The 142667-nt window shown below is 45.1% G+C and overlaps 12 protein-coding genes and 5 long non-coding RNA genes across 27 annotated transcripts; 8 read left to right on the top strand and 9 right to left on the bottom strand.

The window, feature by feature from the left end:
• Nucleotides 1–2048: 2048 nt before the first annotated feature.
• On the bottom strand, nucleotides 2049–3064 carry LOC120901122 (casein kinase 1-like protein 5). Its single transcript, XM_040308830.1, has 3 exons — nucleotides 2553–3064; nucleotides 2152–2442; nucleotides 2049–2094 (listed from the first exon to the last, which is right to left on the bottom strand). Exons 1-3 carry the CDS (start codon nucleotides 3062–3064, stop codon nucleotides 2049–2051), a joined length of 849 nt encoding a protein of 282 aa, XP_040164764.1.
• Nucleotides 3065–8345: 5281 nt separating this feature from the next.
• On the top strand, nucleotides 8346–9666 carry LOC120901928. Of its 3 annotated transcripts, none has more exons than XR_005739346.1 (2): nucleotides 8346–9301; nucleotides 9416–9666. It is a non-coding gene; the product is annotated as an uncharacterized LOC120901928 (long non-coding RNA). The 3 variants fall into 3 exon arrangements; XR_005739345.1 differs by having other exon boundaries at nucleotides 8346–9315; XR_005739344.1 differs by having other exon boundaries at nucleotides 8346–9357.
• Nucleotides 9667–13695: 4029 nt separating this feature from the next.
• Nucleotides 13696–14621, bottom strand: LOC120901121 (casein kinase I-like). The gene is made up of 2 exons (XM_040308829.1): nucleotides 14110–14621; nucleotides 13696–13999 (listed from the first exon to the last, which is right to left on the bottom strand). The coding sequence occupies exons 1-2, from the start codon at nucleotides 14619–14621 to the stop codon at nucleotides 13696–13698; spliced, it is 816 nt and encodes a 271-aa protein (XP_040164763.1).
• A 10635-nt stretch (nucleotides 14622–25256) lies between these two features.
• LOC120901120 (casein kinase I-like) lies at nucleotides 25257–26183 on the bottom strand. Its single transcript, XM_040308828.1, has 2 exons — nucleotides 25685–26183; nucleotides 25257–25507 (listed from the first exon to the last, which is right to left on the bottom strand). Exons 1-2 carry the CDS (start codon nucleotides 26181–26183, stop codon nucleotides 25257–25259), a joined length of 750 nt encoding a protein of 249 aa, XP_040164762.1.
• Nucleotides 26184–31439: 5256 nt separating this feature from the next.
• On the bottom strand, nucleotides 31440–31982 carry LOC120901119 (casein kinase I-like). The gene has a single exon (XM_040308827.1). The coding sequence runs from the start codon at nucleotides 31980–31982 to the stop codon at nucleotides 31440–31442; it is 543 nt and encodes a 180-aa protein (XP_040164761.1).
• A 16469-nt stretch (nucleotides 31983–48451) lies between these two features.
• Nucleotides 48452–49377, bottom strand: LOC120901118 (casein kinase I-like). Its single transcript, XM_040308826.1, has 2 exons — nucleotides 48866–49377; nucleotides 48452–48755 (listed from the first exon to the last, which is right to left on the bottom strand). Exons 1-2 carry the CDS (start codon nucleotides 49375–49377, stop codon nucleotides 48452–48454), a joined length of 816 nt encoding a protein of 271 aa, XP_040164760.1.
• A 4877-nt stretch (nucleotides 49378–54254) lies between these two features.
• Nucleotides 54255–55181, bottom strand: LOC120901117 (casein kinase I-like). The gene has a single exon (XM_040308824.1). It carries the CDS (start codon nucleotides 55179–55181, stop codon nucleotides 54255–54257), a length of 927 nt encoding a protein of 308 aa, XP_040164758.1.
• A 6159-nt stretch (nucleotides 55182–61340) lies between these two features.
• LOC120903261 lies at nucleotides 61341–62379 on the top strand. 4 transcript variants are annotated; one of them, XR_005739568.1, is made up of 3 exons: nucleotides 61341–61427; nucleotides 61542–61805; nucleotides 61864–62379. It is a non-coding gene; the product is annotated as an uncharacterized LOC120903261 (long non-coding RNA). The 4 variants fall into 4 exon arrangements; XR_005739567.1 differs by having other exon boundaries at nucleotides 61353–61441; XR_005739569.1 differs by having other exon boundaries at nucleotides 61353–61483.
• A 3486-nt stretch (nucleotides 62380–65865) lies between these two features.
• On the bottom strand, nucleotides 65866–66785 carry LOC120901116 (casein kinase I-like). The gene is made up of 2 exons (XM_040308823.1): nucleotides 66274–66785; nucleotides 65866–66163 (listed from the first exon to the last, which is right to left on the bottom strand). The coding sequence occupies exons 1-2, from the start codon at nucleotides 66783–66785 to the stop codon at nucleotides 65866–65868; spliced, it is 810 nt and encodes a 269-aa protein (XP_040164757.1).
• A 4757-nt stretch (nucleotides 66786–71542) lies between these two features.
• LOC120901115 (casein kinase I-like) lies at nucleotides 71543–72469 on the bottom strand. Its single transcript, XM_040308822.1, has one exon. The coding sequence runs from the start codon at nucleotides 72467–72469 to the stop codon at nucleotides 71543–71545; it is 927 nt and encodes a 308-aa protein (XP_040164756.1).
• A 697-nt stretch (nucleotides 72470–73166) lies between these two features.
• On the top strand, nucleotides 73167–76203 carry LOC120901112 (uncharacterized protein K02A2.6-like). Its single transcript, XM_040308821.1, is given in 3 exon segments — nucleotides 73167–75007; nucleotides 75010–76016; nucleotides 76066–76203. Coding segments are annotated over 3 exon segments (2949 nt in total). The 5' UTR covers nucleotides 73167–73203.
• A 1513-nt stretch (nucleotides 76204–77716) lies between these two features.
• LOC120904318 lies at nucleotides 77717–78611 on the top strand. The gene is made up of 3 exons (XR_005739739.1): nucleotides 77717–78042; nucleotides 78099–78423; nucleotides 78505–78611. It is a non-coding gene; the product is annotated as an uncharacterized LOC120904318 (long non-coding RNA).
• Nucleotides 78612–82193: 3582 nt separating this feature from the next.
• LOC120901111 (casein kinase I-like) lies at nucleotides 82194–82823 on the bottom strand. The gene has a single exon (XM_040308820.1). It carries the CDS (start codon nucleotides 82821–82823, stop codon nucleotides 82194–82196), a length of 630 nt encoding a protein of 209 aa, XP_040164754.1.
• Nucleotides 82824–84434: 1611 nt separating this feature from the next.
• On the top strand, nucleotides 84435–87058 carry LOC120903786. The gene is made up of 2 exons (XM_040313400.1): nucleotides 84435–85134; nucleotides 86231–87058. The coding sequence occupies exons 1-2, from the start codon at nucleotides 84439–84441 to the stop codon at nucleotides 86237–86239; spliced, it is 705 nt and encodes a 234-aa protein (XP_040169334.1). The 5' UTR covers nucleotides 84435–84438; the 3' UTR covers nucleotides 86240–87058.
• Nucleotides 87059–92510: 5452 nt separating this feature from the next.
• Nucleotides 92511–97133, top strand: LOC120903784. Of its 4 annotated transcripts, none has more exons than XR_005739652.1 (3): nucleotides 92511–92541; nucleotides 96286–96552; nucleotides 96611–97001. It is a non-coding gene; the product is annotated as an uncharacterized LOC120903784 (long non-coding RNA). The 4 variants fall into 4 exon arrangements; XR_005739650.1 differs by lacking the exon at nucleotides 92511–92541 and adding an exon at nucleotides 96170–96227; XR_005739651.1 differs by lacking the exon at nucleotides 92511–92541 and adding an exon at nucleotides 96171–96185.
• Nucleotides 97134–100914: 3781 nt separating this feature from the next.
• LOC120903785 lies at nucleotides 100915–102623 on the top strand. Of its 3 annotated transcripts, none has more exons than XR_005739655.1 (3): nucleotides 100915–101986; nucleotides 102101–102366; nucleotides 102425–102623. It is a non-coding gene; the product is annotated as an uncharacterized LOC120903785 (long non-coding RNA). The 3 variants fall into 3 exon arrangements; XR_005739653.1 differs by having other exon boundaries at nucleotides 100915–102000; XR_005739654.1 differs by having other exon boundaries at nucleotides 101985–102042.
• A 21484-nt stretch (nucleotides 102624–124107) lies between these two features.
• Nucleotides 124108–128699, top strand: LOC120901110 (uncharacterized protein K02A2.6-like). Its single transcript, XM_040308819.1, has 3 exons — nucleotides 124108–126852; nucleotides 126885–128358; nucleotides 128464–128699. Exons 1-3 carry the CDS (start codon nucleotides 124291–124293, stop codon nucleotides 128697–128699), a joined length of 4272 nt encoding a protein of 1423 aa, XP_040164753.1. The 5' UTR covers nucleotides 124108–124290.
• Nucleotides 128700–142667: the final 13968 nt, after the last annotated feature.

Below are 142667 nucleotides of genomic sequence, written 5' to 3'. Positions count from 1 at the left end.
CGTGCAGCAATCTCCAGGCTCCAGGTCAAACGTGAAGCTGAAACGTCGCCTTGCGTTTCACGTTGGCCGTCCACTGCAACTCAAGTGGGGGCCCGGCTGGCCCTTCAATCTGATACTCGCTGCTAGGGTAACTTCAGCGTCAATGATGATCCTTCATCCAGAAATTGCGTGCGTGTCTCGCACTCGCTTGTTCAACGCTTGCACAACCCGGGCCACAGGACACAGGAGAATCTCGATCGACAAGGCTTTGTTACGTGGTTTGCGGCACAGCTTCATCTGCGTTACAGTCTCAATACGTTCCATGGGAGACATGCGCTTCGCATCGTTCTCTTAGCGTATGATCCGTGTTCGATCCAACGAAGGTAGGGAGTTTCAATTTGCGATGGCGAGAAACCCGATCGCGCACGAATCGCGCAGCTCATTCGCCTCCTCGAACACGAACCATCTGAATTTAGCATCATCTATCGGTTATGTTTTGCATTTCCCAATCAACTCTGGGGCTGTTTTGGACCCATAACCTTTCTCCATTTCGTGATTGTTCTGCAGTTTGTGGCAACCGTTCTTCCTTCCGTCAGTTCCGTGAATGCCTGTTTGGCACTTTCAATGAAGGCTTCTGTAATCCAATCTGTGTGTGATGATATGTGAGAAAGAAAGCTGCCCGCTTTTGCAGAACAGTGATGGAGTAGGACTGGACTATAAAGGCCCCGATAGAATGCCTCAGAGCAGTACGGTAAAGAGGAGCCAGAGACTTTCGAAGACACTATTTCTATTCGATAAAATATTTTTGGAACAACCCAAGCTTTAAGGTTGTTTGGTGTGAAATATTTTACATTTCCCTGATATTTCGTTTTAGTTGTCCATTTTTGTAGGCCATTGATTCCGGACTGAACTTCTTTCCTCTACATTCGGTTGCAGATGTGGACATCGCTACTAAACCGGGGTAAGAATGCTTCAGACAAATGGCGAGTAGCAGCAAATGAATTATCTCGATTATCTAAGCGTCGACGGAGAAACGTTCTCTTCCGCTACACGCATTCAAATCTCGATGTAAATTGAAGTGTTCGATGGCTTTTTCCATCACGAATCACATGTGAAACCGAATCACAAAAATTCGGTTCATTTTCCGGAGGCCGTTTTCAAATGACAGCCCGTGGCGCGTTCTGCAGAAGGACTTTGACTCCGATTTTGAGTAACGAGTGTTGATCGTACCTACGCAAATGGTCGTACCAAATTTGGTCTACTAGCCGCGCCCTATCCATCGAGGGATAACAATGGATCCGGGAAGGGGGAAAAAACATTCCCACACCTGTGTGTAAAACGGTGAAAATTTCACACAAAATCACGTTTTTGACTGGAAGAGTCGAGCTGAGTGGTTCCTAGGAGGACACGCTTGTGAGACAAAAGTTGCACAACTTGTACCGACGCGTCTGTCGCTGCCTGATATAGCTTTGTATTAGCATCCGTTCGAAAGCAATTTGACCTTTTTCCTTCCTGCAATATGGAACAGGGAGGGCGGGAGGAGGGGCAATACCCCACCGTCGGATAGTACTTGGCGAGAGCTTTCCTTCGAAGCCCCGCACGCACGCCCTTATATAAGCTCGCGTTCGAAAGCTATGCTCATGTAAAGGTGGCCTATCAAAATTTGTGTTCGTGGATCGGCGTCGGCAGTGGAAAACATCCCCACAATGTACGTTTGAAGTTGATGCTATCCGGCGAGAAAGAGTGGAAAATTGCAATCATTGCAAACTCGAAAATTAACTCGTTTTATATAGGCATTTGTACATTTCAATTTATTCCAATGCTACACGTGTATTTTTACATGGCCTCAATCTTACACTAAAGTACAATAAATACATATTTATTTCCCTTCAACCCCCATAGCATCAAATGTACGTGTAGCTCCGTTGAGCAAACGCTTGGTGTCCCACTGACCGTCCTCTTTGGTTAGGCCGCTGGTGAGTCTGACAACACCAGAGGCCAACATCCAGTGGCGCCACGAGGAGGCAGAGGATCGGATTTGGCCACCGTCCCAGCATCGGGCTGTTCCTTCACGGCGCCTTATACTGGGGTGACTTACACGTCACTTTACGAAAGCTGGAACGAAGAGAGAGAAAGAAGAAAAGAAATTAGGTGCTGGTTTAGCAGCCAAACCGGTTCCAATCGAAATGCAAATCGTGCTGCATGGAATGTTGGCGCAGCAGATTCCGGAACATCCGCTTCAGCTCGGTATAGTCCGGCGCGTCGCAGAATTCCATCTGCAACGCGTACTCGGTCAACCGCTGAAACTCAGCCGGCAGTCCTCTACACAGCTCGCTAGGCGTAATGCGCAACTTCAGAAGCAGTGCCTCGTCCGGATCAAATCGCTCCTCGGTACCATACCACGGTAGGCCTCCGCGGAGCAAAAACACCAGCATGTAGGCGAGTGACAAAATGTCATCTCGCCTGCTCGGTGTATACTCCAGATGAGCGAACACTGGTGCAAACTCGATCGTTCCGGCGAACGGGAAAAACGCATCCTGCGCTATGTGTTCCCCGTGCGTGGGTGCCGATACGGCTCGGCAAGACCGAAGTCGATCAAGTGCAGCGTCTTGCGGGTCGTTCCGCGACCCAGCAGGACATTGTCCGGCTTCAGGTCGCGGTGAACGTACCCCAGCTCGTGGAATGTTTCCAGCCTGTCGAGCAGTTGCAGCGCTAGCTGCGAAACCGTCTTCAGACCGAAGCGTCCTCCGCACAAGTTCAGTAAGTCCTGCAGTGATGGCCCCAGGCGCTCCAAAACCAGCACGTCGCGTTTGCGATACGTACCGGCGTCGATGAGTCTGGGCCATCCACGAGCCTTCGGCAGCCGCGCATAGATCCGGCGCTCCGTGGCGAGCAGGAGCCGGTCCACCTCTTTGCTGGCCATTTTCATCACCACCGGCTGCTTGGAGCGGGCATGGCTGCCCACCAACACCGTGCCGCAGCCACCAGCATCGAATTCGCCTTCAATCCGATAGGTGGAGAGATTCACCACCATCAAGGACTCCGGCGAACTAGAATTGGGCGCACGTCCTTCTCTAATCGACATGTTCGATTCTCTTTGGCCACCTGCGAAATGTAACTGGAAGCAACAGCAGAATCAATTTTTCGCAAAAACACTCGAAAAAACCGTTAAAAGTGAGAGCGAACGAAAACACGTCACCTTGCGTTTACTCGTAGTGAGGATATAACCTGATGCATAAGTGTGGTCTACATATATAGCCTTTGGTTGGGTGATGTTCACATGTGTACTACGATCGAAACAGCAACTTGACAGATTACGCATTTTCGGCTGGTAACCATCTAGTTACCTGTGGTGTGTGGGTTTTGGAAAACGCATCCAAGTGTTGTTACATTTCCAGGTCCGATTTTGGTTCATTTCGTCGTACCGGTGCCCTGGCCTGGCGTGGCCTGTGCGAGTTCTGTGCAGATCCTGTGTCGCGTCCTGTGTGCTTCTTTTATTGGGGTTTTCTTTTTTACGGCTTTTTTTGTACGGGTAAAAGTGATAAGGTTTTCTGGGACAGTGGCGCTCAGCATCGTTCCCTTCATCCTGTAACAACCGGTAGGCATTTGTTTACATCGTTTAAATAATGTTTTGTTGTAATTTCAGTCCGTGGAGATGAAAAGCCAGACCAACAGCCAGCAGCTGTATCACACCCGCCACCGTGCGTCTCCATGAGAATGCGTCAAAGTGGTGGACGCTTTTATCTCCGAAACAGGATCAACATCAAAGCATCAACCGGCGGCAGAATTTAAAAAAGAACTTACATATTACCCAGGCTGGATGGACGCAAGCCTTTAAAGTATGAATGCAAAAGTATTGAAAACCTCGCCCGGATTGGAACTTTAGAGAACTAAAAAAAACATGAAATTGGTTTGTGAACATTAACATTTAATCGCGTAGCGAAAACGTTTACTTTTTTTTTGCAGTGAGAGTCTTCCAAACACGCGGATGTGTGCCTTTGATGGAAACGGTTTATTGCGCGGATTCTAAATACACCTCGTAAAATGGTACCCGTTTTTTGGTCGCGATGTCGAGATGCCGCCGAGATATGAAGCGTGCGAATTTGCGAATTGCGATGGCAAGAAATCACCCGATCGCGCACGAATCGCGCAGCTCATTCGCCTCCTCGAACACGAACCAATGTCCCAATGTCCAGCGTCATCTATCGGCGAGATTTAGTACTATTCAGAACCGCTGCATCTTTTACTGTCAACCGAAGCTCTACGCAAGGTGGATGCAATCCGAGATCAGGTGAGGACAGATAGAGACGAAGACTAAGAAATCATTAATTTATTTGCTATTTTCACCTTTATTCCGCATCATCTACGAGACACACATGGACACACGAGGACAATTGCAGTAAGTATTGCCTGATTTTGTATCTCTGATGTTTGTTCAATAAAATGAATAAATACAAAAATGCACTTGCCTATAAGCAAGAAAGAAAATGTTTTCTGTTTGCTATACTTTTTGAAACCAACGGTGTGTAGCGGGTCTAAAATGACACCAAAGTCCCCCCAACTATGGCGACCCACCCAAGGTGGATTTTAAAAATATCAGGTGGTGGACTCTGGAGTGCATTTTGACAATTCGTCACTTGACGTAAGGTCCCCCCAGGATTCAAACTTTGTTTACATGAATTAAATTTGTTCATATAATTTATCTACCCCATTTTTTCGAATAAATATTCTTTAAAAATATATGTTGGACTTTGTGAGTATTTCTTATTTAACATTGAAACATACATTAAAGTGTGTTATTTTGTGTTATTCTGTGAATTTATTCTAGAATTCTTTGTGTTTTCGACATTTTTGATGATAAAAATTAAGAAATCATTATTTTTTTCAATTTTTACATTAATTCCTCATTATCTACGAGCCGCATGGCCGCAATTTACTTGAGATTAGAACTCATGCATGATTTTAAATTTCGTGCATAAACAAATCATCAAATCTTTTGTTAATATATTACGTTTTTCGATAAAATCAATAGACACACACTAAAATGCACATAATAACAAATCGAAATCTGTTATATTTGCTAAGCTTTGTGTGCGGAAACCAATGGTCAACGGTTCTAAAATGACGTAAAGTCCCTCAACTATGGCGACCCCCCAAAGGCCCCCCTAATCCACCACCTGATATTTTGAATCCACCTTGGCTACAACGGGACAAGTTCAACAACAACTGTCATCGTTTTTTCCCGATTCACTTTACACTTTCCGTGATCACATGCGCTTTCCGTGATCACATGCGCTTTCCGTGCTCAGATGCGCTTTCCGTGCGCGGCCGTGTAGCGGTGGAGTAATTGCGCGATGGGTGTTGTGGATCGTACGTACTGCTGCTGCCGCTGGAATTGTCGTAAGGATGGCTGCTACCGGTGGCATTCGGCCGTCATAGCAGCTGCTCATAGACACCGCTGTGCTGCTGCAGGATGCCCTAGTCCCGGGAACGTCGACGCTGCCTTTCCCGCTGCTTGTGTGTTTGGTGGTGCATACTATCTCACCACCCGGTATCGTCACTCGCCTGATGGTGTTTCCCTTTTGTGTCCCGTAAACAGCCCATCCCAACATCGTCCTCACCGCAATCGGTCACCCAGATTGAGGCTCCAGCGGTGGAAGTAGTAGGAGCACATTCTCCAAGCCTGATGTTCCGCTGGCCGATCCTGTAAGTAATCATTCGAACTTGTCAGTGTGGGATAATGAATATTTTGTTGTGGCAAACTTAGCTGTTGAAACCGTCGCCGTGAACGACCGCTCTCCCCCGCGTGCAGCAATCTCCAGGCTCCAGGTCAAACGTGAAGCTGAAACGTCGCCTTGCGTTTCACGTTGGCCGTCCACTGTAACTCAAGTGGGGGCCCGGCTGGCCCTTCAATCTGATACTCGCTGCTAGGGTAACTTCAGCGTCAATGATGATCCTTCATCCAGAAATTGCGTGCGTGTCTCGCACTCGCTTGTTCAACGCTTGCACAACCCGGGCCACAGGACACAGGAGAATCTCGATCGACAAGGCTTTGTTACGTGGTTTGCGGCACAGCTTCATCTGCGTTACAGTCTCAATACGTTCCATGGGAGACATGCGCTTCGCATCGTTCTCTTAGCGTATGATCCGTGTTCGATCCAACGAAGGTAGGGAGTTTCAATTTGCGATGGCGAGAAACCCGATCGCGCACGAATCGCGCAGCTCATTCGCCTCCTCGAACACGAACCATCTGAATTTAGCATCATCTATCGGTTATGTTTTGCATTTCCCAATCAACTCTGGGGCTGTTTTGGACCCATAACCTTTCTCCATTTCGTGATTGTTCTGCAGTTTGTGGCAACCGTTCTTCCTTCCGTCAGTTCCGTGAATGCCTGTTTGGCACTTTCAATGAAGGCTTCTGTAATCCAATCTGTGTGTGATGATATGTGAGAAAGAAAGCTGCCCGCTTTTGCAGAACAGTGATGGAGTAGGACTGGACTATAAAGGCCCCGATAGAATGCCTCAGAGCAGTACGGTAAAGAGGAGCCAGAGACTTTCGAAGACACTATTTCTATTCGATAAAATATTTTTGGAACAACCCAAGCTTTAAGGTTGTTTGGTGTGAAATATTTTACATTTCCCTGATATTTCGTTTTAGTTGTCCATTTTTGTAGGCCATTGATTCCGGACTGAACTTCTTTCCTCTACATTCGGTTGCAGATGTGGACATCGCTACTAAACCGGGGTAAGAATGCTTCAGACAAATGGCGAGTAGCAGCAAATGAATTATCTCGATTATCTAAGCGTCGACGGAGAAACGTTCTCTTCCGCTACACGCATTCAAATCTCGATGTAAATTGAAGTGTTCGATGGCTTTTTCCATCACGAATCACATGTGAAACCGAATCACAAAAATTCGGTTCATTTTCCGGAGGCCGTTTTCAAATGACAGCCCGTGGCGCGTTCTGCAGAAGGACTTTGACTCCGATTTTGAGTAACGAGTGTTGATCGTACCTACGCAAATGGTCGTACCAAATTTGGTCTACTAGCCGCGCCCTATCCATCGAGGGATAACAATGGATCCGGGAAAAAACATTCCCACACCTGTGTGTAAAACGGTGAAAATTTCACACAAAATCACGTTTTTGACTGGAAGAGTCGAGCTGAGTGGTTCCTAGGAGGACACGCTTGTGAGACAAAAGTTGCACAACTTGTACCGACGCGTCTGTCGCTGCCTGATATAGCTTTGTATTAGCATCCGTTCGAAAGCAATTTGACCTTTTTCCTTCCTGCAATATGGAACAGGGAGGGCGGGAGGAGGGCAATACCCCACCGTCGGATAGTACTTGGCGAGAGCTTTCCTTCGAAGCCCCGCACGCACGCCCTTATATAAGCTCGCGTTCGAAAGCTATGCTCATGTAAAGGTGGCCTATCAAAATTTGTGTTCGTGGATCGGCGTCGGCAGTGGAAAACATCCCCACAATGTACGTTTGAAGTTGATGCTATCCGGCGAGAAAGAGTGGAAAATTGCAATCATTGCAAACTCGAAAATTAACTCGTTTTATATAGGCATTTGTACATTTCAATTTATTCCAATGCTACACGTGTATTTTTACATGGCCTCAATCTTACACTAAAGTACAATAAATACATATTTATTTCCCTTCAACCCCCATAGCATCAAATGTACGTGTAGCTCCGTTGAGCAAACGCTTGGTGTCCCACTGACCGTCCTCTTTGGTTAGGCCGCTGGTGAGTCTGACAACACCAGAGGCCAACATCCAGTGGCGCCACGAGGAGGCAGAGGATCGGATTTGGCCACCGTCCCAGCATCGGGCTGTTCCTTCACGGCGCCTTATACTGGGGTGACTTACACGTCACTTTACGAAAGCTGGAACGAAGAGAGAGAGAGAGAAAGAGAAAGAAGAAAAGAAATTAGGTGCTGGTTTAGCAGCCAAACCGGTTCCAATCGAAATGCAAATCGTGCTGCATGGAATGTTGGCGCAGCAGATTCCGGAACATCCGCTTCAGCTCGGTATAGTCCGGCGCGTCGCAGAATTCCATCTGCAACGCGTACTCGGTCAACCGCTGAAACTCAGCCGGCAGTCCTCTACACAGCTCGCTAGGCGTAATGCGCAACTTCAGAAGCAGTGCCTCGTCCGGATCAAATCGCTCCTCGGTACCATACCACGGTAGGCCTCCGCGGAGCAAAAACACCAGCATGTAGGCGAGTGACAAAATGTCATCTCGCCTGCTCGGTGTATACTCCAGATGAGCGAACACTGGTGCAAACTCGATCGTTCCGGCGAACGGGAAAAACGCATCCTGCGCTATGTGTTCCCCGTGCGTGGGTGCCGATACGGCTCGGCAAGACCGAAGTCGATCAAGTGCAGCGTCTTGCGGGTCGTTCCGCGACCCAGCAGGACATTGTCCGGCTTCAGGTCGCGGTGAACGTACCCCAGCTCGTGGAATGTTTCCAGCCTGTCGAGCAGTTGCAGCGCTAGCTGCGAAACCGTCTTCAGACCGAAGCGTCCTCCGCACAAGTTCAGTAAGTCCTGCAGTGATGGCCCCAGGCGCTCCAAAACCAGCACGTCGCGTTTGCGATACGTACCGGCGTCGATGAGTCTGGGCCATCCACGAGCCTTCGGCAGCCGCGCATAGATCCGGCGCTCCGTGGCGAGCAGGAGCCGGTCCACCTCTTTGCTGGCCATTTTCATCACCACCGGCTGCTTGGAGCGGGCATGGCTGCCCACCAACACCGTGCCGCAGCCACCAGCATCGAATTCGCCTTCAATCCGATAGGTGGAGAGATTCACCACCATCAAGGACTCCGGCGAACTAGAATTGGGCGCACGTCCTTCTCTAATCGACATGTTCGATTCTCTTTGGCCACCTGCGAAATGTAACTGGAAGCAACAGCAGAATCAATTTTTCGCAAAAACACTCGAAAAAACCGTTAAAAGTGAGAGCGAACGAAAACACGTCACCTTGCGTTTACTCGTAGTGAGGATATAACCTGATGCATAAGTGTGGTCTACATATATAGCCTTTGGTTGGGTGATGTTCACATGTGTACTACGATCGAAACAGCAACTTGACAGATTACGCATTTTTTTCGGCTGGTAACCATCTAGTTACCTGTGGTGTGTGGGTTTTGGAAAACGCATCCAAGTGTTGTTACATTTCCAGGTCCGATTTTGGTTCATTTCGTCGTACCGGTGCCCTGGCCTGGCGTGGCCTGTGCGAGTTCTGTGCAGATCCTGTGTCGCGTCCTGTGTGCTTCTTTTATTGGGGTTTTCTTTTTTACGGCTTTTTTGTACGGGTAAAAGTGATAAGGTTTTCTGGGACAGTGGCGCTCAGCATCGTTCCCTTCATCCTGTAACAACCGGTAGGCATTTGTTTACATCGTTTAAATAATGTTTTGTTGTAATTTCAGTCCGTGGAGATGAAAAGCCAGACCAACAGCCAGCAGCTGTATCACACCCGCCACCGTGCGTCTCCATGAGAATGCGTCAAAGTGGTGGACGCTTTTATCTCCGAAACAGGATCAACATCAAAGCATCAACCGGCGGCAGAATTTAAAAAAGAACTTACATATTACCCAGGCTGGATGGACGCAAGCCTTTAAAGTATGAATGCAAAAGTATTGAAAACCTCGCCCGGATTGGAACTTTAGAGAACTAAAAAAACATGAAATTGGTTTGTGAACATTAACATTTAATCGCGTAGCGAAAACGTTTACTTTTTTTTGCAGTGAGAGTCTTCCAAACACGCGGATGTGTGCCTTTGATGGAAACGGTTTATTGCGCGGATTCTAAATACACCTCGTAAAATGGTACCCGTTTTTGGTCGCGATGTCGAGATGCCGCCGAGATATGAAGCGTGCGAATTTGCGAATTGCGATGGCAAGAAATCACCCGATCGCGCACGAATCGCGCAGCTCATTCGCCTCCTCGAACACGAACCAATGTCCCAATGTCCAGCGTCATCTATCGGCGAGATTTAGTACTATTCAGAACCGCTGCATCTTTTACTGTCAACCGAAGCTCTACGCAAGGTGGATGCAATCCGAGATCAGGTGAGGACAGATAGAGACGAAGACTAAGAAATCATTAATTTATTTGCTATTTTCACCTTTATTCCGCATCATCTACGAGACACACATGGACACACGAGGACAATTGCAGTAAGTATTGCCTGATTTTGTATCTCTGATGTTTGTTCAATAAAATGAATAAATACAAAAATGCACTTGCCTATAAGCAAGAAAGAAAATGTTTTCTGTTTGCTATACTTTTGAAACCAACGGTGTGTAGCGGGTCTAAAATGACACCAAAGTCCCCCCAACTATGGCGACCCACCCAAGGTGGATTTTAAAAATATCAGGTGGTGGACTCTGGAGTGCATTTTGACAATTCGTCACTTGACGTAAGGTCCCCCAGGATTCAAACTTTGTTTACATGAATTAAATTTGTTCATATAATTTATCTACCCCATTTTTCGAATAAATATTCTTTAAAAATATATGTTGGACTTTGTGAGTATTTCTTATTTAACATTGAAACATACATTAAAGTGTGTTATTTTGTGTTATTCTGTGAATTTATTCTAGAATTCTTTGTGTTTTCGACATTTTTGATGATAAAAATTAAGAAATCATTATTTTTTTCAATTTTTACATTAATTCCTCATTATCTACGAGCCGCATGGCCGCAATTTACTTGAGATTAGAACTCATGCATGATTTTAAATTTCGTGCATAAACAAATCATCAAATCTTTTGTTAATATATTACGTTTTTCGATAAAATCAATAGACACACACTAAAATGCACATAATAACAAATCGAAATCTGTTATATTTGCTAAGCTTTGTGTGCGGAAACCAATGGTCAACGGTTCTAAAATGACGTAAAGTCCCTCAACTATGGCGACCCCCAAAGGCCCCCTAATCCACCACCTGATATTTTGAATCCACCTTGGCTACAACGGGACAAGTTCAACAACAACTGTCATCGTTTTTCCCGATTCACTTTACACTTTCCGTGATCACATGCGCTTTCCGTGATCACATACCGTGCTCAGATGCGCTTTCCGTGCGCGGCCGTGTAGCGGTGGAGTAATTGCGCGATGGGTGTTGTGGATCGTACGTACTGCTGCTGCCGCTGGAATTGTCGTAAGGATGGCTGCTACCGGTGGCATTCGGCCGTCATAGCAGCTGCTCATAGACACCGCTGTGCTGCTGCAGGATGCCCTAGTCCCGGGAACGTCGACGCTGCCTTTCCCGCTGCTTGTGTGTTTGGTGGTGCATACTATCTCACCACCCGGTATCGTCACTCGCCTGATGGTGTTTCCCTTTTGTGTCCCGTAAACAGCCCATCCCAACATCGTCCTCACCGCAATCGGTCACCCAGATTGAGGCTCCAGCGGTGGAAGTAGTAGGAGCACATTCTCCAAGCCTGATGTTCCGCTGGCCGATCCTGTAAGTAATCATTCGAACTTGTCAGTGTGGGATAATGAATATTTTGTTGTGGCAAACTTAGCTGTTGAAACCGTCGCCGTGAACGACCGCTCTCCCCCGCGTGCAGCAATCTCCAGGCTCCAGGTCAAACGTGAAGCTGAAACGTCGCCTTGCGTTTCACGTTGGCCGTCCACTGCAACTCAAGTGGGGGCCCGGCTGGCCCTTCAATCTGATACTCGCTGCTAGGGTAACTTCAGCGTCAATGATGATCCTTCATCCAGAAATTGCGTGCGTGTCTCGCACTCGCTTGTTCAACGCTTGCACAACCCGGGCCACAGGACACAGGAGAATCTCGATCGACAAGGCTTTGTTACGTGGTTTGCGGCACAGCTTCATCTGCGTTACAGTCTCAATACGTTCCATGGGAGACATGCGCTTCGCATCGTTCTCTTAGCGTATGATCCGTGTTCGATCCAACGAAGGTAGGGAGTTTCAATTTGCGATGGCGAGAAACCCGATCGCGCACGAATCGCGCAGCTCATTCGCCTCCTCGAACACGAACCATCTGAATTTAGCATCATCTATCGGTTATGTTTTGCATTTCCCAATCAACTCTGGGGCTGTTTTGGACCCATAACCTTTCTCCATTTCGTGATTGTTCTGCAGTTTGTGGCAACCGTTCTTCCTTCCGTCAGTTCCGTGAATGCCTGTTTGGCACTTTCAATGAAGGCTTCTGTAATCCAATCTGTGTGTGATGATATGTGAGAAAGAAAGCTGCCCGCTTTTGCAGAACAGTGATGGAGTAGGACTGGACTATAAAGGCCCCGATAGAATGCCTCAGAGCAGTACGGTAAAGAGGAGCCAGAGACTTTCGAAGACACTATTTCTATTCGATAAAATATTTTTGGAACAACCCAAGCTTTAAGGTTGTTTGGTGTGAAATATTTTACATTTCCCTGATATTTCGTTTTAGTTGTCCATTTTTGTAGGCCATTGATTCCGGACTGAACTTCTTTCCTCTACATTCGGTTGCAGATGTGGACATCGCTACTAAACCGGGGTAAGAATGCTTCAGACAAATGGCGAGTAGCAGCAAATGAATTATCTCGATTATCTAAGCGTCGACGGAGAAACGTTCTCTTCCGCTACACGCATTCAAATCTCGATGTAAATTGAAGTGTTCGATGGCTTTTTCCATCACGAATCACATGTGAAACCGAATCACAAAAATTCGGTTCATTTTCCGGAGGCCGTTTTCAAATGACAGCCCGTGGCGCGTTCTGCAGAAGGACTTTGACTCCGATTTTGAGTAACGAGTGTTGATCGTACCTACGCAAATGGTCGTACCAAATTTGGTCTACTAGCCGCGCCCTATCCATCGAGGGATAACAATGGATCCGGGAAGGGGGAAAAACATTCCCACACCTGTGTGTAAAACGGTGAAAATTTCACACAAAATCACGTTTTTGACTGGAAGAGTCGAGCTGAGTGGTTCCTAGGAGGACACGCTTGTGAGACAAAAGTTGCACAACTTGTACCGACGCGTCTGTCGCTGCCTGATATAGCTTTGTATTAGCATCCGTTCGAAAGCAATTTGACCTTTTTCCTTCCTGCAATATGGAACAGGGAGGGCGGGAGGAGGGCAATACCCCACCGTCGGATAGTACTTGGCGAGAGCTTTCCTTCGAAGCCCCGCACGCACGCCCTTATATAAGCTCGCGTTCGAAAGCTATGCTCATGTAAAGGTGGCCTATCAAAATTTGTGTTCGTGGATCGGCGTCGGCAGTGGAAAACATCCCCACAATGTACGTTTGAAGTTGATGCTATCCGGCGAGAAAGAGTGGAAAATTGCAATCATTGCAAACTCGAAAATTAACTCGTTTTATATAGGCATTTGTACATTTCAATTTATTCCAATGCTACACGTGTATTTTTACATGGCCTCAATCTTACACTAAAGTACAATAAATACATATTTATTTCCCTTCAACCCCATAGCATCAAATGTACGTGTAGCTCCGTTGAGCAAACGCTTGGTGTCCCACTGACCGTCCTCTTTGGTTAGGCCGCTGGTGAGTCTGACAACACCAGAGGCCAACATCCAGTGGCGCCACGAGGAGGCAGAGGATCGGATTTGGCCACCGTCCCAGCATCGGGCTGTTCCTTCACGGCGCCTTATACTGGGGTGACTTACACGTCACTTTACGAAAGCTGGAACGAAGAGAGAGAGAGAAAGAAAAGAAATTAGGTGCTGGTTTAGCAGCCAAACCGGTTCCAATCGAAATGCAAATCGTGCTGCATGGAATGTTGGCGCAGCAGATTCCGGAACATCCGCTTCAGCTCGGTATAGTCCGGCGCGTCGCAGAATTCCATCTGCAACGCGTACTCGGTCAACCGCTGAAACTCAGCCGGCAGTCCTCTACACAGCTCGCTAGGCGTAATGCGCAACTTCAGAAGCAGTGCCTCGTCCGGATCAAATCGCTCCTCGGTACCATACCACGGTAGGCCTCCGCGGAGCAAAAACACCAGCATGTAGGCGAGTGACAAAATGTCATCTCGCCTGCTCGGTGTATACTCCAGATGAGCGAACACTGGTGCAAACTCGATCGTTCCGGCGAACGGGAAAAACGCATCCTGCGCTATGTGTTCCCCGTGCGTGGGTGCCGATACGGCTCGGCAAGACCGAAGTCGATCAAGTGCAGCGTCTTGCGGGTCGTTCCGCGACCCAGCAGGACATTGTCCGGCTTCAGGTCGCGGTGAACGTACCCCAGCTCGTGGAATGTTTCCAGCCTGTCGAGCAGTTGCAGCGCTAGCTGCGAAACCGTCTTCAGACCGAAGCGTCCTCCGCACAAGTTCAGTAAGTCCTGCAGTGATGGCCCCAGGCGCTCCAAAACCAGCACGTCGCGTTTGCGATACGTACCGGCGTCGATGAGTCTGGGCCATCCACGAGCCTTCGGCAGCCGCGCATAGATCCGGCGCTCCGTGGCGAGCAGGAGCCGGTCCACCTCTTTGCTGGCCATTTTCATCACCACCGGCTGCTTGGAGCGGGCATGGCTGCCCACCAACACCGTGCCGCAGCCACCAGCATCGAATTCGCCTTCAATCCGATAGGTGGAGAGATTCACCACCATCAAGGACTCCGGCGAACTAGAATTGGGCGCACGTCCTTCTCTAATCGACATGTTCGATTCTCTTTGGCCACCTGCGAAATGTAACTGGAAGCAACAGCAGAATCAATTTTTCGCAAAAACACTCGAAAAAACCGTTAAAAGTGAGAGCGAACGAAAACACGTCACCTTGCGTTTACTCGTAGTGAGGATATAACCTGATGCATAAGTGTGGTCTACATATATAGCCTTTGGTTGGGTGATGTTCACATGTGTACTACGATCGAAACAGCAACTTGACAGATTACGCATTTTCGGCTGGTAACCATCTAGTTACCTGTGGTGTGTGGGTTTTGGAAAACGCATCCAAGTGTTGTTACATTTCCAGGTCCGATTTTGGTTCATTTCGTCGTACCGGTGCCCTGGCCTGGCGTGGCCTGTGCGAGTTCTGTGCAGATCCTGTGTCGCGTCCTGTGTGCTTCTTTTATTGGGGTTTTTCTTTTTTACGGCTTTTTTGTACGGGTAAAAGTGATAAGGTTTTCTGGGACAGTGGCGCTCAGCATCGTTCCCTTCATCCTGTAACAACCGGTAGGCATTTGTTTACATCGTTTAAATAATGTTTTGTTGTAATTTCAGTCCGTGGAGATGAAAAGCCAGACCAACAGCCAGCAGCTGTATCACACCCGCCACCGTGCGTCTCCATGAGAATGCGTCAAAGTGGTGGACGCTTTTATCTCCGAAACAGGATCAACATCAAAGCATCAACCGGCGGCAGAATTTAAAAAGAACTTACATATTACCCAGGCTGGATGGACGCAAGCCTTTAAAGTATGAATGCAAAAGTATTGAAAACCTCGCCCGGATTGGAACTTTAGAGAACTAAAAAAACATGAAATTGGTTTGTGAACATTAACATTTAATCGCGTAGCGAAAACGTTTACTTTTTTTTTTGCAGTGAGAGTCTTCCAAACACGCGGATGTGTGCCTTTGATGGAAACGGTTTATTGCGCGGATTCTAAATACACCTCGTAAAATGGTACCCGTTTTTGGTCGCGATGTCGAGATGCCGCCGAGATATGAAGCGTGCGAATTTGCGAATTGCGATGGCAAGAAATCACCCGATCGCGCACGAATCGCGCAGCTCATTCGCCTCCTCGAACACGAACCAATGTCCCAATGTCCAGCGTCATCTATCGGCGAGATTTAGTACTATTCAGAACCGCTGCATCTTTTACTGTCAACCGAAGCTCTACGCAAGGTGGATGCAATCCGAGATCAGGTGAGGACAGATAGAGACGAAGACTAAGAAATCATTAATTTATTTGCTATTTTCACCTTTATTCCGCATCATCTACGAGACACACATGGACACACGAGGACAATTGCAGTAAGTATTGCCTGATTTTGTATCTCTGATGTTTGTTCAATAAAATGAATAAATACAAAAATGCACTTGCCTATAAGCAAGAAAGAAAATGTTTTCTGTTTGCTATACTTTTTGAAACCAACGGTGTGTAGCGGGTCTAAAATGACACCAAAGTCCCCCAACTATGGCGACCCACCCAAGGTGGATTTTAAAAATATCAGGTGGTGGACTCTGGAGTGCATTTTGACAATTCGTCACTTGACGTAAGGTCCCCAGGATTCAAACTTTGTTTACATGAATTAAATTTGTTCATATAATTTATCTACCCCATTTTTTCGAATAAATATTCTTTAAAAATATATGTTGGACTTTGTGAGTATTTCTTATTTAACATTGAAACATACATTAAAGTGTGTTATTTTGTGTTATTCTGTGAATTTATTCTAGAATTCTTTGTGTTTTCGACATTTTTGATGATAAAAATTAAGAAATCATTATTTTTTTCAATTTTTACATTAATTCCTCATTATCTACGAGCCGCATGGCCGCAATTTACTTGAGATTAGAACTCATGCATGATTTTAAATTTCGTGCATAAACAAATCATCAAATCTTTTGTTATATTTATTACGTTTTTCGATAAAATCAATAGACACACACTAAAATGCACATAATAACAAATCGAAATCTGTTATATTTGCTAAGCTTTGTGTGCGGAAACCAATGGTCAACGGTTCTAAAATGACGTAAAGTCCCTCAACTATGGCGACCCCCAAAGGCCCCTAATCCACCACCTGATATTTTGAATCCACCTTGGCTACAACGGGACAAGTTCAACAACAACTGTCATCGTTTTTCCCGATTCACTTTACACTTTCCGTGATCACATGCGCTTTCCGTGCTCAGATGCGCTTTCCGTGCGCGGCCGTGTAGCGGTGGAGTGTTGCGCGATGGGTGTTGTGGATCGTACGTACTGCTGCTGCCGCTGGAATTGTCGTAAGGATGGCTGCTACCGGTGGCATTCGGCCGTCATAGCAGCTGCTCATAGACACCGCTGTGCTGCTGCAGGATGCCCTAGTCCTGGAACGTCGACGCTGCCTTTCCCGCTGCTTGTGTGTTTGGTGGTGCATACTATCTCACCACCCGGTATCGTCACTCGCCTGATGGTGTTTCCCTTTTGTGTCCCGTAAACAGCCCATCCCAACATCGTCCTCACCGCAATCGGTCACCCAGATTGAGGCTCCAGCGGTGGAAGTAGTAGGAGCACATTCTCCAAGCCTGATGTTCCGCTGGCCGATCCTGTAAGTAATCATTCGAACTTGTCAGTGTGGGATAATGAATATTTTGTTGTGGCAAACTTAGCTGTTGAAACCGTCGCCGTGAACGACCGCTCTCCCCCGCGTGCAGCAATCTCCAGGCTCCAGGTCAAACGTGAAGCTGAAACGTCGCCTTGCGTTTCACGTTGGCCGTCCACTGCAACTCAAGTGGGGGCCCGGCTGGCCCTTCAATCTGATACTCGCTGCTAGGGTAACTTCAGCGTCAATGATGATCCTTCATCCAGAAATTGCGTGCGTGTCTCGCACTCGCTTGTTCAACGCTTGCACAACCCGGGCCACAGGACACAGGAGAATCTCGATCGACAAGGCTTTGTTACGTGGTTTGCGGCACAGCTTCATCTGCGTTACAGTCTCAATACGTTCCATGGGAGACATGCGCTTCGCATCGTTCTCTTAGCGTATGATCCGTGTTCGATCCAACGAAGGTAGGGAGTTTCAATTTGCGATGGCGAGAAACCCGATCGCGCACGAATCGCGCAGCTCATTCGCCTCCTCGAACACGAACCATCTGAATTTAGCATCATCTATCGGCTCATGTTTTGCATTTCCCAATCAACTCTGGGGCTGTTTTGGACCCATAACCTTTCTCCATTTCGTGATTGTTCTGCAGTTTGTGGCAACCGTTCTTCCTTCCGTCAGCACCCGTGAATGCCTGTTTGGCACTTTCAATGAAGGCTTCTGTAATCCAATCGGTGTGTGATGATATGTGAGAAAGAAAGCTGCCCGCTTTTGCAGAACAGTGATGGAGTAGGACTGGACTATAAAGGCCCCGATAGAATGCCTCAGAGCAGTACGGTAAAGAGGAGCCAGAGACTTTCGAAGACACTATTTCTATTCGATAAAATATTTTTGGAACAACCCAAGCTTTAAGGTTGTTTGGTGTGAAATATTTTACATTTCCCTGATATTTCGTTTTAGTTGTCCATTTTTGTAGGCCATTGATTCCGGACTGAACTTCTTTCCTCTACATTCGGTTGCAGATGTGGACATCGCTACTAAACCGGGGTAAGAATGCTTCAGACAAATGGCGAGTAGCAGCAAATGAATTATCTCGATTATCTAAGCGTCGACGGAGAAACGTTCTCTTCCGCTACACGCATTCAAATCTCGATGTAAATTGAAGTGTTCGATGGCTTTTTCCATCACGAATCACATGTGAAACCGAATCACAAAAATTCGGTTCATTTTCCGGAGGCCGTTTTCAAATGACAGCCCGTGGCGCGTTCTGCAGAAGGACTTTGACTCCGATTTTGAGTAACGAGTGTTGATCGTACCTACGCAAATGGTCGTACCAAATTTGGTCTACTAGCCGCGCCCTATCCATCGAGGGATAACAATGGATCCGGGAAGGGGGAAAAAACATTCCCACACCTGTGTGTAAAACGGTGAAAATTTCACACAAAATCACGTTTTTTGACTGGAAGAGTCGAGCTGAGTGGTTCCTAGGAGGACACGCTTGTGAGACAAAAGTTGCACAACTTGTACCGACGCGTCTGTCGCTGCCTGATATAGCTTTGTATTAGCATCCGTTCGAAAGCAATTTGACCTTTTTCCTTCCTGCAATATGGAACAGGGAGGGCGGGAGGAGGGGCAATACCCCACCGTCGGATAGTACTTGGCGAGAGCTTTCCTTCGAAGCCCCGCACGCACGCCCTTATATAAGCTCGCGTTCGAAAGCTATGCTCATGTAAAGGTGGCCTATCAAAATTTGTGTTCGTGGATCGGCGTCGGCAGTGGAAAACATCCCCACAATGTACGTTTGAAGTTGATGCTATCCGGCGAGAAAGAGTGGAAAATTGCAATCATTGCAAACTCGAAAATTAACTCGTTTTATATAGGCATTTGTACATTTCAATTTATTCCAATGCTACACGTGTATTTTTACATGGCCTCAATCTTACACTAAAGTACAATAAATACATATTTATTTCCCTTCAACCCCCATAGCATCAAATGTACGTGTAGCTCCGTTGAGCAAACGCTTGGTGTCCCACTGACCGTCCTCTTTGGTTAGGCCGCTGGTGAGTCTGACAACACCAGAGGCCAACATCCAGTGGCGCCACGAGGAGGCAGAGGATCGGATTTGGCCACCGTCCCAGCATCGGGCTGTTCCTTCACGGCGCCTTATACTGGGGTGACTTACACGTCACTTTACGAAAGCTGGAACGAAGAGAGAGAGAGAAAGAAGAAAAGAAATTAGGTGCTGGTTTAGCAGCCAAACCGGTTCCAATCGAAATGCAAATCGTGCTGCATGGAATGTTGGCGCAGCAGATTCCGGAACATCCGCTTCAGCTCGGTATAGTCCGGCGCGTCGCAGAATTCCATCTGCAACGCGTACTCGGTCAACCGCTGAAACTCAGCCGGCAGTCCTCTACACAGCTCGCTAGGCGTAATGCGCAACTTCAGAAGCAGTGCCTCGTCCGGATCAAATCGCTCCTCGGTACCATACCACGGTAGGCCTCCGCGGAGCAAAACACCAGCATGTAGGCGAGTGACAAAATGTCATCTCGCCTGCTCGGTGTATACTCCAGATGAGCGAACACTGGTGCAAACTCGATCGTTCCGGCGAACGGGAAAAACGCATCCTGCGCTATGTGTTCCCCGTGCGTGGGTGCCGATACGGCTCGGCAAGACCGAAGTCGATCAAGTGCAGCGTCTTGCGGGTCGTTCCGCGACCCAGCAGGACATTGTCCGGCTTCAGGTCGCGGTGAACGTACCCCAGCTCGTGGAATGTTTCCAGCCTGTCGAGCAGTTGCAGCGCTAGCTGCGAAACCGTCTTCAGACCGAAGCGTCCTCCGCACAAGTTCAGTAAGTCCTGCAGTGATGGCCCCAGGCGCTCCAAAACCAGCACGTCGCGTTTGCGATACGTACCGGCGTCGATGAGTCTGGGCCATCCACGAGCCTTCGGCAGCCGCGCATAGATCCGGCGCTCCGTGGCGAGCAGGAGCCGGTCCACCTCTTTGCTGGCCATTTTCATCACCACCGGCTGCTTGGAGCGGGCATGGCTGCCCACCAACACCGTGCCGCAGCCACCAGCATCGAATTCGCCTTCAATCCGATAGGTGGAGAGATTCACCACCATCAAGGACTCCGGCGAACTAGAATTGGGCGCACGTCCTTCTCTAATCGACATGTTCGATTCTCTTTGGCCACCTGCGAAATGTAACTGGAAGCAACAGCAGAATCAATTTTTCGCAAAAACACTCGAAAAAACCGTTAAAAGTGAGAGCGAACGAAAACACGTCACCTTGCGTTTACTCGTAGTGAGGATATAACCTGATGCATAAGTGTGGTCTACATATATAGCCTTTGGTTGGGTGATGTTCACATGTGTACTACGATCGAAACAGCAACTTGACAGATTACGCATTTTCGGCTGGTAACCATCTAGTTACCTGTGGTGTGTGGGTTTTGGAAAACGCATCCAAGTGTTGTTACATTTCCAGGTCCGATTTTGGTTCATTTCGTCGTACCGGTGTCCTGGCCTGGCGTGGCCTGTGCGAGTTCTGTGCAGATCCTGTGTCGCGTCCTGTGTGCTTCTTTTATTGGGGTTTTCTTTTTTACGGCTTTTTTGTACGGGTAAAAGTGATAAGGTTTTCTGGGACAGTGGCGCTCAGCATCGTTCCCTTCATCCTGTAACAACCGGTAGGCATTTGTTTACATCGTTTAAATAATGTTTTGTTGTAATTTCAGTCCGTGGAGATGAAAAGCCAGACCAACAGCCAGCAGCTGTATCACACCCGCCACCGTGCGTCTCCATGAGAATGCGTCAAAGTGGTGGACGCTTTTATCTCCGAAACAGGATCAACATCAAAGCATCAACCGGCGGCAGAATTTAAAAAGAACTTACATATTACCCAGGCTGGATGGACGCAAGCCTTTAAAGTATGAATGCAAAAGTATTGAAAACCTCGCCCGGATTGGAACTTTAGAGAACTAAAAAAACATGAAATTGGTTTGTGAACATTAACATTTAATCGCGTAGCGAAAACGTTTACTTTTTTTTTGCAGTGAGAGTCTTCCAAACACGCGGATGTGTGCCTTTGATGGAAACGGTTTATTGCGCGGATTCTAAATACACCTCGTAAAATGGTACCCGTTTTTTGGTCGCGATGTCGAGATGCCGCCGAGATATGAAGCGTGCGAATTTGCGAATTGCGATGGCAAGAAATCACCCGATCGCGCACGAATCGCGCAGCTCATTCGCCTCCTCGAACACGAACCAATGTCCCAATGTCCAGCGTCATCTATCGGCGAGATTTAGTACTATTCAGAACCGCTGCATCTTTTACTGTCAACCGAAGCTCTACGCAAGGTGGATGCAATCCGAGATCAGGTGAGGACAGATAGAGACGAAGACTAAGAAATCATTAATTTATTTGCTATTTTCACCTTTATTCCGCATCATCTACGAGACACACATGGACACACGAGGACAATTGCAGTAAGTATTGCCTGATTTTGTATCTCTGATGTTTGTTCAATAAAATGAATAAATACAAAAATGCACTTGCCTATAAGCAAGAAAGAAAATGTTTTCTGTTTGCTATACTTTTTGAAACCAACGGTGTGTAGCGGGTCTAAAATGACACCAAAGTCCCCCCAACTATGGCGACCCACCCAAGGTGGATTTTAAAAATATCAGGTGGTGGACTCTGGAGTGCATTTTGACAATTCGTCACTTGACGTAAGGTCCCCCAGGATTCAAACTTTGTTTACATGAATTAAATTTGTTCATATAATTTATCTACCCCATTTTTTCGAATAAATATTCTTTAAAAATATATGTTGGACTTTGTGAGTATTTCTTATTTAACATTGAAACATACATTAAAGTGTGTTATTTTGTGTTATTCTGTGAATTTATTCTAGAATTCTTTGTGTTTTCGACATTTTTGATGATAAAAATTAAGAAATCATTATTTTTTTCAATTTTTACATTAATTCCTCATTATCTACGAGCCGCATGGCCGCAATTTACTTGAGATTAGAACTCATGCATGATTTTAAATTTCGTGCATAAACAAATCATCAAATCTTTTGTATATATTTATTACGTTTTTCGATAAAATCAATAGACACACTAAAATGCACCTAATAACAAATCGAAATCTGTTATATTTGCTAAGCTTTGTGTGCGGAAACCAATGGTCAACGGTTCTAAAATGACGTAAAGTCCCTCAACTATGGCGACCCCCAAAGGCCCCCTAATCCACCACCTGATATTTTGAATCCACCTTGGCTACAACGGGACAAGTTCAACAACTGTCATCGTTTTTTTCCCGATTCACTTTACACTTTCCGTGATCACATGCGCTTTCCGTGCTCAGATGCGCTTTCCGTGCGCGGCCGTGTAGCGGTGGAGTGTTGCGCGATGGGTGTTGTGGATCGTACGTACTGCTGCTGCCGCTGGAATTGTCGTAAGGATGGCTGCTACCGGTGGCATTCGGCCGTCATAGCAGCTGCTCATAGACACCGCTGTGCTGCTGCAGGATGCCCTAGTCCTGGAACGTCGACGCTGCCTTTCCCGCTGCTTGTGTGTTTGGTGGTGCATACTATCTCACCACCCGGTATCGTCACTCGCCTGATGGTGTTTCCCTTTTGTGTCCCGTAAACAGCCCATCCCAACATCGTCCTCACCGCAATCGGTCACCCAGATTGAGGCTCCAGCGGTGGAAGTAGTAGGAGCACATTCTCCAAGCCGATTGGGATTTTCCAAGCCTGGTTCTCGGTGTACCATCCTCCTGATGTTCCGCTGGCCGATCCTGTAAGTAATCATTCGAACTTGTCAGTGTGGGATAATGAATATTTTGTTGTGGCAAACTTAGCTGTTGAAACCGTCGCCGTGAACGACCGCTCTCCCCCGCGTGCAGCAATCTCCAGGCTCCAGGTCAAACGTGAAGCTGAAACGTCGCCTTGCGTTTCACGTTGGCCGTCCACTGCAACTCAAGTGGGGGCCCGGCTGGCCCTTCAATCTGATACTCGCTGCTAGGGTAACTTCAGCGTCAATGATGATCCTTCATCCAGAAATTGCGTGCGTGTCTCGCACTCGCTTGTTCAACGCTTGCACAACCCGGGCCACAGGACACAGGAGAATCTCGATCGACAAGGCTTTGTTACGTGGTTTGCGGCACAGCTTCATCTGCGTTACAGTCTCAATACGTTCCATGGGAGACATGCGCTTCGCATCGTTCTCTTAGCGTATGATCCGTGTTCGATCCAACGAAGGTAGGGAGTTTCAATTTGCGATGGCGAGAAACCCGATCGCGCACGAATCGCGCAGCTCATTCGCCTCCTCGAACACGAACCATCTGAATTTAGCATCATCTATCGGTTCTGTTTTGCATTTCCCAATCAACTCTGGGGCTGTTTTGGACCCACAACCTTTCTCCATTTCGTGATTGTTCTGCAGTTTGTGGCAACCGTTCTTCCTTCCGTCAGCACCGTGAATGCCTGTTTGGCACTTTCAATGAAGGCTTCTGTAATCCAATCTGTGTGTGATGATATGTGAGAAAGAAAGCTGCCCGCTTTTGCAGAACAGTGATGGAGTAGGACTGGACTATAAAGGCCCCGATAGAATGCCTCAGAGCAGTACGGTAAAGAGGAGCCAGAGACTTTCGAAGACACTATTTCTATTCGATAAAATATTTTTGGAACAACCCAAGCTTTAAGGTTGTTTGGTGTGAAATATTTTACATTTCCCTGATATTTCGTTTTAGTTGTCCATTTTTGTAGGCCATTGATTCCGGACTGAACTTCTTTCCTCTACATTCGGTTGCAGATGTGGACATCGCTACTAAACCGGGGTAAGAATGCTTCAGACAAATGGCGAGTAGCAGCAAATGAATTATCTCGATTATCTAAGCGTCGACGGAGAAACGTTCTCTTCCGCTACACGCATTCAAATCTCGATGTAAATTGAAGTGTTCGATGGCTTTTTCCATCACGAATCACATGTGAAACCGAATCACAAAAATTCGGTTCATTTTCCGGAGGCCGTTTTCAAATGACAGCCCGTGGCGCGTTCTGCAGAAGGACTTTGACTCCGATTTTGAGTAACGAGTGTTGATCGTACCTACGCAAATGGTCGTACCAAATTTGGTCTACTAGCCGCGCCCTATCCATCGAGGGATAACAATGGATCCGGGAAGGGGGAAAAAACATTCCCACACCTGTGTGTAAAACGGTGAAAATTTCACACAAAATCACGTTTTTTGACTGGAAGAGTCGAGCTGAGTGGTTCCTAGGAGGACACGCTTGTGAGACAAAAGTTGCACAACTTGTACCGACGCGTCTGTCGCTGCCTGATATAGCTTTGTATTAGCATCCGTTCGAAAGCAATTTGACCTTTTTCCTTCCTGCAGTATGGAACAGGGAGGGCGGGAGGAGGGGCAATACCCCACCGTCGGATAGTACTTGGCGAGAGCTTTCCTTCGAAGCCCCGCACGCACGCCCTTATATAAGCTCGCGTTCGAAAGCTATGCTCATGTAAAGGTGGCCTATCAAAATATGTGTTCGTGGATCGGCGTCGGCAGTGGAAAACATCCCCACAATGTACGTTTGAAGTTGATGCTATCCGGCGAGAAAGAGTTGAAAAATGCAATCATTGCAAACTCGAAAATTAACTCGTTTTATATAGGCATTTGTACATTTCAATTTATTCCAATGCTACACGTGTATTTTTACATGGCCTCAATCTTACACTAAAGTACAATAAATACATATTTATTTCCCTTCAACCCCCATAGCATCAAATGTACGTGTAGCTCCGTTGAGCAAACGCTTGGTGTCCCACTGACCGTCCTCTTTGGTTAGGCCGCTGGTGAGTCTGACAACACCAGAGGCCAACATCCAGTGGCGCCACGAGGAGGCAGAGGATCGGATTTGGCCACCGTCCCAGCATCGGGCTGTTCCTTCACGGCGCCTTATACTGGGGTGACTTACACGTCACTTTACGAAAGCTGGAACGAAGAGAGAGAGAAAGAAGAAAAGAAATTAGGTGCTGGTTTAGCAGCCAAACCGGTTCCAATCGAAATGCAAATCGTGCTGCATGGAATGCTGGCGCAGCAGATTCCGGAACATCCGCTTCAGCTCGGTATAGTCCGGCGCGTCGCAGAATTCCATCTGCAACGCGTACTCGGTCAACCGCTGAAACTCAGCCGGCAGTCCTCTACACAGCTCGCTAGGCGTAATGCGCAACTTCAGAAGCAGTGCCTCGTCCGGATCAAATCGCTCCTCGGTACCATACCACGGTAGGCCTCCGCGGAGCAAAAACACTCAGCATGTAGGCGAGTGACAAAATGTCATCTCGCCTGCTCGGTGTATACTCCAGATGAGCGAACACTGGTGCAAACTCGATCGTTCCGGCGAACGGGAAAAACGCATCCTGCGCTATGTGTTCCCCGTGCGTGGGTGCCGATACGGCTCGGCAAGACCGAAGTCGATCAAGTGCAGCGTCTTGCGGGTCGTTCCGCGACCCAGCAGGACATTGTCCGGCTTCAGGTCGCGGTGAACGTACCCCAGCTCGTGGAATGTTTCCAGCCTGTCGAGCAGTTGCAGCGCTAGCTGCGAAACCGTCTTCAGACCGAAGCGTCCTCCGCACAAGTTCAGTAAGTCCTGCAGTGATGGCCCCAGGCGCTCCAAAACCAGCACGTCGCGTTTGCGATACGTACCGGCGTCGATGAGTCTGGGCCATCCACGAGCCTTCGGCAGCCGCGCATAGATCCGGCGCTCCGTGGCGAGCAGGAGCCGGTCCACCTCTTTGCTGGCCATTTTCATCACCACCGGCTGCTTGGAGCGGGCATGGCTGCCCACCAACACCGTGCCGCAGCCACCAGCATCGAATTCGCCTTCAATCCGATAGGTGGAGAGATTCACCACCATCAAGGACTCCGGCGAACTAGAATTGGGCGCACGTCCTTCTCTAATCGACATGTTCGATTCTCTTTGGCCACCTGCGAAATGTAACTGGAAGCAACAGCAGAATCAATTTTTCGCAAAACACTCGAAAAAACCGTTAAAAGTGAGAGCGAACGAAAACACGTCACCTTGCGTTTACTCGTAGTGAGGATATAACCTGATGCATAAGTGTGGTCTACATATATAGCCTTTGGTTGGGTGATGTTCACATGTGTACTACGATCGAAACAGCAACTTGACAGATTACGCATTTTCGGCTGGTAACCATCTAGTTACCTGTGGTGTGTGGGTTTTGGAAAACGCATCCAAGTGTTGTTACATTTCCAGGTCCGATTTTGGTTCATTTCGTCGTACCGGTGTCCTGGCCTGGCGTAGCCTGTGCGAGTTCTGTGCAGATCCTGTGTCGCGTCCTGTGTGCTTCTTTTATTGGGTTTTTCTTTTTTACGGCTTTTTTTGTACGGGTAAAAGTGATAAGGTTTTCTGGGACAGTGGCGCTCAGCATCGTTCCCTTCATCCTGTAACAACCGGTAGGCATTTGTTTACATCGTTTAAATAATGTTTTGTTGTAATTTCAGTCCGTGGAGATGAAAAGCCAGACCAACAGCCAGCAGCTGTATCACACCCGCCACCGTGCGTCTCCATGAGAATGCGTCAAAGTGGTGGACGCTTTTATCTCCGAAACAGGATCAACATCAAAGCATCAACCGGCGGCAGAATTTAAAAAGAACTTACATATTACCCAGGCTGGATGGACGCAAGCCTTTAAAGTATGAATGCAAAAGTATTGAAAACCTCGCCCGGATTGGAACTTTAGAGAACTAAAAAACATGAAATTGGTTTGTGAACATTAACATTTAATCGCGTAGCGAAAACGTTTACTTTTTTTTTTGCAGTGAGAGTCTTCCAAACACGCGGATGTGTGCCTTTGATGGAAACGGTTTATTGCGCGGATTCTAAATTACACCTCGTAAAATGGTACCCGTTTTTGGTCGCGATGTCGAGATGCCGCCGAGATATGAAGCGTGCGAATTTGCGAATTGCGATGGCGAGAAATCACCCGATCGCGCACGAATCGCGCAGCTCATTCGCCTCCTCGAACACGAACCAATGTCCCAATGTCCAGCGTCATCTATCGGCGAGATTTAGTACTACTCAGAACCGCTGCATCTTTTACTGTCAACCGAAGCTCTACGCAAGGTGGATGCAATCCGAGATCAGGTGAGGACAGATAGAGACGAAGACTAAGAAATCATTAATTTATTTGCTATTTTGTCACCTTTATTCCGCATCATCTACGAGACACATGGACACACGAGGACAATTGCAGTAAGTATTGCCTGATTTTGTATCTCTGATGTTTGTTCAATAAAATGAATAAATACAAAAATGCACTTGCCTATAAGCAAGAAAGAAAGTGTTCTGTTTGCTATACTTTTTGAAACCAACGGTGTGTAGCGGGTTTAAAATGACACCAAAGTCCCCCAACTATGGCGACCCACCCAAGGTGGATTTTAAAAATATCAGGTGGTGGACTCTGGAGTGCATTTTGACAATTCGTCACTTGACGTAAGGTCCCCCCAGGATTCAAACTTTGTTTACATGAATTAAATTTGTTCATATAATTTATCTACCCCATTTTTTCGAATAAATATTCTTTAAAAATATATTTTGGACTTTGGTGAGTATTTCTTATTTAACATTGAAACATACATTAAAGTGTGTTATTTTGTGTTATTCTGTGAATTTATTCTAGAATTCTTTGTGTTTTCGACATTTTTGATGATAAAAATTAAGAAATCATTATTTTTTTCAATTTTACATTAATTCCTCATTATCTACGAGCCGCATGGCCGCAATTTACTTGAGATTAGAACTCATGCATGATTTTAAATTTCGTGCATAAACAAATCATCAAATCTTTTGTATATATTTATTACGTTTTTTCGATAAAATCAATCGACACACTAAAATGCACATAATAACAAATCGAAATCTGTTATATTTGCTAAGCTTTGTGTGCGGAAACCAATGGTCAACGGTTCTAAAATGACGTAAAGTCCCTCAACTATGGCGACCCCCCAAAGGCCCCCCTAATCCACCACCTGATATTTTGAATCCACCTTGGCTACAACGGGACAAGTTCAACAACAACTGTCATCGTTTTTCCCGATTCACTTTACACTTTCCGTGATCACATGCGCTTTCCGTGCTCAGATGCGCTTTCCGTGCGCGGCCGTGTAGCGGTGGAGTAATTGCGCGATGGGTGTTGTGGATCGTACGTACTGCTGCTGCCGCTGGAATTGTCGTAAGGATGGCTGCTACCGGTGGCATTCGGCCGTCATAGCAGCTGCTCATAGACACCGCTGTGCTGCTGCAGGATGCCCTAGTCCTGGTACGTCGACGCTGCCTTTCCCGCTGCTTGTGTGTTTGGTGGTGCATACTATCTCACCACCCGGTATCGTCACTCGCCTGATGGTGTTTCCCTTTTGTGTCCCGTAAACAGCCCATCCCAACATCGTCCTCACCGCAATCGGTCACCCAGATTGAGGCTCCAGCGGTGGAAGTAGTAGGAGCACATTCTCCAAGCCGATTGGGATTTTCCAAGCCTGGTTCTCGGTGTACCATCATCCTGATGTTCCGCTGGCCGATCCTGTAAGTAATCATTCGAACTTGTCAGTGTGGGATAATGAATATTTTGTTGTGGCAAACTTAGCTGTTGAAACCGTCGCCGTGAACGACCGCTCTCCCCCGCGTGCAGCAATCTCCAGGCTCCAGGTCAAACGTGAAGCTGAAACGTCGCCTTGCGTTTCACGTTGGCCGTCCACTGCAACTCAAGTGGGGGCCCGGCTGGCCCTTCAATCTGATACTCGCTGCTAGGGTAACTTCAGCGTCAATGATGATCCTTCATCCAGAAATTGCGTGCGTGTCTCGCACTCGCTTGTTCAACGCTTGCACAACCCGGGCCACAGGACACAGGAGAATCTCGATCGACAAGGCTTTGTTACGTGGTTTGCGGCACAGCTTCATCTGCGTTACAGTCTCAATACGTTCCATGGGAGACATGCGCTTCGCATCGTTCTCTTAGCGTATGATCCGTGTTCGATCCAACGAAGGTAGGGAGTTTCAATTTGCGATGGCGAGAAACCCGATCGCGCACGAATCGCGCAACTCATTCGCCTCCTCGAACACGAACCATCTGAATTTAGCATCATCTATCGGCTCTGTTTTGCATTTCCCAATCAACTCTGGGGCTGTTTTGGACCCATAACCTTTCTCCATTTCGTGATTGTTCTGCAGTTTGTGGCAACCGTTCTTCCTTCCGTCAGCACCGTGAATGCCTGTTTGGCACCTTCAATGAAGGCTTCTGTAATCCAATCGGTGTGTGATGATATGTGAGAAAGAAAGCTGCCCGCTTTTGCAGAACAGTGATGGAATAGGACTGGACTATAAAGGCCCCGATAGAATGCCTCAGAGCAGTACGGTAAAGAGGAGCCAGAGACTTTCGAAGACACTATTTCTATTCGATAAAATATTTTGGAACAACCCAAGCTTTAAGGTTGTTTGGTGTGAAATATTTTACATTTCCCTGATATTTCGTTTTAGTTGTCCATTTTTGTAGGCCATTGATTCCGGACTGAAGTTCTTTCCTCTACATTCGGTTGCAGATGTGGACATCGCTACTAAACCGGGGTAAGAATGCTTCAGACAAATGGCGAGTAGCAGCAAATGAATTATCTCGATTATCTAAGCGTCGACGGAGAAACGTTCTCTTCCGCTACACGCATTCAAATCTCGATGTAAATTGAAGTGTTCGATGGCTTTTTCCATCACGAATCACATGTGAAACCGAATCACAAAAATTCGGTTCATTTTCCGGAGGCCGTTTTCAAATGACAGCCCGTGGCGCGTTCTGCAGAAGGACTTTGACTCCGATTTTGAGTAACGAGTGTTGATCGTACCTACGCAAATGGTCGTACCAAATTTGGTCTACTAGCCGCGCCCTATCCATCGAGGGATAACAATGGATCCGGGAAGGGGGATAGAAACATTCACACACCTGTGTGTAAAACGGTGAAAATTTCACACAAAATCACGTTTTTGACTGGAAGAGTCGTGCTGAGTGGTTCCTAGGAGGACACGTTTGTGAGACAAAAGTTGCACAACTTGTACCGACGCGTCTGTCGCTGCCTGATATAGCTTTGTATTAGCATCCGTTCGAAAGCAATTTGACGGTTTTCCTTCCTGCAGTATGGAACAGGGAGGGCGGGAGGAGGGCAATACCCCACCGTCGGATAGTACTTGGCGAGAGCTTTCCTTCGATGCCCCGCACGCACGCCCTTATATAAGCTCGCGTTCGAAAGCTATGCTCATGTAAAGGTGGCCTATCAAAATTTGTGTTCGTGGATCGGCGTCGGCAGTGGAAAACATCCCCACAATGTACGTTTGAAGTTGATGCTATCCGGCGAGAAAGAGTTGAAAAATGCAATCATTGCAAACTCGAAAATTAACTCGTTTTATATAGGCATTTGTACATTTCAATTTATTCCAATGCTACACGTGTATTTTTACATGGCCTCAATCTTACACTAAAATACAATAAATACATATTTATTTCCCTTCAACCCCATAGCATCAAATGTACGTGTAGCTCCGTTGAGCAAACGCTTGGTGTCCCACTGACCGTCCTCTTTGGTTAGGCCGCTGGTGAGTCTGACAACACCAGAGGCCAACATCCAGTGGCGCCACGAGGAGGCAGAGGATCGGATTTGGCCACCGTCCCAGCATCGGGCTGTTCCTTCACGGCGCCTTATACTGGGGTGACTTACACGTCACTTTACGAAAGCTGGAACGAAGAGAGAGAGAGAGAAGAAAAGAAATTAGGTGCTGGTTTAGCAGCCAAACCGGTTCCAATCGAAATGCAAATCGTGCTGCATGGAATGTTGGCGCAGCAGATTCCGGAACATCCGCTTCAGCTCGGTATAGTCCGGCGCGTCGCAGAATTCCATCTGCAACGCGTACTCGGTCAACCGCTGAAACTCAGCCGGCAGTCCTCTACACAGCTCGCTAGGCGTAATGCGCAACTTCAGAAGCAGTGCCTCGTCCGGATCAAATCGCTCCTCGGTACCATACCACGGTAGGCCTCCGCGGAGCAAAACACCAGCATGTAGGCGAGTGACAAAATGTCATCTCGCCTGCTCGGTGTATACTCCAGATGAGCGAACACTGGTGCAAACTCGATCGTTCCGGCGAACGGGAAAAACGCATCCTGCGCTATGTGTTCCCCGTGCGTGGGTGCCGATACGGCTCGGCAAGACCGAAGTCGATCAAGTGCAGCGTCTTGCGGGTCGTTCCGCGACCCAGCAGGACATTGTCCGGCTTCAGGTCGCGGTGAACGTACCCCAGCTCGTGGAATGTTTCCAGCCTGTCGAGCAGTTGCAGCGCTAGCTGCGAAACCGTCTTCAGACCGAAGCGTCCTCCGCACAAGTTCAGTAAGTCCTGCAGTGATGGCCCCAGGCGCTCCAAAACCAGCACGTCGCGTTTGCGATACGTACCGGCGTCGATGAGTCTGGGCCATCCACGAGCCTTCGGCAGCCGCGCATAGATCCGGCGCTCCGTGGCGAGCAGGAGCCGGTCCACCTCTTTGCTGGCCATTTTCATCACCACCGGCTGCTTGGAGCGGGCATGGCTGCCCACCAACACCGTGCCGCAGCCACCAGCATCGAATTCGCCTTCAATCCGATAGGTGGAGAGATTCACCACCATCAAGGACTCCGGCGAACTAGAATTGGGCGCACGTCCTTCTCTAATCGACATGTTCGATTCTCTTTGGCCACCTGCGAAATGTAACTGGAAGCAACAGCAGAATCAATTTTTCGCAAAAACACTCGAAAAAACCGTTAAAAGTGAGAGCGAACGAAAACACGTCACCTTGCGTTTACTCGTAGTGAGGATATAACCTGATGCATAAGTGTGGTCTACATATATAGCCTTTGGTTGGGTGATGTTCACATGTGTACTACGATCGAAACAGCAACTTGACAGATTACGCATTTTCGGCTGGTAACCATCTAGTTACCTGTGGTGTGTGGGTTTTGAAAACGCATCCAAGTGTTGTTACATTTCCAGGTCCGATTTTGGTTCATTTCGTCGTACCGGTGTCCTGGCCTGGCGTAGCCTGTGCGAGTTCTGTGCAGATCCTGTGTCGCGTCCTGTGTGCTTCTTTTATTGGGTTTTTCTTTTTTACGGCTTTTTTTGTACGGGTAAAAGTGATAAGGTTTTCTGGGACAGTGGCGCTCAGCATCGTTCCCTTCATCCTGTAACAACCGGTAGGCATTTGTTTACATCGTTTAAATAATGTTTTGTTGTAATTTCAGTCCGTGGAGATGAAAAGCCAGACCAACAGCCAGCAGCTGTATCACACCCGCCACCGTGCGTCTCCATGAGAATGCGTCAAAGTGGTGGACGCTTTTATCTCCGAAACAGGATCAACATCAAAGCATCAACCGGCGGCAGAATTTAAAAAGAACTTACATATTACCCAGGCTGGATGGACGCAAGCCTTTAAAGTATGAATGCAAAAGTATTGAAAACCTCGCCCGGATTGGAACTTTAGAGAACTAAAAAAAACATGAAATTGGTTTGTGAACATTAACATTTAATCGCGTAGCGAAAACGTTTACTTTTTTTTTTGCAGGAGAGTCTTCCAAACACGCGGATGTGTGCCTTTGATGGAAACGGTTTATTGCGCGGATTCTAAATACACCTCGTAAAATGGTACCCGTTTTTTCGGTCGCGATGTCGAGATGCCGCCGAGATATGAAGCGTGCGAATTTGCGAATTGCGATGGCGAGAAATCACCCGATCGCGCACGAATCGCACAGCTCATTCGCCTCCTCGAACACGAACCAATGTCCCAATGTCCAGCGTCATCTATCGGCGAGATTTAGTACTACTCAGAACCGCTGCATCTTTTACTGTCAACCGAAGCTCTACGCAAGGTGGATGCAATCCGAGATCAGGTGAGGACAGATAGAGACGAAGACTAAGAAATCATTAATTTATTTGCTATTTTGTCACCTTTATTCCGCATCATCTACGAGACACATGGACACACGAGGACAATTGCAGTAAGTATTGCCTGATTTTGTATCTCTGATGTTTGTTCAATAAAATGAATAAATACAAAAATGCACTTGCCTATAAGCAAGAAAGAAAGTGTTCTGTTTGCTATACTTTTTGAAACCAACGGTGTGTAGCGGGTTTAAAATGACACCAAAGTCCCCCCAACTATGGCGACCCACCCAAGGTGGATTTAAAAATATCAGGTGGTGGACTCTGGAGTGCATTTTGACAATTCGTCACTTGACGTAAGGTCCCCAGGATTCAAACTTTGTTTACATTAATTAAATTTGTTCATATAATTTATCTACCCCATTTTTTCGAAAAAAAAAATTCTTTAAAAATATATGTTGGACTTGGTGAGTATTTCTTATTTAACATTGAAACATACATTAAAGTGTGTTATTTTGTGTTATTCTGTGAATTTATTCTAGAATTCTTTGTGTTTTCGACATTTTTGATGATAAAAATTAAGAAATCATTATTTTTTCAATTTTACATTAATTCCTCATTATCTACGAGCCGCATGGCCGCAATTTACTTGACATTAGAACTCATGCATGATTTTAAATTTCGTGCATAAACAAATCATCAAATCTTTTGTATATATTTATTACGTTTTTCGATAAAATCAATCGACACACTAAAATGCACCTAATAACAAATCGAAATCTGTTATATTTGCTAAGCTTTGTGTGCGGAAACCAATGGTCAACGGTTCTAAAATGACGTAAAGTCCCTCAACTATGGCGACCCCCAAAGGCCCCCTAATCCACCACCTGATATTTTGAATCCACCTTGGCTACAACGGGACAAGTTCAACAACAACTGTCATCGTTTTTCCCGATTCACTTTACACTTTCCGTGATCACATGCGCTTTCCGTGCTCAGATGCGCTTTCCGTGCGCGGCCGTGTAGCGGTGGAGTAATTGCGCGATGGGTGTTGTGGATCGTACGTACTGCTGCTGCCGCTGGAATTGTCGTAAGGATGGCTGCTACCGGTGGCATTCGGCCGTCATAGCAGCTGCTCATAGACACCGCTGTGCTGCTGCAGGATGCCCTAGTCCTGGTACGTCGACGCTGCCTTTCCCGCTGCTTGTGTGTTTGGTGGTGCATACTATCTCACCACCCGGTATCGTCACTCGCCTGATGGTGTTTCCCTTTTGTGTCCCGTAAACAGCCCATCCCAACATCGTCCTCACCGCAATCGGTCACCCAGATTGAGGCTCCAGCGGTGGAAGTAGTAGGAGCACATTCTCCAAGCCGATTGGGATTTTCCAAGCCTGGTTCTCGGTGTACCATCCTCCTGATGTTCCGCTGGCCGATCCTGTACGTAATCATTCGAACTTGTCAGTGTGGGATAATGAATATTTTGTTGTGGCAAACTTAGCTGTTGAAACCGTCGCCGTGAACGACCGCTCTCCCCGCGTGCAGCAATCTCCAGGCTCCAGGTCAAACGTGAAGCTGAAACGTCGCCTTGCGTTTCACGTTGGCCGTCCACTGCAACTCAAGTGGGGGCCCGGCTGGCCCTTCAATCTGATACTCGCTGCTAGGGTAACTTCAGCGTCAATGATGATCCTTCATCCAGAAATTGCGTGCGTGTCTCGCACTCGCTTGTTCAACGCTTGCACAACCCGGGCCACAGGACACAGGAGAATCTCGATCGACAAGGCTTTGTTACGTGGTTTGCGGCACAGCTTCATCTGCGTTACAATCTCAATACGTTCCATGGGAGACATGCGCTTCGCATCATTCTCTTAGCGTATGATCCGTGTTCGATCCAACGAAGGTAGGGAGTTTCAATTTGCGATGGCGAGAAACCCGATCGCGCACGAATCGCGCAACTCATTCGCCTCCTCGAACACGAACCATCTGAATTTAGCATCATCTATCGGCTCTGTTTTGCATTTCCCAATCAACTCTGGGGCTGTTTTGGACCCATAACCTTTCTCCATTTCGTGATTGTTCTGCAGTTTGTGGCAACCGTTCTTCCTTCCGTCAGCACCGTGAATGCCTGTTTGGCACCTTCAATGAAGGCTTCTGTAATCCAATCGGTGTGTGATGATATGTGAGAAAGAAAGCTGCCCGCTTTTGCAGAACAGTGATGGAATAGGACTGGACTATAAAGGCCCCGATAGAATGCCTCAGAGCAGTACGGTAAAGAGGAGCCAGAGACTTTCGAAGACACTATTTCTATTCGATAAAATATTTTTGGAACAACCCAAGCTTTAAGGTTGTTTGGTGTGAAATATTTTACATTTCCCTGATATTTCGTTTTAGTTGTCCATTTTTGTAGGCCATTGATTCCGGACTGAAGTTCTTTCCTCTACATTCGGTTGCAGATGTGGACATCGCTACTAAACCGGGGTAAGAATGCTTCAGACAAATGGCGAGTAGCAGCAAATGAATTATCTCGATTATCTAAGCGTCGACGGAGAAACGTTCTCTTCCGCTACACGCATTCTAATCTCGATGTAAATTGAAGTGTTCGATGGCTTTTCCATCACGAATCACATGTGAAACCGAATCACAAAAATTCGGTTCATTTTCCGGAGGCCGTTTTCAAATGACAGCCCGTGGCGCGTTCTGCAGAAGGACTTTGACTCCGATTTTGAGTAACGAGTGTTGATCGTACCTACGCAAATGGTCGTACCAAATTTGGTCTACTAGCCGCGCCCTATCCAACGAGGGATAACAATGGATCCGGGAAGGGGGATAGAACATTCACACACCTGTGTGTAAAACGGTGAAAATTTCACACAAAATCACGTTTTTGACTGGAAGAGTCGTGCTGAGTGGTTCCTAGGAGGACACGTTTGTGAGACAAAAGTTGCACAACTTGTACCGACGCGTCTGTCGCTGCCTGATATAGCTTTGTATTAGCTTCCGTTCGAAAGCAATTTGACGGTTTTCCTTCCTGCAGTATGGAACAGGGAGGGCGGGAGGAGGGGCAATACCCCACCGTCGGATAGTACTTGGCGAGAGCTTTCCTTCGATGCCCCGCACGCACGCCCTTATATAAGCTCGCGTTCGAAAGCTATGCTCATGTAAAGGTGGCCTATCAAAATTTGTGTTCGTGGATCGGCGTCGGCAGTGGAAAACATCCCCACAATGTACGTTTGAAGTTGATGCTATCCGGCGAGAAAGAGTGGAAAATTGCAATCATTGCAAACTCGAAAATTAACTCGTTTTATATAGGCATTTGTACATTTCAATTTATTCCAATGCTACACGTGTATTTTTACATGGCCTCAATCTTACACTAAAGTACAATAAATACATATTTATTTCCCTTCAACCCCATAGCATCAAATGTACGTGTAGCTCCGTTGAGCAAACGCTTGGTGTCCCACTGACCGTCCTCTTTGGTTAGGCCGCTGGTGAGTCTGACAACACCAGAGGCCAACATCCAGTGGCGCCACGAGGAGGCAGAGGATCGGATTTGGCCACCGTCCCAGCATCGGGCTGTTCCTTCACGGCGCCTTATACTGGGGTGACTTACACGTCACTTTACGAAAGCTGGAACGAAGAGAGAGAGAGAGAAGAAAAGAAATTAGGTGCTGGTTTAGCAGCCAAACCGGTTCAATCGAAATGCAAATCGTGCTGCATGGAATGTTGGCGCAGCAGATTCCGGAACATCCGCTTCAGCTCGGTATAGTCCGGCGCGTCGCAGAATTCCATCTGCAACGCGTACTCGGTCAACCGCTGAAACTCAGCCGGCAGTCCTCTACACAGCTCGCTAGGCGTAATGCGCAACTTCAGAAGCAGTGCCTCGTCCGGATCAAATCGCTCCTCGGTACCATACCACGGTAGGCCACCGCGGAGCAAAAACACCAGCATGTAGGCGAGTGACAAAATGTCATCTCGCCTGCTCGGTGTATACTCCAGATGAGCGAACACTGGTGCAAACTCGATCGTTCCGGCGAACGGGAAAAACGCATCCTGCGCTATGTGTTCCCCGTGCGTGGGTGCCGATACGGCTCGGCAAGACCGAAGTCGATCAAGTGCAGCGTCTTGCGGGTCGTTCCGCGACCCAGCAGGACATTGTCCGGCTTCAGGTCGCGGTGAACGTACCCCAGCTCGTGGAATGTTTCCAGCCTGTCGAGCAGTTGCAGCGCTAGCTGCGAAACCGTCTTCAGACCGAAGCGTCCTCCGCACAAGTTCAGTAAGTCCTGCAGTGATGGCCCCAGGCGCTCCAAAACCAGCACGTCGCGTTTGCGATACGTACCGGCGTCGATGAGTCTGGGCCATCCACGAGCCTTCGGCAGCCGCGCATAGATCCGGCGCTCCGTGGCGAGCAGAAGCCGGTCCACCTCTTTGCTGGCCATTTTCATCACCACCGGCTGCTTGGAGCGGGCATGGCTGCCCACCAACACCGTGCCGCAGCCACCAGCATCGAATTCGCCTTCAATCCGATAGGTGGAGAGATTCACCACCATCAAGGACTCCGGCGAACTAGAATTGGGCGCACGTCCTTCTCTAATCGACATGTTCGATTCTCTTTGGCCACCTGCGAAATGTAACTGGAAGCAACAGCAGAATCAATTTTTCGCAAAAACACTCGAAAAAACCGTTAAAAGTGAGAGCGAACGAAAACACGTCACCTTGCGTTTACTCGTAGTGAGGATATAACCTGATGCATAAGTGTGGTCTACATATATAGCCTTTGGTTGGGTGATGTTCACATGTGTACTACGATCGAAACAGCAACTTGACAGATTACGCATTTTTTCGGCTGTTAACCATCTAGTTACCTGTGGTGTGTGGGTTTTGAAAACGCATCCAAGTGTTGTTACATTTCCAGGTCCGATTTTGGTTCATTTCGTCGTACCGGTGTCCTGGCCTGGCGTGGCCTGTGCGAGTTCTGTGCAGATCCTGTGTCGCGTCCTGTGTGCTTCTTTTATTGGGGTTTTTCTTTTTTACGGCTTTTTTGTACGGGTAAAAGTGATAAGGTTTTCTGGGACAGTGGCGCTCAGCATCGTTCCCTTCATCCTGTAACAACCGGTAGGCATTTGTTTACATCGTTTAAATAATGTTTTGTTGTAATTTCAGTCCGTGGAGATGAAAAGCCAGACCAACAGCCAGCAGCTGTATCACACCCGCCACCGTGCGTCTCCATGAGAATGCGTCAAAGTGGTGGACGCTTTTATCTCCGAAACAGGATCAACATCAAAGCATCAACCGGCGGCAGAATTTAAAAAGAACTTACATATTACCCAGGCTGGATGGACGCAAGCCTTTAAAGTATGAATGCAAAAGTATTGAAAACCTCGCCCGGATTGGAACTTTAGAGAACTAAAAAAAAACATGAAATTGGTTTGTGAACATTAACATTTAATCGCGTAGCGAAAACGTTTACTTTTTTTTTTTGCAGGAGAGTCTTCCAAACACGCGGATGTGTGCCTTTGATGGAAACGGTTTATTGCGCGGATTCTAATTACACCTCGTAAAATGGTACCCGTTTTTCGGTCGCGATGTCGAGATGCCGCCGAGATATGAAGCGTGCGAATTTGCGAATTGCGATGGCGAGAAATCACCCGATCGCGCACGAATCGCACAGCTCATTCGCCTCCTCAACACGAACCAATGTCCCAATGTCCAGCGTCATCTATCGGCGAGATTTAGTACTACTCAGAACCGCTGCATCTTTTACTGTCAACCGAAGCTCTACGCAAGGTGGATGCAATCCGAGATCAGGTGAGGACAGATAGAGACGAAGACTAAGAAATCATTAATTTATTTGCTATTTTCACCTTTATTCCGCATCATCTACGAGACACACATGGACACACGAGGACAATTGCAGTAAGTATTGCCTGATTTTGTATCTCTGATGTTTGTTCAATAAAATGAATAAATACAAAAATGCACTTGCCTATAAGCAAGAAAGAAAGTGTTCTGTTTGCTATACTTTTTGAAACCAACGGTGTGTAGCGGGTTTAAAATGACACCAAAGTCCCCCAACTATGGCGACCCACCCAAGGTGAATTTAAAAATATCAGGTGGTGGACTCTAGTGCATTTTGACAATTCGTCACTTGACGTAAGGTCCCCAGGATTCAAACTTTGTTTACATTAATTAAATTTGTTCATATAATTTATCTACCCCATTTTTCGAATAAATATTCTTTAAAAATATATGTTGGACTTGGTGAGTATTTCTTATTTAACATTGAAACATACATTAAAGTGTGTTATTTTGTGTTATTCTGTGAATTTATTCTAGAATTCTTTGTGTTTTCGACATTTTTGATGATAAAAATTAAGAAATCATTATTTTTTTCAATTTTACATTAATTCCTCATTATCTACGAGCCGCATGGCCGCAATTTACTTGACATTAGAACTCATGCATGATTTTAAATTTCGTGCATAAACAAATCATCAAATCTTTTGTATATATTTATTACGTTTTTCGATAAAATCAATCGACACACTAAAATGCACATAATAACAAATCGAAATCTGTTATATTTGCTAAGCTTTGTGTGCGGAAACCAATGGTCAACGGTTCTAAAATGACGTAAAGTCCCTCAACTATGGCGACCCCCAAAGGCCCCCCTAATCCACCACCTGATATTTTTGAATCCACCTTGGCTACAACGGGACAAGTTCAACAACAACTGTCATCGTTTTTCCCGATTCACTTTACACTTTCCGTGATCACATGCGCTTTCCGTGCTCAGATGCGCTTTCCGTGCGCGGCCGTGTAGCGGTGGAGTAATTGCGCGATGGGTGTTGTGGATCGTACGTACTGCTGCTGCCGCTGGAATTGTCGTAAGGATGGCTGCTACCGGTGGCATTCGGCCGTCATAGCAGCTGCTCATAGACACCGCTGTGCTGCTGCAGGATGCCCTGGTCCTGGTACGTCGACGCTGCCTTTCCCGCTGCTTGTGTGTTTGGTGGTGCATACTATCTCACCACCCGGTATCGTCACTCGCCTGATGGTGTTTCCCTTTTGTGTCCCGTAAACAGCCCATCCCAACATCGTCCTCACCGCAATCGGTCACCCAGATTGAGGCTCCAGCGGTGGAAGTAGTAGGAGCACATTCTCCAAGCCGATTGGGATTTTCCAAGCCTGGTTCTCGGTGTACCATCCTCCTGATGTTCCGCTGGCCGATCCTGTACGTAATCATTCGAACTTGTCAGTGTGGGATAATGAATATTTTGTTGTGGCAAACTTAGCTGTTGAAACCGTCGCCGTGAACGACCGCTCTCCCCCGCGTGCAGCAATCTCCAGGCTCCAGGTCAAACGTGAAGCTGAAACGTCGCCTTGCGTTTCACGTTGGCCGTCCACTGCAACTCAAGTGGGGGCCCGGCTGGCCCTTCAATCTGATACTCGCTGCTAGGGTAACTTCAGCGTCAATGATGATCCTTCATCCAGAAATTGCGTGCGTGTCTCGCACTCGCTTGTTCAACGCTTGCACAACCCGGGCCACAGGACACAGGAGAATCTCGATCGACAAGGCTTTGTTACGTGGTTTGCGGCACAGCTTCATCTGCGTTACAATCTCAATACGTTCCATGGGAGACATGCGCTTCGCATCATTCTCTTAGCGTATGATCCGTGTTCGATCCAACGAAGGTAGGGAGTTTCAATTTGCGATGGCGAGAAACCCGATCGCGCACGAATCGCGCAGCTCATTCGCCTCCTCGAACACGAACCATCTGAATTTAGCATCATCTATCGGTCCTGTTTTGCATTTCCCAATCAACTCTGGGGCTGTTTTGGACCCACAACCTTTCTCCATTTCGTGATTGTTCTGCAGTTTGTGGCAACCGTTCTTCCTTCCGTCAGTTCCGTGAATGCCTGTTTGGCACTTTCAATGAAGGCTTCTGTAATCCAATCTGTGTGTGATGATATGTGAGAAAGAAAGCTGCCCGCTTTTGCAGAACAGTGATGGAGTAGGACTGGACTATAAAGGCCCCGATAGAATGCCTCAGAGCAGTACGGTAAAGAGGAGCCAGAGACTTTCGAAGACACTATTTCTATTCGATAAAATATTTTTGGAACAACCCAAGCTTTAAGGTTGTTTGGTGTGAAATATTTTACATTTCCCTGATATTTCGTTTTAGTTGTCCATTTTTGTAGGCCATTGATTCCGGACTGAAGTTCTTTCCTCTACATTCGGTTGCAGATGTGGACATCGCTACTAAACCGGGGTAAGAATGCTTCAGACAAATGGCGAGTAGCAGCAAATGAATTATCTCGATTATCTAAGCGTCGACGGAGAAACGTTCTCTTCCGCTACACGCATTCAAATCTCGATGTAAATTGAAGTGTTCGATGGCTTTTTCCATCACGAATCACATGTGAAACCGAATCACAAAAATTCGGTTCATTTTCCGGAGGCCGTTTTCAAATGACAGCCCGTGGCGCGTTCTGCAGAAGGACTTTGACTCCGATTTTGAGTAACGAGTGTTGATCGTACCTACGCAAATGGTCGTACCAAATTTGGTCTACTAGCCGCGCCCTATCCAACGAGGGATAACAATGGATCCGGGAAGGGGGAAAAAACATTCCCACACCTGTGTGTAAAACGGTGAAAATTTCACACAAAATCACGTTTTTGACTGGAAGAGTCGAGCTGAGTGGTTCCTAGGAGGACACGCTTGTGAGACAAAAGTTGCACAACTTGTACCGACGCGTCTGTCGCTGCCTGATATAGCTTTGTATTAGCATCCGTTCGAAAGCAATTTGACCTTTTTCCTTCCTGCAGTATGGAACAGGGAGGGCGGGAGGAGGGCAATACCCCACCGTCGGATAGTACTTGGCGAGAGCTTTCCTTCGATGCCCCGCACGCACGCCCTTATATAAGCTCGCGTTCGAAAGCTATGCTCATGTAAAGGTGGCCTATCAAAATTTGTGTTCGTGGATCGGCGTCGGCAGTGGAAAACATCCCCACAATGTACGTTTGAAGTTGATGCTATCCGGCGAGAAAGAGTTGAAAATAGCAATCATTGCAAACTCGAAAATTAACTCGTTTTATATAGGCATTTGTACATTTCAATTTATTCCAATGCTACACGTGTATTTTTACATGGCCTCAATCTTACACTAAAGTACAATAAATACATATTTATTTCCCTTCAACCCCCATAGCATCAAATGTACGTGTAGCTCCGTTGAGCAAACGCTTGGTGTCCCACTGACCGTCCTCTTTGGTTAGGCCGCTGGTGAGTCTGACAACACCAGAGGCCAACATCCAGTGGCGCCACGAGGAGGCAGAGGATCGGATTTGGCCACCGTCCCAGCATCGGGCTGTTCCTTCACGGCGCCTTATACTGGGGTGACTTACACGTCACTTTACGAAAGCTGGAACGAAGAGAGAGAGAGAGAAAGAGAAAGAAGAAAAGAAATTAGGTGCTGGTTTAGCAGCCAAACCGGTTCCAATCGAAATGCAAATCGTGCTGCATGGAATGTTGGCGCAGCAGATTCCGGAACATCCGCTTCAGCTCGGTATAGTCCGGCGCGTCGCAGAATTCCATCTGCAACGCGTACTCGGTCAACCGCTGAAACTCAGCCGGCAGTCCTCTACACAGCTCGCTAGGCGTAATGCGCAACTTCAGAAGCAGTGCCTCGTCCGGATCAAATCGCTCCTCGGTACCATACCACGGTAGGCCACCGCGGAGCAAAAACACCAGCATGTAGGCGAGTGACAAAATGTCATCTCGCCTGCTCGGTGTATACTCCAGATGAGCGAACACTGGTGCAAACTCGATCGTTCCGGCGAACGGGAAAAACGCATCCTGCGCTATGTGTTCCCCGTGCGTGGGTGCCGATACGGCTCGGCAAGACCGAAGTCGATCAAGTGCAGCGTCTTGCGGGTCGTTCCGCGACCCAGCAGGACATTGTCCGGCTTCAGGTCGCGGTGAACGTACCCCAGCTCGTGGAATGTTTCCAGCCTGTCGAGCAGTTGCAGCGCTAGCTGCGAAACCGTCTTCAGACCGAAGCGTCCTCCGCACAAGTTCAGTAAGTCCTGCAGTGATGGCCCCAGGCGCTCCAAAACCAGCACGTCGCGTTTGCGATACGTACCGGCGTCGATGAGTCTGGGCCATCCACGAGCCTTCGGCAGCCGCGCATAGATCCGGCGCTCCGTGGCGAGCAGAAGCCGGTCCACCTCTTTGCTGGCCATTTTCATCACCACCGGCTGCTTGGAGCGGGCATGGCTGCCCACCAACACCGTGCCGCAGCCACCAGCATCGAATTCGCCTTCAATCCGATAGGTGGAGAGATTCACCACCATCAAGGACTCCGGCGAACTAGAATTGGGCGCACGTCCTTCTCTAATCGACATGTTCGATTCTCTTTGGCCACCTGCGAAATGTAACTAGAAGCAACAGCAGAATCAATTTTTCGCAAAAACACTCGAAAAAACCGTTAAAAGTGAGAGCGAACGAAAACACGTCACCTTGCGTTTACTCGTAGTGAGGATATAACCTGATGCATAAGTGTGGTCTACATATATAGCCTTTGGTTGGGTGATGTTCACATGTGTACTACGATCGAAACAGCAACTTGACAGATTACGCATTTTTTCGGCTGTTAACCATCTAGTTACCTGTGGTGTGTGGGTTTTGAAAACGCATCCAAGTGTTGTTACATTTCCAGGTCCGATTTTGGTTCATTTCGTCGTACCGGTGTCCTGGCCTGGAGTGGCCTGTGCGAGTTCTGTGCAGATCCTGTGTCGCGTCCTGTGTGCTTCTTTTATTGGGGTTTTTCTTTTTACGGCTTTTTGTACGGGTAAAAGTGATAAGGTTTTCTGGGACAGTGGCGCTCAGCATCGTTCCCTTCATCCTGTAACAACCGGTAGGCATTTGTTTACATCGTTTAAATAATGTTTTGTTGTAATTTCAGTCCGTGGAGATGAAAAGCCAGACCAACAGCCAGCAGCTGTATCACACCCGCCACCGTGCGTCTCCATGAGAATGCGTCAAAGTGGTGGACGCTTTTATCTCCGAAACAGGATCAACATCAAAGCATCAACCGGCGGCAGAATTTAAAAAAGAACTTACATATTACCCAGGCTGGATGGACGCAAGCCTTTAAAGTATGAATGCAAAAGTATTGAAAACCTCGCCCGGATTGGAACATAGAGAACTAAAAAAAACATGAAATTGGTTTGTGAACATTAACATTTAATCGCGTAGCGAAAACGTTTACTTTTTTTTTGCAGGGAGAGTCTTCCAAACACGCGGATGTGTGCCTTTGATGGAAACGGTTTATTGCGCCGATTCTAATTACACCTCGTAAAATGGTACCCGTTTTTCGGTCGCGATGTCGAGATGCCGCCGAGATATGAAGCGTGCGAATTTGCGAATTGCGATGGCGAGAAATCACCCGATCGCGCACGAATCGCACAGCTCATTCGCCTCCTCAACACGAACCAATGTCCCAATGTCCAGCGTCATCTATCGGCGAGATTTAGTACTACTCAGAACCGCTGCATCTTTTACTGTCAACCGAAGCTCTACGCAAGGTGGATGCAATCCGAGATCAGGTGAGGACAGATAGAGACGAAGACTAAGAAATCATTAATTTATTTGCTATTTTCACCTTTATTCCGCATCATCTACGAGACACACATGGACACACGAGGACAATTGCAGTAAGTATTGCCTGATTTTGTATCTCTGATGTTTGTTCAATAAAATGAATAAATACAAAAATGCACTTGCCTATAAGCAAGAAAGAAAGTGTTCTGTTTGCTATACTTTTTGAAACCAACGGTGTGTAGCGGGTTTAAAATGACACCAAAGTCCCCCCCAACTATGGCGACCCACCCAAGGTGAATTTAAAACTATCAGGTGGTGGACTCTAGTGCATTTTGACAATTCGTCACTTGACGTAAGGTCCCCAGGATTCAAACTTTGTTTACATTAATTAAATTTGTTCATATAATTTATCTACCCCATTTTTTCGAAAAAAAAAATTCTTTAAAAATATATGTTGGACTTGGTGAGTATTTCTTATTTAACATTGAAACATACATTAAAGTGTGTTATTTTGTGTTATTCTGTGAATTTATTCTAGAATTCTTTGTGTTTTCGACATTTTTGATGATAAAAATTAAGAAATCATTATTTTTTTCAATTTTTACATTAATTCCTCATTATCTACGAGCCGCATGGCCGCAATTTACTTGACATTAGAACTCATGCATGATTTTAAATTTCGTGCATAAACAAATCATCAAATCTTTTGTATATATTTATTACGTTTTTCGATAAAATCAATCGACACACTAAAATGCACATAATAACAAATCGAAATCTGTTATATTTGCTAAGCTTTGTGTGCGGAAACCAATGGTCAACGGTTCTAAAATGACGTAAAGTCCCTCAACTATGGCGACCCCCCAAAGGCCCCCCTAATCCACCACCTGATATTTTTAATCCTTGGCTACAACGGGACAAGTTCAACAACAACTGTCATCGTTTTTTCCCGATTCACTTTACACTTTCCGTGATCACATGCGCTTTCCGTGCTCAGATGCGCTTTCCGTGCGCGGCCGTGTAGCGGTGGAGTAATTGCGCGATGGGTGTTGTGGATCGTACGTACTGCTGCTGCCGCTGGAATTGTCGTAAGGATGGCTGCTACCGGTGGCATTCGGCCGTCATAGCAGCTGCTCATAGACACCGCTGTGCTGCTGCAGGATGCCCTGGTCCTGGTACGTCGACGCTGCCTTTCCCGCTGCTTGTGTGTTTGGTGGTGCATACTATCTCACCACCCGGTATCGTCACTCGCCTGATGGTGTTTCCCTTTTGTGTCCCGTAAACAGCCCATCCCAACATCGTCCTCACCGCAATCGGTCACCCAGATTGAGGCTCCAGCGGTGGAAGTAGTAGGAGCACATTCTCCAAGCCGATTGGGATTTTCCAAGCCTGGTTCTCGGTGTACCATCCTCCTGATGTTCCGCTGGCCGATCCTGTACGTAATCATTCGAACTTGTCAGTGTGGGATAATGAATATTTTGTTGTGGCAAACTTAGCTGTTGAAACCGTCGCCGTGAACGACCGCTCTCCCCGCGTGCAGCAATCTCCAGGCTCCAGGTCAAACGTGAAGCTGAAACGTCGCCTTGCGTTTCACGTTGGCCGTCCACTGCAACTCAAGTGGGGGCCCGGCTGGCCCTTCAATCTGATACTCGCTGCTAGGGTAACTTCAGCGTCAATGATGATCCTTCATCCAGAAATTGCGTGCGTGTCTCGCACTCGCTTGTTCAACGCTTGCACAACCCGGGCCACAGGACACAGGAGAATCTCGATCGACAAGGCTTTGTTACGTGGTTTGCGGCACAGCTTCATCTGCGTTACAATCTCAATACGTTCCATGGGAGACATGCGCTTCGCATCATTCTCTTAGCGTATGATCCGTGTTCGATCCAACGAAGGTAGGGAGTTTCAATTTGCGATGGCGAGAAACCCGATCGCGCACGAATCGCGCAGCTCATTCGCCTCCTCGAACACGAACCATCTGAATTTAGCATCATCTATCGGTCTGTTTTGCATTTCCCAATCAACTCTGGGGCTGTTTTGGACCCACAACCTTTCTCCATTTCGTGATTGTTCTGCAGTTTGTGGCAACCGTTCTTCCTTCCGTCAGTTCCGTGAATGCCTGTTTGGCACTTTCAATGAAGGCTTCTGTAATCCAATCTGTGTGTGATGATATGTGAGAAAGAAAGCTGCCCGCTTTTGCAGAACAGTGATGGAGTAGGACTGGACTATAAAGGCCCCGATAGAATGCCTCAGAGCAGTACGGTAAAGAGGAGCCAGAGACTTTCGAAGACACTATTTCTATTCGATAAAATATTTTTGGAACAACCCAAGCTTTAAGGTTGTTTGGTGTGAAATATTTTACATTTCCCTGATATTTCGTTTTAGTTGTCCATTTTTGTAGGCCATTGATTCCGGACTGAAGTTCTTTCCTCTACATTCGGTTGCAGATGTGGACATCGCTACTAAACCGGGGTAAGAATGCTTCAGACAAATGGCGAGTAGCAGCAAATGAATTATCTCGATTATCTAAGCGTCGACGGAGAAACGTTCTCTTCCGCTACACGCATTCAAATCTCGATGTAAATTGAAGTGTTCGATGGCTTTTTCCATCACGAATCACATGTGAAACCGAATCACAAAAATTCGGTTCATTTTCCGGAGGCCGTTTTCAAATGACAGCCCGTGGCGCGTTCTGCAGAAGGACTTTGACTCCGATTTTGAGTAACGAGTGTTGATCGTACCTACGCAAATGGTCGTACCAAATTTGGTCTACTAGCCGCGCCCTATCCAACGAGGGATAACAATGGATCCGGGAAGGGGAAAAACATTCCCACACCTGTGTGTAAAACGGTGAAAATTTCACACAAAATCACGTTTTTGACTGGAAGAGTCGAGCTGAGTGGTTCCTAGGAGGACACGCTTGTGAGACAAAAGTTGCACAACTTGTACCGACGCGTCTGTCGCTGCCTGATATAGCTTTGTATTAGCATCCGTTCGAAAGCAATTTGACCTTTTCCTTCCTGCAGTATGGAACAGGGAGGGCGGGAGGAGGGCAATACCCCACCGTCGGATAGTACTTGGCGAGAGCTTTCCTTCGATGCCCCGCACGCACGCCCTTATATAAGCTCGCGTTCGAAAGCTATGCTCATGTAAAGGTGGCCTATCAAAATTTGTGTTCGTGGATCGGCGTCGGCAGTGGAAAACATCCCCACAATGTACGTTTGAAGTTGATGCTATCCGGCGAGAAAGAGTTGAAAATTGCAATCATTGCAAACTCGAAAATTAACTCGTTTTATATAGGCATTTGTACATTTCAATTTATTCCAATGCTACACGTGTATTTTTACATGGCCTCAATCTTACACTAAAGTACAATAAATACATATTTATTTCCCTTCAACCCCATAGCATCAAATGTACGTGTAGCTCCGTTGAGCAAACGCTTGGTGTCCCACTGACCGTCCTCTTTGGTTAGGCCGCTGGTGAGTCTGTCAACACCAGAGGCCAACATCCAGTGGCGCCACGAGGAGGCAGAGGATCGGATTTGGCCACCGTCCCAGCATCGGGCTGTTCCTTCACGGCGCCTTATACTGGGGTGACTTACACGTCACTTTACGAAAGCTGGAACGAAGAGAGAGAGAAAGAGAAGAAAAGAAATTAGGTGCTGGTTTAGCAGCCAAACCGGTTCCAATCGAAATGCAAATCGTGCTGCATGGAATGTTGGCGCAGCAGATTCCGGAACATCCGCTTCAGCTCGGTATAGTCCGGCGCGTCGCAGAATTCCATCTGCAACGCGTACTCGGTCAACCGCTGAAACTCAGCCGGCAGTCCTCTACACAGCTCGCTAGGCGTAATGCGCAACTTCAGAAGCAGTGCCTCGTCCGGATCAAATCGCTCCTCGGTACCATACCACGGTAGGCCACCGCGGAGCAAAAACACCAGCATGTAGGCGAGTGACAAAATGTCATCTCGCCTGCTCGGTGTATACTCCAGATGAGCGAACACTGGTGCAAACTCGATCGTTCCGGCGCACGGGAAAAACGCATCCTGCGCTATGTGTTCCCCGTGCGTGGGTGCCGATACGGCTCGGCAAGACCGAAGTCGATCAAGTGCAGCGTCTTGCGGGTCGTTCCGCGACCCAGCAGGACATTGTCCGGCTTCAGGTCGCGGTGAACGTACCCCAGCTCGTGGAATGTTTCCAGCCTGTCGAGCAGTTGCAGCGCTAGCTGCGAAACCGTCTTCAGACCGAAGCGTCCTCCGCACAAGTTCAGTAAGTCCTGCAGTGATGGCCCCAGGCGCTCCAAAACCAGCACGTCGCGTTTGCGATACGTACCGGCGTCGATGAGTCTGGGCCATCCACGAGCCTTCGGCAGCCGCGCATAGATCCGGCGCTCCGTGGCGAGCAGAAGCCGGTCCACCTCTTTGCTGGCCATTTTCATCACCACCGGCTGCTTGGAGCGGGCATGGCTGCCCACCAACACCGTGCCGCAGCCACCAGCATCGAATTCGCCTTCAATCCGATAGGTGGAGAGATTCACCACCATCAAGGACTCCGGCGAACTAGAATTGGGCGCACGTCCTTCTCTAATCGACATGTTCGATTCTCTTTGGCCACCTGCGAAATGTAACTAGAAGCAACAGCAGAATCAATTTTTCGCAAAACACTCGAAAAAACCGTTAAAAGTGAGAGCGAACGAAAACACGTCACCTTGCGTTTACTCGTAGTGAGGATATAACCTGATGCATAAGTGTGGTCTACATATATAGCCTTTGGTTGGGTGATGTTCACATGTGTACTACGATCGAAACAGCAACTTGACAGATTACGCATTTTTTCGGCTGTTAACCATCTAGTTACCTGTGGTGTGTGGGTTTTGAAAACGCATCCAAGTGTTGTTACATTTCCAGGTCCGATTTTGGTTCATTTCGTCGTACCGGTGTCCTGGCCTGGCGTGGCCTGTGCGAGTTCTGTGCAGATCCTGTGTCGCGTCCTGTGTGCTTCTTTTATTGGGTTTTTCTTTTTTACGGCTTTTTTTGTACGGGTAAAAGTGATAAGGTTTTCTGGGACAGTGGCGCTCAGCATCGTTCCCTTCATCCTGTAACAACCGGTAGGCATTTGTTTACATCGTTTAAATAATGTTTTGTTGTAATTTCAGTCCGTGGAGATGAAAAGCCAGACCAACAGCCAGCAGCTGTATCACACCCGCCACCGTGCGTCTCCATGAGAATGCGTCAAAGTGGTGGACGCTTTTATCTCCGAAACAGGATCAACATCAAAGCATCAACCGGCGGCAGAATTTAAAAAGAACTTACATATTACCCAGGCTGGATGGACGCAAGCCTTTAAAGTATGAATGCAAAAGTATTGAAAACCTCGCCCGGATTGGAACTTTAGAGAACTAAAAAAACATGAAATTGGTTTGTGAACATTAACATTTAATCGCGTAGCGAAAACGTTTACTTTTTTTTTTTGCAGGAGAGTCTTCCAAACACGCGGATGTGTGCCTTTGATGGAAACGGTTTATTGCGCGGATTCTAATTACACCTCGTAAAATGGTACCCGTTTTTCGGTCGCGATGTCGAGATGCCGCCGAGATATGAAGCGTGCGAATTTGCGAATTGCGATGGCGAGAAATCACCCGATCGCGCACGAATCGCGCAGCTCATTCGCCTCCTCGAACACGAACCAATGTCCCAATGTCCAGCGTCATCTATCGGCGAGATTTAGTACTACTCAGAACCGCTGCATCTTTTACTGTCAACCGAAGCTCTACGCAAGGTGGATGCAATCCGAGATCAGGTGAGGACAGATAGAGACGAAGACTAAGAAATCATTAATTTATTTGCTATTTTCACCTTTATTCCGCATCATCTACGAGACACACATGGACACACGAGGACAATTGCAGTAAGTATTGCCTGATTTTGTATCTCTGATGTTTGTTCAATAAAATGAATAAATACAAAAATGCACTTGCCTATAAGCAAGAAAGAAAGTGTTCTGTTTGCTATACTTTTTGAAACCAACGGTGTGTAGCGGGTTTAAAATGACACCAAAGTCCCCCAACTATGGCGACCCACCCAAGGTGGATTTAAAAATATCAGGTGGTGGACTCTAGTGCATTTTGACAATTCGTCACTTGACGTAAGGTCCCCAGGATTCAAACTTTGTTTACATTAATTAAATTTGTTCATATAATTTATCTACCCCATTTTTCGAATAAATATTCTTTAAAAATATATGTTGGACTTGGTGAGTATTTCTTATTTAACATTGAAACATACATTAAAGTGTGTTATTTTGTGTTATTCTGTGAATTTATTCTAGAATTCTTTGTGTTTTGACATTTTTGATGATAAAAATTAAGAAATCATTATTTTTTTCAATTTTTACATTAATTCCTCATTATCTACGAGCCGCATGGCCGCAATTTACTTGACATTAGAACTCATGCATGATTTTAAATTTCGTGCATAAACAAATCATCAAATCTTTTGTATATATTTATTACGTTTTTTCGATAAAATCAATCGACACACTAAAATGCACATAATAACAAATCGAAATCTGTTATATTTGCTAAGCTTTGTGTGCGGAAACCAATGGTCAACGGTTCTAAAATGACGTAAAGTCCCTCAACTATGGCGACCCCCAAAGGCCCCCCTAATCCACCACCTGATATTTTTGAATCCACCTTGGCTACAACGGGACAAGTTCAACAACAACTGTCATCGTTTTTTCCCGATTCACTTTACACTTTCCGTGATCACATGCGCTTTCCGTGCTCAGATGCGCTTTCCGTGCGCGGCCGTGTAGCGGTGGAGTGTTTGCGCGATGGGTGTTGTGGATCGTACGTACTGCTGCTGCCGCTGGAATTGTCGTAAGGATGGCTGCTACCGGTGGCATTCGGCCGTCATAGCAGCTGCTCATAGACACCGCTGTGCTGCTGCAGGATGCCCTGGTCCTGGTACGTCGACGCTGCCTTTCCCGCTGCTTGTGTGTTTGGTGGTGCATACTATCTCACCACCCGGTATCGTCACTCGCCTGATGGTGTTTCCCTTTTGTGTCCCGTAAACAGCCCATCCCAACATCGTCCTCACCGCAATCGGTCACCCAGATTGAGGCTCCAGCGGTGGAAGTAGTAGGAGCACATTCTCCAAGCCGATTGGGATTTTCCAAGCCTGGTTCTCGGTGTACCATCCTCCTGATGTTCCGCTGGCCGATCCTGTACGTAATCATTCGAACTTGTCAGTGTGGGATAATGAATATTTTGTTGTGGCAAACTTAGCTGTTGAAACCGTCGCCGTGAACGACCGCTCTCCCCCGCGTGCAGCAATCTCCAGGCTCCAGGTCAAACGTGAAGCTGAAACGTCGCCTTGCGTTTCACGTTGGCCGTCCACTGCAACTCAAGTGGGGGCCCGGCTGGCCCTTCAATCTGATACTCGCTGCTAGGGTAACTTCAGCGTCAATGATGATCCTTCATCCAGAAATTGCGTGCGTGTCTCGCACTCGCTTGTTCAACGCTTGCACAACCCGGGCCACAGGACACAGGAGAATCTCGATCGACAAGGCTTTGTTACGTGGTTTGCGGCACAGCTTCATCTGCGTTACAATCTCAATACGTTCCATGGGAGACATGCGCTTCGCATCATTCTCTTAGCGTATGATCCGTGTTCGATCCAACGAAGGTAGGGAGTTTCAATTTGCGATGGCGAGAAACCCGATCGCGCACGAATCGCGCAGCTCATTCGCCTCCTCGAACACGAACCATCTGAATTTAGCATCATCTATCGGTCCTGTTTTGCATTTCCCAATCAACTCTGGGGCTGTTTTGGACCCACAACCTTTCTCCATTTCGTGATTGTTCTGCAGTTTGTGGCAACCGTTCTTCCTTCCGTCAGTTCCGTGAATGCCTGTTTGGCACTTTCAATGAAGGCTTCTGTAATCCAATCTGTGTGTGATGATATGTGAGAAAGAAAGCTGCCCGCTTTTGCAGAACAGTGATGGAGTAGGACTGGACTATAAAGGCCCCGATAGAATGCCTCAGAGCAGTACGGTAAAGAGGAGCCAGAGACTTTCGAAGACACTATTTCTATTCGATAAAATATTTTTGGAACAACCCAAGCTTTAAGGTTGTTTGGTGTGAAATATTTTACATTTCCCTGATATTTCGTTTTAGTTGTCCATTTTGTAGGCCATTGATTCCGGACTGAAGTTCTTTCCTCTACATTCGGTTGCAGATGTGGACATCGCTACTAAACCGGGGTAAGAATGCTTCAGACAAATGGCGAGTAGCAGCAAATGAATTATCTCGATTATCTAAGCGTCGACGGAGAAACGTTCTCTTCCGCTACACGCATTCAAATCTCGATGTAAATTGAAGTGTTCGATGGCTTTTTCCATCACGAATCACATGTGAAACCGAATCACAAAAATTCGGTTCATTTTCCGGAGGCCGTTTTCAAATGACAGCCCGTGGCGCGTTCTGCAGAAGGACTTTGACTCCGATTTTGAGTAACGAGTGTTGATCGTACCTACGCAAATGGTCGTACCAAATTTGGTCTACTAGCCGCGCCCTATCCAACGAGGGATAACAATGGATCCGGGAAGGGGGAAAAAACATTCCCACACCTGTGTGTAAAACGGTGAAAATTTCACACAAAATCACGTTTTTGACTGGAAGAGTCGAGCTGAGTGGTTCCTAGGAGGACACGCTTGTGAGACAAAAGTTGCACAACTTGTACCGACGCGTCTGTCGCTGCCTGATATAGCTTTGTATTAGCATCCGTTCGAAAGCAATTTGACCTTTTTCCTTCCTGCAGTATGGAACAGGGAGGGCGGGAGGAGGGGCAATACCCCACCGTCGGATAGTACTTGGCGAGAGCTTTCCTTCGATGCCCCGCACGCACGCCCTTATATAAGCTCGCGTTCGAAAGCTATGCTCATGTAAAGGTGGCCTATCAAAATTTGTGTTCGTGGATCGGCGTCGGCAGTGGAAAACATCCCCACAATGTACGTTTGAAGTTGATGCTATCCGGCGAGAAAGAGTTGAAAATTGCAATCATTGCAAACTCGAAAATTAACTCGTTTTATATAGGCATTTGTACATTTCAATTTATTCCAATGCTACACGTGTATTTTTACATGGCCTCAATCTTACACTAAAGTACAATAAATACATATTTATTTCCCTTCAACCCCCATAGCATCAAATGTACGTGTAGCTCCGTTGAGCAAACGCTTGGTGTCCCACTGACCGTCCTCTTTGGTTAGGCCGCTGGTGAGTCTGACAACACCAGAGGCCAACATCCAGTGGCGCCACGAGGAGGCAGAGGATCGGATTTGGCCACCGTCCCAGCATCGGGCTGTTCCTTCACGGCGCCTTATACTGGGGTGACTTACACGTCACTTTACGAAAGCTGGAACGAAGAGAGAGAGAGAGAGAAAGAAGAAAAGAAATTAGGTGCTGGTTTAGCAGCCAAACCGGTTCCAATCGAAATGCAAATCGTGCTGCATGGAATGTTGGCGCAGCAGATTCCGGAACATCCGCTTCAGCTCGGTATAGTCCGGCGCGTCGCAGAATTCCATCTGCAACGCGTACTCGGTCAACCGCTGAAACTCAGCCGGCAGTCCTCTACACAGCTCGCTAGGCGTAATGCGCAACTTCAGAAGCAGTGCCTCGTCCGGATCAAATCGCTCCTCGGTACCATACCACGGTAGGCCACCGCGGAGCAAAAACACCAGCATGTAGGCGAGTGACAAAATGTCATCTCGCCTGCTCGGTGTATACTCCAGATGAGCGAACACTGGTGCAAACTCGATCGTTCCGGCGAACGGGAAAAACGCATCCTGCGCTATGTGTTCCCCCGTGCGTGGGTGCCGATACGGCTCGGCAAGACCGAAGTCGATCAAGTGCAGCGTCTTGCGGGTCGTTCCGCGACCCAGCAGGACATTGTCCGGCTTCAGGTCGCGGTGAACGTACCCCAGCTCGTGGAATGTTTCCAGCCTGTCGAGCAGTTGCAGCGCTAGCTGCGAAACCGTCTTCAGACCGAAGCGTCCTCCGCACAAGTTCAGTAAGTCCTGCAGTGATGGCCCCAGGCGCTCCAAAACCAGCACGTCGCGTTTGCGATACGTACCGGCGTCGATGAGTCTGGGCCATCCACGGGCCTTCGGCAGCCGCGCATAGATCCGGCGCTCCGTGGCGAGCAGGAGCCGGTCCACCTCTTTGCTGGCCATTTTCATCACCACCGGCTGCTTGGAGCGGGCATGGCTGCCCACCAACACCGTGCCGCAGCCACCAGCATCGAATTCGCCTTCAATCCGATAGGTGGAGAGATTCACCACCATCAAGGACTCCGGCGAACTAGAATTGGGCGCACGTCCTTCTCTAATCGACATGTTCGATTCTCTTTGGCCACCTGCGAAATGTAACTAGAAGCAACAGCAGAATCAATTTTTCGCAAAAACACTCGAAAAAACCGTTAAAAGTGAGAGCGAACGAAAACACGTCACCTTGCGTTTACTCGTAGTGAGGATATAACCTGATGCATAAGTGTGGTCTACATATATAGCCTTTGGTTGGGTGATGTTCACATGTGTACTACGATCGAAACAGCAACTTGACAGATTACGCATTTTTTCGGCTGTTAACCATCTAGTTACCTGTGGTGTGTGGGTTTTGAAAACGCATCCAAGTGTTGTTACATTTCCAGGTCCGATTTTGGTTCATTTCGTCGTACCGGTGTCCTGGCCTGGCGTGGCCTGTGCGAGTTCTGTGCAGATCCTGTGTCGCGTCCTGTGTGCTTCTTTTATTGGGTTTTTCTTTTTTACGGCTTTTTTTGTACGGGTAAAAGTGATAAGGTTTTCTGGGACAGTGGCGCTCAGCATCGTTCCCTTCATCCTGTAACAACCGGTAGGCATTTGTTTACATCGTTTAAATAATGTTTTGTTGTAATTTCAGTCCGTGGAGATGAAAAGCCAGACCAACAGCCAGCAGCTGTATCACACCCGCCACCGTGCGTCTCCATGAGAATGCGTCAAAGTGGTGGACGCTTTTATCTCCGAAACAGGATCAACATCAAAGCATCAACCGGCGGCAGAATTTAAAAAGAACTTACATATTACCCAGGCTGGATGGACGCAAGCCTTTAAAGTATGAATGCAAAAGTATTGAAAACCTCGCCCGGATTGGAACTTTAGAGAACTAAAAAAAACATGAAATTGGTTTGTGAACATTAACATTTAATCGCGTAGCGAAAACGTTTACTTTTTTTTTTGCAGGAGAGTCTTCCAAACACGCGGATGTGTGCCTTTGATGGAAACGGTTTATTGCGCCGATTCTAATTACACCTCGTAAAATGGTACCCGTTTTTCGGTCGCGATGTCGAGATGCCGCCGAGATATGAAGCGTGCGAATTTGCGAATTGCGATGGCGAGAAATCACCCGATCGCGCACGAATCGCGCAGCTCATTCGCCTCCTCGAACACGAACCAATGTCCCAATGTCCAGCGTCATCTATCGGCGAGATTTAGTACTACTCAGAACCGCTGCATCTTTTACTGTCAACCGAAGCTCTACGCAAGGTGGATGCAATCCGAGATCAGGTGAGGACAGATAGAGACGAAGACTAAGAAATCATTAATTTATTTGCTATTTTCACCTTTATTCCGCATCATCTACGAGACACACATGGACACACGAGGACAATTGCAGTAAGTATTGCCTGATTTTGTATCTCTGATGTTTGTTCAATAAAATGAATAAATACAAAATTGCCTATAAGCAAGAAAGAAAATTTTTTCTGTTTGCTATACTTTTTGAAACCAACGGTGTGTAGCGGGTTTAAAATGACACCAAAGTCCCCCCAACTATGGCGACCCACCCAAGGTGGATTTTAAAAATATCAGGTGGTGGACTCTAGTGCATTTTGACAATTCGTCACTTGACGTAAGGTCCCCAGGATTCAAACTTTGTTTACATTAATTAAATTTGTTCATATAATTTATCTACCCCATTTTTCGAATAAATATTCTTTAAAAATATATGTTGGACTTGGTGAGTATTTCTTATTTAACATTGAAACATACATTAAAGTGTGTTATTTTGTGTTATTCTGTGAATTTATTCTAGAATTCTTTGTGTTTTCGACATTTTTGATGATAAAAATTAAGAAATCATTATTTTTTTCAATTTTTACATTAATTCCTCATTATCTACGAGCCGCATGGGCCGCAATTTACTTGACATTAGAACTCATGCATGATTTTAAATTTCGTGCATAAACAAATCATCAAATCTTTTGTATATATTTATTACGTTTTTCGATAAAATCAATAGACACACACTAAAATGCACATAATAACAAATCGAAATCTGTTATATTTGCTAAGCTTTGTGTGCGGAAACCAATGGTCAACGGTTCTAAAATGACGTAAAGTCCCTCAACTATGGCGACCCCCCAAAGGCCCCCCTAATCCACCACCTGATATTTTTAATCCTTGGCTACAACGGGACAAGTTCAACAACAACTGTCATCGTTTTTTCCCGATTCACTTTACACTTTCCGTGATCACATGCGCTTTCCGTGCTCAGATGCGCTTTCCGTGCGCGGCCGTGTAGCGGTGGAGTGTTTGCGCGATGGGTGTTGTGGATCGTACGTACTGCTGCTGCCGCTGGAATTGTCGTAAGGATGGCTGCTACCGGTGGCATTCGGCCGTCATAGCAGCTGCTCATAGACACCGCTGTGCTGCTGCAGGATGCCCTGGTCCTGGTACGTCGACGCTGCCTTTCCCGCTGCTTGTGTGTTTGGTGGTGCATACTATCTCACCACCCGGTATCGTCACTCGCCTGATGGTGTTTCCCTTTTGTGTCCCGTAAACAGCCCATCCCAACATCGTCCTCACCGCAATCGGTCACCCAGATTGAAGCTCCAGCGGTGGAAGTAGTAGGAGCACATTCTCCAAGCCGATTGGGATTTTCCAAGCCTGGTTCTCGGTGTACCATCCTCCTGATGTTCCGCTGGCCGATCCTGTACGTAATCATTCGAACTTGTCAGTGTGGGATAATGAATATTTTGTTGTGGCAAACTTAGCTGTTGAAACCATCGCCGTGAACGACCGCTCTCCCCCGCGTGCAGCAATCTCCAGGCTCCAGGTCAAACGTGAAGCTGAAACGTCGCCTTGCGTTTCACGTTGGCCGTCCACTGCAACTCAAGTGGGGGCCCGGCTGGCCCTTCAATCTGATACTCGCTGCTAGGGTAACTTCAGCGTCAATGATGATCCTTCATCCAGAAATTGCGTGCGTGTCTCGCACTCGCTTGTTCAACGCTTGCACAACCCGGGCCACAGGACACAGGAGAATCTCGATCGACAAGGCTTTGTTACGTGGTTTGCGGCACAGCTTCATCTGCGTTACAATCTCAATACGTTCCATGGGAGACATGCGCTTCGCATCATTCTCTTAGCGTATGATCCGTGTTCGATCCAACGAAGGTAGGGAGTTTCAATTTGCGATGGCGAGAAACCCGATCGCGCACGAATCGCGCAGCTCATTCGCCTCCTCGAACACGAACCATCTGAATTTAGCATCATCTATCGGTCCTGTTTTGCATTTCCCAATCAACTCTGGGGCTGTTTTGGACCCACAACCTTTCTCCATTTCGTGATTGTTCTGCAGTTTGTGGCAACCGTTCTTCCTTCCGTCAGTTCCGTGAATGCCTGTTTGGCACTTTCAATGAAGGCTTCTGTAATCCAATCTGTGTGTGATGATATGTGAGAAAGAAAGCTGCCCGCTTTTGGAGAACAGTGATGGAGTAGGACTGGACTATAAAGGCCCCGATAGAATGCCTCAGAGCAGTACGGTAAAGAGGAGCCAGAGACTTTCGAAGACACTATTTCTATTCGATAAAATATTTTTGGAACAACCCAAGCTTTAAGGTTGTTTGGTGTGAAATATTTTACATTTCCCTGATATTTCGTTTTAGTTGTCCATTTTTGTAGGCCATTGATTCCGGACTGAAGTTCTTTCCTCTACATTCGGTTGCAGATGTGGACATCGCTACTAAACCGGGGTAAGAATGCTTCAGACAAATGGCGAGTAGCAGCAAATGAATTATCTCGATTATCTAAGCGTCGACGGAGAAACGTTCTCTTCCGCTACACGCATTCAAATCTCGATGTAAATTGAAGTGTTCGATGGCTTTTTCCATCACGAATCACATGTGAAACCGAATCACAAAAATTCGGTTCATTTTCCGGAGGCCGTTTTCAAATGACAGCCCGTGGCGCGTTCTGCAGAAGGACTTTGACTCCGATTTTGAGTAACGAGTGTTGATCGTACCTACGCAAATGGTCGTACCAAATTTGGTCTACTAGCCGCGCCCTATCCAACGAGGGATAACAATGGATCCGGGAAGGGGGAAAAAACATTCCCACACCTGTGTGTAAAACGGTGAAAATTTCACACAAAATCACGTTTTTGACTGGAAGAGTCGAGCTGAGTGGTTCCTAGGAGGACACGCTTGTGAGACAAAAGTTGCACAACTTGTACCGACGCGTCTGTCGCTGCCTGATATAGCTTTGTATTAGCATCCGTTCGAAAGCAATTTGACCTTTTTCCTTCCTGCAGTATGGAACAGGGAGGGCGGGAGGAGGGCAATACCCCACCGTCGGATAGTACTTGGCGAGAGCTTTCCTTCGATGCCCCGCACGCACGCCCTTATATAAGCTCGCGTTCGAAAGCTATGCTCATGTAAAGGTGGCCTATCAAAATTTGTGTTCGTGGATCGGCGTCGGCAGTGGAAAACATCCCCACAATGTACGTTTGAAGTTGATGCTATCCGGCGAGAAAGAGTTGAAAATTGCAATCATTGCAAACTCGAAAATTAACTCGTTTTATATAGGCATTTGTACATTTCAATTTATTCCAATGCTACACGTGTATTTTTACATGGCCTCAATCTTACACTAAAGTACAATAAATACATATTTATTTCCCTTCAACCCCCATAGCATCAAATGTACGTGTAGCTCCGTTGAGCAAACGCTTGGTGTCCCACTGACCGTCCTCTTTGGTTAGGCCGCTGGTGAGTCTGACAACACCAGAGGCCAACATCCAGTGGCGCCACGAGGAGGCAGAGGATCGGATTTGGCCACCGTCCCAGCATCGGGCTGTTCCTTCACGGCGCCTTATACTGGGGTGACTTACACGTCACTTTACGAAAGCTGGAACGAAGAGAGAGAGAAAGAGAGAAGAAAGAAATTAGGTGCTGGTTTAGCAGCCAAACCGGTTCCAATCGAAATGCAAATCGTGCTGCATGGAATGTTGGCGCAGCAGATTCCGGAACATCCGCTTCAGCTCGGTATAGTCCGGCGCGTCGCAGAATTCCATCTGCAACGCGTACTCGGTCAACCGCTGAAACTCAGCCGGCAGTCCTCTACACAGCTCGCTAGGCGTAATGCGCAACTTCAGAAGCAGTGCCTCGTCCGGATCAAATCGCTCCTCGGTACCATACCACGGTAGGCCACCACGGAGCAAAAACACCAGCATGTGGGCGAGTGACAAAATGTCATCTCGCCTGCTCGGTGTATACTCCAGATGAGCGAACACTGGTGCAAACTCGATCGTTCCGGCGCACGGGAAAAACGCATCCTGCGCTATGTGTTCCCCGTGCGTGGGTGCCGATACGGCTCGGCAAGACCGAAGTCGATCAAGTGCAGCGTCTTGCGGGTCGTTCCGCGACCCAGCAGGACATTGTCCGGCTTCAGGTCGCGGTGAACGAACCCCAGCTCGTGGAATGTTTCCAGCCTGTCGAGCAGTTGCAGCGCTAGCTGCGAAACCGTCTTCAGACCGAAGCGTCCTCCGCACATGTTCAGTAAGTCCTGCAGTGATGGCCCCAGGCGCTCCAAAACCAGCACGTCGCGTTTGCGATACGTACCGGCGTCGATGAGTCTGGGCCATCCACGAGCCTTCGGCAGCCGCGCATAGATCCGGCGCTCCGTGGCGAGCAGGAGCCGGTCCACCTCTTTGCTGGCCATTTTCATCACCACCGGCTGCTTGGAGCGGGCATGGCTGCCCACCAACACCGTGCCGCAGCCACCAGCATCGAATTCGCCTTCAATCCGATAGGTGGAGAGATTCACCACCATCAAGGACTCCGGCGAACTAGAATTGGGCGCACGTCCTTCTCTAATCGACATGTTCGATTCTCTTTGGCCACCTGCGAAATGTAACTAGAAGCAACAGCAGAATCAATTTTTCGCAAAAACACTCGAAAAAACCGTTAAAAGTGAGAGCGAACGAAAACACGTCACCTTGCGTTTACTCGTAGTGAGGATATAACCTGATGCATAAGTGTGGTCTACATATATAGCCTTTGGTTGGGTGATGTTCACATGTGTACTACGATCGAAACAGCAACTTGACAGATTACGCATTTTCGGCTGGTAACCATCTAGTTACCTGTGGTGTGTGGGTTTTGGAAAACGCATCCAAGTGTTGTTACATTTCCAGGTCCGATTTTGGTTCATTTCGTCGTACCGGTGTCCTGGCCTGGCGTAGCCTGTGCGAGTTCTGTGCAGATCCTGTGTCGCGTCCTGTGTGCTTCTTTTATTGGGTTTTTCTTTTTTACGGCTTTTTTTGTACGGGTAAAAGTGATAAGGTTTTCTGGGACAGTGGCGCTCAGCATCGTTCCCTTCATCCTGTAACAACCGGTAGGCATTTGTTTACATCGTTTAAATAATGTTTTGTTGTAATTTCAGTCCGTGGAGATGAAAAGCCAGACCAACAGCCAGCAGCTGTATCACACCCGCCACCGTGCGTCTCCATGAGAATGCGTCAAAGTGGTGGACGCTTTTATCTCCGAAACAGGATCAACATCAAAGCATCAACCGGCGGCAGAATTTAAAAAAGAACTTACATATTACCCAGGCTGGATGGACGCAAGCCTTTAAAGTATGAATGCAAAAGTATTGAAAACCTCGCCCGGATTGGAACTTTAGAGAACTAAAAAAAACATGAAATTGGTTTGTGAACATTAACATTTAATCGCGTAGCGAAAACGTTTACTTTTTTTTTTTGCAGGGAGAGTCTTCCAAACACGCGGATGTGTGCCTTTGATGGAAACGGTTTATTGCGCGGATTCTAATTACACCTCGTAAAATGGTACCCGTTTTTCGGTCGCGATGTCGAGATGCCGCCGAGATATGAAGCGTGCGAATTTGCGAATTGCGATGGCGAGAAATCACCCGATCGCGCACGAATCGCGCAGCTCATTCGCCTCCTCGAACACGAACCAATGTCCCAATGTCCAGCGTCATCTATCGGCGAGATTTAGTACTACTCAGAACCGCTGCATCTTTTACTGTCAACCGAAGCTCTACGCAAGGTGGATGCAATCCGAGATCAGGTGAGGACAGATAGAGACGAAGACTAAGAAATCATTAATTTATTTGCTATTTTCACCTTTATTCCGCATCATCTACGAGACACACATGGACACACGAGGACAATTGCAGTAAGTATTGCCTGATTTTGTATCTCTGATGTTTGTTCAATAAAATGAATAAATACAAAAATGCACTTGCCTATAAGCAAGAAAGAAAATTTTTTCTGTTTGCTATACTTTTTGAAACCAACGGTGTGTAGCGGGTTTAAAATGACACCAAAGTCCCCCCAACTATGGCGACCCACCCAAGGTGGATTTTAAAAATATCAGGTGGTGGACTCTAGTGCATTTTGACAATTCGTCACTTGACGTAAGGTCCCCCAGGATTCAAACTTGGTTTACATGAATTAAATTTGTTCATATAATTTATCTACCCCATTTTTTCGAATAAATATTCTTTAAAAATATATTTTGGACTTGGTGAGTATTTCTTATTTAACATTGAAACATACATTAAAGTGTGTTATTTTGTGTTATTCTGTGAATTTATTCTAGAATTCTTTGTGTTTTCGACATTTTTGATGATAAAAATTAAGAAATCATTTTTTTTTGTTCAATTTTTACATTAATTCCTCATTATCTACGAGCCGCATGGAGGCCCCACTTGACATTAGAACTCATGCATGATTTTAAATTTCGTGCATAAACAAATCATCAAATCTTTTGTATATATTTATTACGTTTTTCGATAAAATCAATAGACACACACTAAAATGCACATAATAACAAATCGAAATCTGTTATATTTGCTAAGCTTTGTGTGCGGAAACCAATGGTCAACGGTTCTAAAATGACGTAAAGTCCCTCAACTATGGCGACCCCCCAAAGGCCTCCCTAATCCACCACCTGATATTTTTAATCCTTGGCTACAACGGGACAAGTTCAACAACAACTGTCATCGTTTTTTCCCGATTCACTTTACACTTTCCGTGATCACATGCGCTTTCCGTGCTCAGATGCGCTTTCCGTGCGCGGCCGTGTAGCGGTGGAGTGTTTGCGCGATGGGTGTTGTGGATCGTACGTACTGCTGCTGCCGCTGGAATTGTCGTAAGGATGGCTGCTACCGGTGGCATTCGGCCGTCATAGCAGCTGCTCATAGACACCGCTGTGCTGCTGCAGGATGCCCTGGTCCTGGTACGTCGACGCTGCCTTTCCCGCTGCTTGTGTGTTTGGTGGTGCATACTATCTCACCACCCGGTATCGTCACTCGCCTGATGGTGTTTCCCTTTTGTGTCCCGTAAACAGCCCATCCCAACATCGTCCTCACCGCAATCGGTCACCCAGATTGAGGCTCCAGCGGTGGAAGTAGTAGGAGCACATTCTCCAAGCCGATTGGGATTTTCCAAGCCTGGTTCTCGGTGTACCATCCTCCTGATGTTCCGCTGGCCGATCCTGTACGTAATCATTCGAACTTGTCAGTGTGGGATAATGAATATTTTGTTGTGGCAAACTTAGCTGTTGAAACCGTCGCCGTGAACGACCGCTCTCCCCCGCGTGCAGCAATCTCCAGGCTCCAGGTCAAACGTGAAGCTGAAACGTCGCCTTGCGTTTCACGTTGGCCGTCCACTGCAACTCAAGTGGGGGCCCGGCTGGCCCTTCAATCTGATACTCGCTGCTAGGGTAACTTCAGCGTCAATGATGATCCTTCATCCAGAAATTGCGTGCGTGTCTCGCACTCGCTTGTTCAACGCTTGCACAACCCGGGCCACAGGACACAGGAGAATCTCGATCGACAAGGCTTTGTTACGTGGTTTGCGGCACAGCTTCATCTGCGTTACAATCTCAATACGTTCCATGGGAGACATGCGCTTCGCATCATTCTCTTAGCGTATGATCCGTGTTCGATCCAACGAAGGTAGGGAGTTTCAATTTGCGATGGCGAGAAACCCGATCGCGCACGAATCGCGCAGCTCATTCGCCTCCTCGAACACGAACCATCTGAATTTAGCATCATCTATCGGTCCTGTTTTGCATTTCCCAATCAACTCTGGGGCTGTTTTGGACCCACAACCTTTCTCCATTTCGTGATTGTTCTGCAGTTTGTGGCAACCGTTCTTCCTTCCGTCAGTTCCGTGAATGCCTGTTTGGCACTTTCAATGAAGGCTTCTGTAATCCAATCTGTGTGTGATGATATGTGAGAAAGAAAGCTGCCCGCTTTTGGAGAACAGTGATGGAGTAGGACTGGACTATAAAGGCCCCGATAGAATGCCTCAGAGCAGTACGGTAAAGAGGAGCCAGAGACTTTCGAAGACACTATTTCTATTCGATAAAATATTTTTGGAACAACCCAAGCTTTAAGGTTGTTTGGTGTGAAATATTTTACATTTCCCTGATATTTCGTTTTAGTTGTCCATTTTTGTAGGCCATTGATTCCGGACTGAAGTTCTTTCCTCTACATTCGGTTGCAGATGTGGACATCGCTACTAAACCGGGGTAAGAATGCTTCAGACAAATGGCGAGTAGCAGCAAATGAATTATCTCGATTATCTAAGCGTCGACGGAGAAACGTTCTCTTCCGCTACACGCATTCAAATCTCGATGTAAATTGAAGTGTTCGATGGCTTTTTCCATCACGAATCACATGTGAAACCGAATCACAAAAATTCGGTTCATTTTCCGGAGGCCGTTTTCAAATGACAGCCCGTGGCGCGTTCTGCAGAAGGACTTTGACTCCGATTTTGAGTAACGAGTGTTGATCGTACCTACGCAAATGGTCGTACCAAATTTGGTCTACTAGCCGCGCCCTATCCAACGAGGGATAACAATGGATCCGGGAAGGGGGAAAAAACATTCCCACACCTGTGTGTAAAACGGTGAAAATTTCACACAAAATCACGTTTTTGACTGGAAGAGTCGAGCTGAGTGGTTCCTAGGAGGACACGCTTGTGAGACAAAAGTTGCACAACTTGTACCGACGCGTCTGTCGCTGCCTGATATAGCTTTGTATTAGCATCCGTTCGAAAGCAATTTGACCTTTTTCCTTCCTGCAGTATGGAACAGGGAGGGGCGGGAGGAGGGGCAATACCCCACCGTCGGATAGTACTTGGCGAGAGCTTTCCTTCGATGCCCCGCACGCACGCCCTTATATAAGCTCGCGTTCGAAAGCTATGCTCATGTAAAGGTGGCCTATCAAAATTTGTGTTCGTGGATCGGCGTCGGCAGTGGAAAACATCCCCACAATGTACGTTTGAAGTTGATGCTATCCGGCGAGAAAGAGTTGAAAATTGCAATCATTGCAAACTCGAAAATTAACTCGTTTTATATAGGCATTTGTACATTTCAATTTATTCCAATGCTACACGTGTATTTTTACATGGCCTCAATCTTACACTAAAGTACAATAAATACATATTTATTTCCCTTCAACCCCCATAGCATCAAATGTACGTGTAGCTCCGTTGAGCAAACGCTTGGTGTCCCACTGACCGTCCTCTTTGGTTAGGCCGCTGGTGAGTCTGACAACACCAGAGGCCAACATCCAGTGGCGCCACGAGGAGGCAGAGGATCGGATTTGGCCACCGTCCCAGCATCGGGCTGTTCCTTCACGGCGCCTTATACTGGGGTGACTTACACGTCACTTTACGAAAGCTGGAACGAAGAGAGAGAGAGAAAGAGAAGAAAAGAAATTAGGTGCTGGTTTAGCAGCCAAACCGGTTCCAATCGAAATGCAAATCGTGCTGCATGGAATGTTGGCGCAGCAGATTCCGGAACATCCGCTTCAGCTCGGTATAGTCCGGCGCGTCGCAGAATTCCATCTGCAACGCGTACTCGGTCAACCGCTGAAACTCAGCCGGCAGTCCTCTACACAGCTCGCTAGGCGTAATGCGCAACTTCAGAAGCAGTGCCTCGTCCGGATCAAATCGCTCCTCGGTACCATACCACGGTAGGCCACCACGGAGCAAAAACATGTGGGCGAGTGACAAAATGTCATCTCGCCTGCTCGGTGTATACTCCAGATGAGCGAACACTGGTGCAAACTCGATCGTTCCGGCGCACGGGAAAAACGCATCCTGCGCTATGTGTTCCCCGTGCGTGGGTGCCGATACGGCTCGGCAAGACCGAAGTCGATCAAGTGCAGCGTCTTGCGGGTCGTTCCGCGACCCAGCAGGACATTGTCCGGCTTCAGGTCGCGGTGAACGAACCCCAGCTCGTGGAATGTTTCCAGCCTGTCGAGCAGTTGCAGCGCTAGCTGCGAAACCGTCTTCAGACCGAAGCGTCCTCCGCACAAGTTCAGTAAGTCCTGCAGTGATGGCCCCAGGCGCTCCAAAACCAGCACGTCGCGTTTGCGATACGTACCGGCGTCGATGAGTCTGGGCCATCCACGAGCCTTCGGCAGCCGCGCATAGATCCGGCGCTCCGTGGCGAGCAGGAGCCGGTCCACCTCTTTGCTGGCCATTTTCATCACCACCGGCTGCTTGGAGCGGGCATGGCTGCCCACCAACACCGTGCCGCAGCCACCAGCATCGAATTCGCCTTCAATCCGATAGGTGGAGAGATTCACCACCATCAAGGACTCCGGCGAACTAGAATTGGGCGCACGTCCTTCTCTAATCGACATGTTCGATTCTCTTTGGCCACCTGCGAAATGTAACTAGAAGCAACAGCAGAATCAATTTTTCGCAAAAACACTCGAAAAAACCGTTAAAAGTGAGAGCGAGCGAAAACACGTCACCTTGCGTTTACTCGTAGTGAGGATATAACCTGATGCATAAGTGTGGTTTACATATATAGCCTTTGGTTGGGTGATGTTCACATGTGTACTACGATCGAAACAGCAACTTGACAGATTACGCATTTTCGGCTGGTAACCATCTAGTTACCTGTGGTGTGTGGGTTTTGGAAAACGCATCCAAGTGTTGTTACATTTCCAGGTCCGATTTTGGTTCATTTCGTCGTACCGGTGTCCTGGCCTGGCGTAGCCTGTGCGAGTTCTGTGCAGATCCTGTGTCGCGTCCTGTGTGCTTCTTTTATTGGGTTTTTCTTTTCTACGGTTTTTTTTTGTACGGGTAAAAGTGATGGTTTTCTGGGACAGTGGCGCTCAGCCGCCACCGTGCGTCTCCATGAGAATGCGTCAAAGTGGTGGACGCTTTTATCTCCGAAACAGGATCAACATCAAAGCATCAACCGGCGGCAGAATTTAAAAAAGAACTTACATATTACCCAGGCTGGATGGACGCAAGCCTTTAAAGTATGAATGCAAAAGTATTGAAAACCTCGCCCGGATTGGAACTTTAGAGAACTAAAAAAAAACATGAAATTGGTTTGTGAACATTAACATTTAATCGCGTAGCGAAAACGTTTACTTTTTTTTTGCAGGGAGAGTCTTCCAAACACGCGGATGTGTGCCTTTGATGGAAACGGTTTATTGCGCCGATTCTAATTACACCTCGTAAAATGGTACCCGTTTTTCGGTCGCGATGTCGAGATGCCGCCGAGATATGAAGCGTGCGAATTTGCGAATTGCGATGGCGAGAAATCACCCGATCGCGCACGAATCGCGCAGCTCATTCGCCTCCTCGAACACGAACCAATGTCCCAATGTCCAGCGTCATCTATCGGCGAGATTTAGTACTATTCAGAACCGCTGCATCTTTTACTATCAACCGAAGCTCTACGCAAGGTGGATGCAATCCGAGATCAGGTGAGGACAGATAGAGACGAAGACTAAGAAATCATTAATTTATTTGCTATTTTGTCACCTTTATTCCGCATCATCTACGAGACACATGGACACACGAGGACAATTGCAGTAAGTATTGCCTGATTTTGTATCTCTGATGTTTGTTCAATAAAATGAATAAATACAAAAATGCACTTGCCTATAAGCAAGAAAGAAAAATTTTTCTGTTTGCTATACTTTTTGAAACCAACGGTGTGTAGCGGGTTTAAAATGACACCAAAGTCCCCCCAACTATGGTGACCCACCCAAGGTGGATTTTAAAAATATCAGGTGGTGGACTCTAGTGCATTTTGACAATTCGTCACTTGACGTAAGGTCCCCCCAGGATTCAAACTTTGTTTACATGAATTAAATTTGTTCATATAATTTATCTACCCCATTTTTTCGAATAAATATTCTTTAAAAATATATTTTGGACTTGGTGAGTATTTCTTATTTAACATTGAAACATACATTAAAGTGTGTTATTTTGTGTTATTCTGTGAATTTATTCTAGAATTCTTTGTGTTTTCGACATTTTTGATGATAAAAATTAAGAAATCATTATTTTTTTTTTCAATTTTTACATTAATTCCTCATTATCTACGAGCCGCATGGAGAATTTACTTGACATTAGAACTCATGCATGATTTTAAATTTCGTGCATAAACAAATCATCAAATCTTTTGTATATATTTATTACGTTTTTCGATAAAATCAATAGACACACACTAAAATGCACCTAATAACAAATCGAAATCTGTTATATTTGCTAAGCTTTGTGTGCGGAAACCAATGGTCAACGGTTCTAAAATGACGTAAAGTCCCTCAACTATGGCGACCCCCCAAAGGCCTCCCTAATCCACCACCTGATATTTTTAATCCTTGGCTACAACGGGACAAGTTCAACAACAACTGTCATCGTTTTTTCCCGATTCACTTTACACTTTCCGTGATCACATGCGCTTTCCGTGCTCAGATGCGCTTTCCGTGCGCGGCCGTGTAGCGGTGGAGTGTTTGCGCGATGGGTGTTGTGGATCGTACGTACTGCTGCTGCCGCTGGAATTGTCGTAAGGATGGCTGCTACCGGTGGCATTCGGCCGTCATAGCAGCTGCTCATAGACACCGCTGTGCTGCTGCAGGATGCCCTGGTCCTGGTACGTCGACGCTGCCTTTCCCGCTGCTTGTGTGTTTGGTGGTGCATACTATCTCACCACCCGGTATCGTCACTCGCCTGATGGTGTTTCCCTTTTGTGTCCCGTAAACAGCCCATCCCAACATCGTCCTCACCGCAATCGGTCACCCAGATTGAGGCTCCAGCGGTGGAAGTAGTAGGAGCACATTCTCCAAGCCGATTGGGATTTTCCAAGCCTGGTTCTCGGTGTACCATCCTCCTGATGTTCCGCTGGCCGATCCTGTACGTAATCATTCGAACTTGTCAGTGTGGGATAATGAATATTTTGTTGTGGCAAACTTAGCTGTTGAAACCGTCGCCGTGAACGACCGCTCTCCCCCGCGTGCAGCAATCTCCAGGCTCCAGGTCAAACGTGAAGCTGAAACGTCGCCTTGCGTTTCACGTTGGCCGTCCACTGCAACTCAAGTGGGGGCCCGGCTGGCCCTTCAATCTGATACTCGCTGCTAGGGTAACTTCAGCGTCAATGATGATCCTTCATCCAGAAATTGCGTGCGTGTCTCGCACTCGCTTGTTCAACGCTTGCACAACCCGGGCCACAGGACACAGGAGAATCTCGATCGACAAGGCTTTGTTACGTGGTTTGCGGCACAGCTTCATCTGCGTTACAATCTCAATACGTTCCATGGGAGACATGCGCTTCGCATCATTCTCTTAGCGTATGATCCGTGTTCGATCCAACGAAGGTAGGGAGTTTCAATTTGCGATGGCGAGAAACCCGATCGCGCACGAATCGCGCAGCTCATTCGCCTCCTCGAACACGAACCATCTGAATTTAGCATCATCTATCGGTCCTGTTTTGCATTTCCCAATCAACTCTGGGGCTGTTTTGGACCCACAACCTTTCTCCATTTCGTGATTGTTCTGCAGTTTGTGGCAACCGTTCTTCCTTCCGTCAGTTCCGTGAATGCCTGTTTGGCACTTTCAATGAAGGCTTCTGTAATCCAATCTGTGTGTGATGATATGTGAGAAAGAAAGCTGCCCGCTTTTGCAGAACAGTGATGGAGTAGGACTGGACTATAAAGGCCCCGATAGAATGCCTCAGAGCAGTACGGTAAAGAGGAGCCAGAGACTTTCGAAGACACTATTTCTATTCGATAAAATATTTTTGGAACAACCCAAGCTTTAAGGTTGTTTGGTGTGAAATATTTTACATTTCCCTGATATTTCGTTTTAGTTGTCCATTTTTGTAGGCCATTGATTCCGGACTGAAGTTCTTTCCTCTACATTCGGTTGCAGATGTGGACATCGCTACTAAACCGGGGTAAGAATGCTTCAGACAAATGGCGAGTAGCAGCAAATGAATTATCTCGATTATCTAAGCGTCGACGGAGAAACGTTCTCTTCCGCTACACGCATTCAAATCTCGATGTAAATTGAAGTGTTCGATGGCTTTTTCCATCACGAATCACATGTGAAACCGAATCACAAAAATTCGGTTCATTTTCCGGAGGCCGTTTTCAAATGACAGCCCGTGGCGCGTTCTGCAGAAGGACTTTGACTCCGATTTTGAGTAACGAGTGTTGATCGTACCTACGCAAATGGTCGTACCAAATTTGGTCTACTAGCCGCGCCCTATCCAACGAGGGATAACAATGGATCCGGGAAGGGGGAAAAAAACATTCCCACACCTGTGTGTAAAACGGTGAAAATTTCACACAAAATCACGTTTTTTGACTGGAAGAGTCGAGCTGAGTGGTTCCTAGGAGGACACGCTTGTGAGACAAAAGTTGCACAACTTGTACCGACGCGTCTGTCGCTGCCTGATATAGCTTTGTATTAGCATCCGTTCGAAAGCAATTTGACCTTTTTCCTTCCTGCAGTATGGAACAGGGAGGGCGGGAGGAGGGGCAATACCCCACCGTCGGATAGTACTTGGCGAGAGCTTTCCTTCGATGCCCCGCACGCACGCCCTTATATAAGCTCGCGTTCGAAAGCTATGCTCATGTAAAGGTGGCCTATCAAAATTTGTGTTCGTGGATCGGCGTCGGCAGTGGAAAACATCCCCACAATGTACGTTTGAAGTTGATGCTATCCGGCGAGAAAGAGTTGAAAATTGCAATCATTGCAAACTCGAAAATTAACTCGTTTTATATAGGCATTTGTACATTTCAATTTATTCCAATGCTACACGTGTATTTTTACATGGCCTCAATCTTACACTAAAGTACAATAAATACATATTTATTTCCCTTCAACCCCATAGCATCAAATGTACGTGTAGCTCCGTTGAGCAAACGCTTGGTGACCGTCCTCTTTGGTTAGGCCGCTGGTGAGTCTGACAACACCAGAGGCCAACATCCAGTGGCGCCACGAGGAGGCAGAGGATCGGATTTGGCCACCGTCCCAGCATCGGGCTGTTCCTTCACGGCGCCTTATACTGGGGTGACTTACACGTCACTTTACGAAAGCTGGAACGAAGAGAGAGAGAGAGAAAGAGAGAGAAAAGAAATTAGGTGCTGGTTTAGCAGCCAAACCGGTTCCAATCGAAATGCAAATCGTGCTGCATGGAATGTTGGCGCAGCAGATTCCGGAACATCCGCTTCAGCTCGGTATAGTCCGGCGCGTCGCAGAATTCCATCTGCAACGCGTACTCGGTCAACCGCTGAAACTCAGCCGGCAGTCCTCTACACAGCTCGCTAGGCGTAATGCGCAACTTCAGAAGCAGTGCCTCGTCCGGATCAAATCGCTCCTCGGTACCATACCACGGTAGGCCACCGCGGAGCAAAAACACCAGCATGTAGGCGAGTGACAAAATGTCATCTCGCCTGCTCGGTGTATACTCCAGATGAGCGAACACTGGTGCAAACTCGATCGTTCCGGCGAACGGGAAAAACGCATCCTGCGCTATGTGTTCCCCCGTGCGTGGGTGCCGATACGGCTCGGCAAGACCGAAGTCGATCAAGTGCAGCGTCTTGCGGGTCGTTCCGCGACCCAGCAGGACATTGTCCGGCTTCAGGTCGCGGTGAACGTACCCCAGCTCGTGGAATGTTTCCAGCCTGTCGAGCAGTTGCAGCGCTAGCTGCGAAACCGTCTTCAGACCGAAGCGTCCTCCGCACAAGTTCAGTAAGTCCTGCAGTGATGGCCCCAGGCGCTCCAAAACCAGCACGTCGCGTTTGCGATACGTACCGGCGTCGATGAGTCTGGGCCATCCACGAGCCTTCGGCAGCCGCGCATAGATCCGGCGCTCCGTGGCGAGCAGAAGCCGGTCCACCTCTTTGCTGGCCATTTTCATCACCACCGGCTGCTTGGAGCGGGCATGGCTGCCCACCAACACCGTGCCGCAGCCACCAGCATCGAATTCGCCTTCAATCCGATAGGTGGAGAGATTCACCACCATCAAGGACTCCGGCGAACTAGAATTGGGCGCACGTCCTTCTCTAATCGACATGTTCGATTCTCTTTGGCCACCTGCGAAATGTAACTAGAAGCAACAGCAGAATCAATTTTTCGCAAAAACACTCGAAAAAACCGTTAAAAGTGAGAGCGAGCGAAAACACGTCACCTTGCGTTTACTCGTAGTGAGGATATAACCTGATGCATAAGTGTGGTTTACATATATAGCCTTTGGTTGGGTGATGTTCACATGTGTACTACGATCGAAACAGCAACTTGACAGATTACGCATTTTCGGCTGGTAACCATCTAGTTACCTGTGGTGTGTGGGTTTTGGAAAACGCATCCAAGTGTTGTTACATTTCCAGGTCCGATTTTGGTTCATTTCGTCGTACCGGTGCCCTGGCCTGGCGTGGCCTGTGCGAGTTCTGTGCAGATCCTGTGTCGCGTCCTGTGTGCTTCTTTTATTGGGTTTTTCTTTTCTACGGTTTTTTTTTGTACGGGTAAAAGTGATAAGGTTTTCTGGGACAGTGGCGCTCAGCATCGTTCCCTTCATCCTGTAACTGTTGGATCCCAGTTACCACAGGGATAATGGAACACATAGCAACACTTAGAAAGCATAGCAACCATGCGGTATAAAAGAGCCGATAGCTCATCACCGCTTTACTCTGAAGTTGATTTTCAAATACAAAACTTTAACTTGAACCTGTGTGTAATAGTCCGAGTAGTTCGGACATATCAATTCTGGCGACGAGGATTTTGAAATTTTGAAGCACAACGAAAGAAGCGATGGCAGAACTACAGCAAGCAATCCTTTTGATGACGGAACTCCTGCAGAAGCTGGCACAGCCGAACAATACGGAGCAAACTCTCGAATCCTTGGCAACCAACATCAGTGAATTTTCGTTCGACCCGGAAAATGGAATCACTTTCGAAAAGTGGTACAGCCGGTATACGGATCTTTTCGAATCGGATGCCAAGAATTTAGACGATTCCGCCAAGGTACGCCTGCTGTTGAGGAAGTTGGACACACCATCCCACGTCAGGTACGTCAACTTCATCTTGCCGAAGCTTCCCAAAGACGTCGATTTTGCTGGCACCGTCAAGATACTATCGCAAATGTTCGGCACACACACCTCCATTTTTAACAAGCGGTACCAGTGCCTCCAGCTAGTAAAATCTGAAGCAGAGGACATCATTAGCTACGCAGGGAAGGTGAATCGTTCATGCGAAGATTTCGACTTCAAAAATATGAACATCGATCAGTTCAAGTGCTTGGTGTTTGTGAGTGGCCTTAAGGGTCATGCCTACGCCGACACGCGACCAAGGCTTCTTTCCCGGATTGAATGTGAAACAGCAGAAGCTCCCGTGAATCTTCAGACCTTGATTAACGAATATCAACGACTCGTTAATCTCAAGGAGGACACATCGATGATTGAGCGCCAGTCAAGCTCGAAACAAGCGGTTCACGTTGTCCAGGAGAAGGGAAGTTTTCATCATCCACACACTTCAAAACCGGAAGGTAAGCTGCCTCGCACCCCTTGTTGGCAATGCGGACAAATGCATTTTGTCCGGAACTGTCCGTTTTCGGAGCACCAGTGCAAACAGTGCAACCGAATTGGCCACAAGGAAGGCTATTGCGGCTGTTATTCCAAACGGCAGACAGTTCCAGGCGGAGGGGAAAAGAAAACATCGAATCAGTCACCATCGAATCAGCCATCAAATCAGCAAACGAATCAGCCAGCAAATAGACAAAACAACCCTCGGAAAGTCAATGCTAGAGGAGTATACATCGTGAACCACATCGCTAACCATTCCAGCAACCGAAAGTACGTGCCTACTTTGATCAACGGCGTGGCTACCAGGCTCCAACTGGACACAGCAAGCGATATCACGGTGATATCAAAGCAAACCTGGAACAACTTGGGTAACCCTTCAATCATCAAACCGACGATCCAAGCAATCAACGCGTCGGGCAAACCACTTCATCTGATGGGTGAGTTCCAGTGCGACGTCAGCATCAACGGAAAAACTGCTAGAGGCAGATGTTTCGTCACGACGACTGCCAACCTCAACCTTCTCGGCATCGACTGGATTGACCTGTTCAAGCTGTGGTCAGTTCCTCTCGACTCTGTTTGCAATCAAGTAACGACGAAGTCGATCGATCAGCAGATTAGTGAATTTCGAGCAAAGCATGCAAATGTTTTCAATGATTCACTGGGACACTGCAGGAAATTGAAGGTAAAGCTTTTTCTCAAACCAAATGCTAAACCTATTTTCTGTCCAAAGCGCCCAGTTCCTTTCAACACCATTCCATTGGTCGATGCTGAACTCACACGGTTACAATCATTGGGCATCCTCGAACCTGTCGATTTCTCCGAATGGGCTGCTCCCATCGTGGCAGTGCGCAAACCTAACGGTCGAGTGCGCATATGTGCAGACTACTCGACGGGGCTAAACGAGGCGTTGGAACCAAATCACTATCCGCTTCCGACGCCAGAGGAAATTTTCGCCCAACTCAACGGCAGCACCGTTTTCAGCATCGTCGATCTTTCTGATGCGTATCTGCAGCTTGAGGTGGATGACGACTCAAGAAGCTGCTCACAATCAACACGCATCGAGGATTGTTCCGGTTCAATCGCCTGGCTCCCGGAGTGAAATCTGCGCCGGGCGTATTCCAACGTGTGGTGGATGGAATGATAGCAGACATACCTGGTGTCCGCTCTTTCATCGATGATGTCATCGTGTTTGGAAAGGACATCAGCTCACACGCAACGTCACTCAACCTACTCTTCCAGCGGCTCAAAGAGTATGGTTTTCACGTGAAGGCTGAGAAGTGTCATTTCTTTCAATCACAACTCGGCTATTTGGGGCACATTGTGGACAAACAAGGCATTCGTCCAGACCCCGAGAAAGTGAAGGCTATCGCTGCACTCCCACCGCCAACTAACGTTCCCGAGCTTCGATCATACCTGGGTGCGGTCAACTTCTACGGTAGGTTCGTGCGCAACATTCACGAATTGCGGCATCCAATGGACCAGCTGTTGAAGAAGGACGTGAAATGGCAGTGGACATCGGCATGCCAACAGGCTTTCGACCAGTTCAAAAGGACGCTTCAATCAAACCTGCTGCTAATGCATTACGACCCTAAGCTTCCAATCATCGTGGCTGCGGATGCATCAAGCACAGGCATCGGGGCAGTCATCTTTCACCAGTTCCCTGATGGCAGAATGAAGGCAGTACAACACGCTTCGAGGACGCTCGCACCTGCGGAGCGTAATTATGGACAACCAGAGAAGGAAGCGCTTGCGTTGGTCTATGCAGTGACCAAATTCCACAAGTATTTGTTGGGACGCCATTTCACACTGCTGACTGACCACAAGCCACTACTTTCCATCTTCGGTTCTAAGAAGGGGATTCCCCTACACACTGCGAACCGACTACAACGGTGGGCTCTCACGATGCTGAATTACGACTTCGAGATTCAGCATGTATCCACCAACGAATTCGGATGTGCAGATCTGTTGTCCCGACTGATCGACCAGCCCATCCAACCCGAAGAAGAATATGTTATCGCTGCGCTGAGCCTTGAGGAAGATTTGGTAAGCATTCTTGCTGACACAACAGAAAAGGTTCCTGTTTCATTCGCAGCATTGTAAAAGGCTACAACAACCGACGCCACACTCCAATCTGTTGCTCAACACATACGCGAAGGATGGCCCAGCTGCTCCAAGAACCTTTCCGCTGCAGTTCAACCGTATTTTCTACGACGGGAATCGCTCAGCATGATTGACGGATGTGTCATGTTCGGCAACAGAGTCATCGTTCCGGCCCAGTTTCGACGAAGGATCCTGCAACAATTTCATCGAGGCCATCCGGGAATTGTTCGGATGAAGGCAATTGCACGAAGCTTTGTGTACTGGCCTGGCATCGATAACGAAATTGAGAATTTCGTAAAACGCTGCAATCCGTGTTCGACTGCTGGCAAGACTTCCACCAAGACCACGTTGGAATCTTGGCCAGTACCTACCAAACCATGGTCGAGGATCCATATCGACTACGCAGGTCCGGTAGATGGAGTTTACTTCCTGATCATAGCGGATCCCTACTCCAAGTGGCCTGAGGTATACATGACCAAAACAACAACAGCGAAAGCCACGATCAAATTGCTGAAGCAATCATTCGCAACATTCGGAGTTCCGGAAGTAATCGTTTCGGACAACGGCACCCAGTTTTCAAGCCACGAATTCCTGACGTTCTGCACTAGTGAAGGTATTCGACACATTCGAATTGCTCCATACCATCCACAATCTAACGGTCTTGCTGAAAGATTTGTGGACACGTTGAAAAAGAAGCCTTCGAAAAATTCGTTCGGGGGGAGAGACGCTCGAAGAAGCTTTAGTCACTTTCTTACAAGTGTACCGCTCCACTCCTTCCAGTGATCTGGGTGGAAAATCCCCGGCTGAATTGATGTTCAACAGACCTCTTCGTACTGTTTCCGCATTGCTACGGCCAACCACAAGTGAAGATGGTCACACAGTGCGAAGAGATAGAACATTGCAGAACGATGCGTTCAACCGCAAGCACGGGGCTGTCAAGAGAAGTTTTAAGCACGGAGAATCGGTTTACGTAAAGGTTCATCAAGCAAATTCTTGGCAATGGAAACCTGGCACCATAATTGAAAAGATCGGTTCTGTCAACTACAACATTTTCCTTGAGGATCAACAACGACTGATAAGATCGCATGCCAACCAGCTCAAGTCGCGCTTCACCGAAACCAGCCAACATACCGATCAGTCTACTCCACTATCTATCTTTTTCGACAATTTCGGCCTACAATTTCCTGTTGAAGTACCATCAACCGAAATTTATGTAAATGTTGATTCACAGGATGAAGAAGCAGTAGCCGTCAGCCAGAGCAACTCCTTCTTAACAGAAGATATTTCAGAAGATGAACACGAAAACAGCGACGGTTCAATGGTCGAACCAGTGGACAACGAACAAACTCCTGTACCAGTAGAACTAAGCGAACAGGCAACATCCACAATGGACAGACCGCGACGAACAATCCAACTTCCTGCTCGTTTCAAGCCCTATTGGATGTTCAAACCTTAAGGGGGGAAATGTTGGATCCCAGTTACCACAGGGATAATGGAACACATAGCAACACTTAGAAAGCATAGCAACCATGCGGTATAAAAGGAGCCGATAGCTCATCACCGCTTTACTCTGAAGTTGATTTTCAAATACAAAACTTTAACTTGAACCTGTGTGTAATAGTCCGAGTAGTTCGGACATATCAGTAAAAACCGGTAGGCATTTGTTTACATCGTTTAAATAATGTTTTGTTGTAATTTCAGTCCGTGGAGATGAAAAGCCAGACCAACAGCCAGCAGCTGTATCACACCCGCCACCGTGCGTCTCCATGAGAATGCGTCAAAGTGGTGGACGCTTTTATCTCCGAAACAGGATCAACATCAAAGCATCAACCGGCGGCAGAATTTAAAAAAGAACTTACATATTACCCAGGCTGGATGGACGCAAGCCTTTAAAGTATGAATGCAAAAGTATTGAAAACCTCGCCCGGATTGGAACTTTAGAGAACTAAAAAAAAAAAACATGAAATTGGTTTGTGAACATTAACATTTAATCGCGTAGCGAAAACGTTTACTTTTTTTTTGCAGGGAGAGTCTTCCAAACACGCGGATGTGTGCCTTTGATGGAAACGGTTTATTGCGCGGATTCTAATTACACCTCGTAAAATGGTACCCGTTTTTCGGTCGCGATGTCGAGATGCCGCCGAGATATGAAGCGTGCGAATTTGCGAATTGCGATGGCGAGAAATCACCCGATCGCGCACGAATCGCGCAGCTCATTCGCCTCCTCGAACACGAACCAATGTCCCAATGTCCAGCGTCATCTATCGGCGAGATTTAGTACTATTCAGAACCGCTGCATCTTTTACTGTCAACCGAAGCTCTACGCAAGGTGGATGCAATCCGAGATCAGGTGAGGACAGATAGAGACGAAGACTAAGAAATCATTAATTTATTTGCTATTTTGTCACCTTTATTCCGCATCATCTACGAGACACACATGGACACACGAGGACAATTGCAGTAAGTATTGCCTGATTTTGTATCTCTGATGTTTGTTCAATAAAATGAATAAATACAAAAATGCACTTGCCTATAAGCAAGAAAGAAAATGTTTTCTGTTTGCTATACTTTTTGAAACCAACGGTGTGTAGCGGGTTTAAAATGACACCAAAGTCCCCCCAACTATGGCGACCCACCCAAGGTGGATTTTAAAAATATCAGGTGGTGGACTCTAGTGCATTTTGACAATTCGTCACTTGACGTAAGGTCCCCAGGATTCAAACTTTGTTTACATTAATTAAATTTGTTCATATAATTTATCTACCCCATTTTTTCGAAAAAAAAAATTCTTTAAAAATATATGTTGGACTTGGTGAGTATTTCTTATTTAACATTGAAACATACATTAAAGTGTGTTATTTTGTGTTATTCTGTGAATTTATTCTAGAATTCTTTGTGTTTTCGACATTTTTGATGATAAAAATTAAGAAATCATTATTTTTTTTTCAATTTTTACATTAATTCCTCATTATCTACGAGCCGCATGGAGAATTTACTTGACATTAGAACTCATGCATGATTTTAAATTTCGTGCATAAACAAATCATCAAATCTTTTGTATATATTTATTACGTTTTTTCGATAAAATCAATCGACACACTAAAATGCACATAATAACAAATCGAAATCTGTTATATTTGCTAAGCTTTGTGTGCGGAAACCAATGGTCAACGGTTCTAAAATGACGTAAAGTCCCTCAACTATGGCGACCCCCCAAAGGCCCCCCTAATCCACCACCTGATATTTTTAATCCTTGGCTACAACGGGACAAGTTCAACAACAACTGTCATCGTTTTTTCCCGATTCACTTTACACTTTCCGTGATCACATGCGCTTTCCGTGCTCAGATGCGCTTTCCGTGCGCGGCCGTGTAGCGGTGGAGTGTTTGCGCGATGGGTGTTGTGGATCGTACGTACTGCTGCTCCCGCTGGAATTGTCGTAAGGATGGCTGCTACCGGTGGCATTCGGCCGTCATAGCAGCTGCTCATAGACACCGCTGTGCTGCTGCAGGATGCCCTGGTCCTGGTACGTCGACGCTGCCTTTCCCGCTGCTTGTGTGTTTGGTGGTGCATACTATCTCACCACCCGGTATCGTCACTCGCCTGATGGTGTTTCCCTTTTGTGTCCCGTAAACAGCCCATCCCAACATCGTCCTCACCGCAATCGGTCACCCAGATTGAGGCTCCAGCGGTGGAAGTAGTAGGAGCACATTCTCCAAGCCGATTGGGATTTTCCAAGCCTGGTTCTCGGTGTACCATCCTCCTGATGTTCCGCTGGCCGATCCTGTACGTAATCATTCGAACTTGTCAGTGTGGGATAATGAATATTTTGTTGTGGCAAACTTAGCTGTTGAAACCGTCGCCGTGAACGACCGCTCTCCCCCGCGTGCAGCAATCTCCAGGCTCCAGGCAAACGTGAAGCTGAAACGTCGCCTTGCGTTTCACGTTGGCCGTCCACTGCAACTCAAGTGGGGGCCCGGCTGGCCCTTCAATCTGATACTCGCTGCTAGGGTAACTTCAGCGTCAATGATGATCCTTCATCCAGAAATTGCGTGCGTGTCTCGCACTCGCTTGTTCAACGCTTGCACAACCCGGGCCACAGGACACAGGAGAATCTCGATCGACAAGGCTTTGTTACGTGGTTTGCGGCACAGCTTCATCTGCGTTACAATCTCAATACGTTCCATGGGAGACATGCGCTTCGCATCATTCTCTTAGCGTATGATCCGTGTTCGATCCAACGAAGGTAGGGAGTTTCAATTTGCGATGGCGAGAAACCCGATCGCGCACGAATCGCGCAGCTCATTCGCCTCCTCGAACACGAACCATCTGAATTTAGCATCATCTATCGGTCCTGTTTTGCATTTCCCAATCAACTCTGGGGCTGTTTTGGACCCACAACCTTTCTCCATTTCGTGATTGTTCTGCAGTTTGTGGCAACCGTTCTTCCTTCCGTCAGTTCCGTGAATGCCTGTTTGGCACTTTCAATGAAGGCTTCTGTAATCCAATCTGTGTGTGATGATATGTGAGAAAGAAAGCTGCCCGCTTTTGCAGAACAGTGATGGAGTAGGACTGGACTATAAAGGCCCCGATAGAATGCCTCAGAGCAGTACGGTAAAGAGGAGCCAGAGACTTTCGAAGACACTATTTCTATTCGATAAAATATTTTTGGAACAACCCAAGCTTTAAGGTTGTTTGGTGTGAAATATTTTACATTTCCCTGATATTTCATTTTAGTTGTCCATTTTTGTAGGCCATTGATTCCGGACTGAAGTTCTTTCCTCTACATTCGGTTGCAGATGTGGACATCGCTACTAAACCGGGGTAAGAATGCTTCAGACAAATGGCGAGTAGCAGCAAATGAATTATCTCGATTATCTAAGCGTCGACGGAGAAACGTTCTCTTCCGCTACACGCATTCAAATCTCGATGTAAATTGAAGTGTTCGATGGCTTTTTCCATCACGAATCACATGTGAAACCGAATCACAAAAATTCGGTTCATTTTCCGGAGGCCGTTTTCAAATGACAGCCCGTGGCGCGTTCTGCAGAAGGACTTTGACTCCGATTTTGAGTAACGAGTGTTGATCGTACCTACGCAAATGGTCGTACCAAATTTGGTCTACTAGCCGCGCCCTATCCAACGAGGGATAACAATGGATCCGGGAAGGGGGAAAAAACATTCCCACACCTGTGTGTAAAACGGTGAAAATTTCACACAAAATCACGTTTTTTGACTGGAAGAGTCGAGCTGAGTGGTTCCTAGGAGGACACGCTTGTGAGACAAAAGTTGCACAACTTGTACCGACGCGTCTGTCGCTGCCTGATATAGCTTTGTATTAGCATCCGTTCGAAAGCAATTTGACCTTTTTCCTTCCTGCAGTATGGAACAGGGAGGGCGGGAGGAGGGGCAATACCCCACCGTCGGATAGTACTTGGCGAGAGCTTTCCTTCGATGCCCCGCACGCACGCCCTTATATAAGCTCGCGTTCGAAAGCTATGCTCATGTAAAGGTGGCCTATCAAAATTTGTGTTCGTGGATCGGCGTCGGCAGTGGAAAACATCCCCACAATGTACGTTTGAAGTTGATGCTATCCGGCGAGAAAGAGTTGAAAATTGCAATCATTGCAAACTCGAAAATTAACTCGTTTTATATAGGCATTTGTACATTTCAATTTATTCCAATGCTACACGTGTATTTTTACATGGCCTCAATCTTACACTAAAGTACAATAAATACATATTTATTTCCCTTCAACCCCCATAGCATCAAATGTACGTGTAGCTCCGTTGAGCAAACGCTTGGTGTCCCACTGACCGTCCTCTTTGGTTAGGCCGCTGGTGAGTCTGACAACACCAGAGGCCAACATCCAGTGGCGCCACGAGGAGGCAGAGGATCGGATTTGGCCACCGTCCCAGCATCGGGCTGTTCCTTCACGGCGCCTTATACGGCGTACTCGGTCAACCGCTGAAACTCAGCCGGCAGTCCTCTACACAGCTCGCTAGGCGTAATGCGCAACTTCAGAAGCAGTGCCTCGTCCGGATCAAATCGCTCCTCGGTACCATACCACGGTAGGCCACCACGGAGCAAAAACACCAGCATGTAGGCGAGTGACAAAATGTCATCTCGCCTGCTCGGTATACTCCAGATGAGCGAACACTGGTGCAAACTCGATCGTTCCGGCGCACGGGAAAAACGCATCCTGCGCTATGTGTTCCCCCGTGCGTGGGTGCCGATACGGCTCGGCAAGACCGAAGTCGATCAAGTGCAGCGTCTTGCGGGTCGTTCCGCGACCCAGCAGGACATTGTCCGGCTTCAGGTCGCGGTGAACGTACCCCAGCTCGTGGAATGTTTCCAGCCTGTCGAGCAGTTGCAGCGCTAGCTGCGAAACCGTCTTCAGACCGAAGCGTCCTCCGCACAAGTTCAGTAAGTCCTGCAGTGATGGCCCCAGGCGCTCCAAAACCAGCACGTCGCGTTTGCGATACGTACCGGCGTCGATGAGTCTGGGCCATCCACGGGCCTTCGGCAGCCGCGCATAGATCCGGCGCTCCGTGGCGAGCAGGAGCCGGTCCACCTCTTTGCTGGCCATTTTCATCACCACCGGCTGCTTGGAGCGGGCATGGCTGCCCACCAACACCGTGCCGCAGCCACCAGCATCGAATTCGCCTTCAATCCGATAGGTGGAGAGATTCACCACCATCAAGGACTCCGGCGAACTAGAATTGGGCGCACGTCCTTCTCTAATCGACATGTTCGATTCTCTTTGGCCACCTGCGAAATGTAACTAGAAGCAACAGCAGAATCAATTTTTCGCAAAAACACTCGAAAAAACCGTTAAAAGTGAGAGCGAGCGAAAACACGTCACCTTGCTATTGTATTTTTGATGCAGTACAAATGTTACACGCGTTTTCTTTATTCAGTTCCTTGTATGCATGACATTTCATTCGCTCCCTTCCTGTTTCGAGCAGTGCTGCTCGTTCGAGCAGTCGCAGAGCTGCCAACATGCCATAGCTGTCAATGTTGTATATAACAGCTCTTCCCCCGGAAATAAAGCACCTACTTCCGCTCTGCTACAGATCCAATCGTTGAGGAGGTTTGATGGTTCTTGTTGATCGACGAAGTCCAGAATCCGCTGTCAAGCCTGACGAACCGGAAGTCCCCTCAAAGGTGGCACACTCAGTAGATGTCGACGACTGGATCACCTTTGAACGCACAGGGACAGTTTGTATAGTTGGATGTGCAGAGTCAGAAACGTTGGTTGTTGAAGACTGTGTGTCCGTTAACGGGGTCTGGGTCGAGGGTAAGTCAGAGGTCACAGTCAAGTCTTCAGTGTGGCTATTGGGCTCTTCTGCGCGCAATAAAATTGAATCCTCGGTAGATATGGGAAGATTATCGCCCACACTACGCAGTTGATCAATGTGCCGTTTCCAAATTCGACCGTCTCCAAGTTGTACTAAATAATGTAATTTACCCAACCGTTCTTTTATAGTGCCGAAGCTCCACTTGTTGTTATGTAGGTATTCTCGAGCAGCAACTTTTGAGCCAACTGTCAACTCTCGAATTTTATTCTGAATTTCACTCCTCTCAGGGTCATCCGATGGAATCATAAGATCCAATCTTGAACGGATCTGTCGACCAAACACCATCATTGAAGGAGAGAAACCAGTGGCAGGATGAATCATTTTGCGATAGTTTAAAAGGATATTGCATATTTCACTATGGACTTGAGAACGATCGCAATTTAAAGATTTTAATTTGGACTTCATTGTTTGTACGAACCGTTCAGCTTGTCCATTAGTGGCCGGATGGTATGGAGCAATAAGCTTATGTACTATTCCATTTAGTTTTAAAAATTTTGTAAAATCAGCTGAAGTGAATTGGGGCCCATTGTCACTAACAAACACAGATGGGATTCCAAAAGTACTGAAAAACTCCCTGCACACTCGTATTGTTGTATCAGTAGTTGTGTTGTTTACTACATAAACCTGTCATATACGTCTGACAGCTGTCCATCGACAGAAACTGCTAGTTGGGTAGCAAACAGCTGTCAGTGAGAATAAACGGCACTCTGTGTCTGAACTACGAACGAAACACATGTGTCTTCCTTCCACGAGTTATAACAATTGGCGACGAGTGACAAATTCTGAGAACCCTGGAACGCTAGCGCTACGCAGTTAAAGAAAAGCTGAAACAATCGGGTATAAGTGGAGACAGTGTCATGATCGAAGAGAAACCAACAAGCAGTGGTACAAAGCAGAACATCGCACAGAGTGAACAACGCACCACAATGGCAAAATTCGATATGGAACCTTTTAACAAAGGGCTCATGCAATGGGCCCGCTGGGTGAAAACGCTTCGAAGGAGCAATGTCGGTATTTGAGGTTAAATCGAATAATAAAAAAGCCATGCTTCTGCATTACATGGGTGTTGATTCATACAATTTATTGTGTGATCATATTTCTCCGGAAGAACCAGAAGACAAAACATACGAACAAATAGTGAAGTGTTTGGATGAGCTGTTCGACCCGAAACCCCTCGAAATGGTGGAACTATGGAAGTTTCGTCAACGACTTCAGACTGAAGGCGAAACTGTAACGGAGTTCATCACGGCTTTGCAAAAAGTGGCGGCTAATTGTGATTTCGGGCAATATTTGACAAAGGCGCTCAGGAACCAGCTAGTTTTTGGTGTACGGAATCCAAGAATACGCAACCGGCTGATTGAAGAAAGAAATCTAACACTGGAAAAAGCTAAGCAAATTGCTTTAGCCATGGAAGCCGCCGGAGATGGCGCTGAAGTGCTGAATAGCAGAAGTGCTGAAGTGCTGAATAGCAGAGGTGCTGAAGTGAAAGAAGTAAACATCGTGAGCAACACAACGAAGAAAAACGTCGAGTGTTATAGATGTGGAGAATCACATTTTGCATATGTATGCAAGCACAAAAGAACCGTCTGCAAAAAGTGCGGGAAAATTGGACATTTGCAGCGCGTCTGTCGCACGAACAATAGAAGCAAAAGTGTGAGGTTAATTGACGAACAACATCAAGACAGCGAGGAGAACGAAGAGGTAAACTCAATTTTGATCAACAATTTATACCAAAATGCAAACCATACCGCAAAAATATACATAACACTAAAAGTCAATAATACTAAAATTCAATTTGAAGTAGATTCAGGATCCCCGTTTTCTATTATCAGTATGAACGACAAACAAAGATGGTTTAAAGATATCCCTATTAGAGAATCAGATATAAAATTACAAAGCTATTGTGGAGGATCTATAAAGTTATTTGGTACAATTAGTGTTATAGTGGAAAATGCTAAAACAAAATTAACACTATTTGTGGTAGAGTCTAAAAGAGGACCTATTGTAGGAAGAACATGGATGCGAGATTTGAAATTTGATTGGAACGAATTATTAAGTAAGGGGAACTCGTACGTAAATCAAATTGTCACCCATTCTAATACTAATCAAGAAGTGATAAAAAAATTAAAAGAAGAATTCGAGGTAGTCTTTCGTAAGTCATTAGGAGAGATTTCAAATATTCAAGCATCTCTTATCCTAAAAGAAAATGCGTTGCCAATATTTCTAAAAAATCGTACTATACCATTTGCATTAAAAGAAAGTGTCGAGAAAGAAATTAACGATTTAGTAAATCAAGGAATTTTAATAAAAGTCAATCGCAGTGAATGGGCTACACCAATAGTACCCGTAAAAAAATCAGGAAACCGTGTACGATTGTGTGGAGATTATAAATTAACGGTGAACAAAAACTTGGTAATAGACGAGTTTCCTTTGCCCACAATAGAGGAGCTTTTTGCTAACATGGCTGGGGGAGAAAAATTCTCGAAAATAGATTTAGCGCAGGCATATTTACAGATGACAGTTAAACCTGAACATCAGGAATTTTTAACACTGAACACTCACATGGGACTATTCAGACCAACACGGTTAATGTACGGGGTTGCTTCTGCCCCAGCCATATTCCAAAGAGAAATCACACAGATTCTCCAAGGAATTCCAGGCGTTTCTGTATTTTTAGATGATGTTAAAATAACAGCTCCTGATGACAAGACCCATGTGGAAAGACTGCGCACTGTTTTAAAACGATTTCAAGACCATAATATGAGAGTGAATGATAGCAAATGTAATTTCCTTGCAGATTGCATAGAATACTGTGGATACAGGATCGACAAGTACGGTATTCACAAAATGAAGGAGAAAATTACTGCCATTCAACTAATGCCAAAACCAAGAAACAAAGATGAGGTAAGAGCTTTTGTAGGCCTTGTGAATTATTACGCGAGATTTATCCCAAATTTAAGTGAAAAGATCTATCCCATAAATAATTTACTTAAAAACGAAATTCCTTTCGAATGGCATGAAGGTTGCCAGGACGCATTTGAATGGATCAAAAAGGAAATGCAATCTGAACGGATCTTGGTACACTACGATCCTAGCTTACCAATAGCTCTAGCAGTAGATGCTTCGCCCTACGGAGTTGGCGCCGTTTTAAGTCACATCTATCCAGATGGCAAAGAATATCCAATTCAATACGCATCTCAAACACTATCACCAACCCAACAAAGATATACTCAGGTGGATAAAGAAGCATATGCGATTATTTTCGGAGTTAAAAAGTTTTACCGATATCTTTATGGAAGAAAATTTATCTTAATAACCGATAACAAGCCAGTTTCTCAAATTCTATCACCACAGAAAGGTTTGCCAACGCTATCAGCAACTCGCATGCAACATTACGCTGTATTTCTAGAATCATTCAATTTTGAGATTAGATATCGACCATCAAAAGAACACGGAAATGCTGACGGAATGTCACGATTGCCAATCCGAGACATTCAGCTGGAGGATACAGAAGAACCCGATGAAATTGAACTAAATCAAATAGAAAATCTTCCCGTATCAGTAGAAGAACTTAGTAAAGAGACTAGCAAAGACATAAATGTTCAATTACTAATAGACGGATTAAATTCAGGAGAACAGTATCCATTAACGATCGTTTTGGAATCGACCAGACACAATTTTCTCTTCAAAAGGGATGTCTTATGAGAGGCGCTAGGGTCTACGTTCCACCTCAATTACGAAATCGAGTCTTAGACGAACTTCATGAAGGCCATTTCGGCATATCACGCATGAAATCTCTTGCTAGATCTTATTGTTGGTGGAAAAATATGGATAACGACATAGAAAGATTATCAAAAACTGTGTTTCTTGTGCAAAAGTAAGAAAAGATCCTCCTAAAGTACCAACTCATGTATGGAAGCGTCCACAATCAGTTTTTGAAAGAGTACATGCGGATTACGCTGGGCCATTTATGGGTATATATTTTCTTATTCTAGTAGATGCGTACAGCAAATGGCCTGAAGTAAAAATAACACCGGATATGAATACAGACACTACTATAGACAAAATGCGAGAAATTTTTGCCACTTTTGGCTTGCCATCAATTTTAGTGACCGATAGAGGTACACAATTCATGTCAGAAAAATTCCAAACATTCTTAAAATCTAACGGAATAACCCATAAAACAGGAGCTCCTTACCATCCCGCAACAAATGGTCAGGCAGAAAGATATGTACAAACAATTAAAGATAAAATTAAAACTATGCAATGCCATAAATCTGAAATTCCAAAAAGTTACAAAACATACTGCTAGCGTACAGGAAAACAACTCATCCAAGCACAGGGGAAAGTCCCTCGCGGTTAATGTTAAACAGACAGATACGGTCTCGGCTTGATGTTATGGTACCAAAAATCGAAAAGAAATCCAATCCCGAAGTAGTACACAAAATGACAAGATCATTTGCAGTAAACGAAAGAGTAGCAGCAAGAGATTTCCTTTCCCAGACCGAAAAGTGGAAATTTGGAACGATTACAAAGAAGCTAGGAAAACTGCATTACGAAATACGATTAGACGATGGAAGGATGTGGAAAAGGCACATAAACCAAATGAGATCTGGTCCTGAAGAAATATCAATCCACCATAGTAGTAACCAAAACATAGAACCTTGGATAGATGAATCAGTTTATCTGCCAGATAGGATGGAAGAGTTTCAACTCCCTCATGATTCAGAAACGGAGATGGTTAGATCTGATAATATCAATGAAGATTTAGCTTGTGGAGAAGAATCTCAAACTCAAGTTAGGAGATCAACAAGAACTCGACAACCACCAATTCGATACCGTGATTAGGGATTATTACTTTAATTTAGAATATAAATATGAATTGTCTTTCACACTTTAGCAAGTAATCACTTTATATTGTTAGGAGGAGAGAGTTGTCATATACGTCTGACAGCTGTCCATCGACAGAAACTGCTAGTTGGGTAGCAAACAGCTGTCAGTGAGAATAAACGGCACTCTGTGTCTGAACTACGAACGAAACACATGTGTCTTCCTTCCACGAGTTATAACAAAACCGAAGGCCACTTAGAATAGGCATCGATTAAAATCAAATAGTAATATCCCATAAACGGTCCTGCGTAATCTGCGTGAACTCTTTGAAATGGTTCATTTGGAGTATTCCAACAGTGGAATGATGTTTTAGGAGGATTAGCTTTCGACACTTGGCAGGATTGACAATCCTTAACCACATTTTCGATGTCTTTATCAATGCCCTCCCACCAACAATAGCTCCTGGCTAGAGACTTAATTCTGCAAATCCCGAAATGTGTCGAGTGAAGTTCTTTTAAAACATTTTTACGTAGATCAGGAGGTACATAAACACGAGTACCGCGGAGTAAGCAATCCTTCTGTAAACTAAATTCATTCTGATCTATGCCAAATCGGAATTTAGCATCAATGCTCTTTCCCATTCTTAAGGCTCGAAGCAATTCACGGACAGTATCGTCTGCAATTGTAGCTGAACTTAACTCATCAACAGTGAGGGGTAATGTTTCGATGGCATTGACTTCAATAAAATCAGGTTCTTCTATTTCATTCATGGGATCAGTCGTGCATGTCGGTAATCGAGACATGGCGTCGGCATTGCAGTGTTCTGATGAACGACGATGTCGCACGATGTAATCATAACCTTGAAGAAATGCTGCATAATGCTGCATACGTATAGTTGACATAGTAGGAAGTCCCTTAGTTTCCGAGAATATTTGACTGATCGGTTTGTTATCGGTTATTAAAATAAATCTACGACCATAAAGGTATTGATGAAATTTTCGAATACCAAAAATGATCGAGTACGCTTCTTTATCGATTTGCGAATACTTTTGTTGTGTTCTATTGAGAGTTTGGGACGCGTATTGAATTGGCCGTTCCGTACCATCTGGGTATTGATGACTAAGGACCGCTCCCACTCGGCGAAGCGTCCGTTGCTAAAGTCACTGGTAGTGAAGGATCATAATGAACGAGAAATCGATCAGATTGCATTTCTTTTTTAACGGCTTTAAATGAACTTTCGCATTCCTTTGTCCATTGGAATGGAACATCTTCTTTTAATAAGTTATTAAGTGGGTATAAAGTCGTGCTAAGATTTGGAAAGAATCTTCCATAATAGTTTATCAAACCTACGTATGATCGTACTTGATCCCTGTTCTTAGGAATGGGCATATTCTGAATAGCGTCTATTTTATTACGAACTTTGTGAATGCCATCTTTATCAACCATATAGCCGCAATACTCGATTTGCTTGGCGAAAAAATCGCATTTATCCCTATTCACTCGCAAATTGTACTTGTCCAACCTTTGCAATACCGATTCCAACCTCTGTAAGTGGGTTTCACTATCTGGCCCAGTAACACGGATATCATCTATAAAAACTGTCACTCCTTCTATTCCTTGTAACACCTCCTCCATCAGACGCTGGAAAATAGCTGGGGCAGACGCAACACCATACATGAGCCTTGATGGCTGGAACAATCCTCTATGTGTACTAAGGGTGAGAAATTTTCTATCCTCTGGTCGTACTTCAAGTTGTAAGTATGCTTGGGATAGATCTATTTTAGAGAATGTCTTACCCCCAGCGACAGTCACAAAAAGTTCCTCAATTGTAGGGAGAGGGTGCTCATCCACCATTAAATTTGGGTTTAAGGTGATTTTATAGTCTCCGCATAACCGTACCTTACCACCAGCTTTTTTTACCACAACGACAGGAGTCGCCCACTCAGAATGGTCGTCTCCCATACACCATCATTTACAAATTGATTAATTTCTTTATCAACTGCATCACGAAGCGCAAACGGCACCTGTCTTGCTTTAATATACACAGGTTTTGTATGTTCCCGTACTGTTAGTGAAGCTTGAATTCCTTTTACTTTTCCAATTTCCTTACTGAATACTGATGGATATTTCTGAAGTAAGGCATTTAATGCACTGTACTTGCATTCATCATCCCTATCGCAGTATGAAACAGTGTGTGTGCCAGATTTGAAAATGCGATTAAAATCTAAATTTAATGCACGTAACCAATCACGTCCCAGCAAGGGGTGTTTGTTGGACTTCGTTACATACAGTGGCAATACGAGATTTCTTCCCTCTACCACTACTGTGACCAATAATTTTCCCAACACATTTATGTCATTGTCCGAATAGCTTACTAGTCTTAAGTCCGTTTGCAAAATTTCTATGTCTTTGAGATGTTTTTGTTTGTCTTTTATGTTTATCAATGATACCGGCGATCCAGTGTCGACCTCGAATGTTAGTACACCTTGATTGACCCTCAGATTCAACAAAAACTTACCAGCATGATTCTGGACCGTGCTCACATGAAGAACATCCTTTGGGTCGTTTTCCTCCAAATAATGTGTGTTCTCCTGACGCCTGTTGTTGTGGCGAGACAAACACACTTTTTGTAGATGTCCTCTTTTCCCACAAGCGCTGCAAACCGTTTGCTTGTGCTGGCATCTATTAGCCATGTGATTTGTATCGCCGCATCTGTAGCACTTTCGCTGTTGACCGTTGTTTGTCGATGATATTTTCTTTGTATTGGCCGTAACTTGTTGCACTTCACTTCACTTTTACTGTCAACCGAAGCTCTACGCAAGGTGGATGCAATCCGAGATCAGGTGAGGACAAAGACGAAGACGAAGACTAAGAAATCATTAATTTATTTGCTATTTTCACCTTTATTCCGCATCATCTACGAGACACACATGGACACACGAGGACAATTGCAGTAAGTATTGCCTGATTTTGTATCTCTGATGTTTGTTCAATAAAATGAATAAATACAAAAATGCACTTGCCTATAAGCAAGAAAGAAAAATTTTTCTGTTTGCTATACTTTTTGAAACCAACGGTGTGTAGCGGGTTTAAAATGACACCAAAGTCCCCCCAACTATGGTGACCCACCCAAGGTGGATTTTAAAAATATCAGGTGGTGGACTCTAGTGCATTTTGACAATTCGTCACTTGACGTAAGGTCCCCAGGATTCAAACTTTGTTTACATTAATTAAATTTGTTCATATAATTTATCTACCCCATTTTTTCGAATAAATATTCTTTAAAAATATATGTTGGACTTGGTGAGTATTTCTTATTTAACATTGAAACATACATTAAAGTGTGTTATTTTGTGTTATTCTGTGAATTTATTCTAGAATTCTTTGTGTTTTCGACATTTTTGATGATAAAAATTAAGAAATCATTATTTTTTTCAATTTTTACATTAATTCCTCATTATCTACGAGCCGCATGGCCGCAATTTACTTGACATTAGAACTCATGCATGATTTTAAATTTCGTGCATAAACAAATCATCAAATCTTTTGTATATATTTATTACGTTTTTTCGATAAAATCAATAGACACACACTAAAATGCACATAATAACAAATCGAAATCTGTTATATTTGCTAAGCTTTGTGTGCGGAAACCAATGGTCAACGGTTCTAAAATGACGTAAAGTCCCTCAACTATGGCGACCCCCCAAAGGCCCCCCTAATCCACCACCTGATATTTTTAATCCTTGGCTACAACGGGACAAGTTCAACAACAACTGTCATCGTTTTTTCCCGATTCACTTTACACTTTCCGTGATCACATGCGCTTTCCGTGCTCAGATGCGCTTTCCGTGCGCGGCCGTGTAGCGGTGGAGTAATTGCGCGATGGGTGTTGTGGATCGTACGTACTGCTGCTGCCGCTGGAATTGTCGTAAGGATGGCTGCTACCGGTGGCATTCGGCCGTCATAGCAGCTGCTCATAGACACCGCTGTGCTGCTGCAGGATGCCCTGGTCCTGGTACGTCGACGCTGCCTTTCCCGCTGCTTGTGTGTTTGGTGGTGCATACTATCTCACCACCCGGTATCGTCACTCGCCTGATGGTGTTTCCCTTTTGTGTCCCGTAAACAGCCCATCCCAACATCGTCCTCACCGCAATCGGTCACCCAGATTGAGGCTCCAGCGGTGGAAGTAGTAGGAGCACATTCTCCAAGCCGATTGGGATTTTCCAAGCCTGGTTCTCGGTGTACCATCCTCCTGATGTTCCGCTGGCCGATCCTGTACGTAATCATTCGAACTTGTCAGTGTGGGATAATGAATATTTTGTTGTGGCAAACTTAGCTGTTGAAACCGTCGCCGTGAACGACCGCTCTCCCCCGCGTGCAGCATTCTCCAGGCTCCAGGTCAAACGTGAAGCTGAAACGTCGCCTTGCGTTTCACGTTGGCCGTCCACTGCAACTCAAGTGGGGGCCCGGCTGGCCCTTCAATCTGATACTCGCTGCTAGGGTAACTTCAGCGTCAATGATGATCCTTCATCCAGAAATTGCGTGCGTGTCTCGCACTCGCTTGTTCAACGCTTGCACAACCCGGGCCACAGGACACAGGAGAATCTCGATCGACAAGGCTTTGTTACGTGGTTTGCGGCACAGCTTCATCTGCGTTACAATCTCAATACGTTCCATGGGAGACATGCGCTTCGCATCATTCTCTTAGCGTATGATCCGTGTTCGATCCAACGAAGGTAGGGAGTTTCAATTTGCGATGGCGAGAAACCCGATCGCGCACGAATCGCGCAGCTCATTCGCCTCCTCGAACACGAACCATCTGAATTTAGCATCATCTATCGGTCCTGTTTTGCATTTCCCAATCAACTCTGGGGCTGTTTTGGACCCACAACCTTTCTCCATTTCGTGATTGTTCTGCAGTTTGTGGCAACCGTTCTTCCTTCCGTCAGTTCCGTGAATGCCTGTTTGGCACTTTCAATGAAGGCTTCTGTAATCCAATCTGTGTGTGATGATATGTGAGAAAGAAAGCTGCCCGCTTTTGCAGAACAGTGATGGAGTAGGACTGGACTATAAAGGCCCCGATAGAATGCCTCAGAGCAGTACGGTAAAGAGGAGCCAGAGACTTTCGAAGACACTATTTCTATTCGATAAAATATTTTTGGAACAACCCAAGCTTTAAGGTTGTTTGGTGTGAAATATTTTACATTTCCCTGATATTTCGTTTTAGTTGTCCATTTTTGTAGGCCATTGATTCCGGACTGAACTTCTTTCCTCTACATTCGGTTGCAGATGTGGACATCGCTACTAAACCGGGGTAAGAATGCTTCAGACAAATGGCGAGTAGCAGCAAATGAATTATCTCGATTATCTAAGCGTCGACGGAGAAACGTTCTCTTCCGCTACACGCATTCAAATCTCGATGTAAATTGAAGTGTTCGATGGCTTTTTCCATCACGAATCACATGTGAAACCGAATCACAAAAATTCGGTTCATTTTCCGGAGGCCGTTTTCAAATGACAGCCCGTGGCGCGTTCTGCAGAAGGACTTTGACTCCGATTTTGAGTAACGAGTGTTGATCGTACCTACGCAAATGGTCGTACCAAATTTGGTCTACTAGCCGCGCCCTATCCAACGAGGGATAACAATGGATCCGGGAAGGGGGAAAAAACATTCCCACACCTGTGTGTAAAACGGTGAAAATTTCACACAAAATCACGTGTTTTGACTGGAAGAGTCGAGCTGAGTGGTTCCTAGGAGGACACGCTTGTGAGACAAAAGTTGCACAACTTGTACCGACGCGTCTGTCGCTGCCTGATATAGCTTTGTATTAGCATCCGTTCGAAAGCAATTTGACCTTTTTCCTTCCTGCAGTATGGAACAGGGAGGGCGGGAGGAGGGGCAATACCCCACCGTCGGATAGTACTTGGCGAGAGCTTTCCTTCGATGCCCCGCACGCACGCCCTTATATAAGCTCGCGTTCGAAAGCTATGCTCATGTAAAGGTGGCCTATCAAAATTTGTGTTCGTGGATCGGCGTCGGCAGTGGAAAACATCCCCACAATGTACGTTTGAAGTTGATGCTATCCGGCGAGAAAGAGTTGAAAATTGCAATCATTGCAAACTCGAAAATTAACTCGTTTTATATAGGCATTTGTACATTTCAATTTATTCCAATGCTACACGTGTATTTTTACATGGCCTCAATCTTACACTAAAGTACAATAAATACATATTTATTTCCCTTCAACCCCCATAGCATCAAATGTACGTGTAGCTCCGTTGAGCAAACGCTTGGTGTCCCACTGACCGTCCTCTTTGGTTAGGCCGCTGGTGAGTCTGACAACACCAGAGGCCAACATCCAGTGGCGCCACGAGGAGGCAGAGGATCGGATTTGGCCACCGTCCCAGCATCGGGCTGTTCCTTCACGGCGCCTTATACTGGGGTGACTTACACGTCACTTTACGAAAGCTGGAACGAAGAGAGAGAGAGAGAGAGAGAGAGAAGAAAAGAAATTAGGTGCTGGTTTAGCAGCCAAACCGGTTCCAATCGAAATGCAAATCGTGCTGCATGGAATGTTGGCGCAGCAGATTCCGGAACATCCGCTTCAGCTCGGTATAGTCCGGCGCGTCGCAGAATTCCATCTGCAACGCGTACTCGGTCAACCGCTGAAACTCAGCCGGCAGTCCTCTACACAGCTCGCTAGGCGTAATGCGCAACTTCAGAAGCAGTGCCTCGTCCGGATCAAATCGCTCCTCGGTACCATACCACGGTAGGCCACCGCGGAGCAAAAACACATCAGCATGTAGGCGAGTGACAAAATGTCATCTCGCCTGCTCGGTGTATACTCCAGATGAGCGAACACTGGTGCAAACTCGATCGTTCCGGCGAACGGGAAAAACGCATCCTGCGCTATGTGTTCCCCCGTGCGTGGGTGCCGATACGGCTCGGCAAGACCGAAGTCGATCAAGTGCAGCGTCTTGCGGGTCGTTCCGCGACCCAGCAGGACATTGTCCGGCTTCAGGTCGCGGTGAACGTACCCCAGCTCGTGGAATGTTTCCAGCCTGTCGAGCAGTTGCAGCGCTAGCTGCGAAACCGTCTTCAGACCGAAGCGTCCTCCGCACAAGTTCAGTAAGTCCTGCAGTGATGGCCCCAGGCGCTCCAAAACCAGCACGTCGCGTTTGCGATACGTACCGGCGTCGATGAGTCTGGGCCATCCACGGGCCTTCGGCAGCCGCGCATAGATCCGGCGCTCCGTGGCGAGCAGGAGCCGATCCACCTCTTTGCTGGCCATTTTCATCACCACCGGCTGCTTGGAGCGGGCATGGCTGCCCACCAACACCGTGCCGCAGCCACCAGCATCGAATTCGCCTTCAATCCGATAGGTGGAGAGATTCACCACCATCAAGGACTCCGGCGAACTAGAATTGGGCGCACGTCCTTCTCTAATCGACATGTTCGATTCTCTTTGGCCACCTGCGAAATGTAACTAGAAGCAACAGCAGAATCAATTTTTCGCAAAAACACTCGAAAAAACCGTTAAAAGTGAGAGCGAACGAAAACACGTCACCTTGCGTTTACTCGTAGTGAGGATATAACCTGATGCATAAGTGTGGTCTACATATATAGCCTTTGGTTGGGTGATGTTCACATGTGTACTACGATCGAAACAGCAACTTGACAGATTACGCATTTTTTTCGGCTGGTAACCATCTAGTTACCTGTGGTGTGTGGGTTTTGGAAAACGCATCCAAGTGTTGTTACATTTCCAGGTCCGATTTTGGTTCATTTCGTCGTACCGGTGCCCTGGCCTGGCGTGGCCTGTGCGAGTTCTGTGCAGATCCTGTGTCGCGTCCTGTGTGCTTCTTTTATTGGGTTTTTCTTTTCTACGGTTTTTTTTTGTACGGGTAAAAGTGATAAGGTTTTCTGGGACAGTGGCGCTCAGCATCGTTCCCTTCATCCTGTAACAACCGGTAGGCATTTGTTTACATCGTTTAAATAATGTTTTGTTGTAATTTCAGTCCGTGGAGATGAAAAGCCAGACCAACAGCCAGCAGCTGTATCACACCCGCCACCGTGCGTCTCCATGAGAATGCGTCAAAGTGGTGGACGCTTTTATCTCCGAAACAGGATCAACATCAAAGCATCAACCGGCGGCAGAATTTAAAAAAGAACTTACATATTACCCAGGCTGGATGGACGCAAGCCTTTAAAGTATGAATGCAAAAGTATTGAAAACCTCGCCCGGATTGGAACTTTAGAGAACTAAAAAAAAAAACATGAAATTGGTTTGTGAACATTAACATTTAATCGCGTAGCGAAAACGTTTACTTTTTTTTTTTGCAGGGAGAGTCTTCCAAACACGCGGATGTGTGCCTTTGATGGAAACGGTTTATTGCGCGGATTCTAATTACACCTCGTAAAATGGTACCCGTTTTTCGGTCGCGATGTCGAGATGCCGCCGAGATATGAAGCGTGCGAATTTGCGAATTGCGATGGCGAGAAATCACCCGATCGCGCACGAATCGCGCAGCTCATTCGCCTCCTCGAACACGAACCAATGTCCCAATGTCCAGCGTCATCTATCGGCGAGATTTAGTACTACTCAGAACCGCTGCATCTTTTACTGTCAACCGAAGCTCTACGCAAGGTGGATGCAATCCGAGATCAGGTGAGGACAGATAGAGACGAAGACTAAGAAATCATTAATTTATTTGCTATTTTGTCACCTTTATTCCGCATCATCTACGAGACACATGGACACACGAGGACAATTGCAGTAAGTATTGCCTGATTTTGTATCTCTGATGTTTGTTCAATAAAATGAATAAATACAAAAATGCACTTGCCTATAAGCAAGAAAGAAAAATTTTTCTGTTTGCTATACTTTTTGAAACCAACGGTGTGTAGCGGGTTTAAAATGACACCAAAGTCCCCCCAACTATGGTGACCCACCCAAGGTGGATTTTAAAAATATCAGGTGGTGGACTCTAGTGCATTTTGACAATTCGTCACTTGACGTAAGGTCCCCCCAGGATTCAAACTTTGTTTACATGAATTAAATTTGTTCATATAATTTATCTACCCCATTTTTTCGAATAAATATTCTTTAAAAATATATGTTGGACTTTGTGAGTATTTCTTATTTAACATTGAAACATACATTAAAGTGTGTTATTTTGTGTTATTCTGTGAATTTATTCTAGAATTCTTTGTGTTTTCGACATTTTTGATGATAAAAATTAAGAAATCATTATTTTTTTTCAATTTTTACATTAATTCCTCATTATCTACGAGCCGCATGGCCGCAATTTACTTGAGATTAGAACTCATGCATGATTTGAAATTTCGTGCATAAACAAATCATCAAATCTTTTGTTAATATATTACGTTTTTTCGATAAAATCAATAGACACACACTAAAATGCACATAATAACAAATCGAAATCTGTTATATTTGCTAAGCTTTGTGTGCGGAAACCAATGGTCAACGGTTCTAAAATGACGTAAAGTCCCTCAACTATGGCGACCCCCCAAAGGCCCCCATAATCCACCACCTGATATTTTTAATCCACCTTGGCTACAACGGGACAAGTTCAACAACAACTGTCATCGTTTTTTCCCGATTCACTTTACACTTTCCGTGATCACATGCGCTTTCCGTGCTCAGATGCGCTTTCCGTGCGCGGCCGTGTAGCGGTGGAGTAATTGCGCGATGGGTGTTGTGGATCGTACGTACTGCTGCTGCCGCTGGAATTGTCGTAAGGATTGCTGCTACCGGTGGCATTCGGCCGTCATAGCAGCTGCTCATAGACACCGCTGTGCTGCTGCAGGATGCCCTGGTCCTGGTACGTCGACGCTGCCTTTCCCGCTGCTTGTGTGTTTGGTGGTGCATACTATCTCACCACCCGGTATCGTCACTCGCCTGATGGTGTTTCCCTTTTGTGTCCCGTAAACAGCCCATCCCAACATCGTCCTCACCGCAATCGGTCACCCAGATTGAGGCTCCAGCGGTGGAAGTAGTAGGAGCACATTCTCCAAGCCGATTGGGATTTTCCAAGCCTGGTTCTCGGTGTACCATCCTCCTGATGTTCCGCTGGCCGATCCTGTACGTAATCATTCGAACTTGTCAGTGTGGGATAATGAATATTTTGTTGTGGCAAACTTAGCTGTTGAAACCGTCGCCGTGAACGACCGCTATCCCCCGCGTGCAGCAATCTCCAGGCTCCAGGTCAAACGTGAAGCTGAAACGTCGCCTTGCGTTTCACGTTGGCCGTCCACTGCAACTCAAGTGGGGGCCCGGCTGGCCCTTCAATCTGATACTCGCTGCTAGGGTAACTTCAGCGTCAATGATGATCCTTCATCCAGAAATTGCGTGCGTGTCTCGCACTCGCTTGTTCAACGCTTGCACAACCCGGGCCACAGGACACAGGAGAATCTCGATCGACAAGGCTTTGTTACGTGGTTTGCGGCACAGCTTCATCTGCGTTACAATCTCAATACGTTCCATGGGAGACATGCGCTTCGCATCATTCTCTTAGCGTATGATCCGTGTTCGATCCAACGAAGGTAGGGAGTTTCAATTTGCGATGGCGAGAAACCCGATCGCGCACGAATCGCGCAGCTCATTCGCCTCCTCGAACACGAACCATCTGAATTTAGCATCATCTATCGGTCCTGTTTTGCATTTCCCAATCAACTCTGGGGCTGTTTTGGACCCACAACCTTTCTCCATTTCGTGATTGTTCTGCAGTTTGTGGCAACCGTTCTTCCTTCCGTCAGTTCCGTGAATGCCTGTTTGGCACTTTCAATGAAGGCTTCTGTAATCCAATCTGTGTGTGATGATATGTGAGAAAGAAAGCTGCCCGCTTTTGCAGAACAGTGATGGAGTAGGACTGGACTATAAAGGCCCCGATAGAATGCCTCAGAGCAGTACGGTAAAGAGGAGCCAGAGACTTTCGAAGACACTATTTCTATTCGATAAAATATTTTTGGAACAACCCAAGCTTTAAGGTTGTTTGGTGTGAAATATTTTACATTTCCCTGATATTTCGTTATTTAGTTGTCCATTTTTGTAGGCCATTGATTCCGGACTGAACTTCTTTCCTCTACATTCGGTTGCAGATGTGGACATCGCTACTAAACCGGGGTAAGAATGCTTCAGACAAATGGCGAGTAGCAGCAAATGAATTATCTCGATTATCTAAGCGTCGACGGAGAAACGTTCTCTTCCGCTACACGCATTCAAATCTCGATGTAAATTGAAGTGTTCGATGGCTTTTTCCATCACGAATCACATGTGAAACCGAATCACAAAAATTCGGTTCATTTTCCGGAGGCCGTTTTCAAATGACAGCCCGTGGCGCGTTCTGCAGAAGGACTTTGACTCCGATTTTGAGTAACGAGTGTTGATCGTACCTACGCAAATGGTCGTACCAAATTTGGTCTACTAGCCGCGCCCTATCCAACGAGGGATAACAATGGATCCGGGAAGGGGGAAAAAACATTCCCACACCTGTGTGTAAAACGGTGAAAATTTCACACAAAATCACGTTTTTTGACTGGAAGAGTCGAGCTGAGTGGTTCCTAGGAGGACACGCTTGTGAGACAAAAGTTGCACAACTTGTACCGACGCGTCTGTCGCTGCCTGATATAGCTTTGTATTAGCATCCGTTCGAAAGCAATTTGACCTTTTTCCTTCCTGCAGTATGGAACAGGGAGGGCGGGAGGAGGGGCAATACCCCACCGTCGGATAGTACTTGGCGAGAGCTTTCCATCGATGCCCCGCACGCACGCCCTTATATAAGCTCGCGTTCGAAAGCTATGCTCATGTAAAGGTGGCCTATCAAAATTTGTGTTCGTGGATCGGCGTCGGCAGTGGAAAACATCCCCACAATGTACGTTTGAAGTTGATGCTATCCGGCGAGAAAGAGTTGAAAATTGCAATCATTGCAAACTCGAAAATTAACTCGTTTTATATAGGCATTTGTACATTTCAATTTATTCCAATGCTACACGTGTATTTTTACATGGCCTCAATCTTACACTAAAGTACAATAAATACATATTTATTTCCCTTCAACCCCCATAGCATCAAATGTACGTGTAGCTCCGTTGAGCAAACGCTTGGTGTCCCACTGACCGTCCTCTTTGGTTAGGCCGCTGGTGAGTCTGACAACACCAGAGGCCAACATCCAGTGGCGCCACGAGGAGGCAGAGGATCGGATTTGGCCACCGTCCCAGCATCGGGCTGTTCCTTCACGGCGCCTTATACTGGGGTGACTTACACGTCACTTTACGAAAGCTGGAACGAAGAGAGAGAGAGAGAAGAAAGAAATTAGGTGCTGGTTTAGCAGCCAAACCGGTTCCAATCGAAATGCAAATCGTGCTGCATGGAATGTTGGCGCAGCAGATTCCGGAACATCCGCTTCAGCTCGGTATAGTCCGGCGCGTCGCAGAATTCCATCTGCAACGCGTACTCGGTCAACCGCTGAAACTCAGCCGGCAGTCCTCTACACAGCTCGCTAGGCGTAATGCGCAACTTCAGAAGCAGTGCCTCGTCCGGATCAAATCGCTCCTCGGTACCATACCACGGTAGGCCACCGCGGAGCAAAAACACAGCATGTAGGCGAGTGACAAAATGTCATCTCGCCTGCTCGGTGTATACTCCAGATGAGCGAACACTGGTGCAAACTCGATCGTTCCGGCGAACGGGAAAAACGCATCCTGCGCTATGTGTTCCCCCGTGCGTGGGTGCCGATACGGCTCGGCAAGACCGAAGTCGATCAAGTGCAGCGTCTTGCGGGTCGTTCCGCGACCCAGCAGGACATTGTCCGGCTTCAGGTCGCGGTGAACGTACCCCAGCTCGTGGAATGTTTCCAGCCTGTCGAGCAGTTGCAGCGCTAGCTGCGAAACCGTCTTCAGACCGAAGCGTCCTCCGCACAAGTTCAGTAAGTCCTGCAGTGATGGCCCCAGGCGCTCCAAAACCAGCACGTCGCGTTTGCGATACGTACCGGCGTCGATGAGTCTGGGCCATCCACGAGCCTTCGGCAGCCGCGCATAGATCCGGCGCTCCGTGGCGAGCAGGAGCCGGTCCACCTCTTTGCTGGCCATTTTCATCACCACCGGCTGCTTGGAGCGGGCATGGCTGCCCACCAACACCGTGCCGCAGCCACCAGCATCGAATTCGCCTTCAATCCGATAGGTGGAGAGATTCACCACCATCAAGGACTCCGGCGAACTAGAATTGGGCGCACGTCCTTCTCTAATCGACATGTTCGATTCTCTTTGGCCACCTGCGAAATGTAACTAGAAGCAACAGCAGAATCAATTTTTCGCAAAAACACTCGAAAAAACCGTTAAAAGTGAGAGCGAACGAAAACACGTCACCTTGCGTTTACTCGTAGTGAGGATATAACCTGATGCATAAGTGTGGTCTACATATATAGCCTTTGGTTGGGTGATGTTCACATGTGTACTACGATCGAAACAGCAACTTGACAGATTACGCATTTTCGGCTGGTAACCATCTAGTTACCTGTGGTGTGTGGGTTTTGGAAAACGCATCCAAGTGTTGTTACATTTCCAGGTCCGATTTTGGTTCATTTCGTCGTACCGGTGCCCTGGCCTGGCGTGGCCTGTGCGAGTTCTGTGCAGATCCTGTGTCGCGTCCTGTGTGCTTCTTTTATTGGGGTTTTCTTTTTTACGGCTTTTTTTGTACGGGTAAAAGTGATAAGGTTTTCTGGGACAGTGGCGCTCAGCATCGTTCCCTTCATCCTGTAACAACCGGTAGGCATTTGTTTACATCGTTTAAATAATGTTTTGTTGTAATTTCAGTCCGTGGAGATGAAAAGCCAGACCAACAGCCAGCAGCTGTATCACACCCGCCACCGTGCGTCTCCATGAGAATGCGTCAAAGTGGTGGACGCTTTTATCTCCGAAACAGGATCAACATCAAAGCATCAACCGGCGGCAGAATTTAAAAAAGAACTTACATATTACCCAGGCTGGATGGACGCAAGCCTTTAAAGTATGAATGCAAAAGTATTGAAAACCTCGCCCGGATTGGAACTTTAGAGAACTAAAAAAAAAACATGAAATTGGTTTGTGAACATTAACATTTAATCGCGTAGCGAAAACGTTTACTTTTTTTTTTTGCAGGGAGAGTCTTCCAAACACGCGGATGTGTGCCTTTGATGGAAACGGTTTATTGCGCGGATTCTAATTACACCTCGTAAAATGGTACCCGTTTTTCGGTCGCGATGTCGAGATGCCGCCGAGATATGAAGCGTGCGAATTTGCGAATTGCGATGGCGAGAAATCACCCGATCGCGCACGAATCGCAGCTCATTGCGTGCGAACAGACAGCGTCCACGGGCCTGCCCACGCCCGAATGCAGAGCCGATGGCATACGATTCTATCTTTACCATTAACATGAGAGGGACAGGGCTTATACCACGAACGTATCCGAAAGGTATGCATGCTTCACTCATCAGGATCTAAAGGCAAGGACAAGGCAAAAGAGACACAGAAAACTTTCCTCACAGGCTACACATGTCCTCTAGACGCGTTGTCTATGCGTCTCGCTCGGTATCACAGCGGCATACGGCAGGTAAGCAGTACAAATGCTGCTACCTGATACGCACACATGTTTATCGAACACAACTATTCGGTTCGGCTCGGTAAACTTCACGAGGATGCCGGAACAAAAGGGCGCAGACTTTTTCATGATTTTGTATGACTTCGGCTGTTTTGGACTACGCGTGTAGGCGCTCGCATTCGCCTCCTCGAACACGAACCAGCGTAATGTCCAGCGTCATCTATCGGCGAGATTTAGTACTATTCAGAATCGCTGAATCTTTTACTGTCAACCGAAGCTCTACTTTGTAGTTTTTGTGGGATCGTCGCAACCGCAATGTGGATGCAAGAGATCAGGTGAGGAAAGATAAAGACTAAGACTAAGAAATCATATTTTTTTCCTATTTTCACATTTATTCCGCATTAGCTACGAGACACATGGACAATTGCTGTAAGATTAGAACTCTTAGGCCGCAAATACACGACGCGCGTTTCCGCGCCCGCGGAAACGCGTATAACAATCCAGCCATAGAAATGAAATGTCATTCGAACGCGCTACCGCGGAAACGCAGAGATGCTCAGCTGGATATCTCTGCGGAACTGTTATACGCGTTTGAACGCGCCCGCGAAACGCGCGTCGTGTATTTGCGGCCTTAGGTCGCAAATACACGACGCGCGTTTCGCGCGCTTCAAACGCGGCAACCAGCTGTCCATCTCTGCGTTTCCGCGGTAGCGCGTTCGAATGACATTTCATTTCTATGGCTGGATTGTTATACCTTAGGCCGCAAATACACCGACCGGAATTCCGCCTGCTGTCAAACCCATGTACAAACTGTCAACGGCATCATTTCCGAACTGTCGAATATCCATAGCAAAATTCCGGTCCTTGTATTTTTGGCCTTACAAGATTTTACCAATTTCGTGACCAAACAGATCATCAACTCTTTTGTGTTTGTATCTCTGATGTTTTTCAATAAAATCAATAAATACAAAAATGCACCTTATTAGCAAGAAATGTTTTCTATTTGCTATACTTTTTGAAATCAATGGTGTGTAGCGGGTTTAAAATGACACAAAGTCCCTCAACTATGGCGACCCAGGCAAAGGGCCTTTTCCACCACCTGGTGGATCTTGAATGCAACTTGGTCGCAACACCCCATCCCGTGCAATGGTTATCTGACAACTTTTTTCCCGGTTCACCTATGGAAAAAATGGAAACACTCACTTACAGGGTTTTCAATGATATTATTGATAATGAGTTTAGAATTTGTCTCTACAGTTTATTATGCTAAACTACTACATAACTGAAGCTAGCTGCTTCTACGACGGGTATAAGTCGTATATGCTATGGTCTACTTTGTTTTTCCAACACCCCCTCTTAGACCTATCGCAAATCGATGTTTCGTAAAAACTGCTGAAGAAAGCCCTTTCGTAAACATATCCGCAAGTTGGTTTTCGCTTGGAATATACATCAGTTGGATTCTTCCGTTCTGGATACATTCTCCTATGAAGTTGTATCTGATGTCTAAATGTTTCATCCGTTTTTGTTCGCGAGGCTCTTCGGCAATATACATACACGACTGGTTGTCTTCGTATATAATTAACGGAGTATTCAAATGCACGCCAAATTCGGTAAACAGATTTTCTAACCAAATTGCTTCGCAGGATGATTGGCTTAACGCAACATATTCCGCTTCTGTTGATGACATTTCTATGGTTCCTTGATTTCTTTTTCCAACTGTCATATGCTGACCGTACAATTTCATTCCAGCTTCGCGGCGCCTGTTTTAAAACATACAAGGATTTGTTCAGTTTACATACCTTCTTCCCCCTCTCAAATCCTCTCAAAGCTCTCGCGCCAACAGGAAGTTCTACTAGATCCCATGTTTCATTTTTCTCGAGCGCTTGCATCTCTTCCTTGATCGCTTGTTTCCATTCAGGCCAATCGTCACGCTTCCGAAGTGCATCAATCGTATCGGGTAAATCTTCCACGTAATTTTCCGCGTTCAGTGCAAATGCGACATTAGCTTCATAATCACTAAAGCGCACAGATGGATTACGAATCCTCTGTCTACGACGAACTGCTACTTCGTTATGTTCTGTGTTGTCAATAACATCAGGCGTATCATTCGAGTTTTCATGACATGTTTCTTCCAAATTTCCAACAATATCAGACGATCTATTCGTAGTTTCAATATTTGTATTTTTCACGTTTTTAATGCCCTCAGTCGATGTGTTCAAATAATTGCCAAAATCTTCCAGATGTCGAACAGTAAATTCAATATTACCATTTGTATCACTAACCTGTTCTGGTAGCATCCTTTCTTGGTCAAAAGTGGATTCTTTCAAACGACGATTCGACATTAATTCTTCGATTACAACATCACGAGCAACGATAATCTTCTGATGTACAGGATCCCACACACGATAGCCATTGATTCCGTAGCCAACAAGAAATCCTACTTGACTCTTGACATCAAGCTTCGTTCGCTTCTCTTTCGGTATGTGACAAAATACCTTACTTCCGAATATTCTGAAACGAGACACATTTGGCTTTTTGCCCGAACCACAATTCGTATGGAGTTTTGCTCATACTTAAAGATGAGGATGGACTTTGATTGATCAGATGTACTGCCGTCAAAACCGCTTCATTCCACATCGATCGTTTGAATTTTGAATCGTCCAAAATAGCTCGTGCACGTTCCATAATCGTCCTGTTCATGCGTTCAGCAACTCCGTTTTGTTGCGGTGTTTATGGAACGGTTGGTTCCATTGCAATGCACTTTTCCTCACAAAAATGAGTAAAATGTGAGTTGATATATTCACGGCCATTATCGCATCTCACTCGGAATATTCGACGATCAAAGTGAGCTGTAGCCATCGCTGTGTACTTAACAAAAGCGTCGAAAACTTCCGCCTTTGATTTCAGCACGTACACTGCTGTAAAATGCGTATAATCATCAATAAAGGTAACGAACATCTTCTTACCATCCCAGGAAGCTGGTGTGAATATTTTTTCGAAAACCGTTTGTTTACTTTCTGACGACCAAGCTACACGTACCGGACGACATCGGACGATGCCATAAAACGTAGGACCGCAGACAAGAGATTCGCGTCGGGCCGGGCCGTGTCGGATCAGAGAGCGGTACTTGTTCCGACGCAATGCGTTGCGATTTTGCCAAAATGTATGGGATTTGACAGACGCATGCGTTAACGACGCACGACGCAGCGTCAAAGTAGAAAAATTTCTATTTCGACGCACGTCGTGATGCGTCTGTCAAAATGGTTTAACCATATCGGGTGAAAATCTATATTTTTCCACATTAAATTGTTACGAGCGCAGTTTTGTGTGTAATTGGACTACTAAATAATTTTATTAACAAAACAAAATAAATGTAGAGAAAGGAATTTCGCAATTGCTGCAAAACAGGTGTGTGTGGGTCAGTATGCAATATGCAATAAAAAAGCGAAAACATGCTTTGCACTGTTTTGAGCAGAACTGGAAATGATTTTACAGTTGTAATTTAACATTATAATCACATCAGAACCTATAAATAGGAGGCATTATTGCTGTTTGTTGATGTTTTTCTTAGTAAAATGTGTTGACATATCCATGCAGAACGCAGCGAACAGATACCAGCGTGCGTCACGCAATGCGTTGCTATACGCTGCGTCGAAACAAGTACCAAGCCCTCACAGCGGGCCGATTATGTATGGGATTTGACAGTTGGCGTTAACGGATTTATGGCATCGTCCGATGTCGTCCGGTACGTGTAGCTTGGCCGTGATGGGAAAGTTCCAAGCTGCAGTCCAAGGGATACGAAAGTGACAGCTCTATAGTACCCAGCAAGGTGGATTAAAAATATCAGGTGGTGGATAATGGACTTTGGGGGGGTCGCCATAGTTGAGGGACTTTACATCATTTTTGAACCGTTAACTATTGGTTTCCGCACACAAAGCTTAGCAAATAGAACAGATTTCTTTGTTATTATGTGCATTTTTGTAGTAGTAGTAGTATACAAGTTTTTATTGATTTGAAATTTGTGTACAGTGTACAATGGGTACTCTTGTAGATTTGTAATGGGTTCGAATTCGTTTTCTTTCCTCATTGTTTGAACAGTTTAGCTAGCCCTGCCAAGTTGAATTTTTAAACTTTTTTTTTGTGTTTAGGATTGTCGTTGTTGGAAAAATTAGAAGAAAAAAAAAACCCCCGAGCAAAATTTTTGAATGAAACTAATCCTAACTAACCTATTTTAATCCTACATTAATCCTACGACCTAAGCTATATATTAATGATGAATTATTCATTAGGATTTAAATGCTTTAATGTTTTGATAGAACTATAGTGCAAGGTTTTGTACCAAAGAGTTTTCGTTCATTTGACATTTGATGATGTATTGTCTGGATATTTTGTCGATGTAATCTTTTACTTTAGATGTTTTTGTTCTTGAGTGCAAATCGCTGGTTCTGTACCAAGGTGGGACGTTGAGTATTATTTTAAGTAATTTGTTTTGACAAACTTGTAGTTTTTTTATATGAGTTTTGGCACAGTTTTTTCCAAACTGGAGCTGCATACGTTAGCAATGGTCTGAAGCAAGCATAATAAAGCAGTGTCTTGTTATGTGTGTTTAATTTTGATTTTCTATGCATGAATGGATACAAGGTTTTCAGTGTTTTTTCTACTTTATGAATGGAGTTTTCTATATGGGTTTTGAATGTTATGCGTTTTTCAAAGGTTAAGCCGAGATATTTTACGGAATTTTTCCATGGAATTGCTATGTTGTTTAAGTTTATATTGTTTTGAGGGAGTTTACGCCGATTCGTATATCTTGTGAAGAAAACAGCCTCAGATTTTGCTTCATTAATCTTTAGTTTCCATTTGATACAGAATTTACTTTTAGAAGATGCTGTAAGGGCGAAATCATCAGCGTAAAGGTATTGTTCGCAATTTTTCATGACTGGCATATCTGAGATGTATAAGTTGAACAGTAGTGGTGATAATGGGCTGCCTTGGGGCACACCTGCTACTGGTGTGAATGATGTTGATTTAATGTTGCCTATATAAACGTTATTGTTCCTGTTTGTGATGAAAGAATGAATGATTTTCACTAGGTATGAAGGGTAGTTGTTAGATATTAGTTTGAACAGTAAACCCTGATGCCAAATAGTATCAAAGGCTTTTTCACCATCAAGTAATACTAGGCCGGTTGATTTCCTTGTTGATCGATTTTTTAGAAGCTGTTGCTTAAATCTATCTATTTGATGTGTAGTTGACATGGAAGGCCGAAAGCCGAATTGGTATTTAGGGATGATGTTATGTTCATCAGTAAACGAGCGAAGCCGTGATGATACTATTTTTTCGAATATCTTTCCTGTGCAGTTGAGTAAACTGATTGGTCTATAGTTTTCTGGTTTTGTTGAATCTTTACCGGGTTTAGGTATTGCTATTATTTTCGATTTTTTCCATATTTCTGGGAAATATCCAAGCCTCAGACAGCTATTAAAAATTATTGTCAAATAAACATTGGCTTTGCTAGGTAACCTTTTTAATGTACCGTTATTTACATTATAAAGACCGACTGATTTTTTGGTTTTGAGTATTTTAAGTAACCGCTTGATTTCAACGGGTTTTACCAAGCTGTCATGAGTGAGATTATTTATGTTTTGCCTATTTAAAAAAGCTCGATTTACTGATTGCACTTTTCGTTCTATCGGACTATTCAAGTTGAAAGTAATTTTATGAGCGTTTTCAAATTTCTCTTTTAGTGCTTCGCATTTCTCTTGCGCACTCGTTAGTGTTTTGTTTTCTAACTGTAGTGAAGGGATGGAATATTTTTTGTTTTTTATAATTCTAACAAATTTCCACAACCTATTTTTATCTTTATATCTGTTGATTTCAATTAAATTCATATTCCAATTAGAATTCCGTAGGTTATTAAGTTTAAGTTTAATTAAATTGCGTAGGCCATAATAAATTAGTTTAAATTCTCTATTTCTTCTATGTCTTTGCCATTTTTGACGATACATGTTACGAAGTTTGATTAATTTTAGAATGTCTTCGGGAATAATTAAGTTGTATTGACCCGGAATAATAGTAGGGACAGCCAAATTGTGTGCTGTAATTAAGGTTTCGTTTAGTTTAGTAATCATGTTGTCTATTTGCCTATGATTAACTATAAAATTATGATTGATATAAGGCAGATTTAAGTTATCATTTATATGATTTTTAAATGTTACCCAGTTTGCTGCTGCATAATTATAAACACTGTGTGGTGGCTTAAAGCATGGTGCACTTTTTTTAATTTTGAAAAATGTTGGTAGGTGATCGGAGGTTAAGTTAGTGAAGGTTTTAGGAGTCGAGATATCTTGAAGATTATTAGAGAGAATCAAATCCAAAGTGGTCGGTAGTCGTTTCGAATCGGAAGGATAGAACGTTGGTGAGTCAGGGTAATGCACGGAAAAGGAACATTTTTGCATCAGATCAAAAAGGATTTTTCCTGAAGAGTTTGTTTTGCGGCAATTCCAAAATCTATGATGGGCGTTAAAGTCTCCACATATAACATAACTGCTTTGATATCGAGTCAAGACGGCAATGTCATTGCTGAAATCTTTGTAGTTTTTGTTTGAACCAGGATGGTATGCAGCCGTTAGCCTTTTGCACTGCTTCCATTACTCTAAGCACAAGCGTGTTTACTCTATTGTGAACGATATCTTTTCTAACTAAAATTGCAACCCCTCCTTTTGCACTGGTAGTTCTATCAGCTCTATGTATAGCATAATTGTTGACACAAAAATTAATCTCTGGTTTTAAGAATTTTTCTGTAACGGTCATGATGTGAATGTTGTTCAACTTTAAAAAATTGGCTAGCTCTGTTTTTTTATTAAGAATGCTATTTGCATTCCAGTTTACGACTCTAATCTTCTCACTTGAATCAATCATCGCGAGAAACAAAATTTGCTGACTACTTCGAAGATCGCTGTGATAACGTCTTGTTTCGATTTACATTTTTGTAAGCGGTTAAACACTTCTCCCACAATTGGGGCTATTTCGTTCGGTGCAAACAGGTCATTGCTACTTGCTGTGTTTCCATTGTACCCATTAAACGGTGTTTGTGTGGGACGGTTAGGTGCGGTCTTGTATCCCGCTACATTATTGGTTTGTTGCAACTGTGGGGAATTGCAACGTGTCACATCAAAACCAGGAGGAATTTTCGGTGATTTTTGTTTTTCTCTTGATACTGGTAGTATAGGGCAGCCGTGAAAGCTAGCTGTGTGATTCCCATCACAATTGGCACATTTTAGTTTGTGATCGGGAATTTTGCCATCACCTGTTGACGAACTCGCAGTGAGCGGGCAGTTACGCGATTCATGCTCACCGGCACATTTATTGCATTTCGCCCCATGGTTACAGTTATCTGCTCCATGGCCATACACTTGGCATCTTTTACATTGCATTGGGCCGACTTTTTTTGAGAAATAACTCCATTTTACGATGCAATGCGCTAAGCCTCTGATTTGTTTTAAAAACGACATGTTGATTGATCCAGCAGGAAAATGTAGCAGATATACTGCATGATCGTCATACCGCTTATTTTTGAGCTCAAGCTTTTTGATGCTTGTTGGGAATACGTTTTCTTTGTTTAAAATGTCCTTAACTTCCTCATCAGGCAAATCGATCAGCCCGTGTAGAATAATCTTGGTAGATTTATCCTCCTCTAACTGGTATGAGTGAAAGGAGATATTGGTTGCCTTTAGATGTTTAACCACACATCGAAAATCATTAGTATTAGAGACATGTACGATTGTCCCCGTATAGGAAGCTTTAGTGGTGTATCGCACTACACCAGCGCCGATGATCAGTTTGTGCACATACGACACAGATGTGCTTTTTATCACGATCGGTGGAATTTTTTGATTCGTTACGCTTTTTGCAGTAGTATTAGTGCTAATGTGTGGTTTTTTAGCACTAGCAGCTTGCAGCTGGTTGATGTCGCTTTCACAATCACTTAGAAGCTCGAAACTATTTGCGATGGGTCAACACACATACTCTCGTTTTTGAACTTGCCTGCGTTAGGAGAGCTAAGCTTGAGCCGCATGCTCTTGGTTCTTCCCCTGCCTCCCATTCTTGGAGGAGAGGTCAACGCACATTTATACCTAATTGTAATTGTTTTCTGTTTGGCGCACAGTCCGAAAAATACGTCCTATCTCAACCGAGGCTGATTGGCGAGTGGATGTGCATTTTTGTGTGTCTATTGATTTTATCGAAAAAATGAGATATATTAACAAAAGATTTGATGATTTGTTTATGCACGAAATTTAAAATCATGTGAGTATGAGTTCAAATCTCACGTAAATTGTCCATGCGGCTCGTAGATAATAAGGAATCAATGTAAAAATTGAAAAAATAATGGTTTTCTTAATTTTTATCTCCAAAATGTCGAAAACACAAAGAATTCTAGAATAAATTCACAGAATAAAACAAAATAACAAACTTTAATCCATGTTCTATTGTTTAATAAGAACTCTCAAAGCTCAAAATATATTTTTAATGAATATTTTATCGAAAAAATGGGGTTGATAAATTATATGACCAAATTTAATAAATGTAAACAAAGTTTGAATTCTGGGGACCTTACGTCAAGTGACGAATTGTCAAAATGCACTAGAGTCCACCACCTGATATTTTTAAAATCCACCTTGGTACCCAGTCAGACAAATCGGACTTAATTTACCCCTATATTACCGCTGAATTACCGGTAATTTAAGAGTAATTTAATGGTAAATCAGCAGTCGTTAATTTACCCATTCGAGCAGATTTGACAGATCCTATTCCTTCCTCTATTTTATTTTTATTTTTGTCGGCCAAATTGTTAATGTAGCATATCTGCTATACAGAACTTATTATAATACACACTATCAGCTATAGACACATCGTAACACACTTCGGAAAGCCAAATCACACCATTGCAACACATTCATTATAACACATCAGCAAATCAGATCATACCATACACACCCGGAAGAGCTCAGGCCACACCGTTCATATAAAAACAATTGTGACACACTTAACAGAACCAACCGAAACCTACAACATAAGCAGGAACAGTTTATGCATTATAACCCAAAGCAGGAACAGTATAAGCATTACACCCAAAACAGGAACTTAGTGACAAGAACCATCATTCTTGTCAACAAAAGACAAACGTAACTAGCTTAGTGAAAACAATAACTTTCCAACATACAACCCGGAACCAAATGTGAGAAACCCTTTACTTTATTTGAGTATAAATAAAACCAACTCCGATCATGGCAGGTCAGATTCGTTCGGACTGTCAGGATAAGACTATGCCCATCCTACATCTATCGAGTTCTCATTTAAAGAGTTTAGATATGTCCCCCTGCCCAAGGTAAGGCCTCTAAACTCCAACGTTTCCAGTAAGGGAAACCTCCTAAAGGTTTCTATGATCGCCTGGACGATCAAGTGTCGAAAGTCCGCTTCGGAACAGTATCCACCTCAGTTCTACTAAATTCGGCAAACGATGACGAAGGCCACCCTGACAAACGCGAGTTCAAAGTTACTACATTGCGATCGACCCAAAATCTAACATACTGTGACTATCTCAAAACATACCACATGGCGACCGTAACATTCATCAAACATATTACATTAATAAATAACACGAAATGTATTATATTACAGTTGAATGCTTTTATTCAATCATTGTCCTTAACTTATACAAACGATTACAATGTATATTTTAAGTAAACTCGACTGGAACAGCCGCTTCACCCGGAGAAGGTGGTGCACAAATAGCACTAATAAATGCAATTTCTCGGCTGTTTTTTACATTTAACAGTTTTAAACACGCCGCCGATGTCTTCTTCCACTAAAAGATCATTAAAACAATACTCTTTTTGTTCTAATTTACACCTTTTCACTGATAACAAACGAGAACACTTCGTACCGCTAAATTGCTCTAAAATTACTGTTATGACAGACACAAAACTGCTCGAATGGGTAAATTAACAGAAGGCTGTCTGACTGGGTATCACCGAACATGTCAACGCCTGCTTCCGAACAATTCAATATCTCGCTGAAAGAGTCAATTATATGCTCGAACGAATCAACAACTCGCTGAACATGTCAATAATATAATTGAAAGCCCTGTATCTATAGATGATAAACAAAATTTTTCACCAGGCGCCTCCATGAAAGCTCACAACGTTCGCGTAGTCCAGTATTAGGCTGGAAATAGACGAACCGAGATCGTCGCGGTACCGCGAAATTCGCGCATTGTTTATAACAGTTGTATAACAGTAGAGCTGTCAAATCTTCCGCGCCTCCAATCACGCCTGCTGTTTCGCAGAGATACCCAACTTCGGTATTGCTGAGATTTTCGCAGTAGCGCGAACCGATTATTTTTACTTTTTCTGGCGAAAAAGTGTGAAACTCGTGTCGAGAAATGAGTTTTGTATTTTATTTTGCACAAACTATGTGAAATAAATAATTTGATTCGCAAATTGATAGAAAACTATTTGTTCTTGGCACATTCAATCGTCACCAGACCTCGGATGGTTCCATACACGAACCGCGATTATCTCGCCTATCTGTCAGATTTTATAACAGAATTGACAGCTCAAGTCATACGCGATTTTCGCGGTACCGCGATGATCTCGGTTCGTCTATTTCCAGCCTTAGAACAAAACACTGGGCGACTCCATCGTAAACGATGTATGACCGAGAAAAACGGAGAAAGAACGAAATAAGGGGAAACGCATTACGGTAAGAGCGAGAATTGCATTTTATATAAACGTACCTTCTTCTTCTTTTTGGCACAACTACCGCTGTGGGTGGCCTGTATCACTAGTAAGGCGGGTTTGGGACTTATTGATTACTCATAGCAGAATAGTCAGACCTACGTATCAGGACACTGTCCATTCGGGGATTTATCCCATGACGGGTGCGAGTGCGAGTTGACGTCTATACCACCACACCGGCCAATAAGCGTACCACCGACACAAAAAAACTGCCCCCTGTAAAAGTGTGCGTTTTGTTTGCACGAGCTCAACAACTGTGAGCTGATCGTCGTAAAGTGCAGATCATGCTGTCGAACCTATACTACAGCATCGAACCTTTGCTTTGTGTATTCCCCTCGTGTGCCATACATAACCGCCACTACAGTTCGATTGTTGCCGGCGAATGATTATGCGCTTTTCGATACTGCAACATGCAATCAGTAACCGATGTTTTGCAACATAGAGCCAGGCCGTAATACAAACCCTGTATTGTACCGCCATGTCATTTGTCGATGTGTGCTGCATATTGAGCGCATATAAATTGAGCGAAAACTGATAAATTATCACCATCTTGGTATGTTGAAAATTTCGTGTCTGCATAATTGCAAATGTAGTTCAAGCAATACGGCCTTTGCGGACCGTTCCTCCTCGTTATTCTTAAACAGCAACAGTGTGGAATCGTAGTTTTCATTAAAACAACAGGTTTTCTTTAAATATTCGTTTTTGTTTTCAAACACGATGAAAAATATTCCTAAAATAGATGAAAAGGAAACCAACTGGTTTGTGTGAAATTACGACGAACGAATAACAGAAAAAATGTTATCACGAGAAAAATGTATGGCACTATTTCACTGTTTCTAAAACTTTGTACTGTTCAGTCTGTTCCCGAGTTACGCGGTTTGTACTTTCCCGAGCAATCCACGTAACTTGAATATCAGCGTAATTCGAATTTCGCGGTTTTTGGCCAAAATACAATTGATTGCTCGGGTTTTTTTTATTAAATTTAGAACTTGTACACATTAAATCGTTTATTTGATACAATTTGTACAGAACATTCTGATATATTTGACTTTTAAGTGGATTACATTTATTAGCAAAAATAAAATTTATACTGCATGAATAAAGATTTTCGTAGCAAATTGTACTGCTTTGACATTTGATCTGTAAAGTTAAGAAAACCGCGTATCTCCGAATCCGCGTAAGTCGAGAGCCGCATAACTCGGGAACAGACTTTATTGCGTTGGCGAAAGACAAATGTTCTCGCATCGTAATGTCACATGCAAAACTTTAAATAAATCTATTGCAACCAGACTTTAATGTATCTTACCTACATAAAATTTCGTATGCGACTTCCTTCATTCCGAAAGTCTTATTTTCGTGTTGAAACAATGCTAATACAGTCCGTACTCACTGGTTGAACTTCGATTCCCTGTCCACTATTGAATATGTGCTTTTTAGTTTGCACGTTTTTCCATACAAAAAATGTGATATTTTTGTGAAATTTTCAAAAGCCGAGTTGCCCATACAAACACATGCTTTTTAATTAAACTGTCAGCCAAATATTGAGCGTTCAACTAAAAAGCATGCCAACTAAAAAGCGTTCAACTATTGAATTCTGTCTGTATTACATAACGGTTGAATTAAAATAAATGTTTTCGATTTTTCATGATTTTATCTTCACCCGCACTTACGAAACGTTAATTGCTCTTTCAATAGAAGTATTTCATGAGACAAAAGTTGACACCTCTATCAGTCGGTCTCTAACCATGGTGGCCAAAAAATAAAGCAACTTCGTTTAGAAGCGTGCGCGATCAAACTATGGCACCCTGTAGCGTCTAAAATGGACTTCGTGTTAGTAGCGGAAGTTTGTGGACGTCCTATTAGTCCGTTGAGGTTCAAAAAGATGCTGTTTGCGAAGTCCAACATCCGTCACCAGTGTCCCATCGAATTTGTCTAGAACAACATGATGCAAAAGCTTTACTCTAAAAATGTCTTCGTTCGCTTTGGCGAAAATTCCGAATAATTTCCGAATTCAACTCGTACGACTTAACAACATGCCCGTCATGGGTTCAATCCCCAAATAGACCGCGCCGCCATACGTAGGACTGACTATCCTGCTATGGGGGGGAATCAATTAGTCACTGAAAGCCAAGCCCACAAGTGGGTACAGGCAGGCCTTGACCGACATCGGTTGTTGAGCCAAAGAAGAAGAAGAAGAAGCTTAAATAATTACCTTTCAAATAATGTACAAATAAAGAATTTATCTTTCGTTTTTTTTTTTTCTACAGCCAACCGAAAGAGTCAATTTTTTTAATGTAAACGTTAGGAATAGTACCACCGACAAACCGACGTGACACTTCGAACAAAATGAGCTTCAAAAGTTGTCTCCTTATTTCAAATGAAAATACGTTAAACACTAGCGCCATCTCTATAATGATTCGCTTACTACACTGACACAGAGAAGAAACTGACTTTTTGTTTTTCTTCGCAAATTCCAATGCGTATTGTTTTATGTACTTCTCACATCTTTTGCATTGATTTGAAAACTTATAAAATGATTTTCCTGTGTTTTTTGTCCAATTATTCTCACAAAATCTTGCCTCACACTTCCTTCGCCATTTGTATTTAGAAAAGTTGTTTACATCGAAGCAGCAGTGAACAGAGCTTACTTTGACAGAAGTGTTCGCCTCACCGGTAAATGACAGTACTTTCGTGTGGGACACTTTTGTAACGCCAGTGTCACGTCGGTTTGTCGGTGATAGTACTTTAATTATAGTTGAAAGAGTACGAAGGTATCCCAAGATTACTCTTAAACGATTGGAAAATCAAATATCCATAGAAAAAAAAAGAAGGCTCCATAGATTCACATAGATGTTTACTGAATTTGTGACATTTGATATATAATGTCATACTAAAAGATCTTCAGTTATTTGTATACGAATAGGTTCTTCCTATCTTTCAAGATCAATTAAATCCGGACTTTGCCGACCGCTGGTGTAAATCGATTACCTGCAGTACAACACAAACAACAGAACCCCCATTATTAGACGTTGTGGTGCGTTCAGATTTTTAAGTATCTTCCACGGATAATGGTCCAAGAAATGTCAAATTCATATATATATATATTTTTTTAAATCACTGGTTTTACTAGAACTTCACATTACACTAATCGATTAATCTCTAGGGTAAACGTACCTATAGTGGTAGTAGTACTAATAGTGGTGGTATTGAACTAAACTGCGGTCTATACAGGGCAAATTAAAAGTAATATAGTTTATTTATTTATATTTAGTCCAAGGGTCTGCGCCAGGGGGACGGGCTTGCCTGTCTCCTATTCAACTTGGCGCTAGAGAGGGCCATCCGCGACTCGGGGGTGGAGACTACGGGAACCATCTTCTATAAGTCAACCCAGATCCTGGCATACGCTGATGATATACACATCATTGGTCTGCGGCTCTCCTATGTAGCAGAAGCCTACCAAGGGATTGAGCAGGCGGCAGAGAACCTCGGATTGCAGATAAACGAGGCAAAGACCAAACTGATGGTGGCAACATCAGCGGACCTACCAATAAATAATCCGAATCTACGTAGGCGTGATGTACAGATAGGTGAACGCACTTTTGAAGTCGTCCCAGAATTCACCTATCTTGGGTCAAAGGTCAGCAGCGACAACAGTATGGAAGTTGAGTTGCGCGCAAGGATGCTGGCTGCCAACCGGTCATTCTACAGCCTGAAAAAGTAGTTCACCTCAAAGAACCTGTCGCGACGGACGAAGCTGGGACTATATAGTACCTATATAGTACCAGTACTCACATACGCCTCTGAGACATGGACACTGTCCAAATCTGACGAAACCCTCTTAGCCGCGTTCGAGAGGAAGATGCTCAGAAGGATACTTGGCCCCGTATGTGTGGAAGGACAATGGAGGAGCCGCTATAATGACGAGCTATACGAGATGTACGGCGACCTCACTGTCGTACAGCGTATTAAGCTCGCCAGGCTCCGGTGGGCTGGCCATGTTGTACGCATGGAAACGGACGACCCAGCCCGTAAAGTCTTTTTAGGCCGTCCACAAGGACAGAGGAGGCGTGGTAGGCCCAAATTGAGGTGGCAAGATGGCGTGGAGGCGTCCGCCATTAAGGCCGGGATAACGGACTGGCAGACAAAGGCGCGAGACCGTGAGCGGTTTCGGACACTCCTGAGGCAGGCCAAGACCGCAAAGCGGTTGTAGCGCCGGATAAGTAAGTAAGTAATAGTTATTTATGTTAGTCTGAAATGTTCTTTAGTCTTTTTACAATGGGTTTAAAAGATAAATAAGGCCATTCCGTTACTTAGTGACCGAAAAATCCATCATTTAGTAAAATGTGTCAACATTTTTCCAAAATCCTTAGGATTTCATAACGAAACTCATATTTCTGTAAACGTTCTAAATGACCACATAACCACGCAATTACTAGTTTTTCAGTTCTTCGTCAGTCTCCGACCCGATCGGACGCATCTAATCATTATCTGCGATCACTGATATAGAAACACACACACACACGTTAAAAAGGCTAGCTTGGCCCATAGCCATGAGCCACAGCAAGAAAGGAGTAGCATCGGGGGACGCCGTACCTTCGTGCTCATACATCACAATACCACACGTTACAACAAGTAACGATTACGACATTCTTAGCTAAGATGAAGAAGCTCCATCGATAATTGCCGCATCGGCAACGGCAAAACAACAGAAATCAAAAATACCACCGATTACAGTCACCGGCACACAAGTATGAGATGTGCACAAAAAATCACCTCCGGTGGTTTAGTGAACACAACTAACTGCACATATAAAGGTATAGTGGTTAACACTAGTGTTGGGAATTTCGTTGAAAAAAAGGAACGGAACGGAACTAGTTCATTTTTCAAAAAGAACGGAACGTGAACCTGGGGTGCAAAAGAACCGACCCAGAGCTTAGAAGCCAAACTGTCATCCGGAAGGGGGGGGGGTAATTTTGCTACTTGTTACAGGATATGAAAAGGCGCTTCTTCAATCTGAAATCATATCTGACACCAAATCTAGATGGGTTCAACCTATGCCCAGTAAGCTACCAGCTGTACCAGCTGTACTATTATAAAGCATGCATTCAATATCTAGCATTTTTTGAAATTTTTAGATGCGACGACCATTTTCGGTCAAAGCCTTCCTGTACCACTAATAGGCTTGGCTATCAGTAACTTATTAAATGCCCATAGCAGGATAATCATCCCGGCGTATGGGGGTACGGTCCATTCGAGGCTTTTACTCATGTCCATGTTATTGAGTGGTACGAGTTGACGATTGTATCACGAGATTGACTAATTATTTGAATTTCACTTACTATTTAAAACAAATAGTTTTTTCACACAAATCGTTTACAAGATCACGGCACTCATACGGTTGTCGAATGGAATAGAATGCTTCGAATCGAATGGCCAAATATTGGAATATTGAAATCATGCCGAGTGCCAAGATCAAGTGGGTATCGTGGCATAAAAAATAAATACATTTTATTTTTCGTTGTTCATACTCGCATATTATAATACATCTTTTCCAACCCGTTCCGCCATATGAGTACAGATTTAAATTTTATAATAGGTATTTGTCTAGTTAAAACAAGCTAAATTATAACAAAAACTATAATAGATGTTACAAATTGCACCATAATACCAAATTCAACACCATTTTTGGTTTCGCTTATCACGATTTTTATAAACGATACGCGACGAAGGGCGATGAATATTACTGTGAGCACAGGCAACACATACTGTGTGCGAGAAAAAGTGAACAGTTATCTTGCATGCAGCAAGCAACTTTTTTTTAAAGAACGGAACGCACGAACGATAGCACCTTGCTAACAATAGCCGGCATCGCGAATAAATGAACACATTTTAACAGTCGCTTAAAGTTCATTTTGGTTTAACCGAGTTCATTTGTTGTTCATTCCTGTTAAAATAAACGACCAGCTAATAGCTGGCATCGCGAAAGAATTGGTTTAAAATTAACAGTCGTTAAAAATTAACCAGAGTCGTTAAAGATTGCTAGAATTTGGCATCGCGAACATATTGAGTTCATTTGTTAATTTTAACGACTGGTCCCATGCCGCCGTTAAACAAACGACTGTCAAGAGCGTATGCGATACAAATTAACAGTCGTTTAATTATACTGCTTGAATTTTTTCCCCGTGTTTGCCTATATGCGATATCGAGCAGTCGTTAACTGTTTTGACGGTCGTTTATTTTAACAGGAATGAACAACAAATGAACTCGGTTAAACCAAAATGAACTTTAAGCGACTGTTAAAAACAGTTCATTTATTCGCGATGCCGGCTAATATTGAAGCGGAAAAGACCGGAACGGAACGGAGTGAACGAAAAGAACGAATTGAACGGAACGGAATGAACGGAAAGAACGGAATGAACGGAAAGAACGAAATGAACGGAAAGAACGGAATGAACGGAACGGAATGAACGGAATGAACGGAACGGAACGGAATGAACGGAAAGAACGGAATGAACGGAACGATTTTGTATAAAGGATCGGAACGGAACGGCCTACATAAAGAACGGAACTTTTTTACTAGGTTCAGACCGGAACGGCCAACACTAGTTAACACTACCACATCTAAAGACTTTAAGCTTGTAGTGGACGTGTTGAAGCGCCACAACAATTCTTTCTACACGCATCAACTACCGGAAGAAAAAACAACGATAGTTGGGTTACACGAACAAGATACAGAATACATTGAAACTGTTCTTGCTGAAGTCAATATCGCACCAAGTGTTATCAAAAAACTCTACGACGACCAGTGTATGTATCTCCTACACTTCCCTAGAGGGTCAATAACACTGAGCGAGTTGAAACAGGTTAGAGCAGTAGATCATCACCGAGTATACTTTGAGTACTACTCTAACAAATACGGTCCAGTGCAGTGTACAACCTGCCAGCGCTACGGACATTGTAGCGCAAACTGTTATCTTCCTCCGGTGTACGTAAAGTGTGCCGATAAACACATATCCAAAACGTGTCCACTAAGCCAAACCACAACCTGTCCAGACGGTAAAATAGCTCCAGCCAAATTAAAGTGCGCAAATTGCAGTGAACATCATACGGCAAATTTCTCCGGCTGCCCAGCTAGGCTACGGCCTAAAAAGGTAACACCAACACCTTCTCGCTCCAGAGAATTTACGTACAACGAGACATCGTTCCCTCGTCTCCCCAACACACCAACACGTTCCACTCCTTCAAACCACGTGAATTTCTCTGACCTGTTCCACCAACAACAAACACGTTCAAACAATAATCTTGACTTTGACCTCAACGAGATAGGGCAAATCGTTAAAGATGTATTTTCAAATCTGAGCAAATGTAGCTCAAAACAAGACCTAATCGCAGTTATTGTTCAAATATCAGCAAAATATTGTTTTCCTAACCTCAAATAATGTACTTAAAATCATTCACTGGAATGCCAACGGTATTTCAAGCAAAAAAGACGAATATTTTAACTACCTTTTGAAAAAAGATATACACATCGCAGCCATAAGTGAGACATTTTTTAAGAATGGTACCCGACATTTTTTAAGAATACCCGGTAAAAACAGTAAAGTGACCATTATTTCCATCTATAATCCAGGTTCAAACAATGATCACAGTAGTTTCAGGAAGGACATCACAAAACTAAGCAAAATATCAAATCACTTTATTATCTGTGGTGATTTTAACGCACGTCACCGTTTCTGGAACTGTAGCAAAGCAAATCAGATGGGAAAAACCCTTTTCGAGGAAAATTTTCTTTTGTTCATCCTGAAGAGCATCCTCATTTTCCCAATGACTCAAACCGTCTCCCCTCAACCATAGACCTATTATTAACTAACAAACCCGAAAAAATTACCTGTTTAGTGCTTTATTGTACATGTTACAAATTGCGCACTATAAAGCGCGGTGATTCTTCGGACTCGACGTACGTCCATCGCGTTGGAAGTGCGAAAGCAGAAAGAGGATGAAGATCTCAGCTTGACGTCTGACATCGAGTGGGCCAGTGCTGCCAGAAAAGGCGCATTTTCTTCTGTTGCCAATCATACACGTCCTCCAGTTATATGTTGGATGACAAAATCGTGATGCACACTGTGACCTTAGATGACGCTTGGATGACAACTGTAGTGCGTGGATGAGGTACGCTACACCTGTTTATTTTGAATATAACATTGGCCTAATACAAAACAATCATATTTTTGGAATACCGCACTACTCAGAAACAAACTGGACTTTATTCAAAAAAATTTTAAATAATCGCCTCAATACAAATAATCTTAATCTTCAAAATATTAACACATCAAACCAAATAGATCAAATGATAAAATATTTCTCAAAATTAATGAACTACGCCCACACTAAGTGTTGACGAATGAGTATGCAACCCGCGTTACACTTTCTCTCGCTACGCGCCGACAGATGGCGTTATCTGTCCGTCGCCATGCGTGTTGACACTAAACGTTCCACGTATGTAAAGGCCGGGCTACATTGATCGTACTCTCTGGTGTAATTTCAATTTTCACTAGCGCATCTGGCGGCGGCTGGAGGAAGCTTTTTTTGGTCGTCGAGGGAATGGTCGTGCCGGATCTCAAATTTAAGTTGTTTTTTCACCGTTTTTTTATGCGAAAACGACTGAAATACTTGCACAACATATTTATCTATCAATTACAAAGATTTTCCAGTCCAGTTAAAGTAAAAAACATGAAAAAATAACTTTTTTTTCTGGAACATCCCCAAATTGTTTGGAAAAATGCTTCCACCAGCCGCCGCCAGATGCGCTAGTGAAAATCAAAATTACACAATTACAAAAGGTGGGACGCATTAAGGCCGGGCTACATTGATCGTACTCGCAAGTGTAATCTTGTAATCTTGTAATGTTTACGCATCGCTACAGCAGCACGACGACGATTAGTACACAACCATTTGTAAAATAAATTGAATTCAGAGATTAACGCACAGCAACGATTAGAAGCTTGATTTTCTTTGAATTTCTCTATTCTCGCATCATCTAGTGTGCAAAACGCCTAAAGGCCGGGCTACATTGATCGTACTCGCACGCGTAATTTTGATTTTCACTAGCGCATCTGGCGGCGGCTGACCGAAGCATTTTGCCAAACATTTTGGAGCCGCTCCAGAAAATACGTTAATTTTCCATATTTTTTACTTAAATCGGAGGAGAAAAGTTTTGTAAAACGTAGATACACATGTCTTGCACGCATTGCATCCATTTTTGCAATGGAAAACGATGGAAAAACTACTTAATTTTGAGATCCGGCAGGTCCATTCCCTCGATGACCAAAAAAGCTTCCACCAGCTGCCGCCAGATGCGCTAGTGAAAATCAAAATTACGCTTGCGAGCACGATCAATGTAGCCCGGCCTTAAGGTCCTTAGCGGGTAGCCAAAGGTTGACACTTGCACACGTTCTTCGGTGTTCTGCGGTTCTGCGCTGTTATTTTTGGTTCCCTTCCTACCTGTTGGGAGCCTGTGTTTACCACGAATATGTGCCTCTCACACTGCTTCTAGACGACCAACTTATGTACCGCGACAAATTTTCTGCGAGCTCTTTGTTCTAAAACAACATCTCAGTTTTAGAACAAAATCAGAGTCAACCGTGATTGTCGCGGGTTTGTGAAATTTTCACAGAAAGGCAACGCTCGCGTTTCGCGACATTACGATCAAAGTAAGCCATACATTCGTGCTAAAACAAGGATGGTTTGACAGATAGAAAGAGTCGCAAAAAATTGTCGCGCAAGATTTTTTGGGTCGTCTAGAAGCAGTGTCATAGGTGACAGTTGCTGGTCACCTTGATGACGTGTGCACCGCCCAGTCAGACAAATCGGACTTAATTTACCCCTATCTTACCGCTAAATTACCGGTAATTTAAGAGTGATTTAATGGTAAATTAGCAGTCGTTAATTTACCCATTCGAGCAGTTTTGACAGATCCTATTCTTTCCTCTATTTTGTTTATATTTTTTCGGCTAAATTGTTAATAAAAAACACGAAATTTATTATATTACAGTTTACTGGTTGTATTCAATCATTTTCCTTAACTTTTACAAACGGTTACAATGAATTTTTCATAGCAAACTCGACTTGAACAGCCGCTTCACCCGGAGAAGGTGGTGCACAAATAGCACTAATAAACACTATTTCTCGGCTGTTTTTTACATTTTACAGTTTTAAACACACCGCCGACGTCTTCTTCCACTAAAATATCATTAAAACAATACTCATTTTGGTCTAATTTATATCTTTTTACTGACAACAAACAACAACACTTCGTACCGCTAAATTGCTCTTAAATTACTGTTATGACAGACACAAAACTGCTCGAATGGGTGAATTAACAGAAGGCTGTCTGACTGGGCGGGATGCTGGAGAGCGAACGGGAGAAAGCCTCTCTCCTGTACCGACCGTCGACGAGACAGTATCGCTTCCTTACCGTTTTAATATATTGTGTTGTTTATTTATATTATACTAATATTTTAATGTGTTACTTTTAGAAATATACGTTAACCAAAGAACACAAAAGTGGCGACGAGGAGAAAAAAAAAACGCCTGACAACGTAGACACACAAAAGCACGTTAGAAGATACACGATGCTGAACTCAGATGACCCCAACAGTGACCAACAGCCATCGCGGAGCAGCCATGAAAGCCACCGGCAAAGCAGCGTCCCTGATCCGAGTACCGCTTGGATACATGAAATGTTCAAGCAGCAGCAGAGCATCCTACACCAACAGCAGGAAGCATTTATGAAGCAGCAGGAAAGTTTTTTAACCCGGATGATGTCGTCGATGAACGTGCGTGAGCCGAACGGGCCGGAGTTTTTAGTCGAATCATTGGCGAAACAAGTGACGGAGTTTCGGTACGATCCTGAGGAAAATGTTACCTTTGCTGCGTGGTATAGGCGGTTCGAGGGGCTTTTTGAGAAGGATGCTGCTAAATTGCCAGATGATACCAAGGTGCGATTGTTGTTGCGGAAACTTGGAGTGGCAGAACATGAGCGGTACAACAGTTATATATTGCCGCAGAAAGCAAGTGGTTTTTGTTTCGAGGAAACAGTAGTGAAACTGCGCGCGCTGTTTGGATCGAAAGAATCGTGCGTCAGCAAGCGATATAAGTGCTATCAAATGCAAAAAACGAGCTCTGAGGATTACGTTACGTTTTCGTGCCGGATAAATAAGGCTACCGAAGAAGTGGAACTAGCCGGGCTCAGCATAGAGACACAGAAGTGTTTGATTTTCGTGTGTGGCCTGAAAGATGAGCAGGATGCCGATGTGCGCATGAAATTGCTGAGCCGTATGGAAGAAAAGAAGGATATTACTCTGGCACAATTAGCGGAACTGTGTGAAAAACTAACGAACCTCAAAAGAGATACAACCTTGCTTGCGGGTGAAAGTAAAGTCCAAATGATTGGCCAAGAAAAGTGTCGAAGCACTAAGGGAAAGTGGCAAGGTAGTCGGAAGCTACACCAACGTCCGGAAAAGCAGTGTAGAGTGCAATGTTTTTTATGCGGCGAAGGCCACTGGGCCAGAAAATGCACATTTAAGCATCATAAATGCAGCAAGTGTTTTAAGTTTGGACATAAGGAAGGATTTTGCAATGCAGCGTCTCGGTGGACGAACAGAATGAGGCAAAATCGCAATGTAAGAAGCGTGACGGTTAATACGGTCAGGAGTGGACGTGGATGCGTCAGAGTTGTCATCAATGGCACACCGTTGGAAATGATGCTTGATACAGGCGCTGATATAACGATTATTTCGCGTAGACTGTGGCATCATGTTGGAAAACCTGTATTGAAACCTTCAATGGTTAAAGCGAGAACTGCATCTGGTGATTTGTTGCACATCTTAGGCGAATTTGCTGGTTCCATGATCGTAGCGGAACAATGCATGAGTTGCGTGATTCGAGTAACTACGGCGGATTTGGCACTTTTTGGGAAAGATGCCATGGATATATTCAACCTTTGGGATGTGCCGTTGACGTCAGTTTGTAATCGCGTTGGTTTGGATGAACCGTGCAGTGCAATATTACAGAAGGAGTTCCCAAAACTTTTTTCCGGCAAGCTAGGTTGCTGCACTAAGGCGAAAATTCAGTTGGAGCTGAAAGAAGGTGCAACGCCTGTTTTTCGTCCGAAGCGGCCTGTAGCCTATGCGATGTTTCAAGCGGTGGACAAGGAGTTTGAACGGCTGGAAAACGATGGAATAATTTCCAAAGTGGATTATTCAGAATGGGCGACGCCAATTGTTGTTGTGCATAAGTCAAACGGAACTATACGAGTGTGCGGAGACTACTCGACGGGCTTGAACGACATGCTGCAACCTCACCAATACCCGCTTCCTCTTCCTCAAGACATATTTGCAAGTCTGGCCACCTGTACGGTTTTTAGCCAGATAGACCTTTCGGATGCTTTCCTTCAAATAGAGGTCGAGGAACTTTGCCGGAAACTGCTAACTGTTAATACACATAGAGGTTTGTACGCGTACAACAGATTACCCCCAGGGGTGAAAACAGCACCGGGTGCTTTTCAGCAGCTGATGGAGGTTATTCTGGCAGGTCTGGGTGGCGTTGCTGTTTATTTGGACGACATTGTGGTTGGTGGACCAAATGAAGAAGCCCATATGAAAAATCTTCGAGCTGTGCTTAAAAGAATTGAGGAATATGGCTTCACCATACGATTGGATAAATGTTCGTTCCAAAAGAAGCAGATAAAGTACTTGGGCCATTTGTTAGATTCGAAGGGACTTCGACCAGACCCTGCTAGGATTGAAGCTATCCTCAACTTGCAAGTTCCTACTGATGTAACAGGAGTGAGCTCGTTCCTTGGAGCAGTGAACTATTACGGCAAGTTTGTAAGAAACATCAGTATGCTACGTCATCCGCTGGATAGTCTTCTTAAGGAAGGAGCGAGTTTTACGTGGACAAAACAATGTCAAGATGCTTTTGATCAGTTCAAGGCAATTTTTTCATCAGACCTGCTCCTGACTCACTACGATCCGCGTCAAGAGATAATAGTTGCGGCGGATGCCTCTTCCTTCGCATTAGGAGCGACTATTAGTCATAGGTTCAAAGACGGGTCGATCAAGGTTGTGCAGCATGCATCACGGACGTTGACCAAAACAGAACAAAAGTATAGTCAACCAGATCGAGAGGGTTTAGCTATTATATTCGCAGTGACCAAATTTCACAGGGCAAAACTGGTATTCCAGTGTATACTGCCAACCGGTTACAGCGTTATGCATTAACGCTGCTTCTGTATGATTTTCAATTGGAGTACGTGCCTACAGACAAGTTTGGTAATGCCGATGTGTTGTCGAGACTAATAGCTAAACATGAAAAACCTGAAGATGACTACATGATCGCAAGCATTGAAATAGAAGAAGACTTACGATCTGTTGTGAACAGTGTGAGTAAAGCCCTACCGTTGAAGTTCAGTGATGTTGAACGCGAAACGAAAAATGATGCTCAATTGCGGAAGGTGTATGAATTCACTAGAAATGGATGGCCACATGCAGCAGTGAGAGACAGGACTTTGAGCAATTTCCACAATAGGCGTGAGTCCTTATCTACATTTGGTGATTGTCTCCTTTTTGGAGAAAGGTTGATAATACCATCGTCGCAGCGATACAAATGTTTGCAGCAGCTACACCTAGGCCATCCAGGGATAGAACGGATGAAGGCCCTGGCTCGAAGCTATGTGTACTGGCCTGGCCTTGATTCGGAGATTGAGAGCCTTGTTAAATCGTGTCGACAGTGTGCAATGGCAGCCAAATCACCTGTATCTAGTTTACCAATCTGTTGGATGAAAGCGAATGCGCCGTGGCAGCGAGTGCATGTGGACTATGCAGGTCCTATCGAGGGTGATTATTTTCTGCTAGCGATCGACTCTTTTTCAAAGTGGCCGGAAATCATCCCTACCAGGACAATATCATCAACAGCCACCATTCGCATTCTTCGCAATATATTTGCACGTTTCGGTATGCCAACTGTCCTCGTGAGCGATAATGGAACTCAATTCACAAGCGCAGACTTTGCAGAGTTCTGTAACACAAATGGTGTTGAGCATATCCGTACGGCACCCTTTCATCCGCAGTCGAACGGACAGGCGGAAAGGTTCGTCGACACCTTCAAAAGGGCGCTTAAGAAGATAAGAGAAGGGGGAAGTAGCGTATCAGAAGCATTAGATACCTTTCTATTGACATACAGGAGTACGCCGAGCAAACTGTTGGAGCAGAAATCGCCTGCTGAATTGATGTTCAGCCGAAAGATAAGAACTTGCTTGGAACTGCTACGTCCACCACAAAGATTAGATCCTGTATCAGAAGGTAATCCGAGAAAATTTAAGATGAACGACCTGGTGTATGCAAAGCAATATCGTCGGAATAGCTGGAGATGGGTTCCAGGTATGATCAGCGGACGCATCGGTAGAGTGATGTATGAAGTAACTATTGAGCAAAACAGGAAGATACGTTCACACGTTAACCAGTTGCAGAAACGAGTTGATAGAAGTAACACCAGTAAGGTCGCAGCCCAGCTGGATAACACTTCAAATACGTCGTTGCCTTTGAATGTGTTGTTAGATGCATGGAACATGGTTGAGGAAGTCCACTATCCAGACGCTTATCAAATTTCTAGTCAACATGTGGCAGAAACTGCAAAAGATTGTACGTCTTCTTCATCGTCATCGTGCCCAACGTCATCATCATCATCATCATCATCATCGTCCCCATCTTCATCGTCATCGTCATCACCATCGTCATCGTGCCCAGCTTCACCGTCATCGTCATCGTCTCACACCCCATCGTCATCGTCTCCAGCCCCATCGTCATCGTCCCCAACTTCATCGTCATCATCATCGCAGCGGTCTGCAAAAGCGTTCTTGTCACCGACCTCGCCAGGGTTTGAAACGGCTGACAGTGGCACGCCTTCGCCTGTACAACCTCTACGTCGATCTTCGCGGGTTCGAAGATCACCTCAGTGGATGGCAGCGTACAAGCGAATCTAAAGAAGGGGGGATGTTGGGAGCCTGTGTTTACCACGAATATGTGCCTCTCATAGGTGACAGTTGCTGGTCACCTTGATGACGTGTGCACCGGGATGCTGGAGAGCGAACGGGAGAAAGCCTCTCTCCTGTACCGACCGTCGACGAGACAGTATCGCTTCCTTACCGTTTTAATATATTGTGTTGTTTATTTATATTATACTAATATTTTAATGTGTTACTTTTAGAAATATACGTTAACCAAAGAACACAAAACTACCCTTTCCCCTGGGTTCATCAAGTGGCTTGCCCGCTGGTCGCCTTCGGTTTCCCCCTACCCTTTCACCAAGGTTACTCAGTGGTTTCCACCGATAGCCTTCTGGTACCCTTCCTTCCCCTCCCAAACCAAAAATCGCGGAGTAGGCCGCTCGTTACTCGTAACACCCCCTACACTAAGTCTGTCCCATTCATAATACCAGATAAATTTAAATTAATTCTACCCCCCTAATATACTTAAAAAAAATAAACATCGAAATGCAACAAGGAAGCAATGGCAGAAAGATAGAAATAACACTATACTTAAAACAACATATAACACATTAAAAAAAGGAGTAATATTACTTATAAAAAAACTTTCGAAATCAGAGTTGGACAGACAACCTTGAAAAAATAATAACGACCCAAGCTGTTGTATTGTTTAAAACTTATTCTCTTTATTTTAAACGCCACAGATGAAATTCGCTTTAACAATTGAATAAGCGTAGCACGCACGTCTGACCCTTATCGCGGTCTGTAGGAGAGGGCCCCCGTTCGTATATCGATCTCTTGCATCATGCAGCAGACCGATCACCGATTATCTCTCCCGATCGGCACTCATCCTGTCGGCTTCCAGGTGTAGGCTTCTTCTTCTTCTATTTGGCGTAACGTAACGTAACGTTTCGAGACTTAATTCATTACCACGCAGCCGGATAGTCAATCCTTGCTACGGGGGGACGGTCCATTCTAGGCTTGAACCCATGACGGGCATTCTATTGAGTCGTTCGAGTTGACGACTGTACCACGGAACCTTCCAAGCAAATCTAAACTATGGAAATTTGTTAGAATTATAAAAGGTAATTCAGCAATTATTCCTCCCTTAAAAGCTAATGTAAATTGTTATATCACAAATAATGAAAAATGTGAAATTCTGAGAGACCATTTTGAAAAATTTTAAAGAACAACGTTTTCCAATCAGAGCCCAGTTGAACATCACATGCAAGAGACAAATAGTAGATTCTTTTCCTACCATCAAGCACAACCCAGCAATAACTTCGATCCCATCAACTTTATTAAACCAAAACACATTACAAACATCATTTATAAGTTGAGATCAAAAAAATCTCAAGGGCCAGATAAAATCAATAACCATTCCCAAAAACAGTTGCCTAAAAAAGCCACATCAAACCACAACGAAATATTTAAAAATCCACTGGTTTCGTGATGCTAGATCTAGAAAAAGCGTTTGATACAGTATGGCACCGAAGGCTTTTGTACAAACTATTTTTTTCAATTTTCCTCCAAACATCATTCAACTGATTCAGTCATTTTTATCCGATATAAGCTGTGTTGTGCAAATAACCTCTTCGAAATTAAACGAAATTCGCCCTCCTGCCGGATTACCCCAAGGCAGCGTGCTGTCACCCGTTCTTCTCAACATTTTCACAAGTCGCCTAAAACAAAATCTGTCAAAAAATATTGTTTTGCAGATGACTTTGCTATGAGTAGTTCGGATTCCAATCCAAAATCTATTATTAAAAACCTCAACAATGGGATTAAAAAATATGAGACATTTGTAAAACTTGTAAATTAAAAATCAACGAAGAAAAATCTGAGGAGATCGCAATCTAAAAATAAGTGACTGGGATATTGCTTGGAAAGATAATGTAAAGTATTTGGGATTGTTTTTGGATAAAAGGCTCACCTTCAGGAAAAAGTTATAAGTGGATCAAGACTTATACAAATTTTGTATAGCTTCATAAACAAGAATTCTACATTGAACTTAAAAAACAAAATGTTACAAAATGCAATTGGGCCAACAATTCTTTACTCATCTAAAATATGGGCAAATTGTGCAAATGTTCATATAAATAAGCTGCAAGTATTTCAGAATAAGTTCTTGAAAAGAGTCCTAAACCTTCCCCCGTGGTATAGCACATTTGATATACAGTAGAACGTCGATTATCCGGGCAGCTCTGGACCGGGCAGGTGCCGGTTAATCGATTTCCACGGATAATGGTCCAAGAAATGTCAAATATAAAAATTACAAAATTCACTAGTTGTACTAAGTATTCACCTTAAACCAATCGATTAATCACTTCTGGAATATTTTTTGAATCAATAACGATGGATTCAACAATTATTCTTTATCAAAAATTGATATGTCGCAGGGAATATATCTTGAGAAAAACACAACTGCTTAATTCCTTAGTTCAGAATGGAATCATCTTTATTCACTCAATGTGTACTCTGGTCGACCCGCTGCGCAAAGCGACGGAAGGCGTTATGGCGTTCTGAGAATTTTATCATGCCTTCCTTTTCTCTCCAACGGCAAATTTGTCGAGCAGCTCGTCGAGCTGCCCGTCCCTGGCTCCGCCTCATACCCCTCGCCTGAGCGCGCTGCCGAAGGTTTGGATGTGTTGGTGCGTCAGACGGCCAATCGCTGTCAGCCATCGTCCGTGCTCTTTCCCTCCCTAGCGCTATCTCATTCTCGCGTTTGGTCAATGCTCGCGAGCTGTTGTGGCGCCTAAAAATGCCGTTAACAAACATTGCGGCGATGAAGTTGCATTTTCACAAATCAAACCACAAAATCGCAATGAGTTCAAACACTGCAATATAAAAATGACTAAGGAATCGCTAGTTTACGCTGGAGGGTTTGCTGTGCAACGCGCTGAACCCTAATTCGCATTGACACGTTCATCCCGCCGCTGATTTTCATCAACTTTCCTTTCCACCAGCATCTAGAACGTAGGCTGGAAAGTTCACTGGCAGTCCCTGGGGCCTGCCATCGATCTGAACGTGTTAAGCATTAAACATAACTTTGTTACACTAAGCTTTTGCTTTCGTATGCTGTAGATTACACAGAGCTGAGCTGTCTGCGCATCGGTGTGAGCCTGCGTGTGTGTGCACAACTGTCGCAAAATGTGTTTTCTTCCGGAATGTTATGATCAATCGGTCAAAGAAAGGAAGGTGTTCATGAAAGGCGGAAAGACGAATTGAGGCCCCTGTCAATGGTAACTGATGACCGGGAGGAAGGGGTACTGACACACAGCTGTTGGAAGATTGAACAGTATACTTAAATTGCCGGCAGATGGATGGGGGGGGGAGGGGGGTTGGCCATGGGACCCCTACGATCATCGGTCGCAGGCCCTAAAATTGTTATCGCCATGGGGGGAGGGGAGGTGCAAATGGTTCTCCAGGTTCTTCTTTCTGGGGGCCCTTGTCGCTAATACTCTGTCCACTTGTAGACATACGGCATAATACAGACTAGAGATCTTCGGCGACCGCCTAGTCTGTGTACCGTTAGATCCGCCGATGGTTCATGACGGTGTTTTTTTTATCGTGGACGTGCATCCTTCCCCCTGCCTGCAGCGTATGCATCGAGCAGGAGACAGTGTGGCAGTTTGCAAGTTACCCGCTGGATGGGAACGGTCGCGAGGCAACGCCATCGTTCCGCACATCTGCATGCCCGTCGTGGGTTCTAACCGCGTATGAACCGTCCGCCGTAGCAAGAGGTGACTATCCGGCTACGTGGTACTCAAGTCCTGAAAAGGCCGGCATGATCGCGTAGGCCATTACGCCAATAATAATAATAATAATAATAATACTAATAAGAACTTAGCATAGCAGCCCACACTCGGGGAAGGTTTTTGTTTTGACTTTGGTGCTGCCGGGTCTACCGCTGTGGCGCGACAAATGCACGGAATGCACTCGACCAAAACATTAACCTACCGATCCGAACCCATTCCAAGGCATTGCCGGTCAATCGGCGTCATGATAACTACTCCAAACCAACAAGCCACCAGATTCTGGGCGGACAGGTGCAGCACCATACGTGCACCGTAATAAACAAATCCAGAATCCTCTTTTGTATGGATTCAATTAAAAATGTTGTTTCCACTTGCATCCGCTAACGGAATTGGAAAGAAATGTGCTACATATCACACGCACGTTTGCTTAGATCGTGTGTCTTTTTAATACACCCAACAGCAGAGCCGATCGCAAAGATGCCAATGCCAATGGTTGTGTTGTCTCTCAGGTAGCGAGATCGAAAATGCATGGACTTTGTAGCCGCAGCGGATGAAAATGTACCCATCAGAATCAAATAGTTTTGAGGTTTCCAAACACACACACACACACACAAACACGCGCGCGCAAACTCACACACAAACACGCACGCGCAAACTCACACACACACACACACACACACACACACACACACACACACACACACAAACACGTGCGCGCGCGCACACATGCATGAACGCGCGCACGCCAGCACGCACGCACGCACACACACACGCACGTACGCGCGCCCGCGAGCATGAAAGCGCGCACGCCAGCACGCACCCACGAAAGCGCGCTCGCGAGCACGCACCCCCGAAGTCGCGCAAGCACGCACTCCCCCCCCACTAGACCAACCCCCCCCCCCTCCACGCATGATCGATTACGGCTACCTTATCGGTAGAACGGTTGGTTCAGCTTTCTTGTAGCATCCTCATTCAAAGCGCCGGGCGGGGTGGGGGATCGCGACATGATAGAATGAACTGTCACTTTCCCCGCGCTGTGTGTGTGTGTGTGTGACGAGACCCGAAAACTCGAGACAGATTTCGGCACATTAAAAAAAACATTTCATAGCCACTATACATTGTGCTACATGATGATTAGAAGGTCGTTAAAGCATCAAACATGTTCAAATTAAAAAAATATTAGATTAGTGTTAGACGTTCTCCTACGCTTGTTTTAAATAGGCTTCTTCACCCTCAACTGGCAGGGGCATCGAATGGTCTCATCAGCAGTGGCACGAAATAAAATAAACCATCAATACACAGATAACACTTTGAATCCCAATCCAGCTTCTCCCGCATCGTCTCAAGGTCACACACAAATTAATAAATGCTAACACCCACCAATAACAATACACAACCGCAATGCACATATGAGTATCAACGCATACACCACAACAACCAATCAGCTGGCAGCGGAAGGCACGGGCAGAAGCGCAAGTATGGCAAGGCAAGGTGAGGGAGGGAGAACAAGCGGACGAGAAAATGGGCGCCAATATTTTTAAATTTTTTTTTTACCGTTTTGTTTTTGCTCCGCCGCCATAAATAGTTCGTCCATTTCGCCAACAGATGGCGCTAAACTTGCTCGACCCAGCGCGGGAATCGTTGAAGTCCAGCGCGGGGAACGGGCCAAAATCTGCGCTGGCCAGCGCAGATTTTGGTGCATTTTCTGCGCTGGAAACTGCTCGAATTTGCGCAGCGGGATGCAGGCATCGGTGGAGTGGCTTCAGTAGTAACCAAAGTGAATGAAAGGGAGGTGAGCTTATCGAAAGATTTAGGTCGCCATGACGATTGTCAAATTTGACACTATATAACCGGTATTGTTTACCTTTTCTTCCTGTGCATAACATCGACGCACAATCAGTTTTATTTCTTCAACAGGCATTGTATGGATTGTTTAATTATTTCAGTATTCTAATGTAAGTCCCTCATCAATGTAATTCCTTACCTTCATGGAATAGTTACTGATTTGTATTATTTTCAGATATTGGAAACAATTCATTACGGAATTCGGATATGATGTTACGTGCTTACGTTACAGTAGAACGTGCTGCTTTGTGAACCCTAAAGAGATTGGCCCCTGCTGCCGTTTCATCGTTGGCGACTCCATTGGCCAGGCTTCACACCACCCGCTGCAGCCGCACATCAAGGGAGGAAGTCATTCTCCCTCCCTTAAGCGCATCACCTTCTGCATCGGCCTCGGCGTATATGGTCCCGACTGCATCGCATCACGATGATGGTGCATTCCACCTCGGCTGCAGAAAGGAAGTCCCGCATCAAAGGCGATGAAATATTCCGGCTCATATGCAGCACAGAAGCTTGACTGTAATCTTACGAGCTTGATGATACTTGAAGTTCTTCATTTGCTACATTTCTATATAACTCATTTTTGGTATTTTTCCAGGCCAACAATTGCAACTAAACAGCTTAGGCAACGTAAATATTAGCGAAATCTAACACTGGAGCATTAGAACCGAATAAGATAGCCTAACCAAACTCTTAGAATGCTACGATACCAGATGACGGTTGAAATTACATACGTTATTTGTTGAAAAAACAAGTGCATCGGTACATGCTAGCGCTACTCAAAAGAATCATCAGAAGCAAAATAGTATGCTCACAAGCATGACTGTTACAAATATACTCAACATCTTTTTTTCTGAATTGATCGCCGTGCCAATCGTTTAACACGTTCAGCCCGATGGCAGGTCCCAGGGCCTGCCAGTTAACTTTCCCGCATGCCGGTGGCCGGTGGCTGCTATTGGTATTTTGCTAGGGAAACAAACAACATTGCGAACAACTTCATTTATTTCATTTATATGTTATAGTCGGAATAGTTAGTCTCTAAATGAATATTATCATTAGAGTCAACCTGGTTAATTTCACCGTTTATAATCCATCATGATATTATTTAAAAAATGTGCTTATTCACTAATATATACATTTATAATTTATACATAATCAAAAGTTATAAGTAAATTTATGTAATTCATATTTCGGTCTGTTTTATACATCCGTTAAACGAAGCAACTAATTTGTAATTTTTCGCATTTTTTTCGCAGTTTTGGAATGTGATGGTGCTTTTCGTTTGTTATTAGCCCTTTTTTCATTCGCTATTTTCATATTAAGAAATTTGATACGTATATTTATGCGATGTTTAGCAAATTGTTGTAGAACTATTAGCGGTAACTCGGGGAATTCTTTTTGAAGTCGCTTAACTAATCTTTTTGATATGTAACGTTTTTTGTTAAAATTCCCATTTGGGTGCTCTTTTTGGAAGATTTTCTCCATTTTGTATACTTGTTTCAAAAAAGCTTCTGAAGGAACAAACAAACCAGCAACCGACAAATGCTTTACAAATGAAGGTGGATGGCTATACGAATGGTCGCTATTCAAATTCAGACTAAGATTACCCAAATTTAAATACGGAAACTTTTCAAAGCATTGACGCCCAATATAACCCATAATGTACTCGAGTCCGTCGCTGTCTTGTTCAGGAAGCTCTATAGCGGAACTACTGACGGAGCTTAACATTTCACTGCTTCTTGAACTCAGGGTATCGGCTTGTATGCTTTGTTTAACTGGGGGTTGATTTAAGGCCGAGGTAATGATTGATGCTGAAATTATATCACCGTCATTAGCTTGTTCAGAACCTTCATTTTCAATCTCAATCGATGTCCGAATTTGCGATGAGATATATTCATCTGTACAAGAAAATGTAGATGGCTCCAAGTCTGTTTGATTTTTAAGGAACGTAGGTGCTTTTCCTTATATAATCATCTTAATACGATGAATGCAGCTCATTGGTGAGGGATGATCATATACCCCTCCTATCTGCCTTAGCTGTGAGAAAAAATTCTCCAGTACATCTTGATTGAGCTAAATTAAAAAGGATGATAGATCAATATGAATATATGATGTTTTTTATGTCATTAATTACCTTGTGAGTGTATATGAAGGAAATGTTGTGTCTTTTATGAAGATCATCATAAAGCATTTTAAGAGACGTTATCTGCATCAGCAACGACTTTTGAAAAATTTGCAAGCTATGCTTACCAATCACGGTCATATTTGAAACTAATTCGAACATTTCATCTAATGCTTTTATCTGATCGTCGCTTGCTGTATAAGATTTTTTATAGTCTAATTTGGCGAAAGGACTATAGGAGTTCGATATGCTGAACCATAAGTCAACTTTTTCTATGAAATTCGCCAAGTCCGTAGCTTCAGCATTATTTTTAAAATAACGACGCAAGGAAATAGCAGTAGTATGTGAGAGCAGCTGTGCGGCACGTCGAACATTCTGACGCTCTTGTGGCGTCATAACTAAATGAGTTTTACTCAACTTATATAAAGGTGTAATCTCTGTTTCATTTCTAGTGGCTATCATGTCAAAAAGTAGGTCTGCCTTTATATGTTTTCCGTTGTACGTAAATCCACTATCCAAAAACCAATTCCTTAGTAGCTTTAATAAATGAGGTGCATCAGGGATTACGTACACGTTATTTAAAGTTGTGGGATGTTGGAAATACGGCCTTTCGTAGTCTTGAGCTCCCAGTTCTTTCCAGCAACTTACATTTGTAGAGCAGTTGTCACTGATGATAGCTACAACGTTAATATTTATTTCACTTAGTTTTTCAATTATCTTCAAGAGTATTTCTTTTGTCATTTTCTTATCAAATCCTATGTGCACAGGTTGTTTCCATTTGTTACACAGTCCTCGAGCCATCACGACCTGCAGATAGTTATGTGGTCCAATTATCTCATCCGATGCCAGTGGTTATGTGGTCCAGTTCAATTATTTTGTTAACTTTCATTTCATCGAAAGACAGAGCACAAAGGCGATCTTTTTCAGTAAAAGTGCTGGTTAAATTGCTTATTAATCTAAGAACATCATCCAAAATCCCTTCCTTTACAACGAGATTCTTTGTGTATCGTTTTAAAGTTGCGTCTGCAGGTAAAGGAAACTTTCTATCTTTAGCCAAATATTTGTAGCATCGCAATCCAAAATATTTGAGTGTCAAAGCGGAGCCAATTTCCTCTTTCGTCCAAACTACACGTTGTTTCTTTTTCAAAATAATATCTATCTGGTTTTCAGATAATGTTGGCTTCAATCTTTCTTTCATTGCTGTGACAAGTGCAGCTTCATCTATACCTGCATCCTTTTTTGAAATATGTTTCTGTAAGCTATCTATTTCTGCCTTTAGTCGCTTATTTTCATTGAAGTATGAATGCAGTTTATCTCTTAAATTAGTATTCACTTCGATCAGTTTTCGATTATCTTCTTTCATTTGATCAAGTTCCCTTTTCATGTCTATACTTGTTTGGCTGGGCACGTTCTCTACATCGCTGAAATATTCTGAATCTGTTTGAAATTCTACATTTGGCTGGTTACACTCTTTCAATGGGGCTATCATATTCGATGGCTCGTTTTGAATAAAATCGGCTGGTTGTATCAATGATGGAATAGCTAATAAAGAGATGATAATGTGATGAAATGATAATTACTGCATAAAGCTCATATCTTTCCTTACCATATGGCTTCAATCTCTTCAGTACTGGCAAGGTTTGTGGTAAAGATGATTTTGCCATTTGATAGTCGTCGGGTTTGAAATGGAGAGAGCACACAGTAGATATTTTGGTTGGTTTCCAATGCTCATCCCGCTTACAGAAATCAATCCACTTAGGCAAAGAATCATCTGATGGAAACGAGTGGAAAGTAATGTTCAAACCCCGCTTCTTTACATTTTCTGCATTATTTTTGCAGAATGCAGCTGCACATGAGCGAGGCATGTTGCTTCCAACAAACTTCTGTGGACACAGCTACAAACAACGCTGCTTCCAGATTTGCTTTTTCTCTAAAAATAGAAAATAAATCCATTTAATACATTCCTTGCAACTTGTACAATTTATATTTTACCTGGTATAATAAAATATTAACACCCGAAAGCGTACTATTTTCTTTTACACGAATTTTAGTCACACACTTCTCGCCGTTGCATCAACAACATGGACCAGTCCAATAGCTATCAAATGTAAACAAACCGTCCAGCCGACCCGGTTACAAACTGTCAAACTTTATTTCATTTTTCTAAAATCCCGCAAGCCAAATGTTCTACATAAGCTCACCTCCCTTTCATTCACTTTGGTAGTAACTGTGGACGGTGATGTTTTCCAATCTTCTCCTTCAATTTCTTCAGCGGACTCTTCATCAGCTGAATAGTAATGTTCTTGTTCAGTCATTTCAATTGAGTTTTCAACTGCCTGTGGAGTTCCCAATTCAAATTCGTCAAAGAAAATAGTTAACAAATTTCCAGTGTCGTGACAATTTCTATTTCCACACGATGTTTCCTCCTGTAGACGCTTCTTCAGTTGATTTGCATGTGAGCGAATAATTCGCTGGTTGTCTTTCAAAAACACGTTGTAATTCACTCTACCGACTCGTTTGACTATTGATGCCGGTTTCCACTCCCAGGAATTATTGCGGTGGACTTGGGCATAAACCGCTTCTCAAGGAGCGAAGAATTTTCTACCAGCTTCTGGCTTTTCATTTCGTGACCATGAAACTGGAGGTAGTAATAATGACTGAACTGTTCGAATAGGCCGCTGAAACATCAATTCAGCTGGAGACTTGTCTGGTGTAGGTGTGGTTCGATAAACTTGCAAAAAAGTCTGCAATGCTTCATCTCCTCCTGCTCGAATTTTTCGCAATGTACGCTTTAGTGTGTCCACGAAACGTTCTGCCAAACCGTTTGACTGCGGATGGTATGGTGCAGTACGGATGTGACAAATACCCAATTGTTTGCAAAATGCTTGGAATTCAAAGCTGGTGAACTGCGTACCATTATCAGAGACTATAGTTTCTGGAACACCAAACGTTGCGAATGATTGCGTTAAAAACTTGATAGTTGTCTTTGCTGTTGTAGTTTTGGTTGCATATACTTCTGGCCATTTTGTGTATGGATCAACTACAACCAAAAAATACACGCCATCTACATGACCGGCATAGTCCACGTGTACACGTGATCATGGCTTTTCCGGCATAGGCCAAGATTCAGGTGTTTCTTTGATTGGTGCTTTGCCAGCAGTGCAACATGAAGTACAACGCCGGACAAAGTTTTCGATATCGACATCCATTCCCGGCCAGAAAACGAAACTTCGAGAAATGGATTTCATTCGCACCATTCCAGGATGACCGCGATGGAATTGTTGCAATACCTTTTTCCTGTAAATGTTTGAAACAACAACTCTGTTGTGGAACAAGATACATCCATCTACATGCGTTAACGATTCTTTTCGTGTGTAATACGAACGAATGTCTTGATTTTTGATTGACGACGCTTCGTTCGGCCAGCCTTCCCGGATGAATTTCAAAACAGCTTGCAGTGTTTCGTCCAATCTTGTTACTTTTTGAATGTCAGCAAATGATACTGGCACTTGTTTCAATGATTCGTGCATAACGTTTTGAATATCCTCTTCAAGTGAAATCGAAGCTACAACGTAATTTTCCTCTGGTTGCTTGCAACGGTCGATTAACCTTGATAGCATGTCAGCGCACCCAAACTCGGTGGTTGAAACATATTCGATGGTAAAATCTTAGTTTAATAACATCAATGCCCACCGTTGGAGTCGGTTTGCTGTGTGCAAAGGAATTCCCTTTTTTGAACCAAATATGGATAGTAAAGGCTTATGATCGGTTAAAAGAGTAAATTTCCGACCAAGTAAGTACTTATGAAATTTGGTTACCCCATAAGTAAGAGCAAGAGCTTCTTTTTCTGGTTGTCCGTAGCCTTGTTCTGCAGACGTTAATGTTCTTGAAGCATGTTGAATGGCTTTCAAATATCCGTTCGGGAATTTATTAAAAATAACTGCGCCAACGCCGGTGCTAGACGCATCTGCTGCAACGATAATAGGGGGCCGTCCATAAATTACGTAACGCTGAAATTGGGATTGTTCGACCCCCTCTCCCCCTATCGTAACAAAACGTAACGTTGGAGAAGACCCTCTATCCAAAATTACGTAACGCATGATCGAACCCCCCCCCCCCCCTTAATTTGGTTTTGCATCAACAAATACAAAAAAATATGGGTTTATATTATTTTTTTGGATTGCTTTTATAAAGTATGCAGAGTTGTTTTAATAAATGTTTAATTAAAATTAATGTTTAATTAATGAAAGGAAAGTTAGATAAAAAATTTATAATTTAAGAAACGCATAATATATATGTTGAGCATTTTTAGACATCTTGCCAGATTGGCTTCAATTGTTCAGTAATGTTTATGATGGGAACACTATCTCTTTCGATTACATTGGCATCTTCTTCATTCCATATGGCATCTTCATTATGTATGTGTATTACTTCTTTAAACCTATCATCATTCTTTTGTTCTGAAGTAAGGTTTTTTTCCCTTCTCCTTGGCTAGCATGCATTCTCAAATGCTCGTTTAGCAAAACATGTGATGCAAAATATATTTCACATTTTTTACAAATTCGGTGCCAACCCAAACCGCTGCACCGTATCCACCCGTTCCTGCTGCGGCGGCGGCATTCGTCGCACCTTCTCGATCAGGTCCTCCACGATCAGCTCCGGACGACCGAACTGCTTCCGAAGCGTCTTCATGGTCAAACCGAGGCCCGTTGGTAAGACCAGGTAATGGTCTACGGCCTCTAATGCTTCGCCGCACAACGCCTTTTGTAGTCGCAGGAGATTCTCCTGCTCGCTGAAGCCACACAACTCAGTCGAGGATTCATACGATGAGATGAACAGCGGCCACTCTTTCGCTGCCCCGCTGAATCTGGGCAGGTCGCGGCTTGTCGCCTCCCGTGCTGCTCGCTGACTGTCGTTCAACGCTGTCACGTCGAACCCCCTTCTCGTGGTGAACTGCGATGTACCAGCTTTAGGCCCTGCACTCGTACCATCACCGTACCGGGTTTGAGCAATCCTTGACGGATGACCCAATTGGTACGATCGGTCGACCGCATTTCTCCACTCGGCGTATTCGCGGTACATAGTAGGGGTCGGAATGGTTGTGTGCTGTTCGACAAATGGTGGTGCAGGCGCCATCGCGCGACCAACGTTGTCGTGTCGATGACCTCCAGCTGCGTCCCCATTTTGTGTTCGGAAGACGGAGGCTTCGCATTCTTCGTCCACTTTCTTCCGTTCCGATTCCCGTTGCCGAAACGACATTTCACGTAGCGCGAGTTCGCGTTTCAGCACCTCCAGTTCTTTTCTTTCTAACTGAAGTTTCTCCATCTCTAGCTCGTACCACGAAGCTAGATAGGCATCCTTCGGCTCCCCCGGTGGACTCGCACTCCTACCGCCGTTCTGTCGCAGTGTCGAGTACGCCAACGGTTCCACAGTTTTCTAAAATCCCGCAGGATGATATATTGCACTGGGTAAGTTTTGCACTTTTATTTCTTTATATCTTTTGATAGGGAATACGAACTTGACATTTATAAAATACCAAAACAGAGGTTTGACAGAAAATTGCCATGAAAAAATCCACCGTGTAATACAGGTTTAAGAGCCGTGTGTCTCAGGTAAAGACTGTAGTTTTCAATCTTACCGTCAACAAAATTCAAACAGTTACATGTTACATTCTACGCTAAACGCATCGACCTGTATATTATTGTTGGTAAACAACAGTCGTGCGGTGCTGTCAATCATCGACACAAACTGATACCTTCTGTATATGCTGGTATAACGATAAAGCTGAACGGAAACGGTCAGCGTGAAGCTGTTGGCTATGGTGGGCCTACATATGTGGCAATTCGATCAGGTTAGAACAATTCAATGTTTCATATACTTAATCATAGCAATATTAATTGTACGTTTATCTTCAGGAAAACATTCTTCATCAACAGCATATTCACATGGTCTGGACTATGAAAGACTGCTAGATCTACCTGAGTTTGATGACATAATGCACTATCAAGGCAACGTAAAACCAGTGCATGTAGTGACTGTGGACGGAGGGCCAGATGAAAATCCACGATACCGAAAAGTAATCGACGTGGCAATTCGAAACTTCCTTAAATATAAACTAGATGCCCTATTTCTAGCGACCAATGCACCAGGCAGAAGTGCCTTTAACCGCGTAGAAAGAAGGATGGCACCATTATCTCGGGAACTAGCTGGTCTAGTTTTACCACATGATCATTATGGATCACA

Source organism: Anopheles arabiensis, chromosome 3 (assembly GCF_016920715.1).
Source record: "Anopheles arabiensis isolate DONGOLA chromosome 3, AaraD3, whole genome shotgun sequence".
Classification (NCBI taxonomy): domain Eukaryota; kingdom Metazoa; phylum Arthropoda; class Insecta; order Diptera; family Culicidae; genus Anopheles; species Anopheles arabiensis.
The sequence above is the reverse complement of the archived record's forward strand: the minus strand, read 5'-3'. Positions and strand labels throughout refer to the sequence as shown.

Bases quoted from the DNA above. Each gene is read 5' to 3' on its own strand.
- LOC120901122 (XM_040308830.1), bottom strand. From the start codon at position 3,064: ATGTCGATTAGAGAAGGACGTGCGCCCAATTCTAGTTCGCCGGAGTCC. The intron at 2,443-2,552 runs GTATCGGCACCC...TACACCGAGCAG, and splicing joins GACTTCGGTCTTGCCGAGCC to GCGAGATGACATTTTGTCAC. The intron at 2,095-2,151 runs GTTTGGCTGCTA...TCTTCGTTCCAG, and splicing joins TTGCATTTCGATTGGAACCG to CTTTCGTAAAGTGACGTGTA.
- LOC120901121 (XM_040308829.1), bottom strand. From the start codon at position 14,621: ATGTCGATTAGAGAAGGACGTGCGCCCAATTCTAGTTCGCCGGAGTCC. The intron at 14,000-14,109 runs GTATCGGCACCC...TACACCGAGCAG, and splicing joins GACTTCGGTCTTGCCGAGCC to GCGAGATGACATTTTGTCAC.
- LOC120901120 (XM_040308828.1), bottom strand. From the start codon at position 26,183: ATGTCGATTAGAGAAGGACGTGCGCCCAATTCTAGTTCGCCGGAGTCC. The intron at 25,508-25,684 runs GTCTTGCCGAGC...TGCTCCGCGGAG, and splicing joins GCTGCACTTGATCGACTTCG to GCCTACCGTGGTATGGTACC.
- LOC120901119 (XM_040308827.1), bottom strand. From the start codon at position 31,982: ATGTCGATTAGAGAAGGACGTGCGCCCAATTCTAGTTCGCCGGAGTCC.
- LOC120901118 (XM_040308826.1), bottom strand. From the start codon at position 49,377: ATGTCGATTAGAGAAGGACGTGCGCCCAATTCTAGTTCGCCGGAGTCC. The intron at 48,756-48,865 runs GTATCGGCACCC...TACACCGAGCAG, and splicing joins GACTTCGGTCTTGCCGAGCC to GCGAGATGACATTTTGTCAC.
- LOC120901117 (XM_040308824.1), bottom strand. From the start codon at position 55,181: ATGTCGATTAGAGAAGGACGTGCGCCCAATTCTAGTTCGCCGGAGTCC.
- LOC120901116 (XM_040308823.1), bottom strand. From the start codon at position 66,785: ATGTCGATTAGAGAAGGACGTGCGCCCAATTCTAGTTCGCCGGAGTCC. The intron at 66,164-66,273 runs GTATCGGCACCC...TACACCGAGCAG, and splicing joins GACTTCGGTCTTGCCGAGCC to GCGAGATGACATTTTGTCAC.
- LOC120901115 (XM_040308822.1), bottom strand. From the start codon at position 72,469: ATGTCGATTAGAGAAGGACGTGCGCCCAATTCTAGTTCGCCGGAGTCC.
- LOC120901111 (XM_040308820.1), bottom strand. From the start codon at position 82,823: ATGTCGATTAGAGAAGGACGTGCGCCCAATTCTAGTTCGCCGGAGTCC.
- LOC120903786 (XM_040313400.1), top strand. From the start codon at position 84,439: ATGTCGGTATTTGAGGTTAAATCGAATAATAAAAAAGCCATGCTTCTG.
- LOC120901110 (XM_040308819.1), top strand. From the start codon at position 124,291: ATGCTGAACTCAGATGACCCCAACAGTGACCAACAGCCATCGCGGAGC. The intron at 126,853-126,884 runs GCTATTATATTC...CAAATTTCACAG, and splicing joins AACCAGATCGAGAGGGTTTA to GGCAAAACTGGTATTCCAGT. The intron at 128,359-128,463 runs GTACGTCTTCTT...CATCGTGCCCAG, and splicing joins GGCAGAAACTGCAAAAGATT to CTTCACCGTCATCGTCATCG.